Here is a 144,179-nt window from a genome sequence, read left to right on the forward strand (position 1 = left end):
CCATGAGCAGAAATGCCCATGCTTTCTCTTTCATTTTATGTTGTAACAAATAGTACAGATGTGTGTGTATACTACCTTCTTCCTCACATAATATATATAGTTGTGGTTGAAGAAGGAGAAACTTGAGAATAATTTAGAGAAAATATGTTAAAATGTAAAGAATATAAAAGAAGAAAAATGCCATTTTTTATAATTAGAGAAATCAAGGAAAATAAAAGCCAGTCAGTTCATATGGGGCTTCAGAGAAACAAGGTGAGACAGATAATGAGTAAGGTCATTTAAAGTAAATGAGGATCGTGAGTAAGAAGAGCTAGTGGTAACTTGGAGTTAGAGAGAGAAACAAACAGCAAATGGTATAGCACACTGTCTTTCTTTCTTTTTTTTGTAAAACTATTGGGAAAATGAAATATTCTAGGAATGTATTTTTCTTTTTTATTTGCAGAAAAATATAGGTTGAGACATGGGGCTAGAAAGACGAATGAGTGAGGGCCTACTATTTCAATAAATATTATCATTAAGTCATAATCAAATCCTTTATATAAATCCTGATTCTTGGTGATACTTTTGGGGACATATCCCCCTGGGTACATTAGGAATTACCCAGAATTAATCTTACCAAGGTCAAGAGTTAATACAGACAAGTGACAACATAAAATCTTATACAAATCATATTTTATTGTAGAAAAATTGAAAGGCTGCAGGGCTTAACAGAGAATGCACAAATATATTTGGGTAGGGTTGTTCAGTTAGCTGGCAAAATTTTCTTATGCAAAAGACACTCAGTGGTATCAACGGCTTCTGACCTCCAGGTGAAATTTACCAGGATAGAAAGTTCTGAGGAAGAGCTTTCTGAGCGTCTGATACCCACACAGACCTATCACCCAGAGCTCAAGAACTATGGGAGCATGATACCAGGACCTAGTAATCAGCTTCTGGGTTGAATATCCTACTTTGCCACTAGCACTAGTGTTTCCCGCCCCCCCCCCCCGTATTATGTAATGATGACCAGGTCCCATTCTAGAAACTACAGCAATGCAAAAATGGCAATTATTGGAAAATAATTTTTCCCTTTTCTAATGCAAAAATGCCAGTGAAGAAGGTTCCAGAGAGACCAAGCTCAGCGGATCTGTCACCCCATTAAATATAATATTATCATTTCCAATCTTCAAGAATTTGAATTTTTCACCATTTCCAGAGCCATAAAAAATCTGACATGGTAATCAATCAATACATAGGAAGTTAGAAAGAACTGGAAAACAATGCAAATGTGGTGAAAATGTTGTTTTAAACTTTATTAGTTTTCATCTTAAGGGAAGTCAGTATAAGGATACAGATTAAGAACCAGGCCCACTTGACCTTGTAGGTCCATTTTCTTCTGTCGGTTGCAGCACTTGTGTTGAAACTGTAAGCTTCCCTCTGGGTTGTTCTTTGTCGAATTTTGATTTAATGATCCAGGAACCTTTTCTATCTAAATATAAATAAAGCAAGACTGCAGTTTCTACTATTTTATGTTAAAAGGCTGGTTCTTCTACTAGCACAATACTTAGATATATAGGAGAATCTGAAGGAAAACAGGGCTATTTATTGATTCCTTCCAGCATATTTTATCTTGGGCAATCTTCCTTCCCAGTGTGGTTAGCTATAGTATGATTTTCAGTTTAAAGATAGTAGTATGGAGGCTGAGAGAAATCATGTGACTGCCTAAGGTCATAACTTTATAAGTAATGTAGATGTGACGAGAATCTGGCACTCTAACTTCAACATCTGTTTTCTTCCTACACTACAAGAAAACCATCTAATCCATGCAAGTAACTTGGATAACACCTTTTAATGAAGTGATTCATTCGCATAGAGATTCTTCTCAAGGAAGTTACAGAAATATCCAGGAAGGTTGATTTCAGCACATTTTTATCTACATATTGTTCCCAGGACATATGTATTCTCTTACTTTGATGCCACAGGGATGGAGCCAGCAGTAGTGTCTGTACCCAATGCCATGCTGTCACCAGTGAGGAGGCCTGTTGGTAACAGACCAACTATATGTCAGTGTAGTTCTACTTTCAAATCTGGGAAGTTATGTGTTCAACGCTGAGAACATGTGTATGTTCAATTTCAGAAAAATATAGAGACATCTTGCTCAGAAACATATCCTGGGTAAAACAAATAAACAAAAACCCACAAGCATTCCTTACAGAAGAGGAGGTTTATCAATTAGTTTTCCATGGAGAGAAATGTTTTAATTGTACACATGATTTTTTTTTTTGAAAAGAGAAAGAAGCAATATACACTTTACAAGGAGGGTGAGGAAACATGAGTCATAAAGCATCTGCTAGTCTACCAAATCAAATAAAGAGTGCAACATCTAAAAAAAAAATCTTTAGTGTGATGAACATGAAAACCTTAAAATAGAAATATCCTAGAAATTGAACCAAGGTCTGGGTCTTCAGGCAAAGCACACAGGGCTTCTGAGACTTCTACCCATTTCGTTGCAGATTTTTGCAATTATAACATTATTGAGCCTGAATTATCAGTTGTGTACAACGAGCTGATATTTCATGATACAACACTCTTCTTTTGTTTTTAGTTGTAGATGGACACAATATCTTTATTTTTATTTGTTTTTACTATTATGTGGTGCTGAGGATCAAACCCATGCATTCACGGCAAGCATTCTACCACTGAGCTACAACCCCAAACCTATACAACACTCTTTTTAAAACAAAATCATAAAACATTATCCAATTGTTATACTATTATTAATTTTCAGGATAAAGTTAATATTATACTTAAGTATAATATTAAGTAAAATATTATTGAATATATTCCATGGGCAATATCAACATGATTTCTTATGTAGTATTTGTTTATGTAGTACTTCTATTGGGATCTGTTTTTGGAATGGGTAAAGGAACAGTGTGGATAGAAAATGAGTCAGAATAAATTCAGCTGTTTGATTACCATAGTACTATTTGGAAGATTTAACAATATATTTAAATTATGAACATATAACATTATTGATGCGCATTTCTTCTCAGGCCAGGAAAAAGTAATATTTTCCAAACTGTGTTGTTTAAAAATAAACATAGTTGAGTCTCAATTTTTAGAAGTTTGTCTATCTAGAAATCTGGACCTTCATAAAGGAAAAACTAAGGAATGATTATTTACTTGGCCAAAAAGTCTTTGTGCCATTTCTGAAGTGACTACATTTGTCTTATGTACTTTCAATTCTTTAGATCAGGAAATTTTAAAAAATTCCCTTATGAAATGTAAATTAGTGCTCATATTTATTAACATTAAAAGTAATTTTTAAGATCTGTAAAGATAGATCTTTATTAGAGTCTCTGCTATAAAATCTTCAGATTGCTTTCGTTTTCAGGCCAGGCCAGCCTAGGTAGGAAATTACCTTTCCACTAACACAGTTACAATTTTTTTTTTTATGATTATGAAAGTGACTAATGCAAACCCTTTAAGCCTCCTTCATTGTTTTAGGTATCTACAGGAGATATGTGAGGAGTGTTTGTCCTCAGGCACCCACTGTCAGGAAGTTGCCTAAGAGTGACATCACAGCTGTCAACTTCTGTGACAGAGCTGTCCTTTGACTTGGCCATGTAAGAACATAAGTTATCCAGTGGAAAGGACAAGAAGCACACCATGTTCCAGACCATATAATGAAGGTAATATTCTATCCTCAGTGTCTTGAATCCTATGCTTTGTATTTTCAACATAAGCATTTCTCTTAAATCTTGAGAATTAATAAGCCATTTAGATATGACATAATTAGGGATGCTAATTATATTTGAAAACATGATGTACATTCTGCCATTGGGTCTCAGTGATTTCTGCAAACCTCTTATATCAGAGATGTGAGCGCTTGTTAAAGTACAGTTTCCATGGTGCCATTACAGAGTTACTATACAGCAAGTCTGGAATGCGGTTTGGAATGTGGGTTCTGATGAACCTTGCCAAGAGATTCTTTGAAGTGTACAAGTGTTGAGATTTCTGAAAAATGCAGGTCACTTTTGATGATAACTGACAGTGACAAAGATCATTCTAGTATTTTAAGAGCAGAGTGAGTTTATTTTAGTAACTTTGTGTTTGGTTGGGACTATGACTGAATGATAGGAATGTGGAAGAATCACTGTGGTCATGGGAAAGACTAGCCACTGATCTTGAGCAAACAAAAGAAACAAAGACTGATGTCCTATGGAGGTTCAGTTTCTAGATCTGATGTTTCATTTTTATGGCTATGCATTTACAGTTTTGAAAGCATATTATTGTTTAAATTTTTACAGGAAAAATAATTTTTTTCCATATCACAAGTTCCCTTGTCCTTAAATCTTTTTCTCCATTAATTTTATGATAAAACAAATATAAATAAAACTGTTATATTAATATTTTAATTGTGTGTTTTGAGTTCTCTTTTGGGACTCTTCTGTTATAGCAGTCTGTATGTTTCTTCATTTGATGCCCACATACCTAAGCAATATCCATTATTTTTCTAATTTCATAGATAAATGAACAGATCCTCAAAGAGGCTAATTAATTTGACCAAAATCACACAGCAAATAAGTGCTAAAGTCAACACTAATACCAGGCTTCTTGGCTTCACATTCAAGAAACATTCTATAATATGCTACTCATTTGAAAAATGTATTTTGTTTATTTTCTTAGGACATTCCTGTCTTCTGTTCCTTTTATACATCTAATCATCATGGTAATCCACACATCATATTCTTTAAAAACAGGTTGGTTGAGTGTTTTTCATGATAATCTTTTTTTTTTTTTTTGCTTTTAGTATAATAAATTTTATATATCACGTTATTTTCTTTTTAAAAATTAATTAATTTATTTTAATTAGGTATATATGACAGCAGAATGAATTTTGTTTCATTGGACACAATTGCAGCACAATTTTTCATTTCTCTGGTTGTATCTGATGTAGTGTCGCACCATGTGTGCAGTCTTACATGTACCTAGGGTAATGATGTCCATCTCATTTCACGATTTTTCCTGCCCCTGTTCCCTCACCCCCCCTTGTCCCATCAGTGCTCCTCCATTTTTCTCACATCCCCCCCCCCCATTATGAATCAGCATCCATTTATAAGTGAGAACATTCGGCATTTGGTTTTTTGGTATTGGCTTACTTTGCTTAGCATGATATTCTCCAGCTTCATTCATTTACGTGCAAATGCCATGATTTTATTCTCTTTTAATGCTGAGTAATATTCCATTGTGTCTATATAACACAGTTTCTTTATCCACTCATCTACTGAAGGGTATCTAGGTTGCTTCCATAGTTTAGCTATTGTGAATTGAGCTGTTATGAACATTGATGTGGCTGTGTCCCTTTAGTATGCTGATTTTAAGTCCTTTGGGTATAAAATGAGGAGTGGGATAGCTGGATCAAATGGGGGTTCCATTCCAAGTTTTCTAATGAATCACCATACTGCTTTCCAGATTGGTTGTACCAATTTGTAGTCCCACCAGCAATGTATGAGTGTGCCTTTCCCCCCACATCCTTGCCAACATTTATTATTGTCTGTATTCTTAATAATTGCCATTGTGCTTGGTGTGAGATGATTTGCATTTCTCTAATTACTAGAGATGTTGAACATTTTTTCATGTATTTGTTGAATGAATGTATATCTTCTTCTGAGAAGTGTCTGTTCAGCTCCTTAGCCCATTTATTGATTTGGTTGATTTTTTTTTTTTTTGGTGTTAAATTTTTGTGTTCTTTATATATCCTGGAGATTAGTGCTCTATCTGACATGTGTGTGGCAAAAATTTACTCCCCAAATGTAGCTCTCTCTTCACCTTATTGGTTGTTTCTTTTGCTGAGAAGAAGCTTTTTAGTTTGAGTCCATCCTGTTTATTAAATTTTTATTTTATTTCTTGCACTTTAGGAGTCTTGTTAAGTCAGGACCTAATCCAACATGATGGCGATTTGGGCCTACTTTTTCTTCCACTATGTGTAGGGTGTCTGGTCTAATTCCAAGGTCCTTGATCCACTTTGAGTTGAGTTTTGTGCATATTTTTTTTGTGTGTGCAAATGGTGAGATCATCTTTAATATAAATTCTATGAATGAACGCATGAAGACTCTTTGTAGAGGGTGTGTGTGTGTGTGTGTGTGTGTGTGTGTGTTCTTATAGTGGCACTCCCTTTCTCCACTGAAAAGTTTTAACTGGGCTTCTTCAGAAATCTTCACCATGGCTGATTTTGGAACTGTCACCAAAAGAGTCTCTGCAAAAGAGTTCAATGTAGATAAACTTCCTATTTTCTTGTTGCCCTGTTTACTTGTCCACTAGTCGGGAAGAAATCAGCACTCCAGGTGCTGGACACCCCTATTCTACATCCAGTAGAATAGTTTGTAGAAATATACAGATAAAGCCTCTAGTCTTGAGCTGGGCTTCACAGAGATGTCTGCATTTTTAAGATAAGAGAAGATACCAATTGGGCTCCATGGTACCAGCTGGCAGGGGGAAGGGAAAAAAGGGGAGAAGAAGCTCTCCCCTTCTCAAGTGTAGTAATGTTTTCCTTGAAAGGTTAACTTGCCCAAAACAGTGAGACAAAAAGTGCCTTTTATGTGAACTTCTGCAGACTGTGAACTTCTGAGCCCCTCCCCTTACTTGCTGGTTATAAAATTCTGAAAATACCTGAACTTGGGGTTCAGGGGGTTGATTGATTACAGCAAAAGCTGTGCCCTCTAAACCTGGCTGCAGCCAAATAAAACTATTTCCTGCTGTCTTCGGTGCCTTGCCTCGTCTGTCCCTACAACATTTATGGTGCTAGTGAGTGAGGAATGATAATGCTACATGTTATGGTTTGGATATGAAATGTCCCCCAGAAGCTCATACGTGGGAGAATGCAACAGAAGAAAGTTTAGAGGTGAAATTATTGTGTTATGAGATCCTTAACCTACTCGGTGCATTGATCCCCTGATAGGGATTACTGGGAGGTAACTGTAGGCAGGTAGGGTATGGCTGGAGAAGGTGGGACACTGGGGCCTGCCTTTGAAGCTAATATTTTGTCATCATGAGGACAGCTCTCTTCCCCCCCCCCCCACACACACACACACTTTCTCTCTCTTTTCTTCCTGGTGGCCATGTTCTGATCTACTTTCCTTCATCATACTCTTCTGCCATGATGTTCTGCCTCACCTTGGGACCAGAACAATGGGGCTGGCCATCTATGAATTGGAACCTCTGAAACTCTGAGCCTCAAAATAAACTCTTCCTCCTCTAAATTTGTTCTTGTCTGGTCTTTTGGTTATAGCTGCAAAAAAAGCTGACTAAAACACTATGAGCAATATTTGTCTAAATGGACAAATCATCTTTCCATTATGTCACTCATATACTCTTTCCCTTATGATGTTTATATCTTGTACTACAACATTCCAAATGAAGTGTGGGATGTCAGGCAAGTTGTGCAAACATGCCTTTTCCACTTTAAAAGCATATGTGGAACTTTGTAAATAATCAACAACAGACTTCTAAAATTTTCTCAGATTTGAGCCTTCTGCGCTATTCCAATTAAGGGGGATCTTTCTCTCCTCCATGGGAATTGCACTGTATAACTGATTACCAAGCACATCATGTAAACGGCTCTTAGAAACTGCAAACAACCCATTATGGAGAATGCACCTTATTAACAAAGGTCATATTAGAATCTTACCCTGGTAACTAATCGCGTCAAATGTACAGTACATCAATAGGCACATAGACTAGGAAACAGCGTTTTCCCATTAAGTGAATCAGTTTGACCTTCTGAACTATAAATAAACTGCAGCAACAGCTCCTGATTAGGCTTAAGGAGTCTGACTTCCATTGCAAACAAATGCCTCAGAATTTAAGCATACTTAGAAAGTTAATCCTGTAAAGAGTCAATGAACAGATTTAAAGTTTCAGCATTAATGCTTTGGACCTGAGTTTCTTCAAATTTCTGCAGTGGAGGCAGAATGGGAACGTGTCCCTCTGAATAGATAAACAAGCCCTGAATTCGTTTAGCCCTCCCTCAGGATATCTAATTTAACAGGAACAAACCTACTTTCAAAATAGAGTAAAATATTTGCCTCTCTAAGTAATCACTGGGCTTGGTTGGACTACTGGCCCTGCACGAATATATGTAATTAACTATACTTAGTGGAAACTTAAAGCCCTTGTTAGAAAATAGATTTTGACCCTTGTTTATTTTTATTTGATATCTAGTCCAGAAATCATTCAAAACCCATTTGCCCTATTCAGATCTGAAGTAAGAATCCGATCCAGTTCTTTAATCTTACATTATTCTTCCTTTTCAAGGCCTTCAAGGGATAGTATCCTTGTATAATTTCCTCGACTTGGTAATCTATTTCCATGACCCTTCTAGGTCTCAGTGTTCTCATCCACTATCTGAGAATGAGAACTAAATGAAGTTCAAACCTCTTGTAACTGTAAAATATCTATGTGTCTCTGCTTTACATAGCTAACAAAAGTTCAGAACTTGTTTAACTATCCAGAAAAAAAGGGTATAGTAATAATCAGGGATACAAACTCAATTTACATAAAGATCATTTTAGAATTTGGTATGAAATATTTGTATACTGAAAACACTTGCAAACCTATGTTGACTTTTTCAGTTTATACAGAATTTCTAGGCTAGGGCAGCAGTCCTTTGATAGGAATTGAGAGGGACTTGGTTTATTCAAACCATTTTCTCTTATATTTATACAGCAACAATATACTATACATAGAAATCTCTCATATCAAATATTATTATTTGAATTGTCATTTATTCACTTACTGAATTTAAGATTTCCAACTATTTCAAGGAAACAGAACAGGAGGAGAGAGAGTTTTCCTTGAATCATGATAATAGAAGATTACATAAAGTTTGGAGAAAAACATAATGTGAGTTTGAGAGACCATAGACTAATTGGGGTTGCAGAACATGCAAAATTGGTCCGTATTACAATAAGTTAGAGATTCAGTATTTTATTTGACTAGCTTAATGGTTGAAAGTAAATTCATTATCTAATACTGTGGGTGAGATCTTGGCTTTTGAAAATATACATCCTTCAAGTTTTATAGGTCTGAATGCAAAATGATATAAAATACAGAGATATTAGCAGTTAAATTATAAGGTAGGAATTATCTCTTTACTTTTTCTTCCATTTATGTATTTCTCTGTGTTCCTGGGGGCTCTTTCATCCTCCAGTTATCACTGAATTTTCATGTCTTAAAGAAAGGCATCTGACAGTTTCACATAAGCTCTTGTAAGTTAATGTATCATTCTTTCCAGAAGAATTAATATATTTAAAAGTGACATAGAGGATTAACTCAAGTGACTAAATCTCTCTTAGAGCTACCTGAATCAAGGAGCTTTTGTACTCAAAAAGATTTTCAGGATGCCCTCTTATTCTATAATATAGGTAGGTGGCTATTCTTTCTTCTCCCAGGCTGTGAGTAGGTGCTAAGGTAATGGAGGTGATTACAGTCTGGCAATTTTGGTCCCTGTATTTACCACTTTTACCCAACACTTAGAACAGTGTCCATCACAGAGAAAGCACTCAATAAGGATATACTCAATGTATAAATCCTCATTATCTCATACTGCCAAGATTCACATGTCAACCCAGGGGACCTGTGGGGACTGCAGAGATCTGGCTGTTACTGTTGTCTCCTGGTATCAGCAAGAGATTGGTTTGAGGACCCTCAACAATACTAATGTCCAAGGATGGCCAATTCCATCATATAAAGTGCAGTATTTGAATAAAACCTGTTTTAGTCAGCTTCTTTGCTGCTGTAACTAAATGACCCCACCAGCAAAACTGTAGAGAGGAGGAAAAGTTTATTTAAGACTTCATGGTTTCAGAGGTCTTAGTCCATAGAAGGCCAGCTCCATTCCTGGGGACTCAAGGTGAGGCAGAACGTCATCGCAGGAGAGTGTGGCAGAGAGAAGCAGCTCACATCTCGGGGATCAGGAAGCAGAGAGACTCCACTTGCTGGATACAAATATGTACACCAAAACCACGCCCCAATTCCCACCTCCTCCAGCCACACCCTCCTGATACCCATTGGGGATTAACTCACTGATTAGGCTAAGGCTGTGACCCAATCATTTCTTCTCCAAACCTCCTTGAGTTGTTTCACACGTGAGCTTTCAGGGGACACCTCATATCCAAACCATAACAAAACCTACACACATTGTTTCTTACAATTTAAATCATCTCTAGATTATTAATAATGCCTCCAACATAATATAAATACTACATAAATAGCTGTTATATTATATAGTTGAGGTAACAATGACAAGGATAAAATGACTATACATGTTCAGTGTAGATGCATTTTATTTCATAGATTTTCAATCCACACTTGATGGATTGAATCTGTAAATTGTGGAATCCATAGATGGTTAACTGCATACTAGGAAGCCCAGATATAAGTGGCAATTGGCTGCCCAAAAATAGTGAACAAATGTGGAGACTGCCATCCACTAACCAACATAATTTTCTTTTCTTCCTGAGAAGATCAGCTGGACTGCATTCTCTAGCCTGCCTTTAATTTAGATGTGGCCAGGTGACTGGATCTTAGATACTCCGTGTAGTCTCAAATGACTTGAACTACTGTCTGTCCTAGCTCATAAATGTGTGAGTTGTCTGATCCTTTGTACGGTCTCTTCCCCAACTTTCCAGCTGGTAGAAGATCCATCAGAACACTCCAGGCCCTAGGAGGGACAGAAGGAGGCTGACTGCTGACACAGACCCCTGCCACACAGGAGCATCTGTGTCTGTGAAAACGTCTGCTTTGTGTGAGCCAGGGACGAAATTTTATTTTATTTAGCCATTTCCACTTTTAATTTCAGGACAGAAAAGGGTGGCATATTTAGAGAAAGAATGTTGGATGACAAGATAGGGTAACTGGAACCAGGGAAGAAGAAATAGAAATGTGGTTGGAAACATGGGTAGACTGAAGCATTTTAGAAGTAGGCAAGTAGATTCTTTGGAATCTGAGTCTGATGCTAGGGGATGAGGACAGATGTGCTAGGTCAGCCAAATGAATGATAAAAAGAGAAGTTACTGGAGAAAAATTATACTGATACTGAAAATTTTCAATAACTTGGGACAGAGTGTTCTTTTGGAATTAATGCATATTTTAAAATTCTAGTCCTATGGGGTGGGGTTGTGGCTCAGCGGTAGAGCGCTCACCTAGCACATGCGAGGCCGTGGGTTCGATCCTCAGCACCACATGAAAATAAATAAATAAAACAAAGGTGTTGTGTCCAACTGCAACTAAAAAATAAATATTAAAAAAATTCTAGTCCTAACTGGACATGGGTGCTCCTCATCCTACCATGTTCAACTTAAGATCAAATGGTCTTATTGTCTAACATATCCTCTCCCACTAGAATAAGGCTTCTACCAAAACCCTATTTTCAGGTGATGTTCTCATCTTCCAGAAATGTAAGATTCAAACAGGGTTCAAAGGAAGCCACATCCAGATTGTGATAGAACTTCTAAAAAAATGAAGATGAAAAAAAAATCACAAAAATAAAGCTTCATTCTGTACACGCACATATACCAGTGGGCTTTTATTGCCACGGAAATGACCAAAGATTGTCAATGACCGAAGGTTAAAGAAACATAACAGCATGCTTGTAGGAAGAAAATTTAAAATATTAATAATATAGATGCTCAAAGACAATGGGACAGTAGTGACCTGATGTGGTTTCAAAACTGAAATTTGACCCATGTAATCTCCCTCAGTTCTCTGTTTCTCAACAAAACACGATGAAAGACAGAAAAATTGTGACAAAGTATTAAGTCTAGTTAAAGATGCACTGCTGCTGATGTCAAATGAATTCCAGATCCTCAGGGTATCGATGCTTTTAGGCATGATCAAGTCTAGAGACATTTGACCCCGTGTCTGTGTATTTGGGGATATGATCAGGAGGTGTCCGTCTGCCTGCACTTAAGATGCCAGAAGAACAGGCAAGTGAGAGGCTTCCCCTCAGGACCGAGGCAAACACATCACCCTGCTCCTTTGAGTTAAATGCTCACTTGTCTTACAGCTAGGCAGCTTCAGCTTTATCACAAGTATCTTTTTTTTTCTTTCAAGGTTCCAGGATGCTACAAATTTGAGTTTGGGGGTAGAGAGTAGCAAGTGCCCTAGAACAGAAAAGAAAATTGCTTTAGTTAACTCTGTCTGTGAGGCAAATGTATACTGAAGAATGGTCATTAACGAATCTGGTAACTGCTGGGAGCCATTAGCCAAGTAGGTATGATAATTTCCTTGCCAGCATACCCCATGTTGCTGACATTTTGCAGTGACATTGAATGTGGGTGACCTTGCTCAAGGACCAAGGTGGATTAGGGTGTTCCAGGTTTAAGATAATTGGGTTTAGGGCGTTCCAGGTTTAAGATTATTCCTCCTGGGAATAGGGCGTATCCTGCTGCCTGAGTTCCCCTTGAGTTCTCACAGGATTCAGACAGTATATTTTGGAGATAGAAGCCCAGTGGAGTGGATTTGGGCAGAGAACGTGGATTTCCCCAGAACGTGATTGTAGACGGCTGGTGTGAGTTTGGGAATAAAGAGTTGCTGTTTGAATCTACAAGCTGTATGGTGGCTCGTGATTGTGTGCCCAGCCAGACTGTGTCAGGTAACAATAAAACTCTTCTCTTGTCCTCTCTCCAGTTAATAATTCATGCCTAAAAGTTCTGTTTTAACTATAAAGCTGGGCAAACAAAACATACCACAGACTTCTTTTTCTCTCAAGTGCAGTAGTTTGATATGTGTGTTGTTTCCCACTGGGGGCTACACATCTTTTGTGATCTTTGAAAATGTGCTAACAAGTTTGAAAGTATTGGGGCTTTTAAATACATTTTTATTACAACTGAGGGTTTTGAAAAATGAAATCTGACACTTCTTACTCAGAACACAATGTGAAACAAAATAGGACTCTGGAATATGGCAATAGAATTTATGCCTCATTGTAGGATTGTCTTAATTTATTATTATGCAAGGAAAGCTTTTTTCTTTCACTGTGACATACCTATTTTTATGTTTCTGGCACAATTTTTATGTAAGAATTTTTATTTTTCTAGAAGATCTTTCATAGTCAAAATCTTCTCTGAAAATGACTCTTATTTCATAATGTGAAGAGTTCTCACATTGCTTCCCAAAACAGACAACTGGGGACAATACTGAAAAGAAGCTTCAAAATTCTAAAGTAAGTATCTTGGAATTCTGAGAAGAATAGCTGAGTTGGAAATTAATTCATCATTCAGATTTGTAATTATCTGGGTCAAATAAAATGAGCTCCTTTATAAATATCAGCAATGCTTGTTATTATGAGTTATAAATTTATGAATTTGTCATAACAAGAAACATGAAGCCACATTGGATACTGTACTTGAAGACCTTCAGCTGTGCAACTAAATACATTGTGTAAATTGGATAAGTTGCTGAATTCCATTTAATCTGTTTCTTCACCTTAAAATGAATTATTGGATCAGGTCCATGTTTTTGAAATTTTAACCCAAGGGCCCATTAGGGTTTCACAGAATAGGGATTTTTGTAGGGAGAAAATTAATGTGGTAATAGGATCTATATTAAATGGCCAAGTGCCATATTAAGAAGTTATATAACCTTTGTGGATCTCATGCCGCCAATGACTTTAACAATGAAAATTTAAAAAAAAAGATGGCAATAATTCTAATGGTTTTCTCATTTCTTTAGCAGACAGGCATTCATCATAGGGACAGGAAGTGACTATTAGTTGAAGTGAGGGTAAAGGGTGTATCAGATGGTTTCTCCTAAGTCCTGTTTGTAATCAGGGATGATGTAAGGAAGCAAAGCACAATGAGCCACATTTCACTGATAAGGGAGCATTCTGTGAATTCTTAACAAGGGGAACATTCAGAGGGAGAAGCCGCCCACAATGTAGCACCCATTCTGTACAGTGTTTTAGGAACATCTGGGCAGGACTGAGTGGAGGAAGGAGACTCAATAGTCAGATCTGAAGATATGCCAACTTCACTTGTGCTGCTTTAAACCAGTATTTCCAGTAACAATGGTGGTGGTAAAAACTATGGCAGTCCCTTAGGATTGAGTGAGGAATAGGAAGCAATCTTAGGGCCTGCAGTGGGATGGAGTGGTGCATTGAAGATAAGAGCAGAAAGAGTGGTGGATTCAGGGGTCCTCTGGAAAGTAGTATCAGTTTGGGTATCATGTCAGACTTGTCAAAGTTATGAAGAGCAGGGTTTATGGTCTGCTCCAATTCTAATTGGTGAAGGCCTTATTTAGAGACTTCAGGAATGGTGATAGTGAGTCTGTTAGAAAGTAGCATTCAGTATTACTGCAGGTGAGGATTGTTGGGAGCCCCCTGGCTCCAAAGACTAACTTCCCCATCCCAGAGAAGAGCCGTCCAATGGTGAGCCCTGCTGGCTCATATGATCCTGACCCACCAATCAGACTAGCCCTGCTGGCTCACATGATCCTTACCCACCAATCAGAAAGCATCCCATGCCAACTGTCAAACCGTTCAACCATTAAACTGTCATAACTGTCAAACCACCCCCAGCTCTAAAAATATGCAGAGCTGTTCCTCAATAAATGGGCATTTTCTCTGACGACGAGCCTTGTTCGTTCTTTCATTGGTGCCAAAACCCAGGATGGCTGTCATGTCCTTATGACATATTTCCTCTTGCAAAACTACCCCGATATCCGGGCCAAACTAAAAAAGCTCGAACAAAGCCCTGCCACTCCTCAGACTGACTGGGAAATTTCAGATGCTAGCCTAGGCCCTGCAGGGTGCTTCCTCAGGTCACCACCCATCACCAGAGGTCAAAATCCCCCCAGGCGCCTGCTTCAAGTGTGGCAAGGAGGGACATTGGTCCAGGGCATGCCCCGCACCACGCACTCTGTGTACCCCATGCCCTAAATGTCAACAAGGTCATTGGGGCTCTGACTGTCCTAGATCACATAGGAGGCCTATGGCCAGGGAACCCTCTGACTTCTGGGCATGGCAATCAATTGATGGAGCCTTGGGTCCTTGTCCCTGGCCGTAACGATCAATAGACAGGAACCCAGAGTGTGGATTCAGGTGGATTGGCACAAGGTTGACTTTCTCCTTGACACCGGGGCTACCTTCTCAATCCTGACAGAATTCTGGGGGCAAACAGTGCCGTCCACCTTTCCTATTGTCGGGGTAGGAGGAAAGACCATCTATCCCAAGAAAGACTCCCCTATTACTCTGGTCCATAGACAACTTCCCATTCTCTCAGACTTTCCTAGTTATGCCCCAATGTCCAGTTCCTTTGCTCGGCCGAGATATTCTCTCTAAAGTCAATACAACAATTAACATCTGGGCTCCTGGCATCAGGCCTCAGAATTGGCCTGTTCATCTTTTCTGGCCCTTTTGACAGAAGACTGGCCATTCTTCTCCACTTGTGAGGCTGACATGAAACACCATACTAAAAAGGACCCCTAACCCCCCTTACCTAGGAACCTGGTTGACCTGATTGTATGGGATATCCACACCTCCTCCACGGTTTCCTGCCCACCAGTTAACATTCATCTCAAAGATCCTAACACCTTCCCCAATCAGGCTCAATATCCCCTGTCCACAAAAGCTCTTCTGGGCCTACAACCTATTTTTCAGGACCTTCTTAGCAAGGGGTACCTCCGTCCTGCTCATTCCCCTTACAATACTCCCATACTAGTGGTAAAAATGCCCAACGGGTCCTATCGCTTAGTTCAGGACCTACGACTCATTAACACCTCCGTTAGGCCCATACATCCTTTGGTTCCCAACCCATACACCCTGCTGTCTCAGATCCCCCACACTGCCACCCACTTCTCAGTCATAGATTTAAAGGATATCTTTTTGCCTTTAACCTGGACTGTCCTTCCTCAGGGACCTCGAGATAGTTCACACCTCTTTGGACAAACCTTGGCCTCCGACCTCCAATCTTTTCACCCCCAATGCCCCGAATCCACCCTCTTGCAATATGTTGATTATCGTCCGCAAATCTCCTTGCCCACCTGCGGGGAGGAAAGCACCCCACCACAGCCTTTAAGGCTATGGGGGCCTTCAGGGACTCCTCCCTTGGGCAGATTCCTAAAGTCCTAGTCCTCTCACCTTTAAGACTGGGCCACTAGAGAGACGCTTACCCTCCCCTTCCTCTCTCATCCCCTGCCTCTCTCTCTCCCCTCTTTCTGGCCCTGGGAATAATCTAGACTCTCCAGTAGGGGTCCCGAAAAGCCTTGGCCAAGGTTTCCCACGGCTCCGGCTCCATCCAGGATGAGAACTTTGACTATGAGGATTCTGTGATGATCAATCTCTGCAGCTCAAACCTGCCACTTAGGCACTCCTGATTTTTGGCTCTAGCGGGGACGCTCCTTTTGCCAATAAATCAGTTTCCTCCTTCTCTGCGTCCTCTTTCCTCCTCCTTACATGGTTAATGTGTCCTCTCTGCCTGTAGACTCTCCCCTACAATGCCTCTTGGATCAAATATTGTACCCAGGCCTGGCCCACTTATCCCTTAGACAACCAAAGCATATGGCCCCTTTTGGGGTCCCTGGATCCCTTCATTCTAAGGGATCTCTACAATTACTGTAAGCGTTCAAAAAAATGGGTAGAGATTGCTTATATCCAGGCTTTCTTCTTGCTCCAGTCCAATCCTGCTCTCTGTCCCTCTTGCAAACCTCTACAAATTCTTCTAGCCCGTCCAAAGGGTGCTCAAAAGATAACACAGTTCTCCTACTTTCTTGGCCTTAAAGGGATATTGGGCCTCTCCAAAAAAGGCCCAAATAGCATCTAGGGTTCTCTATCTCTCAAGGGAAAAAGGCCATTACAGTAGACAGAAAACAGCTTATTGTGTCTATACCTACACCAAAGACCAAAGATGACATACTCTCCTTCTTGGGTTTGGTTGGGTACTTCAGGGCCTGGATTCCTAATTTCTCCCTCCTCACCAGGCCGCTATATAATCTGGCCAAGGGCCCCCAAGATGAACCCCTACTCTCAGCAGTAGAGAAGCCCTTTAAAAAGGCCCTCCTCTGGGCACCTGCCTTGCATCTCCCTGACCTCTCCCGACCCTTAACCCTCTATGTAAAAACAGGGACAAAGTCTGGGTGTACTGGGTCAGGAGGGCCCCACATTTGCACCAGTGGCCTACCTATTCAAACAGCTCGACCCCACCATTAGGGGCTGGCCCCCATGCCTCAGAGCCCTAGAAGTAGCCCATGACCTCCAGAAAGAAGCACACAAGCTTACCTTTGGCTTCCAGCTAACCATCTCATCTCTCAACTTTCAAAGTCATGTATGGTCGTCCCCTCATTCCTCCGGGATTGCCTACAGATGCCCTGCCCCTCCTCTTCCATCTACGCTCTGAACTCTGGTGCTATCAAGACTGGCTCCTTCCTGACCCCAGTCTCTTTCAAAACCCTACCTCCTTAACACCTGGTAGACTTGTTTACTATTGCCCACCAGGGAAAAAGCCCCCTCTAAACCAAAATGGGAGGGTCCTGCTCAGGTGATGTGCACTCCCTTGGCGGCCAAACTCAAGCTGTCTAATAACCAACTTACCACATGGATTCACATTTCCAGGCTTAAGCCCAGCACTCCTACACCTTCATCAGAAGAGCCAAGGATCCTCACCTGTCATTACTCTTGTCATCCCTCCCCACAAGATCCCCTCAAGCTCCGCCTCTCCTGTGTCTCCATTCTTAGCCCAATACCTAATGTTCCCCCTCATTTCTGGCCCCTTTTGGGTCCTCTCTTTGCCCTATATTCAAGGCAAGTGACCCTAAGGGCCCCCTCCAGCTAGACCCCCTTCTTCTCCTTACAGACCCCCTACTTGCTTGGATTTGGCCAGTAGTGAGACTGTTGTGTGTTGTCCTTCTGACAGACCACTTAGGTGTCCGGAGCATGGTGACCCCTGAGTAAGTGTGAACTACCTTTATCATAAGAGAGCACTTTATCAGTTGCCTTCTGGGCCTAAAGAGGAACATGTGTGTTTTGTTTACCCTCTCAGTTTCATAAGAATTTCAAGTATCAGAATCTGGTAACAATGGGCCACCATCCTCCCTTGGCCACCTTCTTTCAGAGCGTGGGAGAAGCTGCCTTCTAAAAGCCTGGCTTTCTTGGTGTGAAGAGAGACAAGACTAGGGAAATCTGGGAACAGATATTTTGGGATCCAAGGGCTAGAGAAAGGTAAAGAGAGAAGCAAGCTGGTTTGGAAATCTGGGATATTTCAAGAAAGGTAAAGAGAGAAGCAAGCTGGTTTCAGAGACACCCAGGTAGGACAGAGTTTGATTGGACTAGGAATGAAGAGTGGAATTGAGGGTGTTAGGTGCAGGAAAGGCTGGTCTGCAGGTCATGCCAAACAAAGTTAGCTACAGGATGACCTGGCTTCTCAAACCCTCTGTCTGGTTCTTTATCACCTGTTTGCTTCAAGCCCAAACGCCCAAGCCCCCGCTCAAGGCTGAACACTTAACCCCCCTTGTGCCAACAAGGCAGCTTGCAGACCCAGAGACCCCATTAGATTTGGGCTATAAAAACTCCCTGTGCCTGCTCCTTCCCTTTATCATAAAGTTCATTCAGACTCAGGTGGGTAAAAAATTTCTAATCAAGCTTTTAACCCCTCTTTGTTATTAAATGAGAGTGGGCATTGACTCATTCTGGCTGCTTCTTCTGAGATAGGGCTGCATGGGAGAATCAGAGAGGAGGGACATAAGGAGCCCCCACAGGAAGGCAGAGAGGACTGGTATAACTTCAGGAACCAGATCAACGAAGGTTCCTTTCCACCACAGATCCATGATGATGTCAGTCCATTTGGCATAGGTCTCGACTGGAGGTATCCTCAGTAGCCAGGAGTTGGTAATTCCTGAGGAGAAGCTGGTTAAAAGCTTGATTAGAAATTTTTTACCCACCTGAGGCTGAATGAACTGCACATGATTTCTTCAAGTGGCTGATGATATACCATGATGTATGGAGCACTGTCCCTTGGAATTAGTAAATATAATAGAACATAAAACAGTCTCACAAAACAATGTGACATTACTATATTCATAATTATGTTACATAATTTTTAATTTCACTTGTCTTACTGCTAAAATACATTTTATTAAGAAACAAACAAAAAAATGAGTATAGGTTTTTAGCCTTAATTTTCCTGTATAAATTATTAATCAAACCAGTGTGGCTTGTGAATCATAAGACTACGATTAAACAGGCTAGAATTCTGCTTTGCCTATGATGGAAAGATTAGCATTTATGCCATAAACAGCCAACCCTCTGTACATGTTGTTTGAAGCAATTGCCTCAGGCATTGTAGAGCATGCTGTACCATCTCTGAGAGAAGACAAGCTTCTAAGGTTGGTCCCAATTTACCTTGCTCTGCCTGGGGACAGTGTGTCCAATGTGGCTCAGTGAACATCACACAGCTAGGGTAATGAGGCAGAGATCAGAGTTTAAGGAGATTGAAATGATAAGAATTTCGAAGGAAAGAAATACACTTAGAAAGAGGGAACTAAACGGGGTGGAAGCAACATTTCTAGGAAGTTACTTGCAACTTAGCTATGAATACGAAGGGCAAGACCATGTGAAATGTAATAAAGAGTAGCTGTTACCAGTCTGAGAATGGAAAACTGACATTTGAAGTCAAACAGTACTAGGGGACTTTTGAGGACTGTCCCTGCTGGAGTAGTGAGGTCCTCCATATAGGCATCCATCTGAGACACCAGAGAGGATGCACATGAGGAGTATGCATTAACTTATTGTAGGCAAACTACATAACTTTTTAACTCTTTCTCTGGCAATTCATTTCTAAGTCATGAGAGCAATAATAACTATTAATGTGTTTATTATTACCAATACAGAGGTTTAGTAGTTAGAATAAGTTTAATAATTACCTTGGGGTAAAGTTATTATATCAAGGATTATAAAAGGAAAAAAATGAGAAATTCTATCTTAAATTTCAAGAATGCAGATTTCTGATCAAGTTTTGCAAAAATATGGAGTAAAAATGGAAATAATTGAATATAATACAAGGGGAACAAAACTGCAAGTATGAGGCCAGGGAAGAAAAATCCTTAATCAAAATCTAAATAAGAAGAACAAAAATAATATAATGAGAAATATTTTGAAATATATGGATTTATTTTGATGTTTTGTACTTGCTTGTTCATAGCCTTTCCTCTTTTTTTGTTTCAGATGGAGGCAATAATTGTTCCAGAAAACACAAGAGTTTCAGGGGAAAAAATTAAAAGAGAAGGGAAAAGAAAATCTTCTCATTTTGATTTTCAAATTAAGAATCTGAAGTTCATGATGTCATAGTGTTGAAACTCAGGGATTGTTGAGACTGATAAATGTTTTCTTGTCTCTAAACCATATCTGACCAATACATTCATTCAGGTTGGGGCTGGAACAGAGGTCAAGGGGTGCCACTTATAACACTGACAACTTTCTGTCTTTGAAAATACGTGAAATGAACTAAATTTCCAATATTTGATTGTTGTAAGGTACAAAATGTAAAATTCATAGCATTGAAACTAATATAATATTTTTACTTGTTTGAAACCATATTTAAGCAATTTATGTATTTATTAAGAAAAATTCCTGTACATAGCATACAAGAATTTCCCCAAATACGTAAATATATTATTCTTAGAACATTCATAAGCAGATATATCATTCCATTTTGACTTATGAAGGAGGAATGAGTAATATACCTAAACTTGTTGATCCAACTAAATTTAAAATAAGCTGTTTCTACACACATTCTTTATTTTTTGAAATTAAAAGGAATAAATTATTGTAAAAGAGCCAAATAAGTTGATATGTAATATTGTCCTTTACATCATTTGTCATTTATTTTTAGTGGTATTATAGCATTCAAAATATAAATGGACTTGTATCTTATTATTACACAAACCACTATGTAAATAATAATAATCTCTTATCATCAATAATCACAAGATAAACATTATACATTATCAGCTAATTGTTTCAGCCATTTATTATCCAGCAATTTTTCATTGTGGTTATGAAAATTTTATCAGTACAATTATTACCTATTATTAAAATTTGATGACTTTATAGTGCTCTAATTTTTAAAATTCTTGCACATTGTAAAATGTTTTCTTGGCCCTTGTGTATTATTTTCCCCATACATCAGGATATGAAGATAGATTTTTGAAAATAAAAGGGAGAAGCCATTGGAGAAATATATATATATATATATATATATATATATATATATATATATATATATATATATATATATAACCCTTTTTGCATAATCTAAAGATGTTTTTTGAGAAAATAGATGAAATGCCATAAAAAGGACAAGCTTTCAGAACTATTAATTATATGTAATTATATGTACCACTAACATGATGGATGTGGAGGTTAATTTAGATTCTACCTCCATGTTAACTATAATTAATAAAATTGATAAAATTCAGGAAAACTGAGAGAACATATGCATGAAGAATTCATTGCTCAAATATATTTTCCAAAGACCTGATGCCTGGTCATGTAATTTGAATGTTCCACAATGGAAAAACTTAGATGACCTAGTGGTAGAACAAACTTCAAGAGCATTAATAATTTCTTCCAAATTGTAAAACATATAATAGATTCTAATAACTTTATTAAAGACCAATGTGTTCTGTATTTTGACTCAATTATGAATTAGGTGAGAGTGGAAAAATATTTACCTGAAGAATGAGAAGGGACAAAACATAGGCAGCTTTTATCTAATAGTCTTGCAAATGTGAAAAGAGTGGGGAAAACAATGGTAAGTATTCAAAGTGAAATCCGATAGACTATTGAGGCTTTCTAAACAGAGCAAATGAGAATGAAAAGAATATTGGCAAGTCCTGAAAGAATTATACACAATGTTGTTTTTTCCAAGGCAATGACTCTAGTGTTTAAGGAATAATCACAAGAAGTTCTATGTTATGTTGTAAGATTAGTTCTATTAAAGAAAGTACATAAAATAAACACTTTGGGTTACATTATTCAATATTTTACTGGACCATGTGACATATCACACAAGGATCATCTAGCTTGTTAATGAAGTATTTAAAGAAAAATAAAACCAACTTAAATGTAAGCATAAAAATAACTTGTCAGAGATACAAAAATATTGCAAATGTGATTGAAAAAGAGAATAAAGAGAAGACCCTCAAAGTATTTTAATGTGTTTTTACATTTCTTTCACTGTGCATTCTCTAATTTTGATGATACATAATGAGGCAAAACATTTTGTAAATTCTAATACATTTTGAAAATTTAATTGTTAGCTGAAAGTATACCAAAAATACATTTACCTGCATAAATTTGAAACCATTGTCAAAGTGGCAATGGGAAAATCAAAGTGATGCCTTCCTGCCTTAGGACAGTCATTAAGAATATTATTCTAATGCTCTTTTAGAAACTGTTGATGTATTCATAAAGATATAGATTCTGTAGTGAAAACCAAAGAAATGTTTTTAAAAATTTATTCTTTTAACATTTACTTGATCTATGCTAATCATTTAAGCAAAATTAATTCTTGAACAAAAGTCAGTGTAAAGTCAATGGGCACAGAGGCACACCTATAATAATTTCTCTAAAACACATTAGAAAAAGAATAAAGAAAATTTTCTTTGTGACCCTCACACTTAGCACATCTGTTATTCAAATTTTATTTTTAAATAAAATTTTCCATGTCACATACAATTTCTTTCTAAGCAAAAAATACTATGTTAAAAGAATAAAATTTAGGTTATAAATGTTATATTTACTTACTGATGAAATTGACTGATGTACATTGTAAGAAATGCACTATTGATAAAACCTCTATTCTTGAAGTACTCTAATGGCTAAATAATATAAAATCTAGTACAGCTTCCATTATAGTTTTGCAATGTGTACAGACACATGATATTTTTCTGGCTATCTTTAAAAATAGCTTTATTGCTCTTCAATATTATTAAATTTGCTAAGGAAGAAAGTATTACAAATGATTGAGCCCCACCAACACTTGTAGAGCAGCCCCAGATCAGCCCCAATGACACCTATGGAGCCCACACTGGGTCCTGAGACAGCTGACAGCCACAACACTGCATGCCACAACAGAGCTGCATCTTTGAACACATTGTCCAATGCCACTGCTTGCCCCCCACCCATCTGACCTGACACTCTATCACTGAAAGGAGCCCCTGTCTATCTGGGGAAACCTTCCTCACCATCTTTGGTTGAGGCAACTCTCAGCTTGGAACACCAGCTGGGCAGGTACTAATAGTCCCTAGCCCTCTTCCTTGGCAGCTGCTACTACTGATCAGTGACTGCCCAAACAAAATAGTTCTCCAAGACAGGTATGGAGTCCCCAGAGTGCAACCTACAAGACTTCCAGTGAGAAAGGTCTTCAATTAGGAAGTAAAAAGGGAGAAGGTGAGTGAGATACAGTTTAGAGACTAGAGACCAGGAACTATGAGGTCTACAGTGGATATAAGGAGAAAAGACCAGGCGGCCACATCACACAGGAAGGCCCCAAAGGAGATCCTTGGGGTGCAACCTCTTATTGGGGACCGACTGGTGACACACCCCACTTCCAGGTGCCCTGTACCCAAGACCAACCCTCCCACCCTGGTAACATCTACCATCCTGAGGGTGGAGATACCAGCAAACAACAGACAACCCCACCTGTTGGATGAGAAGAGAAGGAAGAAAGATAATGATCTCCAACCAAAACAATCCTTGTTTCTTCCTTTTAGACTTTTTTTCCTATGTCTCTATTCTCCCTCCCTCACATTCCCAACATTTGTGAAACCAAACACTTTGCATAAATTTGAATACTGAGGACTGGGATGTCTGAATAGTGTATTACATTGTGTTATATATTCTTTTATCTCCTATTTTTATATTTTTTATTATTCTTAACATTTATGTGTGTTTGTTTTATATACTCTATTGTTTCCACACTTACATGTCTCCTCCAAATAACTTCCTCTTTTTTTCTCCTGTTACTAACCGTCTTCTTTAGATTCCTCTTTTATACTTCCTAAGATCTAATAACTCTATATCCCCACCTTCTACCCCCTCAACATCTCCTCGTATACCTCACCCCCAATTATTTGTCCACCATCAGAAACTGTAGACCCCTTTACAAACCTATTGTTTGTATTGTAGATAATAATTGAACTTACCATTTCTGTGTATTGTGACAAAACTCTAAGTGCAGTAATAACTATTTGATTTAAGTTTGTATATTGTTTGTATTAGGATCTGTTAACATTGTTCTTCCCCTCAAAGGACAGGTATTGGAACCCTGCAGGGACACTATAAGCCTACAGGGTAAAAACAATAATGCCCTGAATCCACAGTGCTAGAAGGAAGAAAAAGGAACAACATGAAAAAATAAGGGAAAAAAGTGGCCCTAACCAATCAAGATACTGCATTCTTAGAACCATTGGCTAGCACAACAGAAGAAATTACAGAGAAAGAGTTCAGGATGTACATAATTAAAATGTTCTATGAATTAAAGGATGATAGAAGAGAACAATTACAGGAAGCAAAACATTACTTCAATAAGGAGATGGATGTCCTGAAAAAAACAAACAGAAATTCTTGAAATGAAAGAAATGATAAACCAAATTAAAAGCTCAATAGAAAGAATCACTGACAGATTAGTCTACTTGGAAGACAGCACCTCATACAATGAAGACAAAATATATAATCTTGAAAAGAATGTAAATCACATAGTGAAGATGGTAAGAATCCATGAGCAGAACATTCAAGAAATACGGGATAACATAAAAAGACCAAATTTAAGAGTTATTGGGATAGAGGAAGGTATAGAGTTTCAAATCAAAGGAATGAACAATCTATTCAATGAAATAATATCATAAAAGATTTCAAACATGAAGAATGAATTGGAAAACCAAATACAAGAGGCTTACAGGATGCCAAATGTACAAAATCACAACAGATCCACACCAAGGCACATTATAACGAAAATGCCTAGAATACAAAAAAAGGAGAGAATTTTAAAACCCGTGAGAGAAAGGAATCAAATTACATATAGGGGGAAACCAATTAGGATATCTGCAGATTTTTCCATCCAGACCTTCAAAGCCAGAAGATCATGGAACAACATATACCAAACTCTGAAAGAAATTGAATGCCAACCAAGAATCTTATATCCAGAAAATTTAAGCTTTAGATTTATGATGAAATAAAAACCTTCCATGATAAACAAAACTTAAAAGGATTTACAGCTAGAAAGCCTCCACTACAGAACATCCTCAGCAAAATATTCCATGAGGAGGAAATGAAAAACAGCAATAAAAATCAGGAGAGGAATGTATTACACTACAGGAAAAACTAATTAAAGGAGAAACAAAGTCAGTAAAATACCAAAAATAAATAAGATGGCTGAGAATACAAACCATGTCTCAATAATAAATCTGAATGTTAATGGCCCAAACTCACCAATCAAAAGACATAGATTGGCAGATTGGATCAATCAATCAATCAATCAATAAGAAAAAGACTTGACAATATGCTGCCTCCAAGAGACTTATTGCATAGAAAAAGACATCCACAGACTGAAGGTGAAAGTTTGGAAAAAACATAGGACACACATAGACTGTGGAAACAAGAAGGGGTCTCCATCCTCATATCAAATAAAGTAGACTTCCAGCCAAAGTTAATCAGAAGGGATAAAAAAGGACATTTCACGCTGCTCAAGGGAACTGTACATCGACAATACATAACAATTATAAATATATATGCCCCAATCAATGGAGAATCTACATTAATCAAACTCTTCTCAAGTTCAAGAGTCAAATAGACCACAACACAGTAATTCTGGAAGACTTCAACACACCTATTTCACCACTGGATAGATCTCCCAAACAAAAGCTGAACAAAGAAACTATGCAACTCAATAAAACAATCAATAACTTAGACTTAACTGACATATATAGAGTATTTCATTCACCAATGAGTAAATACACTCTCTTAGCACCACATGAATCCTTTTCTAAAATAGACCAGATATTATGCCACAAAGCAACTGTTAGCAAATACAAAAAAGTAGAGATACTACCCTGCATTCTATCTGATCATAAATGGAATGGAATTAGAAATCAATGATAAAATACAAAATAAAAGCTACTCCAACACGTGGAGACTAAATAATATGCTATTAAGTGAACAATGGGTTGCAAAAGACATCAAAGAAGAGATTAAATATTCTTAGAGGTAAATGAGAACACTAATACAATATATCAAAATCTCTGGGACTCTATGAAGGTAGTACAAGAAAGTTCATTGCATGGAGTTCATTCCTTAAAAGAAGAAAAAGTCAACATATAAGTGACCTAAAATTACATCTCAAAGCCCTATAGAAAAAAAAGAACAAATCAACAACAAAAGCAGTAGAAGACAGAAAATAATGAAAATTAGAGTTGAAATCAACAAAATTGAAACAAAAGAAACAATTTAAAAAATTGAAACAAAAAGTTGGCTCTTTGAAAAAATAAATAAAAGTGATAAAACCCTTAGACATGCGAATGAAGAGAAGGAGAGAGAAAACTCAAATTACTAATATCTTAGTGATGAAAAAGGAAATGTCAGGACAGACACTACAGAAATACAGAAATTATTTTGAAATATAAAATAACTAGAATAACTAGAAATTATTTTGAAAATTTGTATTCCAATAAAATGGAAAATATACAAGGCATTGAAAATTTTCTAGAGCCACATGATTTGCCCAAATTGAACCAGGATGATATACACCATTTAAGCAGATCAATTTTAAGCAATGAAATAGAAGACACCATCAGAAGTCTACCAACAAGGAAAAGCCCAGGACCAGATGGATACACAGCTGAATTCTACAAAAACTTTAAAGAAGAGCTAATACCAATACTCCACAAATTATTTCACGAAATAGAAAAATACAGAACACTTCCAAACTATGAGGCCAATATCACCCTGATTCCAAAACCAGACAAAGATATATCAAAAATAGAAAACTTCAAAACAATATCTCTAATGAACATAGATTAAAAAATTCTCAATAAAATTCTGGCAAATTGAATACGAAAATATATCAAAAAGAGTGCACTATGATCAAGTGGAGTTCTTTCCAGGGATTCAAGGTTAGTTCAACATACAGAACTCAAAAATGTAACTTATCACATCAATAGACTTAAAGATAAGACTCATAGGATCATCTAAATAGATGAAGAAAAATCTTTTTGACAAAATACAGTATCCCTTTATGTTCAAAACACTGGAAAAACTAGGGATAACAGGAACTTACCTCAACATCATAAAAGCTATCTATGCTAAGCCCTAGGCCAACATCAGTCTAAATGGAGAAAAATTGAAAGTATTTCCTCTAAAAACTGGAACAAGACAGGGATGCTCTCTTTCACCACTTCTATTTAACATGGTTTTTGAAACACTAGCTAGAGCAATTAGACAAAGAAGATAAATTAAAGGAATACAGATGGAAAAGAAGATCTCAAATTAGCACAATTTGCTGACACTATGATTATATACCTACAAGACTAAAAATGTCCACCGGAAAACTTCTATAACTAATAAATGAATTCATCAAATTAGCAGGATATAAAATCAACACCCACAAATCAAAGGCATTTCTGTATATCAGTGACAAATTCTCTGAAAGAGAAATGAGGAAAACTACCCCATTTATAATAGCCTCAAAAAACCAAAATACTTGGGAGTCAACTTAATGAAAGAGGTGAAAGACCTCTGCAATGAAAACTACAGAATGATTAAGAAAGAAATTAAAGAAGACCTTAGAAGATTGAAAGATTTCCTTTGTTCTCAGATAGGCAGAATTAATACTGTCAAAATAACTACACTACCAAAAGCACTATACATATTTAATGCAATTCCAATAAAAATCCCAATGACATTCCTCATAGAAATAGAAAAAAAGCCATGAAATTCATCTGGAAAAATAAGAGACCCAGAATAGCTGAAGCAATCCTGAGCAAAAAGAGTGAAGCATGTTTTGTCAATATATCAGATCTTAAACTATACTACAGAGCAATATAACAAAAATGGCATGGTATTGGCACCAAAATAGAGTTGTAGACCAATGGTACAGAATAGACACAAACCCACATAAATATAGTATTTTAGATAAAGGTGCCAAAAACCTATATTGGAGAAAAGATAGCCTCTTCAACAAATGGTGCTTGGAAAACTGGAAATCCATAGGCAACAAAATGAAATTAAGCCCCTATCTCTCATTATACACAAAACTCAACTCAAAGTGGATCAAGGACCTAGGAATTAAACCAAAAATCCTGCACCTAGTAGAAGAAAGAGTAGACTCAAATCTCCATCATTTCAGATTAGGCCCCAACTTCCTTAATAAGACTTCTATAGTGCAAGAATTAAAATCAAAAATCAATAAATGTTATGAATTCAAACTCAAAAGCTCATTCTCAGCAAAAAAACCAATCAGTGAAGTGAGTAGAGATCCTATGGAATGGGAGGAAATTTTTACCAAACGCACATCAGATAGAGCACTAATCTTTAGGATATTTAAAGAACTCAAAAATTTTAACATCAACAAAACAACAACAACAACAACTAAATCAACAAATGGGTGAAGGAATTGTAGAGACACTTCTCAGAAGATTATATACAGTTGATCAACAAATATATTTAAAAGTGTTCAACATCCGTAGTAAATAAAGAAATGTGAATCAAAACTACTCTAGGATTTCATCTCACTCCAGTCAGAATGGCAGCTATTATGCATACAGACAAACAATAAGTGTTTGTGAGGATGTGGAGAAAAAGGCACATTCATACATTGCTGTTGGGACTGCAAATTGGTGCAGCCAATATGGAAAGCAGTAAGGAAATTTCTTGGAAAGCTAGGAATGGAAACACCATTTGACCCAGCTATCCCTCTCCTCATTTTATACCCAAATGACTTAAAATAAGCATACTACAGGGACACAACCACATCAATGTTTATAGCAGCACAATTCACAATAGCTAAACTGTGGAACCAACCTAGATACTCTTCAGTAGATGAATGGATAAAGAAAAAGTTTATTACAATGGAATATTACTTAGCATTAAAACAGAATAAAATCATGGCATTTGCAGGTAAATGGATAAAGTTGGGGAATATAATGCTAAGTGAAGCAAGCCAATCCCCAAAAAACATATGTTGAATGTTTTCTCTGATATAAGGATGCTGATTTATAATGGGTATGGGAGGAGCATTGGAAGAACAGATACACTTTAGATAAAGCAAATGGGAGGGAAAGAAAGGGAGAGGGCATGGGGCTAGGAAAGACAGTGGAATGAAATGGAAATCATTACCCTAAGTACATGTATGAAAACATGAATGGTATGACTATACTTTGTGTACAAGCAGAGATGTGAAAAAGTTGTGCTCTATTTGTGTAATATGAATTGAATTGCATTCTGCTGCCATATATAACAAAGTAGAATAAATGAAATAAAACAAAAAAAAATTATTTAGGTCTACAATGTCACAGAGTTTAAGTCCACCCATCTTTTTAAAAGTAGGAAGCAAATATTTAGCAAGTACACATGAAAATTTAAAAAGGACTTTTATCTCTATGAACACAAGTATTGAAACTTTTCTTATGAATTATTGTCTACTGAATTTAAATGTCAATAATTATAATTAGCATTTCAAATTGGTTCTTACATTTTTTCCAGTCTTCCTTTTGTTTGTTTTTATTTATTGGTTCTTTATGGATATACATGACAGTAGAGTGCATTTTGACATATTATACATGTATGGAGTATAATTGTTTCCAATTCATGTTATTTTATAGTTTTTGACTTGAATCATTTTTACAAAATGATTTTGTCTTTATTTTTACTAAGAAGTAATAAATATATTAACATTCCCTCCTTTTTTTCTGTAGAAAGATGTGATTAAAAAAATATTTCACTGAACATTTCAATTTCACATACTGCCTTTTCCACTTCAAGGCCCTTTTCAGGAGAACTCAGATTATAGAGTTTTGTTATAAGTCATAGTCAGGAGAGCTGTGACTAAGCTGTGACCAGACTTAGGTGAGGGAGAAAGCATTATGCTTGGTGAATGGACTGGGGCCAGTGACGACCATGAGCATGTGGCCTGAGGACTTCATGGAAAGGAGAGGAGTTTCCTTAGAAAAACAGGAAAAATAGTACAGATTGTATTCTGATGTTTATATTTTTGTGTACTTCCCAAATAACAAAAAACTCAAAACTGTGTTAGATCACAGTCTTGTTTTAAAACTGGGGTTGATCATTGCAGTGCCACCTTGAAGGTCTCACCACATTGCTCCTTTTCTTTCCACTACTGACTGGGAATGGAACTCAAAATTTCATACACTTCTAATAAAAACAAAAATGACACATTATACCCATCTGATCTGTAGAATATAAATTTAAACCCATGTTACATTAACAAGTTCCGTTCTTAAGATGTTCCAAGAACATTATATCTGTTTAATGTTTATACAAACATATAAATTAGATTTATTTTTTTTTTATTTTTAGGGTTTTATTTCAAAGAAGAATTAGCACCAATACTCTTCAAATTATTCCATGAAATATAAAAAGAGGGAACCATTCCAAATTTATTCTATGAAGCTAGTGTCACCTTGATACCAAAACCAGACAAAGACACATGAAGGACAAAACACTTCAGACTAATATCCCTGATGAAAATAGATGCAAAAATTCTCAATAAACTTCTAGCAAAGTACATACGAAAACATATTAAAAAGATGGTTTTCCATAACCAAGTAGGGTTCATCCCAGGGATGCAAGGCTGGTTCAACATATGGAAATCAATAAATATAATTCTTCATATTAATAGACTTAAAGACAAGAATCATATGATTATCTTATAGATGCACAAAAAGCATTTGACAAAATAAAGCATCCATTCATCTTCAAAACACTAGAAGAACTAAGGATAGTAGGGACCTACCTGAACATTGTGAAAGCTATATATGCTTAAACCCAAGGCCAACATCATTCTAAATGGAGAAAAATTGAAGACATTCCCCCTAAAAACTGAAACAAGACAAGGATGCCCTCTTTCACCACTTCTATTAAACATTGTCCTTGAAACTCTAGCCCGAGCAATCAGACAGAAGAAAAAATTACAGGGATCCAGATAGGAAAAGAAAAACTCAAACTATCTCTATTTGCCAGTGACACAATTCTGTATTTCAAAGACCCAAAAAACTCCACCACAAAATTTCTAGAGCTCATAAATGAAAGATATAAAATTAACATTCATAAATCAATTGCATTTCTATACATCAGTGATGAGCCAACTGAAAGAAATAAAATATTTGGAAATCAATCTAAGAAAAGAGGTGAAAGATCTCTACAATGAAAAAGACAGAACAGTAAAAAAAGAAATGGAAGAACTTAGTATTGTCAAAATGGCTATACTTCCCAAAGTGCTAAAGTGATTTAATGCAATTCCTATTAAAATCCCAAAGGCATTATTTATAGAAAAAGGAAAAGCAGTCATGAAATTCATTGGGAAAAAATAAGATACCTAGAATAGCCAAAGCAATACTTAGCAAGAAAGGTAAAGCAGGAGACATCATAATACCAGATGTTAAATTATAGTACAAAGCCATAGTAACAAAAAGGTATGGCAATGGCACCAAAACAGATGAAGATCACTGGTACAGAATAGAAGACACAGAGACAAACCAACATAAATACAGTTACCTCATACTAGACAAAAGTCCCCAAAACATACATTCAGAAAAAATAGCCTCTTTAAGAAATGGGGCTGTGAAAATAAGAAATCCATATGTAGCAATATAAAATTAAACCCCTACCTCTCACCCTGCACAAAACTGAACTCAAAGCAGATCATTGACTTAGGCACTAGAACAGAGACCCTACACCTAATAGACAAAAAAGTAGGCCCAAATCTACATCATGTCTTAGGAACCAACTTCCTAAAGTGCAACAAATAAAATCAAGAATAAAGAAATGGGATGGCATTAAACTAAAAAGCTTCTTCACAGCAAAAGAAAAAGTCAAGAAGGTGAAAAGATAGCCTATAGAATGGGAGAACATCTTTGCCCCCTGCACCCCAGGTAGAGCATTAATCTCCAGGATATATAAAGAACCCAAAAGCTTTACCACCAAAAACCCAAATAAAATAAACAATAAATGAGCAAAGGAACTGAACAGACACTTCACAGAAGAAGACATACAATTTGTCAACAAATATAAGAAAAAATGTTCAATAACTCTAGTAATTAGAGAATTGCAAATTAAAACTACATTGGGATTCCATCTCACTCCAGTCAAAATGGCAATTGTCAAGAATACAAGTGACAATAAATGCTGGTGAGGAAGTGGGGTAAAAGTATACTCATACATTGCTGGTGGGACTACAAATCGGTGCAACCACTCTGGAAAGCAGTATGGAGATTCCTCAGAAAATGTGGAATGGAACCACCATTCGACCCAGTTATCCCACTCCTTGATTTATACCCAAGGGACTTAAAATCAGCATACTACAGTGACACAGCCACATCAATATTTATAGCAGCTCAATTCTCAAGAGTTAAGCTATGGAATCAACCTAGATGCCCTTCAACAGATGAAATGATTAAGAAAATGTGGTACATTTATACAATAGAATACCACTCACTCATAAAGAGAAGTGAAATTATGGCATTTGTTGATAAATGGTTGGAACTGGAGATTATCATGCTAATTAAAAAAAGCCAATCCCAAAGAATCAAAGGTCAAATATTTTCTCTGACATTAGGATGTTGAGTCGCAATAAAGAGAGGGGAAAGTAGGGAATATTAGAAGTACTTTGGATTTGACAAAGAGGAATGAAGGGAAGGGGGGAGGGAATGAGAATAGGAAAGATAGCAGAATGAATTGGACATTACTTTCCTATGTGCATTTATGAATATATGACCAATGTAATTCCACACCATGTACAACCAGAAGAATGGGAAATTATACTCCTTATATGTATAATATATCAAAATATACTCTATCATCATGCTTCATGTATGACTAATTAGAACAAATTAAAAAATATAGTAGCTTTAGAATTTTTTTAATTTTAATTTTAATTTATTTATTTTAGTACTGGGGACTTAACCCAGAAGTGCTTTACCATTGAGCCACATCTCCATCCTTTTTTATTTTTTATATTGAGACAGGGTCTCACTAACTTCCTAAGGGACTTGCTAAGTTGATGAGGCTGGCCTTGAATTTGTGATTCTCTTGCCTCAACCTCCAGAGTTGCTGGGATTACTAGCATTACCACTATGCTCAGCTAGATTTAGAAAAATTAAGCAAATATCCAAATTATAGAGAATTATATAATTTGTCCTTAATACTAGCTATTGAGAACAAAAATTTCTATTACATTTATTTTACCTCAAATGGAGGTGAAGGGGGGAGAAGAGACATGCCCTTGCAGAGAGAGGGAGGGAAAGAGGGAGGAAAGAGAGGAAGGAGAAAAGGGGAGAGGGAAGAAAGGAAATAAAGGGAACAAGGAAGAAAGGAAAGAAATAAGAAAACAAAGAAGGAAGGAAGGAAAGAAAGAAAGGAGGAAGGAAGGAAGGAAAGGTTTGAAACCTATAGTTAAAGGTAGGAGCATTGAGCACAGAGATCCCTCCTTCCTCCCTCTCCCTCCATTCCTTCCTTCTTTCCTTTTCCCCCTCCTCCCTACCCTCCTCCTTTGACTTGCTCTAAGTTGCCCAAGTTAGGCTTGAACTCTCTACCCTCCTGCCTCAGCTTCCTGAGTAGTTAAAATTACAGGCTCAAACTCAGCTAAAGTCTATACGTTTTAAGTTCTCTTTGTGACAGTCTACTTAGTCAAAGAAAAGGATGTCTGAGAGAGAAGGAAAAACATCCCCAAAGTTGAAGAGATTGTAAGGGAATATTTGAATTCTGAAAGTACCATTTTATGTTTCTGATTCATGGTTAAATTCTATTCTATGGGACAACCTGTAGTGAGAATTCTAGGTGAGGTTTTAGAAACCATAAAGACTAAGATGAATGCCAGAAAAGGGGATATCTTGTTTTCAGCATAGTAATATGGTTCTTGAGAAAATGGAATTATTAGATTGATTTATAACTAATTGATGATGTCCAAATGGTGATGATGTATAGCTTAATTTCCCACTAGAGGAAGACTCTCAGCACAGGAACAATGAATTTGCCTCTCACCATTTAATAGAAAATGGTCTGTATTTTAGAGCAATGACTGATGTGTCAAGAGAGCAGAACATGTTTGAATTTGCAAGTTATCCGAAACCAAAAGAGAACACGAATGCTGCACGGTAAAAACTATGTACAAAGTGATGTCAAACATTGCTATGGTAAATTAAATATAAGCAGACAAAATATAAGTCTTCCTGCATGTCAATTAAAAAAGAAAAAAATTCACCAGTTTAAGATGTGGAATGCTGTCTCTACTGGTAGGTTTTCAGCTGACCTGAAGCTCAGTATGAACTATTATTGTCATGTGGCTGTTGGTATATCTACTTTGAGCTTAAACTTTACTAAAGCCTTGCACATTATCTCAAAAGAGAAAGTATCATAACTAGCTTTACATACGATTCTTTCAAGGAGACTGATGAAAACAAATGACCAGGTAGATATGGATAAAGTGACCCATTCAAGGTCAGAAAACTTACAGAACTTTGGTAACTCAAGGCACATTCATACTGCCTTTTTATGTTTAAAAACATGAGGCATGAATAGATGCCACACTTACACAGAAAGAGCAATAGTTTTGCAGAAATAGTGACAATGGATAGAAATCACAGAGATACTGGTTTTTGATAGAATTTATGGCAATTTTTTCTCACAATCAAAACTGGCTGCATAGTGGGTTTCTTTCTTATCAAGAAAGGTCTTCAAATAAAAGTCTGATGAGCATCTGGGGAATGTATTTAGGATGGTTTGTTGCTTTGTTGCCAGTTACTAGATCAGTGATTGGCAGAAAGGAATTAGTTATTAATATCTAGGGGCCAATCATTATTGGGCAGACATTGCTAGTCTTCCAAAATCCTATAGAATAAAGAAAGTTATCACTTTCATTTTTCAGCCCTAGAAATGAAGCATGCATAGGGAAAGGCACCTAACTGGCATCCAGGAAGTGAGTGAAGGCAAGGTTTAGTTTCTGTATATGTGTCTCCTGAGCCAGTTTCAAACATTAGAAGGTCATTGACCCAGACAAACTGTGAAGTTCCCTCACCAAGCACTGGGATCCCCATTCAAAGGGCTTGAATTTACTAACTTTTACTACATTAGAACCAATTGGTTTACTTTATTTTTTAACATTGAAATAGAAGGACAAGAATTTGTTTGGTGAGGAAATCACATATACATTGGGGAAATTTTAATTAATGAGTAGGAAAAACAAACATAGGAACACAGCCAGGCACACTAGCACAGTATTGTTTGGGTACCTAGGGGCCAATGTGGGATTGGGAGTTTATTGTGCTTTGGGCTCTTAGATAAATTGCATAGTTATAACAAAAACAAAGGCTTAGAAAGTTTTTAAGGGCTGCGGTGGGCTGTTTAGATAGGAGTAAGAAATCTGGTGTGCTATTGCACAATAGTATGAACACGGATAACAAAATGTGATGTACTTTTTTTAAAAAAAAAGAAAAACAAGAAGAAAGGATTTTGAAAGAATTTATAATGACACATTTTTTTTTAAAGTAAATTTGCTAAAGAAGAGGGAGTTATGGACTAGAGTCAGGAAAGAGCCCCATATGAAGCTAAGACAGGCTGAGGCAAATGCAAAACAGTCTTGGTCAGGTGAATGAAAACCATCTTGGTTAGCACTCAGTAAATGTTGAATGAGTGAACTGAATAAAGCTTAAATGAGTGAATTGAATAAAGCTTATTCTTTAATGTCATAAGTTTAAAGTGTTAATTCAAAAGAGTCTAAATATGCCAGTGAACTACGAAAGTAATTAAAGCAAATTTAAAATAATATTTCAAAGTCTTTTTTTTTTTTGTACCAGGGATTGAACCTAGGGGCACTTCACCACTGAGTCACATCTCCATCCCTTTTTATTTTTTATTCTGACACAGGGTCTCATTAAATTGCTGAGGCTGGCTTTGAATTTGTGATCCTCCTACGTACATGCTGGGATCACTGGCGTGTACCACCAAAAAAAAAAAAAAAATCTTTTTAAGTCTCTGTTATTCATCTGATATTTCATTGTGCAGAAAATGCCACATACCCCAAATATATTACATGCATAACATGAACAAACTTTTCAAAAAATTAAAAAAGATTCCTCACAACTTTAAAATTGGAAGTATAATTTATAAACTATTTACTGAAGAAGAGAACACCATGATATGTTAAAATATCTTTAAAAATAAAATTCTTTCTTTCAAAAGAGATTGTGTTTTCAACATTTTGTTTATTCTAGGTTGAAAACATTATACCAGATCCTGAAACATTACGCATAAACTTTCTCTGGCAGCTGTGGCTATAAAATAAGAATAATAATGCTTTCTTCTCCTACCTTGATGGGTTGTTTATGAAGAACAAATGAGAATGTGAAAGCATTTTAGAACTGTAAAAATAACTAGAAATGCAGGGAACTTTTAAAATGAATAACCAGCATATAAATTTGATTTTGAAGGTGTTTTCATTTTTAAAAATAATAATATCTAAAATGTCACAAGATATCAGGCTATCTCCTAGGACATGGAAAATAATATTTTCTGAGCATGATATTAAAATAATTGGTGAGTCTGAATTAGTGATATGTTTAAATATTGGAATTGTAACAATAAGTACAGCTAAAAACTTATAAAATATATTGATTATTTTTCTCTCAAAGCATGATAATATCTTGAAGGAATCATCATCAGCAATACAGCATCAAATGCTTCTTGAGAGTACTGACTTTATGTGCACCCACATAGTCCATGTTCAAATCCCAGTTCTACAATATACCAAGTCTCTAAACTTGAACAAGTTACCTGAAATCTCTAACCTCTGCTTTCTTACCTGTGAAACTGGGAAAATATCTACCTCTGAGGCTGTTACGAAGATCAAATGACTTCATGGACGTTAAAGCAGTGCAGTGACTGACCCTTAGGAAATTCTCAAAAATGGCAGAAAACACACAAGCAACACATGCAATTAGACATACATTCATATACATAATACTAGCTTATGAAAACAGCTTTTTGGTTCTCTATCACTGGAACTTCCTGTGCTGACAAAACAGTTCATTTTTAAAATTATTATTCAAGGAGCAATATTTTTATTGTCTTTATTACATAAATGTTTGACACATAAATCTTTTCTGTTTTACCATTGGTGTAGAAATTTTAGCAAGTGTCATACATCATTAATTTTAAATCACTTGGAATAAAGACATTTTACCAAGCCATATTTGGAGTATGCATCAGAGGTATTGTATTCCAGTGGCAATCAAACTGAAATGGAGTTTTTAAGCCCTAGGTTTGTCATTCATCATCTCTCTTTGGGAAAGTCACTCATCTTTTGGAATCCCTGTTGACTGATTTGTAACTGCTATGACAATTGAAGCCACTTAAATACATTATTGTAAAGATGAAAGAAGATAATAAAGGATGGACATCCTCCCCTAATTTGGGTGTCAACACTGATGATCATTCGTGTACACACACACAAACACACACACACACACGCACGCACGCACCCCAAAAGGATATACCAAGAGTTATGAAATACATAATGAGGCTTTCTGGGGAAGAAAAAGGCAGACTTTCCCCAGTCTGGTTAAAAGTTCCTTGAGAGAGCAACAAGGTAAGGAGACTGACTTGGGGTCCTAAATGATGTTTGTGTGATGGGACGAGGGAGATGGTCCCATGCAGGCATAGACTTGGATGGTTTGAACTTCCCACAAGTACCCAAAATAGTGCCTGAGATTTCCTAGGAGCTTGTCCAAATGCAGGGAAGAAAGGGAAAAGGGGAAGGAAGGGTTTAAAAGCTTTAATAACCAAACATCAAAAATAGATTCAAAACTCATTGCAGTGTGAATAAAGAGTTTTCTTATTATTAAACTCTTTTTGCAAGCATAGTGGTATTGGTTGCTACAGAACAGCCACTTCCTTCCTTCCCTCTTCCTTGTTGATAGAACTGACTCACCACAACAGAGGCTGAGGATATGTCTCATATCAATCAGACAGGAAGTCTGCTGGAGGGCTGAGAGGAGTGATTTTATTCTTCTAATAAAAATATTCCATTCCTTTATCATCAGGAAATGTGTGATTCAAATTTGTAAAGGAAAAATTTTTAAAAAATGTAGAGTTGCTCAGGAACATTTCAGCATGAAACAAAAATATCTATGTGTTCCATAGAGTTATTGGATATCTTAAGATACAGAAACAAAAATGAAAGCAAATATTATGCACTTCCATGACAACTAATTTTAATAAAATAACATTGGCTACCTCCTGGTAATCAAAAGTTCTAATTGTTGGTAATAAAGTACCCTGGAGAATAAAATGAAATGAATTCCTTGCCATTTAATAAATGTAATTTGTGAAATAGACACACAATTTCAAATTATGCAGTCTATGTGTGATTAATTCTTAGTTGTAATCAGTTTGGTCATGCTGAGGTTAAGTGTGCTTCCTTTGTTTTAGAGTTAAAATTTAAAAAAGGACTTGCAGAAGGCAGAATGAAATAGATCCCCAAAGATGTCAAAAAATAGATCTCCAAAGATGCTAATGATGTTGAACACTTTTTCATATATTTGTCAGCCGTTTGTATTTCTTCTTTTGAGAAGTTTCTGTATAGTTCATTTTCCATTTATTATTTGAGTCTTCTTTTGGATGTTCAGTGTTTCAAGTTCTTTATGCATTCTGAATATTAAGCCTGTGTCAGAACAATAGCTAGCAAAGACTCTCTCCCATTCTGTAGGTTCTATCTTTATATTAATTGTTTCCTTTGCTGTGTGGAATCATTTTATTCAGTGCCTTCCAATCATTGGTATTATTCCTAAGCTGTAGTGGTCCTTTTGAGAAAATCATTGCCTGTGCATATATGTTGAAATTTTGGACCTACATTTTCTCCTAGGAGTTGCATCAATTCTGGCTTAATTCCAAGGTCTTTGATCAATTTTGTGTTGATTTTTGTGCAGGGTGAGAGATAAGGGTCTAGTTTCATTCTTCTACATATGGATAACCAGTTTTCTCAGCATCATTTGTTTAAAAGACTGTATTTTCTCCAAAGTTTTTAGAACTTTTGTCAAGGATCAGGTGACTGGATCTGTGTAGGTTTGTCTTTGTATCTTCTAGTCCATACCATTTTGTCTGTTTATATGCCACTGCCATGCAGGTTATTTTTCTTTAGTATAGCTCAGTAGTATAATTTGAAGTCAGAAATTGTGATGCCTCTAGTATTGTTTTTTGTCTTAGAATTGCTTTGATTCCTATTGCTATTAATTGCCATGTCTCCTGAGTATGAACCAAAGTATCAGCATAGTACTGGTGCTTTTAAAATCAAAGAATTCACATACTCTTAGAAGTTGTTTTCCTAGTTAGTACTTTCTATTAAGTTTTTAACATTTTGGTTCCATTTCATACTATAAAAAAATCGTATTTGGTATATTTTTACAATATGCACCAATGGGCTTCATGCAAAATGTCTTCAGGTATTTATTTTCAGTTTAGTAATGATAGTAATAATATTACTAAGTTGCATAAGTATTATATAGTAATACTTGTGCTGTGGATGTGAGATTAGTATGTTGGTGCACAACATTAATTTAAGGGAACAGAAAAATCTGGACAAAAAGAGATTTTCTGTAACATTTATCTCAGGAATAGAAATTGACTCACAGAGAACAGCATATGTAATTTGGGCAAGAACAGTCTTAGGAATCTAATCCAATGAATCAATAGAGTTCAGTTCCACTGCAGTGCTTCTTAACTCTCTCTTAAAGCAGAATTAGGCACTTTTATGTCTGAAAATACTGAAATATAAGTTAATGAAGATTATATCATAAATATTTACCTATTTTAATTATTCAGCTATAGATTTTATATTGTCTTGAATGGCATGATGGACTCTGATCCGGGGGTCTGGGGCTGCTGTGATGGTGGTGAGCCAGTAATTTCAGATGGGAAAAACAAAAGACAGTTGTGGTAGAGAACCAGGTGTCTTAGGGATGGGTTTTATCTCAGGAAACTACATAAACATCATGTCAGAGTTCTTTACATTTCTGTGGTCACCCAGATTTTTTGTTGTTTTTGCATTCACTAGTTAAATGGCTTCTAAATTTGTCTTCCTTCCTTGAAAACAATCTCATGTAGAGTTTGTAGGAATATTTCTGTATTTATATGCCCAACAGGATTTCAGCCAGAGTAAAGAATGGGAGAAAAAATGCAAAATAAAACCATCACCATTCTCCTCCTGACTAACAATAAAAATACACGATGCAACTCTGTTTTTATTAAAGATTTCATTTGCTTTTTGCAATTCCTTTTGGTCACATTGGCTTTGGTATATGTCCTAGTAAATTGTAAAAAAATGAAGCCAAATGCTTTGAGACATAAATATTTACAGGTACTTTATCTCTAACATAAACCATAGTATCTAACATCAAGCAGATATTGAATGGATGGACGGATATGTACTCCATATTTAGGACATCTCAGGTCATTTGAGACTAGAAGATGCAAATACAAGTTAATTGATAGTTAAAGGGAAAAAAAAAGCTGTTATTCCATTTTCACCCTGTTGTTTCAGCCACATTCAAGTCTCTTGACTGTGAAGTTCTCCCTCTTACTTCTGGGTTGGTTGCTTTCATTCATGCACTAATTATAGAACATTTTTTTTTCTTCACCATTTTTTCTTCAACAAGTCTAATGTAGCTCTCTGGTCTCATATTTTAAGTTTTTCCTTCTGGGATAGGCCGGATCCCAAATTCAGGACAGACAATTCTCCTTTTTGATCTGATAGAACTGGGTAGTCCCTTTATGAAACATTGAGCTAACCACACTGTATTTGCCTATTTGTCATTTCTCACAAATTCAGTAAAGAAATCAATAATCAAAAATGATGAATGGAGATGTATTCCATATTTAGTATTGCTTAGAGAATATCAATGCTATCTTTTAACCTAAGACACAGAATTGTTTTCCATAGAAGATGCCCCCAAAACTTTTCTTCAAACCTCATTTTTCCTTCCTTACCCCAAATACTTGTTCATTTCCATATTGAAGTGTTCTCAGCCCTCGACGTTTCTGTCACTCTCCTCTGTGTGTGATTTCCTTTTCTGTCTTTTTAGATATAATATCTCCCAGTGCAGGGCTCCCAAGCAGTGGTGTGCTGGCTCATGTGGATTCCAGAAACTTGTGTTGCCAACAGCAATGAGAAAAGTACAGAAACTGACAGCAAACATTTTTAAAAATTCATAGAAAATGAATTGAATCCTTCTAAACAAATCTAGTAATAAAATGGGCTTATTTGTCATTGTTTTTTTTCTGTTATTTTTATCATGTTAAAAATATTGATCTGTGATGGAATGAAAATAAAAGCTAATTCTTCACCACAGATTGTTGGAGAAGCATTGTTCTTTATTCTTGGATATTGAAAACATCTAACTTCTTTTACAAGGCGCACACCATCCAGTCAAAATGGAGGTTGATCACACAGTGTTTTCTCGCCTTCTGAGTATGTAGTCATCTGCATATCAGCTCTATGTTCTAAAGCTCTCCCTTTCCTGATTTATCCAATCTTATAGAGCAACTCAGGAACCAAGCATACAAAGCTCTGCATAGTGGGGATAGCTGGAAAGACCCAGAAGTCCTTTTCTGCTGCCTACAGTATGGGAGGACGGCAGGTGACAGGACAGGAATACAGGTGGCCAGTACTTGCCATTGAATTTTTTTCTTCCATGACCATTACAAAAAAATATTTTGAAGGAAAAGGCCTGAAGACATGGAATACATTTATATATGAAATCTCATTTTTTAAAGATATGAATTTTGAGGAGGGGTATAGGGAAGTGAACCCAGGGGTACTTGACCATTGAGCTACATCCCAGCTTTTTTTTTTTTAATTTTTGAGACAGGGTCTCATGCTAGATTGTTTAGTAAACTGACCTTGAACTTCGGATCCTCCTTCCTCAGCCTCCTGAGCCACTGGGGTAATAGGCATGCATCACCATGCCCAAGTTAAAGATACAAAATTTTATTTTTTAGGAGCTAAAATCAGCTATCCACCAAAAGAAAAAGATATTAAGACAAAATATACTTAAAGGTAAAAGGAAAACTTGCATTAAGTAGTGACTTCATTAGATTCTTTCTATTTTGTGCTTCTTTATTTTTAAAGATTGTGAATAAGATCACACCAATAAAGGCTTTAACTAGATCAAAATTTCTATTTAAATTCATTTACTTTTCATGTATCTATTATTATCTAGGGTCATTTATTTGTATCTAATTTTAAAACAACAAATCCATGAATACTACAGCTATTGCTATACTTTTAATTCAAACATTTCCTACATTGTTTTAAAATAATTCCTTTAATGCTTTATTGAACTATTAAATTCTGAAGTGGCAATGTTGCTTATAATGTAAACTTTCTTGGGCTATATATATTGCGAGGGACACTGCATCTTATTTTAAAAATAATTTCCAGTTGGCTTTTTACCCTTTTTTCTGGGTGTCCAAAAATATTTCCTTGGGTCCTACATGCTTCACTTCTCTAAAGGTACTTATTAGACAGGAAGTACTTTGCATTATTTAAGAAGGCATCAAAAATAACTGTAGCCATCCATCTAGTATCAGAAAATTCTCTCTTCTTTTTATTCACATTATTCTTAGATTTCAAATGTTGTATCATACTAATGGGTTTGTGAAAAATTGACTGTGATAAATTGACTATTTTTTGAGGTAAGTGGCTTGTGTCAATCATTCTCCACTCCCATCTGCTGCCTTCAAACCCATTCAGATCTACACTGCAATTGCCAATACTATTCAGGTAGCTCCTCAGTTACCTTCCTTTGTCTCAAGCATTCTCTTGCTTGACAATATGAATTTTCATTCACCTAATAAATATCTTCATTTTTCTTTTTGTGTTACTGGGGATTAAACCCAAGGGTGGTCTACTTCTAAGCAACATACCCAGTCTTTTTATTGTTTATTTTTTAAATTTTGGGATGCACTCTCATTACATTGCGCAGGCTGGCCTTGAATTTGCAATTCTTCTGCCTCAGCCTCTTGAGTAGCTGTGATTATGGGATTGTAGTACCATGCTCAGCTTAATAAATATATTTACTTGCTTCCACCTAGGTTTCTGTATTAGTCTATTTCTGGTTACTATTAAAAAAAATACCCAAGGCTGGGTAGTATCTAAACAATAGAGGTTTATTTGCCTCATGGTTTTGGAGGTTGAAAGTCAGAAATGAAGTAAGCCTTTTGGAATCTGGTATGGGACTTGCAGTGGTTGGTATCATAACAGGAGTACTTGGAAGAGGAATCAGACTGTGAGACAGGAAGCCTGAATTCAGGGAGGGACCAGTCTTGCTCTTTTATAATGACTCACGCCCCTGGGCACTAATTTCGGGTCTCACAAGAACTGCACTAATTCCTTTCAAAAGCAGCAACCCCAGGTACTCTAATCACATTGCACAAAGCTCCACCTCTTAAAAGTTCTGACACCTTCCAGCATTGCTATACTCTGCACCACACTTCTTTTTTTAATATTTATTTTTTAGTTATAGATTTTCATAATACTTTTATTCTTATGTGGTGCTGAGGATCAAACCCAGTGCCCCAAGCATGCTAGGCAAGGGCTCCACCTCTAAGCCACAATCCCAGCCCCTGAACCACACTTCTGACACTTGCACCTCTGAGGATCACACTCAAACCTAACCACAGCAGCCCCTTACACAATGCCTCTGAAATGAAACAAATTATCTCTACCACCTTCATTCTCATCCCTGAAGAAATAATCTCCTCTTTATTAATGGTCAATATTTCTATTAATGGTGGCACAAATATTCTAGCTGCCTAAAATAGAAAATATTTTCCCTCTTCCTTTCTTGATAAACCTGATTAGTCAGAGCAAGTCTTCTTGAGTCTACCTTAAAAATAAAAATTTAAAAAAATCTTTTCCCAGCTTTTCTCTTCACACTTACATTTCTTCTGGCCTGCACTTTAACACCTACTTTTAATTGGTTGCTATTTCATTTCACTCTCCAATGTTCTGTGAAGATTTTCTTCCTAAGTTACATGTTAGTTCATCCTGATCTTTCTTCTCAAAAATCTAGTATTATGCTACTTATATAGAATGGATTCAAATTCTTTACCAAGGGATTCAAGGCCTTTAAAGACATATGGTTTATATAAGCCCAAACCCAAAGAATCTAATATATTCTTCATTTCTATGCTTTGCCATTTCTCATGTTTCTATCTTTTGGAATATTTTTATTTCCAATCATTTTCTTCACATGTCATTATTCTCTTAAAGTTTCAAGGATTACCTGAAATGACTTCTTCTTTCCTGTGTTCATTAGGCTTATTCCCGAGAAATACAGAGAAATTAGTTTTGATATCTACTTGTTTGACTTTTTTACAACTATAGTATAGTTTTATCACAGGTACATTTAACTTACTCAAACTATCCCTATGTGTACTCACAAGTTCAGTAGCACAGTTGAGTGTACATCTACCTGCCATCCTTTTAAAATTCTTTTTCTATATCTCAGTTCTCACAGGCTTTTTATATGATCATCTAGCCTAATGTGGTTCTAGTTTGGGGAGATGTAGCATTTTTTTTGGATATGCTAGCAATGTCGTGAAATGATAGGTCACTAATAAATAAGTACATGTTTATGGGTCATTCCTTCTGTGACTTGGTAGACCAATTGAGAGGTGCCTGTTTAATTCTTCTTTTCTTTTTTTTTTCTTTGTTCTGGGACTGAACCTAGGACCTTGCACATGCTAGGTAAGAGCTCTACCACTCAGCTACATCTACAACCCTGCATGTTTATTTCTAATGCAGTGTTTTCCTAAGGAGATTTTTTTCACTTTTTAGTAAGAAGTAAATCTGTAAACTTCTGAGTTTTAAGCTTTTAATTGGTTGCTATTTTCATTTCACTCTCCAATGTTCTGTGAGGATTTTCTTCCTAAGATGTTAGTTCATCCTGGCCTTTCTAAATTCCTAAGGGGACATATATGTCATTTATTTTATATAGCATATATTATAATGCTGAAGTCAGTGTTTGATGCATGATCATTTACCTGAATTTATTTTGAGTATTTCAAATCAGGATATGTCTCTTAGAGACACCAAATAGTTTCAAGAAGTGTTCTACTTCTTTGCCGCATAGTGACTATCTTTGTGATATAGCAGGTAATCCATATATATGCTACATAAACACTTCATAACCAGGTCAAACATTCTACAGGAAACTCTTACTAGGGTTTTTATAAAATATCAGGATAAATAAGTATCTTACCTACTTGTAAAAAAAAGTGAAGCTGACATTATTGAACTTGCATAAAATTTAGGGAGGAAGGTCATCTCAGTATTTGAGAGAATCAGAAAACAGAGTGAGGGATTCTTATCTGTGGTAAATTGGTCTCACGTGGATTCAAAATCACAAATTACAACTAAATGTGCTCAGGAATATTCAGTCTTCTTAGACTGGTAGGAAAAGAAAAGAGTAGTTTAATATACTTCCATAAATACATACACATTATCATATATCAGTAATAATAAAAAGGTTCCTTCTTGATGATATTGTGATATTTTAATTCCTTTGCAGGTAAAGTAAACAGAAACATCTGCAAGTTCCAGCATTTCAATTTTCTACTTTGGCGATTTCTTATTTTGATAGAATCCCTTTTATACCTCGACTAATGTAAGGTTGTGTTGTCTCTCATTACCACCTTTGATCATCCTTTCAGCAGAGCAGGGCTAATGTCATCATCATCGTTAAGCTCTAGAAGATTTCCTGCTGTTCTTTTTTATTTTTTAAAGTTAAACACAATGTTTTTCATTTTTTGAGAAACATGAAGGAAATACAAACTTCTCTTGTCTTATTTTTTATATTGAGTATTTGGGGCAGAGGCAAAGAATATTAATAAAATAAGTATCCTGGAAAAAAAAATCTTTGCCATACTTCAAAATTAAATTTCCTCTCAGTAGTTCTATTCCCTGTGTTTTCTGCATGTGCCTCTGTCCATAAATGAGGTTCTGAATTTAGGAACCAGGTTAAATGTTTTATCTAAATGGACATATTTCAACCAGATTTGTAAACCTCATTACAAGTAGCCAGATGCAGTAACTTAGAAACCTAGCCTGAAACTGAAAGCTTATGGTTTTTAGCAGTCAGACTGCTTCCAATTATTTTCTGCCATAATTCCCGTTCTAATTAAGCTACTGAAGATATATTGCAGTTTTATCATTACTAATGCTTTTTGTTTGTTTCATGGTAGAGCTTTTTTATAATTGAAATATGATAAATATTATCTGAAATTATTTTATGAATGGAATGCAAATCATATCTGTTGTACTTTTATCAATGTCAAAGTAATCTTACTGGTATCTAGAGTGTTCTAGAATGACAGTGAACCTGAATAATTCATTGGCTTTTGACAGGTCAGCCTGACTACTTCCACAAACATTCAAGAAGGCACATAATGTTTCAGTCATAAAGAACTTAACCTTAGCTTTGTTTATTTATTTTTCACCATTATCATATGAGGTCAGTACAAATTACCTCTGTGACTATGATTGGATGATTCAGGGAATTGAAGGACACAGAAATAGATTGAAACTATGGTTGAGCCAGTTACTCAAAATTATAACCAAGGTCACAAATAGAGTAGAAGTCTGAAATTACACGCCTAACCCCCTATGTGTTCTTTCAGTGTTCAATCAAAGGAGGCATATTATTTCTTAGTTGTGGTATGTTTGCAATTTTGCAGCTTGGAACAAAACAGCACTTTATATTATATGGCACCTTCAAATTTCATCTCATCCAATCATCCAGCAAATATTTCTTTAGTATATACTATGTGAACTGCACCGTGTGTGTGCCAATGTCAAATTTTCTATTCTCAAAGAGCTTCCTGGACACAATTCATTTTAACATAAGACCAAGAGGAAAAGGAAAAAATTAACTGTTGAAAGGAAACAGTAGGCCAAAGATCAAACAAAGAGTGGAAACTGATTACTCTGCCAAGTATCCCATATCAGATCTAAGCGTATATCTGGGATATACAGCCATCAGACATTCAAATGACTTGGTATATTTTAAAATCAATAATATTTAAATATTTATTGAGCACTTATTTGAGTACATAAGAAAGACAAAATCTTTTTTTCCTTCCAAAGAAATGGCTTAAACAAACCAAAGTGAGTGAACATGGCTTCACAGTCTCAAATTTGAGATTTTTAAGTAAGTTTAATTTTTGTATTCCAGCACTTATGTATTTTTCCAGACTGATGAAAACCTTTGGACCTTGCAGGAGTTTCTGCACGTACCAGGTTTGTGCCCTGTTGAGGACATAAGGATGGAGTATACTGAGTTCTCAGTTGTTATCAGCTAAGTATTAATAAGTCAAATGGAAAAAAGTAAAAGTATCCACATATTAATATCTCAGAATATTGTCCCAGCTACATTATCTTTTAGTAGATCATTGTGCAGTCAAAAAATTTTCTCATTTAGTTTTTTTTTCCCCTCAGTGTTCTCAAAGAAGATAGGACATGGGTATTTTGTTCAAGAAGTAACTGGCAAGCTTTGAAAGTTAGAAAGGGTTGAGTAGATTCCTCACTGGGAGATGCAGCAAATATTTCCCTTGAACTCTATCCTTCAAGCATGGAGGCTCTCTAACACTTCTCTTACTGGAGCTCAGTCACAAACAAGCAGAATTAACCAGAATTGTGATTCACTAAAATGAGGAGAAGAGGTAGAATGGAATCAGACCAGACCCTCTCAATTCCTGAGACAACTCCTCCTGGTTTAGCTTTCTTGTTATTAGTGATTCCTTGTACCCTTATGCTGGTTTTCATCTACTATCCAATGTTTATACTCTAAAGACCCTTACAGTTTCCTGATTGTTGGTTGCTGTCCTTGAATGCTCACCCCCAGGCCAAGGAGCTTCCTTGAAAACCTTTCCATGGTTTGATATTCGACCCAGTTATCTCACTCCTTGGTTTATACCTAAAGAACTTAAAATCAGCATGGTATAATGATGCAGCCACATCAATGTTTATAGCAGCTCAATTCACAATAGTTAAACTATGGGACCAACTTACATGCCCTTCAAAAGATGAATGGATAAAATATGGTATTTATACATGATGGAATATTACTTAGCTGTAAAGAAGAATGGAATTATGGCATTTGCCAGTAAGTGGATGGAACTAAAGAATATCATGCTAAGTGAAATAAGCAATCCCAGAAAACCAAAGGCCAAATGTTCTTTCTTATATGTGGATGCTAACCCATAACAAGGGAGGATACGCAGGTGAAGTATAGAAGTTCATGAGATTAGACAAAGGGGAATGAAGGGAAGAGAGGGGGATAGGAAAGATAATAAAATGAACCAGACCTAACTTTCCTATGTTCACATATGAATACATGACCAGTGTAACTCCACATCATGTATGACCACAAGAATGGGATCATAATTGGAATGGGTTGCACTCCTTTGATGTATAATATGTCAAAATACAACCTACTGTCATGTATATATAAAAACAACAAACAAAACAAAACACAAAACAAAACTTTGCTGTGCAGGCCGTTCTTGTTCAACAGTCTGCTTGCTGGTGCTGTGGGAACATCTCTGTTATATTGAAAGACTGATCAACTGAGCTACTTTCATGTGCTGTGTGCACATCTCATTCTACAAACTCAAGCTTTCAACAAATATAATTCTTTCATTTTCTATAACTCAAACTACATTTCCAACTTTAGCCTCACAGAAAACTTAATGTTGGTCCTTCCTGAAGACTGAACCACACACATAGTCAGGAAATTTCAGGACCTACAAGGAATTAAGAAGGAAACATACAGGTAACAGAAAAGGACCAATGACTCTATGGTAATTGCCCCGTTAGGTGTTTCCAAGTCACTCTAGAGCAGCAAAAATCTTGTGCAAACTGCCTGTAAGTGTAGTAGAACTGGAGACACTGCTCAATCATTTCTCAGTGTATCTTACCAACTCCCTGAGGAAACAGCCCTTAAATTCAGACTCTACAAATGCCTCATATTCTCTCCTTCTCTTTCTGTGTTTGAGTGTGTGTCTCTCATCTTCCTTTGCCTTCCAGTTTCTTATATTAACACTTTCCATGCCAAAGAAATGTTAGTCCCTTGCAGAACAATAAAATAAATAAATAGATAGATAGAGAAAACAAATCCAAGCCAATAAGAAAACAACATAGGACCTAAAATCCACCATGAATAAGACCTCAAAATATTCTTCCTGATATATATATATATATATATCTCAACTAAATATAATTTTATCTTTTATTTTATTTTTTGTCACCTTCACTTATCAAATAAATAGGTAACTGAAATGGAATGACTGTAAACTTTCTTTTTTTTCCATTCATTTTGTTTCCCTTGTTAGTAAGTTTCCCCCCATTTGTTTATAAATGGGTTTCAATAGCTCTTTTATATTCTTTAGAAATTTTCTTAAATCTCAAAATCTCTCTGTGATAGGTAGCAGAGGGATTAATTTAGATAACAAAATAAATCTCTGAGTCAGTGCCTTCTACTCTGGTTTTGTCATTTAAGTTGACTGCAATTTTTAGCTTGAGTTATATAGTTTTGGTGTAGAGTTGCATCCCAAACAAACAAACAGAAACAAACTGCTTCATTCCCAATTCTGTTGGGAGAAAATCTTTGCCAGCTACTCTTCTGACAGAGATTTAATATCTAGAATATATAAAGAACTAAAAAAAACTCAACACACACACACAGACACACACACTCACACACACACACACACACACACACCCAAAAAACCCACCAAGAATCAAAAAAAAAAAAAAAAACAAATAATCAACTAAATAAATGGGTCAAAGTACTAAACAGACATTCCCACAAGAAGCAAAAATGTCCAACAATTATATGAAAAACATTGTACATGTTTAGCCATCAGGGAAATGCAAATCAAAACTTACCAGAGGTTCCATCTTATTCTACTTAGAATGCCAATCATCAGGAATACAATTAACAATGATTCTGGTGAGGTGCTGAAAAAGGAAAACTTATAGACTGTTGCTGGGAATATAAATTGGTATAGCCATATGTAAATCAGTATGGCAATTCCTCAACAAACATAAATGGAGCTACCATATGACCCAGTTGTACCACTTCTGCATATTAATCTAAAATAATCAAAGACAATGTACTTTAGATATATATGCATTGCCATGTTTACAGTATCACAATTAACAAAGGTCAAGTTATAGAATCAGCTCAGGTGTCTGTCAACAGATGAAAGGATTAAAATATGTATACACACACACACACACACACACACAATGGAGTTTCATCCAGCCATAAAGAAGAAGGATATAATGTCATTTGCAGAAAAGTGGATGGAACTGGAGAACAATGTGTTAAGCGAAATAAGCCAGGCTCAGAAATACAAATGCATGTTTCCTCTCATTTGTTGAAGCCAGAGGGTGGAAAAAGGGGGATCCTAGGAAAGTAGAAGCGTAATTGTTAGGGTAGAGGAAGAGAGTCAGGGGCAGTGAGAAGAGGAATGCAAGGGCAGATACTACGGAGTGTAATTGATCAAATAATGTTCTATGCATATATGAGTATGTCACAATAGGCCCATTGATTAAGTATAATTAATATGCACCCACTGGAAAAAGAAAAAAAATTCTGCTCTGTAATTCAGCTGCATTCAATGTACATTTTGCTATTTAGTTGATTGTGTTAGAAATTTTGTAAGAAACTCAGTAGAGCTGGCATCATATTTCCAGTTCTCTCTTAGTGATTATTTTAGCATCCTTTTAATTTTATATTTCAGTCATTGCCTGACTGGTCTTGCTTGTTACTGGACCTGGGACACTCAGATCATGCTTGCACCACTGTAATAACCATCTAAATTAGTCTTCTATCTCTGGTCTTACCTTACTCCAGTCATTCATCTATAGGGAAACCAGAGGTTTGTGTCTAAAATGCAAATCTGAGCATGTTACCCACTTGCTTAAATGTCTTAATGCCTTACTAGAATCTATTTCAGTGAACTACCATATGATACCTACTTCAATGATTCTGGAATACTTTCAAAAGTTCAGAATACTGTCCCTTACTTCACAAATACTGGTTGAGAATTTATAGTAGGACTGGACATTTTCCAGTGGGGTTTGAAAATTTGCATTTGCATTTGAGCAAGAACACTGGGAAATTCTTATGCCTGACAAAAATCAGAATTACTAAGGACAGTAAAAATATAAAAGCCATTAAATATGATTGCCTTGCTTATCCTTCTACTATTATTATGGATTCTCTGCTCAAGCCATGCTTGATTACATGTATTTTCCTTTTTCTTTTAAACCTTCTTGCTTTTTCACATGCTATTTCTTCAATTTTGAATGCCCATTCTTATCTTTTTAACTGGCTAATTCCTACCTATTCCATAAGAGGTAGGAGGAACAATTCTTCATCTGTGAAGTCTTCCCTGAGCCTCCTGCCTCCTATGGAGAGCCATTTTCACTCCTCCAGCTGCTCCCATCACACTTAGTAAATACATCATCACAGCCCAAAAGGGTTCAAGTTAAAACTAGTGGGCAGCTATGAGTATGGTGGCCAAAGACAGGGCATGAACTAGCATGCTTGACTCTGACTGTGAGGGTGGTAATAGTATTTTCTCAGTTTTCTATATTATTGCTCACTATAATGGCCTAAGTATAGAAGGTATTTGGTAATTTTTTTTTGAAATGATACATTTAAAAATGCATAGGTAGGGCTGGGATTGTGGCTCAGTGGTAGAACTCTTGCCCAGCACATGTGGGGCACTGGGTTTGATCCTCAGCACCACATGAAAAGTAAATAAATAAATTAAAGGTATAAAAATGCATATATAATGGGAAATACGATAGACTTTTTGTGTTGCATAGGGTTTTACAACTGAAAAGCTGTAAGAATTGTCGCTAAATGCATTCCATTCCAAAGATAACCTCCAACAATTGGTGCTTTATTTCTCCTCCCAGAACTTACTAAGTGCCATGGAAATCAGCTTTCCTTTCACCACTTATCCTCCAACTTCACTTTCTGCCAAAAATATCAAAAGAATGTAGAGAGGCAAGAGATAAAGTGTGTCATCAGTCACTGGCCTCATGGGAAGTGACCTGTGAGTGATGGAGACCATCCCACCATGAGGGTGAAAGGTTTGGGCACTCTTCTGCCAAATCAGGTGATGAGGATGCATTAGGGAAATTACTCACATACCTGCACTGCAATAAGAGAGACTGGTTCACATTCCCTCAGTTTTGAAAAGCACTCATACAATGGATATTTGCCTCTCTTTTTATCTTTCTGAGCAGAGAGAAAGAGAATTGGAGACAGGGACAGGGCAGAATAGGGTGGGGTGTGAAGCACTTTGGCATCTCACTGGCATGGTGAGGATATGTGAATATCCTCAGTGTCTAGTGCATACTCTGGAAGGAAACTGTTTTTCAACCATCCTTATAGGAACCAGCGCAGGAGGGGAGATGATCAAGGGAGAGGATTTTACATAAGATACTGGGTGGAACATGAGATCATCATAGTGGAAGAGACTGAGCTTGAACTCCCATATCCAGGGACTCTGTAGTGCAAAGTCCCTGCAGTGAGGATGCTCTGAGACTTCCATGCCTCATTACTAGAGCCACACCTTGTAAGCTGAAGCCATTCATCAATGTTGGTCAGAAAAGCAGCAACAGCCACTATAGAAAAAATGGCGGCCAGACCCAGTTAATATACTGATGTTTATCACTTTTGCTCCCTTGCTATTTATTCTCATTATCAGTGTAGCTACATCCTAAAAGGAGAAAAGAAAGGACAGAGTAAAACATGTTCAAGTTCAACAAATGTTGCTACTTCCACAGTGATTACCAATAACAGGAAAAAGAAAAACTTTGCATAGATTAATATGTGGAATTTTATGCTGGGTTAGACTAATGCAGTGTAAAGCTAATAGTAAATGTGCAGAAAGCTACAGAAACTTCCTAAAGTTGGCATTAAAGGATCTGCCTCCCAGTGGGGACTGTAAATTCAACAGAATATGTTAAAATGCTATGACTAAAGAAAAATAAGTCATTGTTTTTGTTTGTTTATTTGTTTTCATGCCATCAAGCTGGGCTTCCTTTAAAAAAAATCAGTTTACTTGAATGAAAATAATGAATGCTAGAAGGCAGCAGGAGTTCACCAAGGGCTAGTTATATAACAATAATATCATTTCACTTTCTGAAAGTGTTTCTAGAGGATTGGAAATACCCAAGTCTAATCAAGATGAACAAGAAGCCTCAGGATAAGAATGGAGATAAAGAAACTTGTAGTTTGTACAAGTGTCTGAGGGAATAAAAGTGTCAACCAGAGTGGAGTGAGGTTTATATTGAACTCAGAAAAGGGAGAATAAAAACAATTTTTTTTTTGTCAGTTTTTACTTGGTCTTCCACATTTAGGAAAGGAAATGCAATGAAGTGAAGGATAAGAGCATCACATTACAGGAAGTCTCTAACTTGGCCTCCACTCCTCCAAGCAGTCAGTCCTTCCTTCCTCTGACCCAAATTTATCCCTATAAGTAAGAATAACTGCAGCTCCCATTTTGGATTATGGTGCAGATTAAGTGAAACAAACATACATGGTATGCTAACTGACATGAGGAAACCCTAATAAACAGGGATTTCTTTCATCCCTACTGAAGAACATATTAACTTCCTCACATTTTTGTTATAATTCAGACCTCCTTCTAAAATTTCCTCTAACACCAGTTCAACCTCCATCTTCCTATGTCTGAATTATAAACTCCATTTCCCAGATGTTCTATCCTGGCAGTGTGCTGTTTGGGTGAAACACCAGTGTTTTCCCTTTATTAAATCCACAGCAATCCAAGTCAAGGACTCCTCACCCTCTGGTGTTTGGTTACTCACATCCTGACTTGGTTAGCAAAGCTCATCAGAATTAGCCAAAGTTGAGGACCTGTCCTTAGAAAGCGATGACCCTTCCAAGGGGTGAGAGCCCACTGAGGATCAGCTAGACTTCCTGTTTCACATCCCTTCTACCTCTCCTTTGAATGTTTTGTGGAACCACATTATGGCTTTAGCAGCAGACAGTTTAGGAAATAAGGCAACTCTGGAGGCATCATGAAACTACAGCTCTAACACAGGCATGCACAAAATGGCAAGCTCATCACGCATCATAGTTAGGCAGATTAAACAGCAGGTGTGCTCGTCTCCTTGGGGCTGAAAATGACACAAAAGCACATGCAGGCATTAAGGGAAAAGGTTTTCAGTGTAAAAAATTGTTAGCCACCTGCCAGTTGAGCACAATAGCAGGCGCATATGTTAAATATCCACAAAGTTAAAATGACTTTTTTTTGTGTGTGTGGTTATAATGTTTCTTTTCACACTTTAAAAACACCAGGGTGAATGAGACAATGTAGGGGTACATTATATGTTTTAAGATTTTGTTTTGAGAAGAAATGGTAATTTTATTTCTTAAATTTAATATATAATGTAAAAAATAAGAATACATGCACATGTATAATTTACAATAAAATTTCCAAATTTAGCTCTTTTCCTTAGTATAAATTTCTAAGAATACTGAAAATTATTTGGTTAAATTTGTAATTAATTCTTTTTTTAAAATGTGAAACCAATCACTTACCCAGGTTACTACTGGATAATATTCTAAAGTTTTTAAGTTTTCATACCATGGCATGAAATACTTCCTGTGATTGTGATTTCTGATTTGATTTTGCATCCATGTCAGAAATTATTTTAATTTGGGGAAATAAATAATAAATATTTCTCAATTAATGTATGACTTAATTTTATGGCATGTCAATTGGAGAATAAAACACTTAGGTTGAAAAAACATGTGATGGGCTGGGGATGTGGCTCAAGCAGTAACGTGCTTGCCTGGCATGCGCGGGCCGCTGGGTTCGATCCTCAGCACCACATAAAAATATAAAGATGTTGTGTCCACCGAAAACTGAAAAATAAATATTAAAAAATTCTGTCTCTCTCTCCTCTCTCTCTCTCTCTCTCTCTTAAAAAAAAGAAAAAAGAAAAACATGTAATAGAATCATAGATGTTTGGTACTGAAAAGTTAAAAACATCTATTTCATATGCTTCATTAAAACAAAGGAACAAATAAAAAAAGGACCAAAATGGTGAAATGGCTTGCATAACATTTTGGCTAAGATAATTCAAATTCAAAATAGTTTTCCATTTAATATGTAGTTTTTGTTAAACATATTCATCATCATAGTAATTCAATTTCCAAAGAAACTAAAAATTGATTGTTCTTTTCTTCATTCAGTATCCAATGTATCTGTGGATGATGCACCTTTCCTCTGATTTCCATGGGTGATTTATATTATTTTCAGAGAATAGCAGTTGAGGTGACACAATCTAAAATTGCCTTCAATATGCACACTAACTTCATGCTTTATAATAAACACACATCTCTACATTCAAGCTAATGTGATTTATATGATTTATATAGCAATATAAAATAGATCCTCTTCTATGTATAATATTGAGGTAGGAAATTTACCTTGTGTCCCATGCATTCCCTTGTATTTCCTATTCCCCCTTGTAGTTCAGTAGAACTATATGGCCAACATGGGACCAAAGACTGGGATGAGAAGTAATACGTTTCACTTCCAAGCTGAAGCAGTTAAGAGCTAGTGTACTTTCTTCATATGTTTTTATTGCAGGCTAAATTTGGAGTCCACGTGTTGAGAATATATTGCTGCAGGATGGATAGCTGCCTGGCTATCCATCCTGCAGTTATCATCACCAAGAGGACAAATGCTTCCTCAATCTTCAATCACACTTTAAAAAAATAAATTAATAAACAAACAAATAAATAAAATCTGTGTTATTTGAAGCCTTGAGATTTTTGTGTATAGTGGGTACTGACATTGCTTTACCTCAGCAATAAAAATAGTATACATATGTGAATCTATGGTAATTTGTTTAGTTCATTTTTTTAACTTACATGTAATCTTCCAATTTCCAAATATTTATGATAAGTAGAGTGTATTACTTCTGGGATTAGGGTGGATCTGGGGAAATATTGCGTTTTGTGGTTGGTACTTGATTTTTATTCAGGCAGCTTCCAATTAAAGTTGATTTAATTTTCTTTTTCAAACTTCTGGCATGTTCTTAAACTCTGAATCCAGGTCAAAATTAAAAAGAGAATGTTAACAAGCAAGCAGCAAATATTTTAATAATGTGTTAACAATCTATCAGAGGTGACCTAATTTTGTAATGTGAGGAAAATAAATAAAAATATTGTTTTAGAATCCATTAGTAAATTTTTGAGCACTTAATCTATGCTAGGAACTAGTCTAGACTCTGAAAATAAATTGAAACCTTTATTCGGTCTACTTTTTCCTTGAGAAGTTAGTTAATAAGTAATCACATAAATAAATCAGGTAATTTTACAAACAGCAACAACAATAAAAAAAAAAAAAAACAACTATAAGCTTAGATAGTGGCTTATAAGAGAGGGGTAGAGTCCCATTTAATTTTTTTTTTTTTTTTGCCAAGACTTTTTTCAAATAACCACACTTACTCAATAATGTTTAACGCTGTTTACACTTTCATATAAAATGGATGGATGCTATCAACAACCCTGGGGAATTAAATACATTAAACACAATTAAACACATTTTACAGATGAGAAAATGGAAACGAGGAGGAGGTAAGCACAGCCTAAAATCACCCACCTGACCCCTAGTAGAAGCCAGGATTTGAATCTAGGAAGTTCATATTCAGAGTTCAAGCTATTCAATACTCTGCTGTGTGATTTAAAGACTTCTCTGAGACTTATTGAATGACATATTTTATTAGGACACACACACACACACACACAAATGTCCTTCTAAAAGAGAGAACTAGACAGTGGGAGTAGTGAGTATATAGATTCAGGGGAAGAAATGTACTTGGGATGTTTGATACTAAAAATAATGTGGCTATAGATATAAAGAAGGAGGAAATACTAGGTATTTTTGCCAGACTACATATTGGCATATAGTATATGAAAAAATCATTGATTTTATTCTAAGTGCATTGGTTTTATATTAAGGAATCACTAGATACAATTTTATGTTATAAAAGAGCTCTCTGCTTATGGGATACAGACTAAATAAGGACAAGAGTAAAAGCAAAATATAAAATTGCTTACAAATGGCAATTGATCACCCAATCTCCATTCTCAATCTCCTTTTTTATCTCTTTCTTATATTACTAATATAATCCTGTTTGCTTTTTTTTTTTTTAAGGTTGCATTGCACATGGTGGAAATATTTCTCGGCTATGTCAATACAAGATAAGCTGAAATCTCTGGATGGGACCTTGGGGGAAAACTCTATAGATGGAGTTCCGGGAACACACGTGGCTCCCCAGACATGAGGATAAAGGATGGATATACCAGGACTAAATTACAACTGCAAGGCATCTTGAAGGGCAGAAGGCCTGATCTAAGGATGCCTGAGGAATAGAATGAGCCAGGAACTATAGGCCATAGTACACTGCATTCCAGTTTCCAGCTTTATGAGGAAAAATCACCTCCAATTTTATTTAAGCCATTTTTATTTGAATTATTTTCCAATATGCAGCCAAATTCATTTCTTAAACTAAAAATAGAGATGAGTTAGAAGGTTATAGAAACAGTGCGAATAAATGAAGTTAGTGGTTTGGACATAGTGGTATCTATGAAGGTAATCTATCAATATATACATGGAAAATGCAGTCCATAAACAATGAATTAAAATATACAAATATTTTAATTGAATAAAATAATAAGTTAGTAGAAAAGGCTATGAAACTAAATTTCACCATAATTGCATTTGTGTTAAAATATATCCGTGTTTGTGTGTGTGTGTGTGTGTGTGCATATATATTTTTTTGAGGAGGTCAGTAATGTATGAAAGGGAGAATAGTTATGTCAATATCTTGTATTAATGTTTTTTTAGTTGAGGTTTTTTAAATAGCTAAAACCTGAAATTTAACTTTTTACAGTGTCATTAAGCCAAAGGTACATTTGGAGGGAAAACGAAATAATTCATCCAAGCTTCCATGTACAGACAGCTTCCCAGAGACAGATCAACATTTAATATATTTAATTCCTATCAGATGGGTAAAATTCTCTTTCTGCTTCTGTTTTCTTTTTTCAAACTTTAAGACAAAGCCCTCAATCTTTGCCTTCTCAATCCTTACTACTATACATAGGCCACATTTGCTACATTGAAACTTTTGGTGGGTCATTAGAGACTTTTTATTCTCCCTTTTTGTGTAATCAATGCAATCTACCTCCACTGCCTGCCCTGTACATGGGGGATGCTATGAATGGAGTGAAATTCAATAACAACGGTGGCTGACATACTGGATAATTTAAAGATGCAGCCATCTGACAGCTGATTCTTCAGTGACTCCACTTCTACTGACAGAAGTAAAAGAAAATGCTGAAGTTGTCAGTCTGCTTCTATTTTTTATGAGCAAATTTTGTACTTTTTGGAGCTGTGGGATGGAGGTGTGTTGCAGGAATGAAATCCATGTGCCAATCTGCAAAGCAATCCTTGCCCTCCCTTGTGATGGGAATAACACTTGTGGAGCATTTTTCACCTGAGGATGGCAGAGTGCCTCATTAAAATGGATTTATAAAACCTCCAGAGTCCTCTGCAGAAGAGGGATGGTCAGCTGCTATTTCATCAAGATGGGAAAACTGGGCAAAAAAGAATCCAAATGACTAAATTATAGTGCCCCAAATTGGCAAACTTTATGTGCTTTCTGCCTTGATTTTATAGCTGGGGTCAGCTCAGTCATGAAGCATCCCGGTACTCTAAGCACCAATGGTGTGCAAGAAGTATAAAATGTTACGTGCAGGGTATTTCAACATCAGCACTATTGACATTTTGAGCCAGATGAGTCTTTATTGTGGAGTGGTGGTGGGAGTTGACCTGTGCATTACAGAGTATTTAACAGCATGATATTCTTGGCCTCTATCCACAGATGCCAATGGGATTCTCCCATTTTGACCACACACACACACACACACACACACACACACAAATGTCTCCAGATGTTGCCAAATGCCCTGTGGGGAACAACAGACCCACCGTCACTCCACTGAGAACTACCATGTTTTATGTAAGTGAAAGTGAGTCCTAGAACACATCTAGGTTCTATCCTTGGCACTTCATAGGAGCATTCAACATCAACATAGAGTGTCCAATTGCAAGATGCAAACACTAGCTTGATTTCAGCAACCGTTTTAATAAAACAAACAAACAAAAAACAAAACAAAACAGAAAAAAACCCTCAGTACTCAAAAGGATTGTGAGTGGCAAGTAATACTAAGGCAATCGGGACAGGTAAAATCATTGAATTTGAGAGATCCCTCCATTCAGCCAATGTAAAAAGGAGTTGGCCAAAGCTAGGTAGGGTCCCAAGGCTTCACTGAGGTACTGGGATACAGGACAGGATGAGTATCAGACAAGAAGCTGTGATCTAACTTGTGGCACAGAAAGAATCAAAATAGTAGGATAAGAGCTTTCCTGTCACTTCCAGACTGTGCCAGGTGATAATTTCTGAGGCTGAATACACTTAATGCAAACTGCTTTGGGAAGTGGGTGGTGCTGAGATCGCTAGGGAAAGGCATCAATAATTACTCAGAAGAACAGTCAGAGCAGGAGGGACCATCAATGAGAGGTTCATTTCCTTTCTATATCACAATCTGTTGTGAGATACTAATTTATCCCCTGAGCCTACATTAAATCAATTTCTAAGATATAATTACAGGGAGAAGTAATAATTTTATATATTTAAATATCATTTAACAATTTTTAAATAGCAACAGTAAGAGCATTGCGATCATTGATCTTGTAACCAATCTAGTATCTGAAAGAAAGGAGTCCTCTTTGGAACTGGCAATCCTTTTCAGTCTCGGGTGGTAAAGTGTAATTTCTCTTTGAAAAGTACTATTATTTTTCCCTTAGTAAAATGTGACATGGTAATTCTTATAGTGGCCTCTCATTAATTCGTCCATCCCACCATTCAGTCAGTTAAATGACAAACACCTTTCAAGCATCTATTGACACTAGGCACACAGGTCAATATGGGACATTTAAATGTGAATAAAATAGCCCATCTTCTCAAGAAGATCATAGAATCTTAACAATGCGGTACTTATTTAATTGCTACAATATAAATTCATGCCACTTGCAAGGCTATAGAACATATAGCCTCAACAAGGACATGATATTTCACTTAACACTTGAAGAGTTATTGTTGTTTCACCATAGATACATAGATTTTCCAACACAACAGTCGGAGCCAGTAGGGAATACAGATGTGTGAAAGAATGTCATAATCATAGAACAGGAACACAATTGTCTGGAGCTATGGGAGCTAGGTTTACCCAGTGGGCAGGTGAGATTGTTAGTAGCCTCCTTTGGCAGGTTAAGGAAAGTAAGTTTTTCAGCAGAGGTCTTTTAAAGGGTTAAAAAGATAACAGTGACTAGTCAACTATCATAATGAAATAATTTTATTAAGTAATAAAGGCAAGAGTCATAGCTACGGGCTGGGGATGTGGCTCACCTGGCATGCGTGCGGCCTGGGTTCGATCCTCAGCACCACATACAAACAAAGATGTGTCTGCCGAAAACTGAGAAAATAAATATTTTTCTCTCTCACTCTCTCTCTCTCTCTCTCTCTGTTTCTCTCTCTCTCTCTCTCAAAAAAGTCATAGCTAGAAAGATAAATGGCAAGTGAGAAAGTGAAGAAAAGAAATAAGAACTGTTCTTTTAAGAACTTGGAAAGTACAGGGTATTGCAGAGCAATCAGGAAGTAAAATGAATGCATGAGCAAAAATAATCTTAAATATAGAAAAGAATAAGTATGGGAAAGAATAAATATGTTAATATGCTGAGAAGAAAGGTGCAAAGTACAAGAGAAAGTCCCGTCATCACTGAAGCAGGGTCCCAGGAGGAGCAGGAGGAGAAGGAGATCCTCATTACAGAGGGAGCTGTCATTCTTGGAGGTGAAGTAGGGTGTTTTCTTTCCTGAGATGTAAAAGAAAGAAGAAAGAATAGGTGTGGAGGGAAATAGCAGTTGTTAGGCCGATGGTAGATAGATGAGCTTGGAGGTGGCAGGCAGGAAATGGATGGACTTCACATTTCACAGCTTTTAGATTCTCAGAAGAGCAGGAAGCAAGACCATTTACGAGAATTGAGAGAGGATGACTGACTGACCTGAGCTTGGAAAGATGTAATATGAGCTTAGAATAACTGAAGAAGTAATGTCATCTCATTTAATCATCACAAAATCTTGAAACAGAGAGGGAACTGTGACCACGCACAGAGCAGGCCCAGCGGCCTGCTGAGGGGCAGAGCCGCCCCCCACCCCCCGCGCCTGCCAGGTAGGGGAACTGTGACCACGGACAGAAAAGGCCCAGTGGCCCGCGGCGGGACAGAGCTTCCAATCACTCCTGCAAGGTAGGCGGGCCTGCGACCCACCGGCAGAAGAGGAGCAGTGACCTGCTGAGAGGCAGAGCGGCCCCCTCCCCCTGCACCGGCAAGGTAGAGGGAACTGTGACCACGCACAGAGCAGGCCCAGCGGCCTGCTGAGGGGCAGAGCCACCCCCCACCCCCCGCCCCTGCCAGGTGACCACCGACAGAAAAGGCCGAGTGGTCCGCGGTGGGACAGAGCTTCCAATCACTCCTGCAAGGTAGGCGGGCCTGCGACTCTCCAACAGAAGAGGAGCAGCGGCCTGCTGAGAGGCAGAGCCTCCCCCTTCCCCTGCACCGGCAAGGTAGAGGGAACTGTGACCACGCACAGAGCAGGCCCAGCGGCCTGCTGAGGGGCAGAGCCGCCCCCCAACCCCGCGCCTGCCAGGTAGTGGAACTGTGAACACGGACAGAAAAGGCCCAGTGGCCCGCGGCGGGACAGAGCTTCCAATCACTCCTGCAAGGTAGGCAGGCCTGCGACCCACCTGCAGAAGAGGAGCAGCGGCCTGCTGAGAGGCAGAGCCGCCCCCTCCCCCTGCACCGGCAAGGTAGAGGGAACTGTGACCACGCACAGAGCAGGCCCAGCGGCCTGCTGAGGGGCAGAGCCGCCCCCCACCCCTGGCGCCTGCCAGGTAGGGGAACTGTGACCACGGACAGAAAAGGCCCAGTGGCCCGCGGCGGGACAGAGCTTCCAATCACTCCTGCAAGGTAGGCGGGCCTGCGACCCACCGGCAGAAGAGGAGCAGCGACCTGATGAGAGGCAGAGCTGCCCCCTCCCCCTGCACCGGCAAGGTAGAGGGAACTGTGACCACGCACAGAGCAGGCACAGCGGCCTGCTGAGGGGCAGAGCCACCCCCCACCCCCCGCCCCTACCAGGTGACCACCGACAGAAAAGGCCCAGTGGCCCGCGGTGGGACAGAGCTTCCAATCACTCCTGCAAGGTAGGCGGGCCTGCGACCCACCTGCAGAAGAGGAGCAGCGGCCTGCTGAGAGGCAGAGCCGCCCCCTCCCCCTGCACCGGCAAGGTAGAGGGAACTGTGACCACGCAGAGAGCCGGCCCAGCGGCCTGCTGAGGGGCAGAGCCGCCCCCCACCCCCCGCGCCTGCCAGTTAGGTGGAACTGTGACCACGGACAGAAAAGGCCGAGTGGCCCGCGGCGGGACAGAGCTTCCAATCACTCCTGCAAGGTAGGCGGGCCTTCGACCCACCGGCAGAAGAGGAGCAGCGGCCAGCTGAGAGGCAGAGCCGCCCCCTCCCCCTGCACCGGCAAGGTAGAGGGAACTGTGATCACCCACAGAACAGGCCCAGCGGCCTGCTGAGGGGCAGAGCCGCCCCCCACCCCCCGCGCCTGTCAGGTAGGCGGAACTGTGACCACTGACAGAAAAGGCCCAGTGGCCCGCGGAGTGGCAGAGCTTCCAATCACTCCTGCAAGGTAAGCAGGCCTGCGACCCACCGGCAGAAGAGGAGCAGCGGCCTGCTGAGAGGCAGAGCCGCCCCCTCCCCCCCGCGCCTGCAAGGTAGACGGAACTGTGACCACCATCAGAACAGGCCAGACCTGCAACCGAGAGACAGAACAGGCCCAGTGGCCTGAGGAAGGGTAGAGCCGCCCCCCCACCATGCCTGCAAGGTAGGCGGACCTGCGACCCACTGGCAGTACAGCCCCAGAGACCTGCAGAGGGGCCGTGCCGCTGCCTGCGCCTGCAAAGTAGACAGAACTGTGACCACCGACAGAACAAGCCTAGCGGCCCGCAGAGGGACAGAGCCGCCGCCCGCGCCTGCGAGGGAGACTTTGCAACTATACAAGACCAATATAAATATATAGGGGGAAAATTCAATAGCACAACAGTTTCACCAAGTAGAAAGGAACGCGAACAGTATGAAGAGACAAGGAAAGAAAGGACCACAAGCATTGCAGGTCAACTCAACGTTAGAAGAGGTAATAGCTGCAGCAGATGGAATGTCAGATAAAGAATTCAGGATATACATGCTTTAGATGATCTGGAGTCTCAAGGAAGACATCAGACAGCAAAATCAGACAATGAAAGATCACTTCAACAATGAATTACATAAACAAATCCAAGAAGCAAAAGATCAACTATACAGGGAAATAGAGGTTATAAAAAACAAACAAACAGAAATCCTAGAAATGCAGGAAGCAATAAGCCAACTTAAAAACTCAATTGAGAATACTACCAGCAGAGTAGAACACTTAGAAGACAGAACATCAGACAATGAAGATAAAGTATTTCAACTTGAAAAGAACATAGACAGCTCAGCAAGACTGTTAAGAAACCATGAGCAGAACATCCAAGAAATATGGGATAACATCAAGAGACCAAATTTAAGAGTCATTGGGATACAGGAAGGGACAGAGTTTCAAACCAAAGGAATGAGCAATCTATTCAATGAAATAATACGAGAAAACTTCCCAGACTTGAAGAATGAGACAGAACCCCAAATCCTAGAAGCCTACAGGACGCCGAATGTGCAAAATCATAAGAGACCCACACCTAGACACATTATAATGAAGATGCCCAACATACAGAATAAGGAGAGAATTTTAAAAGCTACAAGAGAAAGGAAGCAGATCACATTTAGGGGTAAGCCAATCAGGATAACAGCTGATCTTTCAACACAGACTCTGAAAGCTAGAAGATCCTGGAATAACATATTTCAAACACTGAAAGAAAATGGGTTCCAACCAAGAATTGTGTTTCCAGCGAAATTAAGCTTCAGGATGGAAGATGAAATTAAAACCTTCCACGATAAACAAAAGTTTAAAGAATTCGCAGCTAGAAAACCATCTCTTCAAAACATCCTTGGCAAAACATTACAGGAAGAGGAAATGGAAAATAACAATGAAAACCAACAGTGGGAGGTAGGACACTAAAGGGGGGAAAATAATCAAAGAGGAAAACAAACCATGTTTAGTAACATAAATAAACAAATATGGCTGGAAGAACAACCCATATCTCAATAATAACCCTAAATGTTAATGGCTTAAACTCACCAATCAAGAGACACAGGCTAGTAGAATGGATCACAAAACAAGACCCAACGATATGCTGCCTACAGGAGACGCATTTGAAAGGAAAAGACATACATAGGCTGAAGGTGAAAGGTTGGGAAAAATCATATCACTCATATGGACTTCGGAAACAAGCAGGAGTATCCATACTCATATCAAATAAAATAGATTTCAAGCCAAAGTTAATCAAAAGGGATAAAGAGGGACACTACATACTGCTCAAGGGAACCATACACCAACAAGACATAACAATCATAAATATATATGCCCCAAACAATGGTGCAGCTATGTTCATCAAACAAACTCTTCTCAAGTTCAAGAGTCTAATAGACCACCATACAATAATCATGGGAGACTTCAACACACCTCTATCACCACTGGACAGATCTTCCAAACAAAAGTTGAATAAGGAAACTATAGAACTCAATAACACAATTAATAACCTAGACTTAATTGACATATATAGAATATACCACCCAACATCAAGCAGTTACACTTTTTTCTCAGCAGCACATGGATCCTTCTCAAAAATAGATCATATATTATGTCACAGGGAAACTCTTAGACAATATAAAGGAGTAGAGATAATACCATGCATCCTATCTGATCATAATGGAATGGAACTGAAAATCAATGATAAAAGAAGGAAGGGAAAAGAATACATCACTTGGAGAATGAACAATAGGTTACTGAATGATCAATGGGTTATAGAAGACATCAAGGAGGAAATTAAAAAATTCTTAGAGATTAATGAAAACACAGACACAACATATCGGAATCTATGGGACACATTGAAAGCAGTTCTAAGAGGAAAATTCATTGCTTGGAGTTCATTCCTTAAAAAAAGAAAAAACCAACAAATAAATGATCTCATACTTCATCTCAAAATCCTAGAAAAAGAAGAGCAGAACAACAGCAAAAGAAGTAGAAGGCAAGAAATAATTAAAATCAGAGCTGAAATTAATGAAATCGAAACAAAAGAAACAATTGAAAAAATTGACAAAACTAAAAGTTGGTTCTTTGAAAAAATAAACAAAATCGACAGACCCTTAGCCATGCTAGCGAAGAGAAGAAGAGAGAGAACTCAAATTACTAACATACGGGATGAAAGAGGCAATATCACAACAGACACTTCAGAAATACAGAAGATAATCAAAAATTATTTTGAATCCTTATACTCCAATAAATTAGAAGATAGTGAAGGCATAGATAAATTTCTTAAGTCATATGATCTGCCCAGATTGAGTCAGGAGGATATAGACAACCTAAACAGAGCAATATCAATTGAGGAAATAGAAGAAACCATCAAAAGACTACCAACTAAGAAAAGCCCAGGACCGGATGGGTATACAGCAGAGTTTTACAAAACCTTTAAAGAGGAACTAATACCAATACTTTTCAAGCTACTTCAGGAAATAGAAAAAGAGGGAGAACTTCCAAATTCATTCTACGAGGCCAACATCACCCTGATACCTAAACCAGACAAAGACACTTCAAAGAAAGAAAACTACAGACCAATATCTCTAATGAACCTAGATGCAAAAATCCTCAATAAAATTCTGGCCACTCGGATACAAAAACTTATCAAAAAAATTGTGCACCATGATCAAGTACGATTCATCCCTGGGATGCAAGGCTGGTTCAATATACGGAAATCAATAAATGTTATTCACCACATCAATAGACTTAAAAATAAGAATCATATGATCATCTCGATAGATGCGGAAAAAGCATTTGACAAAGTACAGCATCCCTTCATGTTCAAAACTCTAGAAAAACTAGGGATAACAGGAACATACCTCAATATTGTAAAAGCAATCTATGCTAAGCCTCAGGCTAGCATCATTCTGAATGGAGAAAAATTGAAGGCATTCCCTCTAAAATCTGGAACAAGACAGGGATGCCCTCTCTCACCACTTCTGTTCAACATAGTTCTCGAAACACTGGCCAGAGCAATTAGACAGACGAAAGAAATTAAAGGCATCAAAATAGGAAAAGAAGAACTTAAATTATCACTATTTGCAGATGACATGATTCTATACCTAGCAGACCCAAAAGGGTCTACAAAGAAACTATTAGAGCTAATAAATGAATTCAGCAAAGTGGCAGGATATAAAATCAACACGCATAAATCAAAGGCATTCCTGTATATCAGCGACAAATCCTCTGAAATGGAAATGAGGACAACCACTCCATTCACAATATCTTCAAAAAAAATAAAATACTTGGGAATCAACCTAACAAAAGAGGTGAAAGACTTATACAATGAAAACTACAGAACCCTAAAGAGAGAAATAGAAGAAGATCTTAGAAGATGGAAAAATATACCCTGTTCATGGATAGGCAGAACTAACATCATCAAAATGGCGATATTACCAAAAGTTCTCTATAGGTTTAATGCAATGCCAATCAAAATCCCAATGGTATTTCTTGTAGAAATAGAGAAAGCAATCATGAAATTCATATGGAAAAATAAAAGACCCAGAATAGCAAAAACAATGCTAAGCAGGAAGTGTGAATCAGGCGGTATAGCGATACCAGACTTCAAACTATACTACAGAGCAATAGTAACAAAAACAGCATGGTACTGGTACCAAAACAGGCGGGTGGACCAATGGTACAGAATAGAGGACACAGAAACCAATCCACAAAACTACAACTATCTTATATTTGATAAAGGGGCTAAAAGCATGCAATGGAGGAAGGATAGCATCTTCAACAAATGGTGCTGGGAAAACTGGAAATCCATATGCAACAAAATGAAACTGAATCCCTTTCTCTCACCATGCACAAAAGTTAATTCAAAATGGATCAAGGAGCTTGATATCAAATCAGAGAAACGCCGTCTGATAGAAGAAAAAGTTGGCTACGATCTACATACTGTGGGGTCGGGCTCCAAATTCCTCAATAGGACACCCATAGCACAAAAGTTAATAACTGGAATCAACAAATGGGACTTACTCAAACTAAAAAGTTTTTTCTCAGCAAAAGATACAATGAGAGAGGTAAATATAGAGCCTACATCCTGGGAACAAATCTTTACTCCTCACACTTCAGATAGAGCCCTAATATCCAGAGTATACAAAGAACTCAGAAAATTAGACAATAAGAGAACAAACAACCCAATCAACAAATGGGCCAAGGACCTGAACAGACACTTCTCAGAGGAGGACATACAATCAATCAACAAGTACATGAAAAAATGCTCACCATCTCTAGCAGTCAGAGAAATGCAAATCAAAACCACCCTAAGATACCATCTCACTCCAGTTAGCTTGGCAGCCATTATTAAGTCAAACAACAACAAGTGCTGGTGAGGATGCGGGGAAAAGGGTACACTTGTACATTGCTGGTGGGACTGCAAATTGGTGCAGCCAATTTGGAAAGCAGTATGGAGATTTCTTGGAAAGCTGGGAATGGAGCCACCATTTGACCCAGCTATTCCCCTTCTCGGTCTATTCCCTAAAGACCTAAAAAGAGCATGCTACAGGGACACTGCTACATCGATGTTCATAGCAGCACAATTCACAATAGCTAGACTGTGGAACCAACCTAGATGCCCTTCAATGGATGAATGGATAAAAAAAATGTGGCATTTATACACAATGGAGTATTATTCTACATTTAAAAATGACAAAATCATAGAATTTACAGGGAAATGGATGGCATTAGAGCAGATTATGCTAAGTGAAGCTAGCCAATCCCTAAAAAACAAATGCCAAATGTCTTCTTTGATATAAGGAGAGTAACTAAGAACAGAGTAGGGTCGAAGAGCATGAGAAGAAGATTAACATTAAACAGGGATGAGAGGTGGGAGGGAAAGGGAGAGAGAAGGGAAAATGCATGGAAATGGAAGGAGACCCTCAGAGTTATACAAAAGTACATACAAGAGGAAGTGAGGGGAAGGGGAAAATAATATAAGGGGGACAAACGAATGTCAGTAGAGGGAGCAGAGAGAGAAGAGGGGAGGGGAGGGGAGGGGAGGGGAGGGGAGGGGAGGGGGGATAGTAGAGTATAGGAAAGGCAGCAGAATACAACAGACACTAGTATGGCAATATGTAAATCAATGGATGTGTAACTGATGTGATTCTGCAATCTGTATATGGGGTAAAAATGGGAGCTCATAACCCACTTGAATCAAATTGTGAAATATGATATATCAAGAACTATGTAATGTTTTGAACAGCCAACAATAAAAAAATTAAAAAAAAAAATCTTGAAACATAGACATTATCTCCATTCTACCAGAGAAGAGACTACAATTAAATCATAGGATGTAAGAGAAGTTCATGAATTCTAGATGGCAGAAACAAGATTTCAACCTAGGTATGTCTTATATTTAGTGCTCTTTCAATCAAATCATGCTAAGTAAGAATCAGTAATTATTTGAAATCATTATCAGTGGATATAGAGTACGTAAAGAAAGAAGTTCAAACATAGATAGGACTTTTAAAGAAATAGATTATGTAAAAGTCAAAGAAAAGGGTAATCAGACTCATTAAATAATATAATTGGTGAATTTAGAGCCAAGTCAGAGGAGATGTAAAAGCATAGAAGTCTAAAGCCAGAATGTAGGGTAAGGAGGTTAAGATTTCAAAGATGAAAAACTTCCAAGTAATAGAGCACCCTGGATATGAGGTTCTGAGAGCGCTTCCTTAAAGTAAGAGTGAATTCTGCTGGACTCCAGAGGTCAAGGAATTGTGATATTGGGGCATTGATTGAGTGAACCAGTTAACCATGGGAAAACCAGAATGGACCTAATGATGGAAAGATTTTGGTTGAGGTAGTGGATGACCCCCATAAATGAGGTATCAGAAGAACAAAGATACAAATTCAAACTTTGCTACTTTAAGACTTTTGGAAAATTAATCTTTTTTTTCTCTAAGTACTGAGAGATGAGAAAGTCAAGAAGAGTACAGAAGGGATTTATCTACGGTTCCTTCTATTTCTTTAACCAGCCTTTATTTTTAATGAAAATTCTACTCCCAGTTAATCTTTCATTAAACTGTTATAAACATTTAACATTTTTTTTGTTATCCTTTAATAAGTTTTGTCTAAACTGGAACCACATTTCATCATTAATAAGTGATTTATAAATCTATTTTGCTTTGGGTAACAGTGATTAAAGCAGGATGGCATACTTCAGTGGAAAATTGGAAAAATCTTCTCACTCTGTTGTCTTGTCCCTCACCGCCCATTTATTATAAAGCACAGAATAACAGAAAAGATTAACCTTACTCAATTTATACTGAAGCATTATTAACCAAAGCTGCTTTTTAAGTCAGTTATAATCATGTCTCAACATACCATAGATGTTTATTAGAGGGAATTTATGCTAATTCAAATTATGGGGAAATATAAAATCTCTGTAGCTATGATTACAGCACTTCCTATTATTATTAGAGAAAAGATAATTTCTCCAGTGGGTGTCAAGGATCAAAAACATTTTTTTTTTAGATTTCAAAAACCAGTTTCGACTTTTTAGCCATCTTTCTTTGACAAAATCAGAGAAGGAAAATGTTAAAATCATACAAAACTTTTCATGAGTGGCCATGACAGTGCTTCATGCCCAATAAGTAAATGAACCCTAAGAGCATGTGTGAGGCAGCTGACAGCCACAGATCAGATAGTCACCTCCCACTGTGTGCTACTATTTCAGGGCTGGCATGCAAACTTTAACATAGTTATTTTTTTCATTATCCTCATCTGTTAGTTCCTTCTGGAAGTCAGCTCCTGCCAGAAATACTAGTATTAACACTAATAATGTAAAATAGGATATTACAAATTCATTTGGCAAATGACACTTATAATAGAGGCAAAGTTTTATCTTTTACAATCAGAGAACACATTAATAGCATCATTCCTTAGGCAAAGAGGATGCTCTTATTCCTCAGTCTATTAATAATTCTGGTGTATGTGCTTCAGGTCCCATTTTTCTTTTTGATTTGCTTTGTGCTTATCTCTCAATCAATCTGCCTATTTAATATGTGATCCATGTATACCATAGTGGGTCATTTATGTCACCTTTCTTGGAATTTCTGACCATTCAGATTTTGTTTTATTCCTTTTCTGTTGTTAATAACTGAGTTGGATGCAAACAAAGCAAGCCTGCAAATTCATGAACATAAAGATAAATCTAGAGACTTACAATTTTCTTTTTTATATTATTACAAAAGGAAGCAGAGATGAAAATCAACACTCTGGGCATCTTTCTCTTGGTCTTTCTCCTTTGTTTCCTAAATCATGATCTAAGTGGCTTTGCCCCACCAGGAGGCCCTTGACGTTGTCATTCAACACCCCTTCTGGAAGCCCGAAGCCTTGGGCCACTCTTTCAAGGCCTGGAATCTTAGAAACCATAGGCTGAATAAATGTGTTCTTTTGTAAGTTAATTATCTCTCTCGGGAATTTTGTTATAGTAACAGAGAAGTGCCTAATAAAAATTCATATAACCATTGTAGACACTGAGCATGGATGGTAAATGGTGTCAGTAATTAAGCCAGGACAATAGGATCAATCCAAAAATTGTTTAAACAGAATACACAGTCAGCCTACTTTTATGCTTCTTACCCCATTTCATGTTATTTTGTGGTTTTATGTGAAGCCTCCTCATCTGTTTTTGGAAGATGGTGGATTAAAACCTACTTGAAAGTGGTGCTATTTTTCTCTATGCTCCTTTGAATTTCCCACAGTGATTTTCATAGAGTACATGTTCAAAAATTGTCCCTTGATAAATGATGAATATTTGAAATAGTTATAATCATCCTTTACCACAATGTGAACAATAGCCAACTTCAGTTTCACATGGGTGGGAGAGAATCTGCTGACATCCTGCCCATTTCTGTGGCTTATATACCCCTTCCAGAACCCTGATTACTTTCTAGAAATCTTTTATAATGTTCTGTCTCAAGCCGACTTAAAAATAACATTTTTGTATTTTTTCTTCTGTAATTAGATATATGATCTACTTGGCGTCATCCTTTAGGGTATGTGAAGTCATGTCTCAATACACTAGTTTACACAAAATAAAATCCTTTTGAATTTCTGAAACACTTTTGGTCCGTTTTCTGTTACAACTGATTCAATTTACAGAACATTTACAAGTGAAGGAATTCTTATTTTATCAAATACTTAAGAATACTTCATGAAATTTTAAAACTTTAGAAGAGCAAAATTATCTTTAACATTACTTAGTTTGACTAGCTCACTTTGGATAAGTAATCTTAGATTCTAAAAAGCAAAATTACTTGTCTTAGTTCAAATAATTGTAGAATACAGACTTCATCAATATATTATATGTATAATTTATTGATGTTATAATTCATTTATATTATGTATTTTCAATCTGTCTGTATGCATTATGCTTTGGATATGTGATATTTCCCAAAAGCTCATGAGTTAAGACAATATAGGAATGCTCAGAGGTGAAAAATTTGGATTGTGAGAGTTGTAACCTAATCAATGTATTAATGGGTTAGTTGGGAAGTAGTTGTAACCTTATCATTGTATTAAGTCACTGAATGAGTTAGTTGGGTAGTAGTTCGGCAGGTGGGATATGGTTGGAGGATGGGGGGCTACTGAGGGTGTGATTTAGGGGTTTATATTTTGTTCCTGGTGAGCAGAGCTCTCTTTCTGCTTCTTGATCGCCATGTCCTGAGCTGTTTTTTCCAACACACCCTCTACCATGATGTTCTGCCTTACCTCAGGCCCAGAGCTAGAGATGTGTTTGAGTATGAACTAAACCTCTGAAACTTTCCCTTCTCTATATTGTTCTTGTTGGATCTTTTGATCACAGAGACATAAATATGATTGAAACAATGGCTTAACTGAAAAAAAATATTTTTAGAGAGTATATCACCTGCAAACATCAAAAGTTTTATTATAGTAGGTTAGGAAAATGCAAGCTTACATTTCTTACATAAATAAAACTATGAGTGATAGAGTGATGGTGCAGAGGATTTAAAATGTTAATGTTCTAAGATCCTACTATCTTTTTGTTATCCCTGGCTTGCACTTTTTAGTCTCATGATTTCTTCACAGTCTCAAGAAAGCACCCAATTTCCAGATTAACATCTGAATTTCAGACTGGTAGAAGGCATAAGAAAGAAGGATAGCACCCATATTTGGAAGGCAAAGCATTCTCAAAAGTCTCTAGGAAGTTTCTACCTGAATTTTGTTCATTACATGATGAAAGCATGTAACATGCAGACTTCTAAATAAATCTGTCACAATACCACTCAAGGAAAAAACAAGCAATCCAAACAACAACAATGAGAGAGAGAGAGAGAGAGAGAGAGAGAGAGAGAGAGAGAGAGAGAGAGAGAGAGAGAGATCCAGCATTTCTTGCTAAGGAAAAAGTGAAATGGATATTTAATAGGCATCTAGTAGTATCTGATGCAATTGGCTTTCATAAAAGGGAAATCATGGATATATCATTATCTCTGGGAAGATCAAAAGAGTTAGACTCAAACTATGGGGATAGGAGTGACACCCAAGCAAACTTCGAGGTCATTCTTCCTTCTTCCCATTTGAAATTTAGATTTTAATCTAGAAATTGTGTGTTTTTCTAAGACTATGAATAAATCTGAGAGTGAAAGTAAGGCTACTGACAGAAGAACAAAAGACCATTCCTGCTACTTGACACCAATATTTTACCAGCTAGCAACTTCATACTATCCATGCTATATCTGCTTCCTTCAAGGAGCTAGACCCAGCATCCTCGACTGGCCACTTATTTTCCTTAAGATTTTTTTTTTCATATCGATTACAAAACTTATCTCCTTACTGGTTTAAAGAATTCAGTCTAATTCGGTTGATATTGACTGAAAATGATCTAAAGTGACCTTAGTATGTTGTCACTTTTGTTGATATTTCTGTTTCATAGGTTCCTTTGGTGTTTTATGCAATAAAGCTGGTGATGTGAAAAGTTTAGTTTCCATTGAAATACATTAATTGGAGATATTTTAAGAAACAGAGCATTTTCTGAAATGCCTGAAAACACATTACACAGAAAGTTGACCTTAGTCATGAGAAATTATCTGGAGAAAACACATGGTTTAGGTTTTTAAAGTCAGAAAGTTCAAATTAACATCCAGGAACTACAACTGTTGCAACATGACTTAGGCCAAATGTCTTCAACCAGTTTCTCAGAGGTAAAGTAGTGGAAAGTAAGTTATTCCTTAAAAAATTATGTTGAATTTTAGTCACAACTATATATGTGATACTACTGGACACTCTCAAGGGACACCTGCCTTTTGCCTATTAGATTTTCTTAGTAAAAGATACAAAGAAGCAAATTGCAAAATAAGTGCCCATCTCTCTTTAAAAGCCAGATCTGTAAGAGTCCGGAGCTTTATTCTACTACACACTTGAATGTTTTTCCCAATCATCCCTGCTTAAGGCATTTAACATTTGAGAATTACTTGCTTCTTGTTATCACAAGGAAGATATGATAAAACAATGACTAAAAATAATAGAAAAGAAAAATCTACTGCCATCTTAGGAGCTGAACAGAAAAGGATGTTAACAGGAATGACATCAGTAAGATGATGGGGCAGAAAATACCATTCTTTGTTCTGTCCTTGAAAAGTAATACTATAATTAAATAGTGTTACACATATAAAAATAGCTATGGTTCAGCTCAAATAATAATCATAGTGGAGCAAAAAAGAGTAGAATAACCAAACAGAAAAGATTGTTGAGATCAGCATACCTGAAAAGTGTGGAGGAGAAAAAAATTAAATAAATAAATTCAGAGGCTGTTGATATCAGTCATACAGAATGGCACTGAAGTTCCAGGGAGTGACTCATCAGATAACCTCAGCAACTCTTACCCTGGAGTATCTTATCAGAGCCTCTAGCAGCCACAGACTCCCTGGAGCTTTTGCAGTGGAGGTCCCCTTAGTGTTTTTTGGCAAGGACACCAATGGATTGCTTCACAGGTGACAGTGGCAGCATTTGTCATGTAGGGAAGAAATAACCATTGCTACTCAGAGTCCTGCAGAGGGAAAAGCTGCTGAACCACATCTCCATCCCCTGTAAAAAGGAGCTGCTCTTGTGCTACACTGGGATAAGCCCCCTCCACTCTGCTACCACCAATCCCATTTGCTAGACTATCTCTGGGACCACTCCATGAGTATTTAAATGCCATAGGAACTGCAGCAGGAATGTTCATGCCCTGTAACCTAGAGCAGAGGTTGCTATGCATGCACCTGTGGTAAAACCAAGATTACATGGCCTTCTGTAAGGACCAATATCTTGGACTCTCTAGTCATTGCTATATTAGAAATGTCTGTACTCCAGATCTTAGAGCCATTACAGTTCTTCATGTACCCATGATCTGAACCTTCACTCCACAGTTGCTCCACAAGTGCCCACACTTTGAATGTCATTATCAATGCCACAGTAGAGATATTTGTGCATTATCCACATGTGATACTGTTAGCCAGGACCCCAAATTATGATTCCTTCCACATGTACCCATTCTTCAGGTCCCCAGCTCTGTGGTTTCTCCATTTGGTTCCTTATATCAAATGTCATTACCATATCTACTGAAAGTATACCTGTGAGCCAGTCTTGGCACCAAAAGGGATTCCTTCAATCATGACTTCCTCCACGGTAGAAAAAAGATATCAGATGGACTCCAGCAGTCTTTGCTGTAAAGAAACAAATCATCCTTGTTGTCATTGTGGCCACCCACAGGCTGAACCACTGAAGACCACTTAATCTTTGCCAATGCTGACCTAAGCTACTGGAGCTGCATAGGGACTACACCACTTTGACCTCAACAAACTCTAAACTGCTGCATTCCACTGAGAGGGAATCCTTGAAACCTTGCTGAGGTGAAGGACTTTTCTCACTGAAATAAGTGTTTGAAGTATGAAAGAAAGTATGAATGAAGTGACTGGTCCATCTAATATGTACTTATCAAAATATATGTATTTATAATATGTATTTATCAAAATAATATGTATTTATTAAAAACAAACCAAAAAATTATTATGTTCAAGATATACAATGAGATGTTTTAATCAACTGTTTCATCACTGTGATTAAAAGACCTGACAAGAACAATTTTAGAGGATGAAAAGAAAAAGAAAAGAAAACTAAACATAAACAAAGAAAAAATAAACATAAAAGTTTTCCAGTAACTGACTTCAAAAAAAAATTGAAGAGCTACATGTTGTTGGACCAAAAAAAAAAGTTGTCTTAAGAAAGACTGGAGAACTAGACATGGTAACATATGCCTATAATCCTAGTAATTCAAGAGGCTAAGGTAAGAAGATTGCAAGTTCAAGGACAGCCTCAGTAACTTAGTGAGTCCCTGTCAAAACAAAAAAATAAAAGGGACTGGAGCTATAGCTCCATGTTAAAGTATCCCTGGGTTCAATCCTCAGTATAAACCGAAAGCAAAAGAAAACAAAACAACAAAAACCAACCAACCAAACAAACAAACAAACAAACAAAAAATGACAGAGAGTTACAAGAGAATACAAAGAAACTCAAAGAAGTGTAAAAAATAGATATAAAATGAGTACAGTAAAAAAATCATAAAAAAAGATGTATCCAAAATTCTGGGCCTGAAAAATGCAAAGAAATAAAAATGTAATTGTTTGTTAGCAACAGATGTAATCAGGCAGAAGAAATAATTTGTGAACTCAAAGAAAACTCACTTGAATATATCCAATCAGAGAGAAAATAAAAATAAATGAAAACAGAGTATGTTTAAGATGTACCTCTGAAACCATGAGTGATAAATAAACTTTTCATCCTCTAAAATTGTTCTTGTCAGGTCTTTTAGTCACAGTGATGAAAGAGCTGATTAAAACATATCTCATTGTACATCTTGAAATACTATTTGTTTTGTTTTGTTTTGTTTTTAAATATCTTGACAAAGTTGGGGGAGAATAAACAGAAAAAATAAAAGAGGAAGAGCATGAATCCTAGATAACAGAGCAAAGCATACATGGTCAAGTTGGAAACATCAAAAATAAACAGTGGGAAAAATACACAGAAGTAGAAGATTAAAAAAGGAAAAATTATAGGACCCCAAAAGGCAGAATCAATGATTTTAATATCCGGGCCAATGATACATGCAGAATAAATAGACCCTCTCAGTCCTGTACATTGTATTCCCTGATTCAAAAAACCTGTATATCACTTTTATTTGGCTGCATTCAAGGTAACAGGGACAATAGGTTACATTTGCCATCTCATACAATGCTCTTTTGATAGCTTTTTACATTTCCTTCTGCAAGGTCATCATACCTAATTCATAAAATAGAGGTCATTGTAAAAAAGAATGTGGTCACTGGAGAAAGTGGCAGGGTCATGTCATGCCATCACAACATCAAATATTTAAGATTAAATTTAGTCCTCTTCTTTATCCACTACAATCTTAGGAGCTCAATAGCTTTGGATTCTCTTTATTCTGTCTCGTATTTATCAGATCAAATTTTGAGTTTTTTAAAGCACTACTATGTCTAGGGGCCTCCTTACGCAATACAGCAGATACTTTGTCATATGTTATGACAAACAATAGATTGGACTGTGATGGTTTCTATTGATTTGAAATGATTTCAGTGTTAGAATTTGAATGTCAAGTTTCTCATATTACAATCTTTGTTTTTTCATTGTCTGCTATGTGGCACTTCAGGAAAACCATTAGGTATACTATGTTTTGAATTTTTTACTTGTAGTTGTGGGTGCTAAGACTCAGAGGATTTGGTAGCTTTCAAGTTACACAAATAGTACATATTGGAACCAAAGTTTAAACCATGTTTGTATGACTCCAAAGATTTTGTTACTAATAGTTACCTTTTTCTGCCTATTCTGCCACTTAGGATTTTTTTCATGAACCCTCAAAATTTCTAGAAATCCAATACTTCTAAGAAGATGTTACCAGATTCCTTAGAGATAAACATCTCTTCTCTACATTTCTCGTTGAAGTATGTATGCCACAAAACAAGCAAAACCACTGGGTTAAGAGCAATTTCTCTTATTGATTGAGATTAGAAAATAGAAGACTGGGCTAGAGATTCCAATTGACAGCATTTGAGATGCAAACTATGAAAAACTGAAAAATCCACCTCAGTCAGTAGAAAACAGTCTTTTTTTTCACAGAAAGAATCCTTCCAGAAAGGGATTAATTTGGAACGAGAGAGAAGAGAGATTTGGCATTTGTAGCACACAAAAGAGAGGAGTAGGGGGGAAAAAAGCCAAGGGCCTAGAAAATATTTTAAAGGATACTTGTGTCTTTGTTTCATGAAAGATAGCATGGCTCATCATACCAGCAAAGCACTTTTAATTAGGATCCTGTAAAACTTTAATATTTAGCAATCTACGAAGCATTCCAGCTTGCCTTTAATTATAAATAAACTGAATCTTGTCAGGCTGTGAATCCTTTCAGCTGGCTCAAGCTGATGAAGATTACCCTTTAGATAATGCGGTTGTATTTAAGGCAGGGGAGAAAGAGCTCACTGCATTTTCAATCTGTAATTATCTCTAATTTTGACCTTTCAGATATCCCCCTGAAAACCTACGACCGTGTTCTGATGTAGAGAGTCCGATGGTTTAACTAGTTCTCCAAAGTGCATGAAAAGTGGGAGGTAAATTGCTCCATGCCACATTCCAGAAGCAATCTGCATCATATTTGAGACTGCCTGACTTTACTGGTAAAAGAGATGCTCAGAAAGGTTTCCTCGCACTTTGACATTTCAGAAGCTATAGAAACTCTGAGGGCTGGTGTGTCATTAACAGGTGAGATTTGTTTAAGTTGCCTCATCTCCTACTGTACCCCGATTAATTGGCAGGCCAGACTGTGGATCCTTCCTGTGATTAAAGGCAGAATGTCCACTGATTGTCCCAGCCTAACTGGTGAGTTTTAATGGGCACTGGATTTGCTTATAGACAATGAGACCATTTAGTGAACCTTGATATTGAAGCTCACAAAGAGGCCAACTGAGTGTAGAGGAGATAGTTCCAGCTGTCAGAGGAACTATCCAAAGAGGATTGGAGGTCATGTGGGGTCACTGTGTTATATAATCTCATCTCTCCTCTCCTCTCCTTCTCCTTCTCCTTCTCTTTCTCCTCCCCTCCCCTCCCCTCCCCTCCTCTCCTCTCCTCCCTTCCCCTCCCCACTTCTCTTCTCCACTCCTCTCCTCTTTTCTTCTCACTTCCTTGGACAGAACAATGAAATATTACAATACAATTTAAACTTTCTTATATCAGGAGTTATATCTCATTTTATGAAACAAGGAAAAAAGTTTGAAAAGAAGAAAACTATAATTCTAAAGAAAAAATATAAAATTAGCACAAATCAGATTTTTTTTTTCCTGCTTCTGTTTGTTTGGCCATGTTAAGGCCCTCTCAGTGGGTGTTCCCTTACAGTTGTGTGTGTTCTGAAATAGCTGTGTTGAATCTGATGTGGCCTGGTAAGCTATCCTGACCCATGATATCTGACACAGGATGCTAGAAAAGGACACCGTTCAAAGAAAATGTGAAGCCAACCTTTCATCATGGTTGGAGGTGCACTTCAGGAAATGGCCAAGAAGATAAAGACAGCAGGGATTGCTGGAAACCCTATAAAAGGCATCAGAGGTCTCTCTGCATCCTGGGCTGTTTGAGCAGCCATAGAAAAGGTAGCTGGAGCCTGTTGTGAGTGGGGGTGATTGAAGGATAGGATGAACAGCTGCCACTGAAAGATGTGAGGAGCACATCACAATAGACACTACTGTAGTGCCTCTATGTAGTCTGCATTTAGCCATCCCTCCCACTTCCAGAATCGTATCTTTCTCCTAAGAGAACTGTGCGAGTGTAGTTGTACTTACATGTTTCTTTTGAAACTAATTATTGTTTATCCAATTAAGCTCATGTCTGGTGTCTTTCAAGCTTTGTCTCTTTATCTTTCTTAATTTCCAGTCACACCAAGTTCTTGATCGCTTTCTGAGCGTGTTTTCTGCCTCTGTCTTCTCTCATGCGGTTCTGACAGCAAGCATGCCCTTTCTCACATCTTTCACCACCTGTAAGACCCTGGCTCCCAGGTCTTCTCTTTTCTGAAGACTCTTCTGGTGTTCTCAGCCAAAGAAATACCTCCTTCCTTAGAATTCCTCCTTTTCCTTTCTAATCTCTCTGATGAAAATCACATTTTACCTTGCATTATGGTTGCCTGTATGTATCATATCTCCTCCATTCTAGAAAACCTCCATCAGACTTTTCTAATATGAAACTGTATTTTATTAATAGAGGTTTAGTTTCTATCTTGTCATTAGAAAATGCACTATAACAGAAGAATAAAGAATGGAGACTTTCTCAATTTTATTAGTTTTGTTTAATCTTTTGAATTCTAAATTTTTAAAATTATGTAATGATAATTTGATATAAGCATGTATATAAAGGATGAAATAAGGAATTTAAATTGAGGGAGTGTATAGTTAGTCACATTTTATTATATTCACTAGTAAATTAATAAGAGAAATAGAAATTCTAACATTTGTGGGCAAGTTACTCAGAAATTTCAATATTCAGGTCAATAAGTTAGAGTTGTAGTAAGTTAACTCAGGGCCTTTTAGCAACCATGTAAGATAGATTTTATTATTTCAGTTTGTATATGATAAAATCAAATTTTATGAATAGTAAGTCACTGGCTCAATAGTGTAGCTAACAAATGTAGCCTGCCCCAAAGTTTCCCAATTGCCAAAAATAACCAGTGAAATCTCAGGAGAAAATAAGGCCAAGGAAGCTACTTAGGAAGAGGCTTCAATTATCAGTTGGTTGATTCATTCATTGATAAATGATTTTGAATCCTTGGTCAGGCATTAATGTAAAGGTTGATATGCAGCAATAAGCAGATATATTTGGGCACAGAATAGTTGCTGAATCTCTAGACAACACACCGGAATTATAGGCAAATGTAAATGAAAAGGCAATAGACATAATATCCTAGTATCTTCCTTTTAGTGGGATTTTGTTGGAAGCTGAACCTTTTTTATAGCTCACTGATGACATGAGCCACCTCTGTCTATGAGAGTGGCTGGAATAGGTAGCTTTCATTACCCATGTTAATACCTCAACAAATTATATATAGAGAGGGAGTTATATTTATTAGTATTAAGATAAAATGGCTTTCCTTTTTTTTAGAGAGAGAGAGAGAATTTTTAATATTTATTTTTTAGTTTTTGGCAGTCACAACATCTTTGTTTATATGTGGTGTTGAGGATCGAACCCGAGCCGCACGCATGCCAGGCGAGCGCACTACCGCTTGAAAATGCAAATCAAAACCACCCTAAGATACCATCTCACTCCAGTAAGATTGGCAGCCATTATGAAGTCAAACAACAACAAGTGCTGGCGAGGATGTGGGGAAAAGGGTACACTTGTACATTGCTGGTGGGACTGCAAATTGGTGCAGCCAATTTGGAAAGCAGTATGGAGATTTCTTGGAAAGCTTGGAATGGAACCACCATTTGACCCAGCTATTCCCCTTCTAGGTCTATTCCCTTAAGACCTAAAAAGAGCATGCTACAGGGACACTGCTACATCGATGTTCATAGCAGCACAATTCACAGTAGCAAGACTGTGGAACCAACCTAGATGCCCTTCAATAGACGAATGGATAAAAAAAAATGTGGCATTTATACACAATGGAGTATTACTCTGCATTAAAAAATGACAAAATCATAGAATTTGCAGGGAAATGGATGGCATTAGAGCAGATTATGCTAAGTGAAGCTAGCCAATCCCTAAAAAACAAATGCCAAATGTCTTCTTTGATATAAGGAGAGTAACTAAGAACAGAGTAGGGACGAAGAGCATGAGAAGAAGATTAACATTAAACTGGGATGAGAGGTGGGAGGGAAAGGGAGAGAGAAGGGAAATTGCATGGAAATGGAAGGAGACCCTCAGAGTTATACAAAATTTCATACAAGAGGAAGTGAGGGGAAAGGGGAAAATAATACAAGGGGGAGAAATGAATGACAGTAGAGGGGGTAGAGAGAGAAGAGGGGAGGCGAGGGGAGGGGGGATAGTAGAGGATAGGAAAGGCAGCAGAACACAACAGACACTAGTATGGCAATATGTAAATCAATGGATGTGTAACTGATGTGATTCTGCAATCTGTATATGGGGTAAAAATGGGAGTTCATAACCCACTTGAATCAAAGTGTGAAATATGATATATCAAGAACTATGTAATGTTTTGAACAACCAACAATAAAAAAATAAAAAACCAAAACAAAACAAACAAACAAACAAATAAAAGATAAAATGGCTATTTTGTGGGCAGCTACTTGACACTAACAACTTCCAAATGGTTATATGCATAGAAACCTACGTGATCTGTTACTACTCTCTGGGTGTAAACTGATTTAGCTCAGTACCTAAAAAGAAATTCCAGCCCAGAGATAAGATGCTGATTCTTTTCCACTCTCCTCTCGCTCTTCTTTCAATATTCTTCAAATGTACCATAACTGTCCACAGAAGAGCCGGCCATTCTACTTGGCTCAAAACTCCTTTTTGGCACAAATAAGTTGTGCATTTTAGCACAATCATGGGAAAACAAAGATGTTAGGGTAGGAACAAAAAGAGTAATTATAGGAAAAAGGAACTAAAAGATAAAGAAAGCAATGAAAAAAACAATACACAAATGAAATAAGCTCTTTGTGTTAAACATTAACCAAAGAATAAGAAATGTTTATATTTAGTTGTTCAGGTCACTAAGAAATTTGAAAGTACTTTGTAATCAATTAAGTAATTTACCTGTTCTTTAAAAGACACAGATTAAATAAAGGGTTGTCTAATTTCCTGTATCACTCATCACTTCGGAAAAACTTCTGTCTTAGAAAATGCCAAGAGTAAAAAGTAAGTTACCTTCCATGGTGAATGTCAAAATAGCAGTTTAGAGAACAGGAAATTTGAAGGTATTTAATGTCTTTTGGAGGTTTCAGTTAATATCTTTCAGCAGCCATTACACTTTGTTTTGAGGAAACCTGGAAGCTCTAAGGTTTAAAAGAAAAACTTGAGGAGAAAAAATGGAACCAAATAGACAAGATGTGCTGGTCCTCAACAACCAGCTGTAGTTTGTATTGTGTGTTTCAAAATGGATTTAATTAAGCTGGTGGAGCAGTGTTCCTTAGGCCTTGGTAATTAGCTAATAAGGCCTCCATCACTTCTAATTGTCTTGAACAGAGACAATTATTACAGAAATGAAACAGTAGCTGCTAAAGGGAAATTGGTATTCTTTAAAAATAGGAACAATTGGACAATGTAAGCAAATTTATTAAATGACTCACATGGAATAACTAGCTAATCTGAGGTAAATTTGGTCAAAGAACAAATATAATAGAAAGCAGCAGTTATGAAGAATGAGAGGAATCATGTATGAACACATACATATTAATGAAAGGAACAATGAAAGAGTGAGAGGACCTGTGTGTGTACATATCTACAAAGTATACTCATGAGCATACTCATTACCAATACTTCATATGTGATTGCTTAATTGTTTAATTAAATATTTCCTTTCCAATAACAAAAAAGACATCAAGTGTTGTCTGAAAAGATATAAAAAGCAAATTAATGTAAATTAGAAGTCATTGTAAAAATAAAAAGTTAGAAGCAAATAAACTAAACCAAGTGTTATTAAAAATATTTCCTAAATATCTATACCCTTGATAACTATCGCTGTCAATTACGATTCTTCTAGCCAATATAAAGTGGGAAATCTGGCAAAATGCATAATTTACTCTGCCTGTAAATCTAACAGCAATTAAGTATTAGGAAAGGAACAACTATAATTAATTAAACACTCAGAAATGAATTTCTTTTGAGGATTCTCATAAAGATCACTATACGTAACAAACAAGCAACATTCATACTGGCATATTTTTAGAATATTTTGGAGTGGAATATCAGTAAATTCTTATGGGATCTCATTAAATCACGATGCAATGATCTGTAGCTGTATCAGCTCTCCACATGTTTATCATAACCCAGGGGTGTATTTTAGATGATTTGGTAAATGCATGAACTATTCCAACTGAAGACAATCCACCCACAGATACTGGTCCTCTTGGTCTATTTATGTTTTCAGACATCATTGAAGATAAAGGGTACTAATTATTTACATATTGATTCTACTATTCATTGGTAATATATAAATTACCAGATTCTTATTTGACTTAGTAAATTTATTCACAGCCTAATTTATTTTTATGACTCTTTAAGTATTCTTATTGAATAGAGAAACAAATGACCAGAATATTAGCCTTTGGGGAGAAAATGGTGAGAAAATTAAAACCTTTATTATTAGCTACCAAGGACAAGAGGAATCAGCTATGTTCTGCATCTCCAGGTATAACATATGAATTTTCTGATTACAAATAGATACTGGTAGTTTTAAAATTAGGCCACAATGGAGTTTGAGTAATGCTTTGGATCCAAGGCACTTTTCCTATTTATACATACAACTATGATGAAAAACAGATTACTAGGAAGAGAGATTCAATATTCCCTGGGTAGTTTTAGAGATAATTGGTCACTCAAAGGTTAACATATTTTTAATATAATTTATAACTTCCTTTGTGGTTGTATATTCTTGCAGCTTCATTTTCTTCTTTTCCACAGTATATAAAAATCATCAAAGGGAGTAAAGTATGTTTGAATTATCACCAGATTAACCGCAATTTATATTGATCAAAATGTTATCGGTTTGCATATTAGGGTTATAACAGAGAATCATACACAGGTTATTAGAAATCTAGAAAATCCAAATGAGTGATATTTTATTGCAGTGGTATAAAAGCAAGGTCATATGTGTCATGAATAGATGTGGTAGTCAGTCAGGCTTTAGAGCAACACTACATTAAAGGACACATTGAAGTTGTCTTGCCCTCACCCTATTACTATTATGCTCCTGTCCCTCCTACCCTTTTATTCAGCAAACCTTAAGACAATAGTTCTTTGACTTTACAAGGCCACTCTGTGGGCTCCTATTCCTGATTTCTTACTACTGGTAACCTCTGTATTATTCTTTCTCCACATCACAGTCTAGATTAACTTTCTAACAGGGCTAACATTCTTCTGCCAACAATCTTGCTTCATTGTTTCAGTAGTGAATGTACAATTGGGTTTGAAAAGAATTGTTGACTGAAGAAAGCTTAACATTTTTAGCCAGTGGAGAAATGCAAATCAAACCTTCAAGGAGATATCATTTCACACCAGCTAGAATGACTATTACAAAAATAAATAACAATGCTGCCAAAGACATGGAGAAAAAGCAATTCATATACACTGTTGGTGTGGATTTAAATTAGTACAGTCATTTTGGAGAACAGTATGGAGTTTCCTCAAAAAAAGTAAAAAGAAATCCTTTTAATCATACCAGTCTTGGGTTATATACCCAAAGGAAATGAGGTTATATGCCAAAAAGATACACACATATCCATGTGTGTTCATAACAGCTAAAACATTGAATCGACACAGGTAAACACCAATGAATGAACAGATAAAGAAAATGCAGTATATGTATACAACAGAATATTATTAAACAATAAAAAGAAATAAAATCTTTTTTTTGTAGCAAGATAATTAAAACTAGAGGATATGTTGTTCAGACAAATAAGCCAATATTGTGTTCCCTCTCAGAAATGGAAGTTTAAAAAATTTAATGTGGAATAGTGATTACTAGAGATTGGGACGGGGCAGGGAGAGCGTAATAAAGGACGTCTGAATTTAATCCTGACATAAACAATATGGCCTTAATAAAGCCCAGCTTTATTTGTTGTGCTTCAAATATGACATTAATCTGGTGGCAAGATTCAGCTCACCATCCCCAAGGAGTCAGACAAGCAACAATCCTCTGGAGCAGGTAGAGGACATAGGAAGTATTTAGAAATCAAGCTGAGGATAGCATTTTGAAAGGGCACAGATCTCTGTGCTTGTTCAATTTTTATACCTTCTTTATTTCAAGGCAAAAATGTAATTAAAACACTTCTATGCAAACACAGACATCTTGAAAATTACTAACTTACCAATAACCATCTCTAATACCCCTTATGTCCACTATTAAGCTAATAATTTTAACTGTAAAAGTTCAATCCTACTGTGTAATTTTTCTAGTTTAATTTGTAATGTTGATGGAAGGTGAAGATAACTGAAATGCTATCATCAGCTGCCTTGAGTTTGTGGTGCTATAAATTTTCATTTTTGCATTCTGTTGTAATTGCCTGTACATACATAAACAAGCACACCAAATTTAACTGCAAATACATTCTAAATTTTGTGGTTCCATATTCAATATGTTTAAATCAATTTTTGTACTTTATACGTCATCTACTATGTCATAGAATTTTATATTAGAAAACTTGGAAATTAATTTAGTCTGTGTTTGCATGTGGAAGGAAGGTTAATTTGACTGTTTTGTGGTTGCTTAGACTAATACCATGTTTTTGTTATTATGAATTTAAAGTCAATACCCTTCTTCTTTTTATCATTTTCTTTTTATTTTGATGCCTTATCTTATTTTTTGTTGGCCAATTATCTCTTTTCATTAGGCAAATTTGTATTTGTTTCACGAGCTTAAGACCATGTTTAAAACAGTCTTTCGTTACAAAATAGTTGTTTCACATGCTTTTTAGCTTCTTACGAGTATGTTCAATTTCCTTATATGAAATATTTAAAAGTACATTTTTAAGATTTTCATATTTTATAGTAACTTACTTACAATTTTTAAATTAAAAATATTTTGAGCTTATTTTTTCAAATAACTAAGAGGTCTCAGTACATAGATGACTGGCCCCATTGCTCTGGTCCTAAGATGAGGCAGAACATTATGTTGGAAGAGGAAAGCGGGAGAGATCTCACTCACCAGGGACAAAATATATACCTCAAAGGTGCATCTCCAAAAATCCACCTCCTCCAGCCACACTCTACCTACCTAAAGTTATCACCCAGTTAACTTCTATCAGTGGATTAAGGCACAGTTTAGATAAGGATCTTACAACCCAATCATTTCACCTCTAAATTTTCTTGTTTTATACATGAGCTTTTGGAGGACACCTAATATCTAAACCATATTATTCTGCCCCGGCCTCCCCAAAAGCTTATGCCCATCTCACAATGCAAAACATGTTAAGTCCATTTCCCAGAGTCCCTATAGTCTTAAAAGTTTTACATTGTCCAAAAATCCAAGTCTAAAGTCTCTGGGAAATTGTCAGCATGAACCCCTATAAAAATAAAAAGAAACTTACATATAGTCATATATAAGGGCACAGAGTAAACATTTTAATTCCAAAAGGGAGAAAGAGAGGGACAGAAAGCAGGAATGGGACTAAAGTAAGACAGAAATCCAGCATGGAAAAGAAGTCCTATAGCTCCTGGCATCACAATGCTCTCTCCAAAGGGCTTGTGTAGATCTGCCCATGTGGCTTTGCTGGATGCAGTCCATATGGCCTCTCGCTTGAGTCATCTTTGCTCGATTCCTGTACCTTTCCTTAGTGGACATCCATGTCTTGGGAATCTCCACTACAGCTTCAGCTTCCTTCTCACATCTCCATGCATCACTTCTCAGGGGCTGCCTACAGGGTCTCTTATCCTGCTATATTTTGCCTGACCTCCCAGGCAGACCTTTGAAATCTCTGTAGAAGCCCCCAACTCTAGCATTCTACAATCCTGAAGAACAAGCATCACATGGTTGATGCCAAGGTCTGCCACCATCTAGAACAGTAGCCCAGTCTCCAGGGACACTGGTTTTAGCAATCTCTGAGTGCCTGGGCAGCTGAGCATGGTGAAAAAACTTCCTAGGCCCCTCTCGAGAAGTAGGGTGCCCAACTGGCCTCTTCTCCGGGGAAGTCTTATTTTTACACCTTTGAGCCTGACATGGATATGGTCTTGCCAATTTCTGAGATGCCCTCAAGCCATTTTTCTTATTGTCTCTGAGTAAATTATTTAGTATCTTTTAAGTGACTATAAGGTCTTTAACAACCACTACTTCCTTGGACCATTTTACTCTCACTTTCTGGCTGAACTCTGAGTCTTTCCAATCTTTCTGCTCAGGTTTTCTGCACCTGATTCTTACAGTAAACTTGTAACCAGCAATATCATGCCAGTGCCAGAATATTCTGCTGCTTAGAAAGTTCTTCCAGCCAGATTGAGAAGTCTATCACCTTTAAATTCAGTCTCCCAGAAAGTCTGAGAACATGGACAATTTCTTAGCTAGAACATAGCATGAATGACCTCTAGTCCAATTTCCAAATGAATCCTCCTTTTCCTCTGAAACCTCTTGAGCCCAGTCTTTACTGTCCACTGCCAGCATCCTGATCTTCTGAGTTCCCACCAGAGTTACCCACTAAGCTCTGCCAACAACAATCTAAAGATTTTCCAGTTTGAAGCTCTAAACTTTAAAAATTTCCTCATGATTCTCCACAAATCACAAAAAACTCAAACATTTCTAAATCACTTGGTTAGGTTAGTGATAGAAACAAACCCACTTCTGAGTACCAACTTCTATTTGATCGGCTTTTGCACTGCTGTGACCAAAAGACCTGATGAGAACAGTTTTAGAGGAGGAAACATTTATTTGGTGCTCATAGTTTCAGAGGTCTCAGGTCATAGACAGGTGGCTCCATTTCTCTGGGACTAAGGTGAAGTAGATCATCATGGTGGAAGAGAAAAGCAGCTCAGGACATGGCTACCAGGAAGCACAGAGAAATCTTGCTCACCAGGGAAAAATATACACCCCAAAGCCATATCCTCAGAGACCCATTTCCTCTAACAACACCCTATCTACCTACCACCCAGTTAATCCTTATCAGTGAATTAAGGCACTGATTAGGTAAGGATTTCATAATACAATCATTTCACCTCTGAACTTTCTTGTATTGTTTCATACATGAGCTTTTGGGGAACACCTAATATATAAATCTTTATGTCTATGAATACCACGGTTTTTTCTTCACAAATGTGTAATATATTCATGAGTTAAGCACTCAAAACTTTTTGGAGGGAAGAAATTCTCTTTTGCTAAATAAGATTGCAATAGGTATCAAAACAGAATTGTCAACTGCTACATATATTTGACTTCTAACATATATCAAAAATTATTTTCAGGTTAATATACTTTAAATAAGTTAGTCATTCTACTTGTTAGTCTTTTGAAATTTTGCTTTAAATTGATAAGAGAATGACTAGTTTTTTAAAATTCCACTAACTCAATGACCTTCCTTTAATAAAAAAAATGCTTCTGTATTCAAAAGTGAGAGAATCTTTCCCACATGTTAAAGTTTTCTTGTTGAAATATGATTTTTCAACTTATTAAAGGAAAAATTATAAACTAGAATTGATTCTCAAACTATTTAAGTTGCATTTATTTTAAAAAAATCATTTTATTTATTGGCCTAAAATCTAATAGTCTCCTCTAAAGGATTCAAAATCAATGATCAGAAACATGTACAAGTTCAGCCAATTACACATTTTCAATGATTTAAAAATGTCTCAAAATACAATATATTTGATTTCCTGCCTAAGTTTTTCAGTTGCTTGATATAACAAATGATGGTGACTACTCAGAATGATTTTGAAATCACAGTCAATCTTCTTCCTCAAGAACTTGAATCGTCCACAAAGCCAGTATAGACAACTCCTTCTTTGGCCTGACCTAGGTGTCAATGTAACTGCAGAGGTATGATAAAGCTGTTAGGGTCTGTAAACAAGTCAAGATGGCGCCTGGCATTTTGCCAGGGGGAGTGGTTTGTGAAGTAACGCCAGCGAGCCATTAAGTGTGGAGATTCCTTATTGGTTGACTGCTGTATCTAGTTTATGTTAATTAAGATAAGCTGTGTGGAATGTATATATACCACTCCTGTCCTACAATAAAGGGCTCCCACTCCAGCTGTATCAATCTACACAAGTTGCTCATCACCCCCCCCCCCCGGTTATTTTGCTGCAGCCGGACTGTGGCATAAAGCTAGTTAAAATAAAAATTCTCCAAAACATATTTTTAATTGAGCATCTATGCCTATAATTAATAAATATCAGGATGCATTTGAAATCATTTTCCGACAGTAGAGAAATTAATACCAAACAAATGTAATGAGATATGTAATGACATATGTACATATTCTCAAAGAAACCCCAAGAACAGTAATTCTGGTTCTGAAACTTCTCTCTTTAAGAAACAATTTTGTAGTGTTTGAAAGTATAAATTTGAATTGCTTGACAAACCAACTTTAATCTTGTTTCATAAATATCTAAAAAAAAATTGTGGACATGTTATGGTTCAGATCTGGTATTACCCTGAAAGGTTCATACAGCAATGTTCAGAGGTGGCACTTTTGAGAAGTGATTGGATCATAAGGCTCTGATATCATTAATAGATTAATTCCTTAATGGATTTGTAGTTGATGGCATTACTGGGAGGAGTTGGAAACCTTAGGAGTCAGGATCTACTTAGAGAAAATAGGTCACTGCTGGAATTCACTGAAAGAATATGTCTTGTTCAGAGTCTCATTCCTTTCCTCTCTTTTGTTTCTCAGTTTCTCTAAGCAGAGCAGCTTTGCTTCTCTACAATTTTCTACCATGATTTTCTGTCTTATCACAAACCCAGAAGCAACTGAGTCAGCTGGCCATGGACACAAACTTCTGAAATTGGGACACAAAATAAATCTTTCCTCCTCTAAGTTGTTTTCCTCTGGTACTTTGTTACAGTGCTGGGAAGTTAACAAAGTGTATTATTTCACAGTCTCTCCATTTTTTAATGCAACATTTGAGATTAGTGTAAATATACCTTTTAACTTATTTCCAAAATTTTTTTGTATGTGAAAAATACCTAAACACACGCATATGTTCTATTTATTGCAAAAAGATAGTGTTCGATTTGATTCTTACAATACAACTCTAATTGCTACATGTGGTCAAGAGCATTGTTATTCTGCACCTTAAAGGATGAGGTCCACACTCTCAGTTTAGCTCACATAGTTTACTCTATCAGTCTCATTTTCTGCTTTCTTCTCTTTGTTCCCTTTGCTATAGTCACAGTACACTTCTCAAAATCTATGTATATAACACTGTCATTCATAAATGTATGTTTATTCATATTATCCCTAGTTCTTAGAAGCTGTTTCACTCATCAATCTCATAAATTCTTCCTCTAAGGCATTTTTTCTCAGAGTATAGTCTGAAGGTCGACAGGACTAGCATCACTTGGGAGTTGAGAAATGTAAGTTTTTAGATCTCACCCCCTTTTACAAAATTAAATAAAAACAAAACAAAACAAAACAAAAACCTCTGGAGAAGACACCAACATATCTATTTTTATAAGTCCTCTAGATGATTCTGATCACAGGGAAAGCTTAAAAAGCTGTAATGTAAGGTAGCTCAGAAAACCCAGTATCAAATCCTTAGGTAAGACTCTAGGAGGAGGCCAGCAATGTCTCCTTGTCCAGTGATTGACAGTACCTCCAGGGTAAGTGACTCTCAGCATTGGATGAATATTGGAGTCACTTGAGGACCAAGCCCTACAACCTGGGTCTCTGGTCAGAGATTCTGATCTGGGGCACAGATTGAGGATTGGGATTTAAAAATATAACTTCCCAAGTAATCTAATGCACAGACAATTGTGTAAGTCACTGCTTTTCTGATCCCACCATGTCCTAATCACCTCAGAAGCAAGTGCCTATTTCCACTTGCATGAGAGTCCATTTTGGCTACAACTCAGCTATTCTCTGCTTCAAGGTTTTTCTCTCATCTGCTTAACATTCTACTGTGACTTCTGCTTCTGTCCCCCTCTCTCAAGGCTTTGTATTCAAAACTTTTATCACAATTCAATACAGAGTGCTCCTTTTTGGACAAATGTATTACGTTGAGCCTCCTCAAAGCTTGATGTTTCCCCTCAGATCCGTCCTATTGATGACTCCCTATCACTTTGCACTGATTTCTGGTGTAACCAGATATCCAGAAGGAAACCGTGCTGTCACATGACACAAACAAGGATTATGTATAAAGAACTGTCTGTGGATTTTCCCTCAGAAGGGCTTTAGACATGCCAGATAATTCAATTAGTCTTATGATTTCTTCTCTAATGCAAATACCCATCTTAAATGCTAACTCGTATCAGAAAACTTCCCCCTTGGGTCAATATAGTTTTAACTTTCTTCTGATGTTCTCAATTAAGTACATTATTTTATAATTGCATGTATCTTTTCCATCCAAGAATATTATAATATTATACTCTTCTTAATACCAAGGATGTGCTTTCTTATTGTGCCTCCCCCATATTACATACCCATTGCACTCACACCCAGCCATTAGTGCTCATTAAAAAGTGTCCTTATCAATAGATGTCAACTTGATGCAGCAATAAATTGTATTCAGTGTGGTTTTAGGTCACTGATAACCTCCAAAATTTTGCTACAAAAATTATAACTATTACTAAAACTTGAATAAATATTTTCAAACCTGTTGGACATAAACAAAGGAAATAGTCACATAGTCATCATTACTCCTTTCAATTTAATAGTTACTTCACCTGAGAGTATATTAAAATGTGAAGCCACATTCCACACCAACCTACATATGACATACATATAATCTACATACAACAAGAATCTCCATATAATGAGATTGCAGGTCTTTCACATGCACCTTAAAGTTAAATAAACACTTATTTAAAACTTAAATCTCAAAAATTTCATTTGGATTAGATCTACACATAGGTTTCCAAATATATGTATATGCATATGACTTCCATATATATTTTAGCAACTTATTCAAATAAATTGCATTATATTAGAGTTGGAATATTTTTCAGTTTTTCCTTAACTATGGTCAAATCAATAAAAAGAAAATACTGAGTTTTAACAAATACAGTAAATTTGATGTGTATCCAAGCATCTCCAATTAATACAATTTCTCCTTGGATTTCTCTCCCTTATTTCACGCCTGCCACTACCACACAGCTGAAACAGATCAGAGAACATAGCTATGAGCCCTCACCTCCATGTAAAAGCCATCATACTATGCCTGCAGAGGAGCAGCTCCACCCTGCTGTACTGTCCACTTGGGGACTTTGCAAGCAGCCACAATGTGAAGTTCAACAGAAGTCTTAGTTAAAGGCTCTTCATTCCCAGAAGATGGCCACCTAGATATCTTTGAACAGCTTTTTCAGGGACTTTCTCATTTGCCTCTCTATTTGGGGGAAATTTTCTCTTGCAAGAGATTGGCATGCATCACTATGGAATTGACTCCCTTAAAATAGGGATCATCTACTCTTGTGGTTTGTTGTGGAATTTGGAGAACTGACACCATGTTGATATTGCCTACAGTAGCTGAGTAAGTAATAAGCTGTCACCATCAGTTGGGGCTCATTGAATTCTTATCTACCTAATCTATCACAGAGTGGCAAGAGTAGTTGGGCACCTGCTGCTTCTTATAGACTGCTTTGCACTGTCACCATATGAGAACTTTAAATATTTTACAGACCAGTTAAAATGATTCTAGATATTTTTTTTGCTGCCTCTATTATGCCTTTAGAATAAGAAAGAAGGCAGCATTGTCAGGGATTATTTTTTTATATAAAATCACAAAAAAATCTAGATGCTTCTATTATTAAACAAGATTCATTTCAACTTTAGACCAAACCAAATTTTCAGTTAAAATAATCAAAAAATGCCACACAATAATTCAATGTGGATCATTACTGGAAATTATTCCTAATAAATCCAGAAAATGACGTTTCTTTCCTCCTCATTTCCTCTTTTCCTGTAACTATCCTCCTGAATGTGTCTCCTCTCCTTTTCCTCAAAATCACTCATACAATATTAAAATAACTCATACAAGATTAACATGGTTTAGGTCCTTGTCTAACCCAATGATATGTGTAATTTAATAAGTGATAAATATCTAAAATAAGAAAATGTAGCTACTTTGGAAAAATGTATTAAAAGTATAATGTATTTAAAAATATAATCTGAAAGAAATCATCTATATCATAGCTATTTTCATTTTGCATATTGATTTACTTTCTTTTTCCACCAGCCAACAAACATTTGTATGTTTGCAATCTATGTATAACCAATTGCATTTTGCTATTAACTCTTGTCACCTCAGGTTTCTACCTCAACCCCTAAATAATGAGTAAAAATAAACACACTCTTTTGTGTGTACATACTCTCCAACTTAAACATACTTAGTTACATGTTTTTTGTTATGTAAAACACTATGGTTGATTTTTATTTTTTTAATCACATTTTTTTCCTGTGAAATTATTTCCTATCACTAACATGCATGACATTAAGAAGCCTTATTTCATTGAAAGAATGGGAGTAATATGAAAGAACCAATTTCATTGGGCTAGTTTGGAATTTATAAATGATATCATATAAAAATTTCACATGGTATTCTGTAATTTAAAATGCCAAATAACTATTAGAGCTAATATTATTTTTATTCCAATGTACAAATATTTTATATTACTGAATTATTTTGAAAATTCTTTCTAGTTCTTTCTATTTTACTTTAACTATAGCAGCAATGGGAAATATCATTTTAAAACAAATCCATATACACAAATTTGTTATTTTAACATTTATAAAATGATGTCCTTGTCCTATAATATATTATGCCATTTACCTTAGACAGTGAGAACTAATTTTTATGTATGAATAAATGCCATTGTATTTCTTCTTCTATGAATTATCACTTCATATTCTGTCTTTACATTTAATGAGGTCTTTATATTTTCTTGCATGTTTAAATATTCTTTATCTACCATACACAATGATCTTATTAGAATTTAGATTCAACAGACATATATAGATTTCATCCATCAACGAGAAAATACACTTTCTTCTCAGAAGCACATAGATCCTTCTATAAAATAGAGCAATGTTATGCCACAAAGCAACTCTTAGCAAATACAAAAAAAAAAAAATAGAGATACTAATGCTATTATTTTGTTGTTGCACATTTATTCTTTATGTGCTTGAATTAGACAAGGGTTCTCTCTAATATTTTCTTTCCCTTTAACTTTCTCCAAATTTCTAATGAATATAAAAATCAAGTCTTAATTCCTATTCTGTGATGCTTTTCATTTTTTAAGACAATAAATCAATCTAATGATCTTTCTTATTTTTATGTACCTGAAAAACTGGTATGTGAAGGGACCAAAATCATTCTCCAAAGGATAAAAAAGGATTGATGGACAACAACTTGGAAGTACCAGAGTTTACCTTAATGTTTGAATTTTTGTTTTAGAGAATTCCAATTCTTAACATTCATTCCTTCTTGTCAATGGCAGTGACTAATAATCAAAAATTTAGAGGGGACTCAAAGTATCAGATGGTGGTTGTTTGAATGCCCTCTAGAATTCATTCCAACACAAAATTCCTGTGGTTTGTGTCCATCACTAACTGTATCATCTGGTTTTATTGGTTAATCTTTGTATATATACATATATATATATATATATATATATATATATATACACACATATATATCACCACTTCTTTTTCAGTACCTAGTATTCTATAGTCCTTCATTTAAAAAATTTTATGTGTATTTTCTCAATGTGATTGTGAGCTCCTAAAGGACTATATGATACGGTCCTTTGTGTCTTTAGTATATAGCATAACACTTAATATTCAGTAGATAATAAATAAAAATTTGTTGAAAGAACGGAGGAAGGGAAAAGTAAAGATGTGTGGATACTTTGTTGGGATGAGACCGTCTTTGTCACTTCTCAGAAATCTTACTTCAGATGCCACTGTAAAAAATATTCAGTTTGTGACTGCATTTGCCATTTTAGGGTGTAAAACAGTCAGTATCCAGGATGTTTTTGATTACCTCAAAATTTTCTATATATACTGCAAAAATTCTTTCCATATCTTTACTCTAATTTATTCATTTTTTATAAAACAATGTCATTTAATAAATAAAATCGTAATTCAGACCTAGATTCTTCTCTCAACTCTCACTTGTTTACAATATTTAAATCTTTTTTTCAATGTTTTCTTATCTGCAAAATTAGAGTCTAACGTCTTTCCTTCATGTAACTTCTGGAAAATCAAAATTCTGTAGATTTTATTCATAAATTTTAAGACCTACACATGTATAAGGAGGTTTTCTTACAGTGTATAAAATATCTACTGTTAAAGCTTATATGGGAGGAAGTCTAAATACCAATAAAACATCATAACAATGTTTTTCCACAGAAACTGGGCATCAGAATAAGCAGATGATTTTTAATCAAAATTCAATTTTACTCCTAATTCATTTCACAAGCCCAGCATGACTATAATATGAAAGCCTGGGAAAGACAACAACAAACAATATTCTTTATGAGAATGATGCAGAACTCATCAACAAAAAGCTGACAAACTCAATCCAACAGTACATAAACAGATTTGTTATGATGACCAAATTGAATCTATATCTGGAATACAAGCTACATGAACATATAAAAATTAATCACTGTAATATGCCATATTTACAGAATCAAAGTGAAAAAGAAATTATCTCATTTCATCCAGAAAAAAATTATTTGACAAAATTCAATATTGTTTCATGATAAAACATACACGGCAAATTAGAAATAGAAGAAAGCCATTTCAGCATAATAAAGGCCATGTAGAACTATGTTTCTATCATACTCAATGGTATCAAATTGAAAGTACTTGCTCTAAGATCAGGAAGAAGGTAAGGATGTCTACTTTCACCACTTTTATTCAACAGGATACTGGAAATTCTAGCCAGAGCAATTGAGCAACAAAAAGAAAATAAAATCTCTTCAAATTGTAAAGAAGAAAATAAAATCATCTTTTTGTGCACATGACACAATATAATATGTTAAAAAACTTATTTTTTTCACAAGAGAACTATTTAAAAAAGAATTGAATTTTATAGTTGAAGATAAAAAAACACAAAATTAATTTTACTTCCACACGTTAATGATCATTTCAAAAATGAAGTTAAAAAATCAATTTAAAATAACATGGAAAAGAGTGAAATAAGAATAAATGTAACAAAGAAAGTGAAAGTCTTGTACACTGAAAAATACAAAACTGATGAAAGAAATTAAATAAAACATAATAAAGAAAAAAATCTTGAATTCATACACTGGATAATTTATTATTGTTAAGATGTTAATATTTCCCAATGTAATCTACAGACTAAATAAAATATATGTCAAAATTCCAATTATGTTTTTTAGAACAGAAAAATCTATCCTTAAATTAGTGTAGAATCTCAAGGTAATAGAGATTTCTAAAAACATATTAAAAAAAAGAAAGAAGTTGAAGATTTCAAACTTCCTGATTTAAAATTAACTTCACTCATAATAAAAATAGTGTAGTTCTGGCATAAAGACAAACATAGGCCAATGGAATCAAATAGAAAGCCTCAAAATAAACCCTCACAAATTCAATAAGATGACTTTTTACATGTACACAGAGAATTTAATGGGGAAAGGACAGTGTTTTCAAAAAACAGTAATGGGAGGATTAACTATTCATATGCAAAGAGAGAAACAAACAAAGAAAAAGAAGGAAAGTCAGTCAAGTTGGATCTTTATCTTAGGGCACAGGCAAATATTAAATCCAGATAGACAAAAGACCTAAATGTAAGACTCAAACATGTGTGTACATGTTTGTGTGAGAGACAACAGAAACATAATAAAGAAAAAAAAAACTAGAGAGCATCGATTTTATTAAAATTAAAAACTCTTATTGAAACAGAAAACACCAAAAGTAAAGACAATGTATGGGAGAAAACATTTGCAAAACATCTAGGTAGGAAATTAATACCCAGAATGTAGAACAGATTCCTAAAACTCAGCCACAAGGAAACAACTTGTTTTAAAATGGGTAAAGGATTTGTATAGATGTTTCTTCAAAAAGGTATGTAAATGGTCAATAATCACTTGTGTTGCTGGAAATCACTAGTCATTAGGGAAAATCAAATCAAAACCAAAATGAAGTACCACTTCCTGCCCATTATTAGGATGGATAATATGAAAAACAAACAAACAGAAATTAACAAGTAATGACAAGAATGTGAAGAGACTAAAAACCTGTGCTTTGTTGGTAAGAATATATAGCTGTTCCTCAAAGTTTTAAACATAGAATCATCATATTATCATATACTCCAGCAATTTCACTCTGAGTATATACAGAAAATAACTAAAAGCAAGAACTTGAATAGTACCAATGTTCATAGCAGCAACATTTACAACAGCTAGAAGTTGGAAGCAACTCGAATGTTCATCAGCAAAGATATGGACAAACAAAATATGGTTTATACACACAATAGAATATCACTCAGCCTTAAAGGGAAGGGAATTCTGACACATGCTACAACATGGAGGAGTCTAGATCATATCATGCTACATGAAACAAATCAGTCTCAAAATACAATTTTGTATGATATCATTAATATGAGATATCCAAAGGAGTTAAGTCCATAGAGACAGAAATAGAATACTGATTATCCATGGGGAGCAGAGGGGAATAAGGAGTTATTTAAGTTTGGAGTTACCATTTAGGAAGATGAAGTGTTTTGGAGATGCACAGTGGTGATGGTTGTACAACAATAAGAATTGCTTAATGTAATTGAATTGTACATTCAAACATTGTTAAAATGGTAAGGAGGGCCTTATGTTATTTTTATAAATACACTTCAAAATTTAGTTTATAAATATATACATTTCTAGAACTCATAAAATCCCTACTGAATTAGAAAAATTTGGACTAATTCCCTAGTCAGTTTTAAATGAAAGATCCTCAGGGGATTCTTGACACATTTGAAAATGTTCGCTGTTTTAGCAAACATTGCATTTAGCTTCGCATTTCTGGGACCAAAAGATGAAACAAGAATAATAGAAAGGGGAACATTTTATTTTGGTTAGTGGTTTCCTAAGTGCAGTTCATGGTTGGCCAACTCCATAGCTTTGGGCCTGGGGTGGGGCAGAATATCATGGAGGAAGCATGGGTGGAGAAAAGCAGCTCAGGAAAGGACATCAAGGAAGCAGAGAAAGAGAGAGAGAAAGAGAAAGAGCACACATGTAGGAGAGAGCGAGCGAGCACTCTACTCACCAGGGACCAAAAAAAAAAAAATTCAAAGGCACACCAACAATGACCTACTTCCTCCAGTGACAGCCTATCTGCCTATGGTTATTTATCTACGAATTAGGTTACAGCTTTCAAAATCTAATCATTTCATCAATAAACATTCTTGTATTATCTCATGCATGAGGTTTTAGGGGATACCTCACATCTAGACTGTAACACTTGCTGTAAAATGTTATTTATGAGAATTCATCAACTTCTGTTCTACTGTGCATTCTTTCTTCCACATAGCAACATGTCTGAAAGAAGTAAAAAAAAAAAACAAAAATCCTGAATAGAATTAACTGGACTTTTCCAGCCATGCTTTATTCTATTCTTTATTGTATCTTGCTGTGGAACATAGAATTATACCTGAACTTCATTGAGAGAAAAAATTAATTACCTAATGGAGCTCATTTTAATATCATTTCATGTAGAAGTATTGTGTGCCTGAGGTTAGCTTCAAAGGACACTCTATTATATCATTTTTATGATCTCGGGAAAAGGTGACAAAAGTATTGTCAAAAAGTACAGTTATTCCAATATATTTATCAGTTTATGGTAAAAATGGAGTTTTAGGATGATCAATATGTGAATTGGCACAAAAGGACTAGCCTGAGGATTGAAGGTGCCAAGTGCCTCTCTATTCTACATCAGAAGGTTTGCAGGCTTTGGTAAACCACTCTTCTGTAGGGAACTCCCTGTGCTCATTCATAAAGGATGGTTTGAAGCAGATCTATGATGTATCCTCTTTTGTGGCTTCCTTGCATCTCTACACTTAATAGCACTGCAACTGTTCCTAACTCTCCTCCTCACTGCAAATTTCTCCTGCTGTGCTTTATACAACCCCTGTGAGCAAACTTTGCCTCATCAGCCTTTCCCACAGTACTTCCACTAACCTTAGTTGAAATTTCTCTCTCTCTCATGCCAAGTGACATTGTCCCATCGAACTCTGCATTAACAATTGCTCCTTCTCCCCCTCGTGCTGGCTTTCTCCAACTCACATGGTCAATGCTCAATGTATGCCCATTTGATTGCTCAGGCAGTAGCCCAGCATGTGGTTTATTGGTTGAAGATGACAAGAAGATGGGTTTTCTGGTTTGTGTAATATCAGCAACCATAGTAAGGGAAAGTGCAGAGTTCTAATTTGATTTGCATACTAGCATTAAGAAGTTTGGGAGCTTTCATTTGAAACTAACGGTTCCCTGCTTCTCTTCGAAATTGAAAGACTGATTGATGAAAGCATCCACATTCTTAGGTAGCAATAGCTGCTTGAGACCAGTAGTAACTGCCCCTTAAACTGCACATTATCCACTTCTCCACAATATGTACTAGTCTCTCTTTTCATTCTGTATCTCAGTTGCACAGTTTCTCTTTATCATCTTATATTTTGATCTTTTCCATTTACTTACATTTACCTCCAGACCCTGTAGACATTTGAGTTTCAAACTTTTACCCAGTACTATCACCACTCCATGAAATTGCCAAGTTACAATCTCATCACTCTTATCTACTAATATCAAAATATTATCTACTAATATCAAAATATATTTACACATTTCTTGGTATTTTCTACATTTATTACCTGTTATTGTTATTATATAATCAAGCTAGCTCTTCCTAAACTGTGTTGTGCAAATAATTTTTTCAATTAGTTAATAATAGTTGCTTGTCTAGAGCAGAGAAACATAAATATTCATTGAAAAAAAATGATGATAAGCAAAATAGAATGGATTTTTAAATGGACTTTAGGTTGTTACTTTGCACTGTGGATGTCCTAGAAAGAGAAGTGGTGGGTAGAATTTCCTAAATTGTTGAACTATGAAGAATTTTGGCATCATTTATCATGGATTCTTATCAAAAAGAAAGACCTTAAATTCATTAATCCAACTCTTTATTTTACATACAAGGAAGCCGAGGTCTGAGGTGAATAGGGATGTGTTGGCATGCTTATCCATGTAGTGATACTGACTTCACTTCTTATGCCTTCCATACCTATGTTCTTCAGTGCAATCTCACTGTTCTTCAGCCTCATTATGGAGCAAAGACTTGCTTTACTTTTTGCTACCCTATCTGCACAGAAGACAACCATCTTAACATACTCCACCTAATGCTGAAGAATGATTCCCAGTTGGTATGATCTGGAGAGAAGAGGGTAATCTTACACAATTGAAAACTACCTCTGGAATATTGGTCGAAGATGACAAGAAGATGGGTTTTCTGGTTTGTATAATATCAGCATCCATAGTAATGGAAAGTGCAGGATTTTAATTTGATTTGCATACTAGCATTAAGAAGTTTGAGAGCTTTCATTTGAAAATAACAGTTCCCTGTTTCTCTTTGAAGTTGGAAGACTGATGAAAGCAGTCTGGAATATGGGTCTTTTAGAAAGTACAGAAGAAGCCTGCTCCTGAATCTTCCAATTGGTGTACTCAGTGCTAAAGTTTCTGATATTCTCTTAAGCATTTTTAATCTATTGCTTATTATTACTATACAGAGTATCTTTGTTTAAAGAACCATTTACTAGGGAAGTTTGATTCCATCAGTCTTTGGAATAAGGGGCTTTGAACCAACTATTTCCTCTGAATAATACACACAGTGTAGCAGATAGCAGGTCAACAGGCTTTGGGACTAGACATGGAAGAATCATATTCAAACTGAATTTAATTTATATGTGACATCAGAGTTCATACTAAGCTGCTAAGCCAAAGTATTCCTCTTTGGAAACAGGTTTTAGAGTTTCACAAGTGTGTTTTAAGGATGACATCAGGAAACATGTACAATGCTCAATATGAAGTAGTGTCTCTCTAAATGCTATTCCTTTTCTTCTGCCAGTTAGAATGATTCATGAAATGAACCAGTGTTAATTTCCCTGTGGGAGAAGAGGTGGAGGATCAGGGCAGTTCTTTCCCGAGAAAGCACTGCATTGCTCCTGGACGAGGTGGTGTTTGCCCTGTAAATGAAGACTTGTTGCTTTAGCAGCTCTGTAGGGAGAGGAGGTCTTGCTTCTCCTCAGCAGTCTGCATCAATCCCCATGCCGGGTGACAGAATGCTGTGGTACATGAATATTGCCAGGGCAGGGAGGTTGCTCTATTATTTACTCCTTCCCAAGAGAAACATTGATCAAATTCAGCATATCTGCACTGGTGATTTATTATTCCATTTTATTTTCTTACAAGAGGATTAATGATTGACCCAAAGTCTATTCAACTGTTGGAGAAATAAATATATACACTACTTGGTTATGTTAAGTCTCAAATGTTACATTGAATTTAAAATAGCTTTGAAAAGGAAGTTTTAAATTTTTCCCATGTATATTGACTGAGGGGGTCTTTTGCTGTTTTTTTTTCCTTCTCTCTCTCTCTCTCTTTTTTTTTAAATTTGTAATTAAAATATAATGTTCTGAACTCTAAAATTCATTGTTGATGTCTAAAGCTTATAAAAATAGTCATGTAAGTAGAAGTAGTTTAAGCATAAACATTGGAGCTCTCATGTTCTGGGAAAGAAACGTGGGTTCCCACCTGAGGAAATAAAAGGGGGTTAGACATATCTCAGTGCACGCTGTAACTTGAGCTGTCCCTGGGAGACCGGAAACTTATGATTAAAGAGTGCATAGACATCTCCTGTGCTTGGGGACTTACCTTTATCTCGGTAGTCAGTGGATCTTCAATTCCTCTTTTTATTTTAGATATGCTCCATAATGCATCTGGGTGGGACTCTAAATAGCCACCATGGCTGCCTTACTTATTGTCACCCCTGCACCCTCTCCTTTGTCTCAGAGTTGTTTGCTCTCTTTTCCACCAAATCTATCCAATCTCTTTTTTCCTTGTCTATTGTAATCTTAATGGTTCATCTTTCAACTATGCTTTTGCCAATGTCTTTAATTCCTTGTTCACCCCTCTTACCTTATGATATAGATAGAAAAAACACATTCTTATGTCAGTGCTATAATTCTTATTTTCTGTTTTTATGTTTCAATTTGGGTTTATTCTTACCAAACACCCAAACCAACAAAGACCACAATTTCATGCTGTATTGCCATTAAATAGTCATGTCTGTTTTAGTCAGCTATTTCACTGCTATGACTTAAACCCTCTGACCAGAACAATTTTAGAGAAGAAAATTTATTTCTCTCCTGGTTTCAGAGGTCTCAGTCCATAGAGAGCCAGCTCCATTCCTTGGGGCTGGAGGTGAGGCAGATCATCATGGCAGAAGAGTGTAGTGGAGGGAAACAGCTCACATGGTGATCAGACAGCTAAAAGAGACTCCATTTGTCAGACACAAAATATATATACCAAAGGCAAACCCCCAGTGACCCACCTTCTCCAGTTACATCCTACTGCCTTCAGTTAATCCCATCAGGGAATAATTCACTGCTTGGGTCATAGTCCAATCATCTTTCTTCTAAATCTTCTCAAACATGAGCTTCTGAGGGACACCTCACATCCAAGACATAATAATGTCCTTCAAGTAGACTAAGCAGACTCTCTGTCACTTTACATGGAGTACTCAGGCTTTTTACCGATTTTCATAACCTCAATCCTAATCTTTATCACATTCTTTAATCGGGTGCCATGAGACACTCTGGCACTCAAGGCAGCTCTCATGCTTTTGAAGTCCATTTGGGCCTAACACACATGGTGAAGAGGGTTTAGCTTACTGCTGAGGGGCAAAGACACATTCAGGCTCTATGCACATTTTTATAATGTTTGCCAAAGCAAGAGAGCAATAAAAAAGTATGAATATTAGTAATATAGAAGGTTTTTGAAGAATATATTCAGATGTTATCTTTATCTACTTTTCTATATTCTCTACCACATCTGTCCTTCCTTCCTTCCATAGTTTCAGATATTAGAATCTTGCAAATGTTGTCTTTTTAAATCCAGCATCCCATGGGATTATAAACAAAATACTTTCAGCTCATGTATCTTTCATGTCTAAACACTCTTGGTTCCATTTTGTCTAAAAACGTATTCAAGTTTTTGCCATCTCTCAAAAGAATCCTGCTTCAATCATCTATCACTTTTTCAATTCATCTAATTTTTCCTTTTCTGCATCATTCAAACTTTTTGGCAAAGTTGTTAGCACTCATTACTGTCTTTCCCTTCACTCTGCAATCCACCATGGTTTAGTTCTTTTTCTGAGCACAGGGACTCAAGTTGTTCTTACCCAAATCACCACTTGCTAACTGCCAAATCCAAAGGATGGCTGTCATACTTGGGACTCTTCATCACACTGTCCATGATCACACTCAGTTAAAAAGAACCTTTGCCAGCATTTTCTGATATGCCTTGATTATGCTATACATTTTATATTCAATATTTTATTTAATCTCCACAGTGACTATGATGGAGAAACTATTATTAGCCACAACTTACTGACAAGGAAGTTGTGAGTCAGAGTACTTATGCAAATTGCTCAGTTAGTTACACTGTTCTGAGGTGGCCAAGGCAGATCTAAACCCAGATTTCCTTAAATCTTTCTACACCTTTGTTTTGGAATATCACACTATAGTTTTCCCACTGATTGCTTTAATTCTAATTTGTGTCTTCTTGGAAGATTCTTCTCTTGCTTTCACACCTCAAAAACATTAATTCTAATTCTTTAAGGCACAACAGAATTAATTGAACACATTTTTTTAAGACTGGAGATGCTATTGACACACTACAAACACTAACTCTTAAGTATATCAAGGCGTAATTGTGCCAATAAGATATAGCCCAAATATACGTTCCTAGGCATCATGTGTCTCCTCCTTTCCCTTTCCTCTGGTATTCAATATTGTTCTATCTGCTGGACAACTGAACCCATGTGTCCTGCAAGAAGCACATCACCTTCTGATGCCCTTAAATAACCAAAAACTCCCATGGTCATTTTTCTGTAATTGTTTAGATGCCTTCATTTGCCCGGGAGCTGTCTCAGGCTTTTGACATGGCATGCATAGTCCATTATAATCTACCATTTACTTTCTTCCTTTCTTTTTTTTCTCAGTAGTCCATAACCCAAAATTTATTATTCATCTTTCTAAGTAAATGTAGTTCCTTCTATATACCATACCCCTTTCTGCCTCTTTTGTCTTTGTGTACTACCTGTGGAGGATGATTATTCTCTCAACTTGAGCTTTTCTTATTCCTTTCAGAATTTTGGAGTGACTGCCTGATTTGAATGTTATTACTCCCCAATGGTTCATGTGTTGCAGGTTTGGTCTTCAATGTCATGGTGGTATAAAGCGGTAAGACTTGAAGAGGTGAAGTGTAGTAGGAGATTATTGCAGGTGATACTTGAAAGAGATTCTCTAGAGGAACAAAATCAACAGGAAGTATGATTATAGGGACTTTATTAAATTGGCTTACAAGACCAGAAGCTGTCTGCATGCTGGAGAGCTGGAGGAACCAGTAGTTGCACAGTCCAAGTTGCTGAAGGCTCAGAACAAAAGAGATCAATAATCCTACCTACCCCAGTCCAAGACCAAAGGTTACTGAAAACTCCCTGGAGAATCACTGGCAGAGTCCACTTTGGAAAGAGTGAAGGAGCAAGGGTTTGATATCCTCAGGAAATCTCAGCAGCAATCAAGAATTCATTCAGGAAGATCTGATGCTGTTTACTTGTTGTTTCAATTTTTATTCCATCCAAGCCACCATTCTATTGGACGGTGCTGCCCAAGCTTTGGGAGGTCTCTGCTTCAGCTTGCTATCCCACATGCCAATCATTCTTAGTTCCACCTTCACTGACATACCCAGAAGCTTCTTAATCTTCCCCATCTCATAATCTACAAATTGACAAGTGAAATTAACCATTGCAGTGATTGAGGTAGTTCTCTTGAGTGGGTTTATATAAAAAGAGAAAGACTGACCCCTCCTAGCACTCAGCCCATCTGTCTTGCCATGTGATCTTTTGTTCTTTCATGTGCTCCTGCCTTTATAATGTCATTCATCATGAGAGATTCACCATGAACCAAGCAGAAGCCAGCACGATATCCTTGAATCTCCAGAGTTGTAAGCTAAATAAATATCTTTTTATAAAGTTATCCAGCCTCAGGCATTTTAATATAGTAACAAAACCTGATTAATATATCACCTATTCCTGGAAAGCTCTATTAACCGATTTGTTTTCCCCATCAGCTACACATTTTTGTTATGTGTCCCCTTCACATTCCCATAGTCCCCTGTGTATATATTTACATAATATTTGCAACATTGTTTTACAGTCTTTTGTGTATCAGACATAAACTGAGAGTTTCAGTACTAAATTGTACCTTATCCAGCACCCTCTCCCTAGGAACAAACTGTGTCTAGCAAATAGAGGACATAAGGAAATATTTTGAATTTAAGCTTAATATAAAAATTCTGCTATCGGAATAGAGTCATAGTGAAGGTGACAACATGCAGAATGTGAGAAAATATTTACAAACTATACAATTATACATCTGAAAATGGATTAGTATTCAGTATATATGGAACTCCAAAAGCTTGATAGCAAAACAAACATATAACCCAATTAAAAATAGGCAATAGATCTTAATAGGTACTTCTCTAAGGAAGACATAGAAATAGCCATAAATATATGAAAAAATGGTAAACATCACTGAGTATCAGGAAAATGCAAATTAAAATCACAATGAGACATTATTTTTACCTCAGTAATAATGGCTATGATCCAAAACAGTATGGATAACAAGTGGTAATATATAGCAGAGTTTTACAAAACCTTTAAAGAGGAACTAATACCAATACTTTTCAAGCTACTTCGGGAAATAGAAAAAGAGGGAGAACTTCCAAATTCATTCTACGAGGCCAACATCACCCTGATACCTAAACCAGACAAAGACACTTCAAAGAAAGAAAACTACAGACCAATATCTCTAATGAACCTAGATGCAAAAATCCTCAATAAAATTCTGGCCACTCGGATACAAAAACTTATCAAAAAAATTGTGCACCATGATCAAGTAGGATTCATCCCTGGGATGCAAGGCTGGTTCAATATACGGAAATCAATAAATGTTATTCACCACATCAATAGACTTAAAAATAAGAATCATATGATCATCTCGATAGATGCGGAAAAAGCATTCGACAAAGTACAGCATCCCTTCATGTTCAAAACTCTAGAAAAACTAGGGATAACAGGAACATACCTCAATATTGTAAAAGCAATCTATGCTAAGCCTCAGGCTAGCATCATTCTGAATGGAGAAAAATTGAAGGCATTCCCTCTAAAATCTGGAACAAGACAGGGATGCCCTCTCTCACCACTTCTGTTCAACATAGTTCTCGAAACACTGGCCAGAGCAATTAGACAGACGAAAGAAATTAAAGGCATCAAAATAGGAAAAGAAGAACTTAAATTATCACTATTTGCAGATGACATGATTCTATACCTAGCAGACCCAAAAGGGTCTACAAAGAAACTATTAGAGCTAATAAATGAATTCAGCAAAGTGGCAGGATATAAAATCAACACGCATAAATCAAAGGCATTCCTGTATATCAGCGACAAATCCTCTGAAATGGAAATGAGGACAACCACTCCATTCACAATATCTTCAAAAAAAATAAAATACTTGGGAATCAACCTAACAAAAGAGGTGAAAGACTTATACAATGAAAACTACAGAACCCTAAAGAGAGAAATAGAAGAAGATCTTAGAAGATGGAAAAATATACCCTGTTCATGGATAGGCAGAACTAACATCATCAAAATGGCGATATTACCAAAAGTTCTCTATAGGTTTAATGTAATGCCAATCAAAATCCCAACGGCATTTCTTGTAGAAATAGAGAAAGCAATCATGAAATTCATATGGAAAAACAAAAGACCCAGAAGAGCAAAAACAATGCTAAGCAGGAAGTGTGAATCAGGCGGTATAGCGATACCAGACTTCAAACTATACTACAGAGCAATAGTAACAAAAACAGCATGGTACTGGTACCAAAACAGGCGGGTGGACCAATGGTACAGAATAGAGGACACAGAAACCAATCCACAAAACTACAACTACCTTATATTTGATAAAGGGGCTAAAAGCATGCAATGGAGGAAGGATAGCATCTTCAACAAATGGTGCTGGGAAAACTGGAAATCCATATGCAACAAAGTGAAACTGAATCCCTTTCTCTCGCCATGCACAAAAGTGAATTCAAAATGGATCAAGGAGCTTGATATCAAATCAGAGACACGCCATCTGTTAGAAGAAAAAGTTGGCTACGATCTACATACTGTGGGGTCGGGCTCCAAATTCCTCAATAGGACACCCATAGCACAAAAGTTAATAACTAGAATCAACAAATGGGACTTACTCAAACTAAAAAGTTTTTTCTCAGCAAAAGATACAATAAGAGAGGTAAATAGAGAACCTACATCCTGGGAACAAATCTTTACTCCTCACACTTCAGATAGAGCCCTAATATCCAGAGTATACAAAGAACTCAAAAAATTAGACAATAAGAGAACAAACAACCCAATCAACAAATGGGCCAAGGACCTGAACAGACACTTCTCAGAGGAGGACATACAATCAATCAACAAGTACATGAAAAAATGCTCACCATCTCTAGCAGTCAGAGAAATGCAAATCAAAACCACCCTAAGATACCATCTCACTCCAGTTAGATTGGCAGCCATTATGAAGTCAAACAACAACAAGTGCTGGCGAGGATGTGGGGAAAAGGGTACACTTGTACATTGCTGGTGGGACTGCAAATTGGTGCAGCCAATTTGGAAAGCAGTATGGAGATTTCTTGGAAAGCTGGGAATGGAGCCACCATTTGACCCAGCTATTCCCCTTCTTGGTCTATTCCCTAAAGACCTAAAAAGAGCATGCTACAGGGACACTGCTACATCCATGTTCATAGCAGCACAATTCACAATAGCAAGACTGTGGAACCAACCTAGATGCCCTTCAATGGATGAATGGATAAAAAAAATGTGGCATTTATACACAATGGAGTATTACTCTGCATTAAAAAATGACAAAATCATAGAATTTACAGGGAAATGGATGGCATTAGAGCAGATTATGCTAAGTGAAGCTAGCCAATCCCTAAAAAACAAATGCCAAATGTCTTCTTTGATATAAGGAGAGTAACTAAGAACAGAGTAGGGTCGAAGAGCATGAGAAGAAGATTAACTTTAAATAGGGATGAGAGGTGGGAGGGAAAGGGAGAGAGAAGGGAAAATGCATGGAAATGGAAGGAGACCCTCAGAGTTATACAAAAGTACATACAAGAGGAAGTGAGGGGAAGGGGAAAAATAATATAAGGGGGACAAACGAATGTCAGTAGAGGGAGCAGAGAGAGAAGAGGGGAGGGGAGGGGAGGGGAGGGGAGGGGGGATAGTAGAGGATAGGAAAGGCAGCAGAATACAACAGACACTAGTATGGCAATATGTAAATCAATGGATGTGTAACTGATGTGATTCTGCAATCTGTATATGGGGTAAAAATGGGAGCTCATAACCCACTTGAATCAAATTGTGAAATATGATATATCAAGAACTATGTAATGTTTTGAACAGCCAACAATAAAAAATTAAAAAAAAAACAAGTGGTAATGAGAATATAGATAAGGGAAACCCTTAGATACTAATTGTTATCAATTAATGCAAACATTATGAAAAGAAAGGATATTCCTCAAAACATTAAAAATTGAACTACTGTATGATCCAGTAATCCCACTACTGGGTATGTATCCAAAGGAAATGAAATCAATATACTGAAGAGATATCTGCACTCCCACACTATACTATTCAAAATAGGTAAAAAATGGGAAAAAACCCCAAATGTCTGTTAACTGATCAATGGATAAAGAAAATGTGGTATAATACACTATGGAATACTAAAAAAAAAATCATTACAAAGAATACAATTTTGTTATTCTTGCTAACGTAATTGGATTTGGAGACTTTTTGTTTGCTAATTGAAATAAGCCAGGGCCAGAAAGATAAGGACTGAATAGTCTCATATGTGGTATTATGGTGTGGATCAGGACTGTCCCTTAAAGGTGCATGTATGTGAAGTCTTGGTTCCTCTGCAGTAATGTTCAGAGGTGAGGTTCTTGGAAAGTGATTGGATCGTGAACATTCTGAAATTAATGAATTTTATGAATCAATTAATGAATCAATCCCTTGGTGGGCTTATAGGAGGTGGTGGGAACTGTAGGAGTTTGAACCAAGCTGAAGAGAGTACATTATTGGGGTTGTATCCAGGAAGGGTGTATTTTGTTCCTGGTCTTCTGAGGAATTTAAATTCTTTCCCAGTGGCTGCAAAGAAGCATATCCACTCTATTCCCACTAGCCATAGTAAATAGTTCACTGTTTATCCAAGGATAACTTACTCCCTGAGAAATGAGAAGAATATATAATATCTGGAATTCTGCTATCATAGTTTATGAGAGAGAGAGAGAGAGAGAGAGAGAGAGAGAGAGAGAGAGAGAGAGATCCAAATATGTTGCCAACATGTTGAGAAAGGCAGACACAAGAGACTTCAAACAAATAGAATCAGAATCCTGGTGGCATTATGTACCTTGGGATCAATGCTTTTCCAATGCTGGTTCTACCCTGAATATTTCTGTGGCAGGAGTCAATAAATCACTTTTCATTTTTAATGCAAGTTGGACTTTCTGTTAACTTATAATGGTAAGTATGTTATTTACTATGAGTGATGTAAATCTCAGAGTCTTCAGGAAGCCTTTCAATCTTGAGCCCATCTGACTGTTTCCCAGCTAGTTAACTTTTATTTGGCTATTAGGCACAGTCTACTAGGGTAATCCGAACTAATCCTCACTGACAATAGATTAAAATACAGAAGATTGATTTCGGTCTTTAATAGATTCCTAATTAGATTACAAGCTTCTAAAGGCATAAAAAATTTTGTTGCATTTTTTTTTCTTTCAATCACTACATACCAATTTCTCTCTCAAATGTGAATTTCGCAAATATTGACAAATGTGAACAAATGAGGTAAACAGGGAAAATGGTAACTTTAGTTTTATAGGTAATAATCCAGCTTTATACAGCACATAGTTAATAAATTATCTAATGCACTTGAAATTGCACTTACATGATATTGAATTTTCCTGGTTCCTTTCTCATTTTCTTCTTTAATTGATGTCAAAATCATAAAGTGACAACTTGTATATATCTATATATTCATTATATATGTACTATATATATGAATAATATGTATATATTATTTATATATGTATATATGTATGTGTATATATGTATATGTATATACGTATATTATATACACACATACCTATATATATATATATATATATATATATATATATATATATATATATATATATATGTCAAACTGGTACTAGCTAAGTGCAGAAAGGTCAACTTACAGTTTTACCAACTATTTTCACAAATTGCAGTCACACAGAAGGGTATCTTCAGTGAGATAAATGTAGAGTTCATAGAAAATTTTATAGTTAATTATCTAAAATTTGTATGTCAATTATAGTTGCAAAAATTACCTATTAAATTAGCTTGAGAATTTAACAATTTTGTGGTCTATATGAGCAAAACACAAGGTGACTGATCCATGAAAATGCTGGTCCATGGGCTTAAAGTCCAGTGGTAACTCAGGGTGCTCTTCTAATTCTCTCAATAGTCCTTCTAAAATTACTGCACTCATTGAAGTTAAAAAGAAATGAATTGATTGCAATGTTGTCATTTCCTTAAAATATTGATTATATTTTAAATAACTCATGCAAAGTTTCAAAAGGTGATTATGTGGTCAAAACATTGAACACAATGAAAAACTCCTGGTATACCATCCTCACTGTATTCTATGATGTTTAATCTTGTGGACCCCTACCATCTTTACAGTGCTAAGATTCATTCTGATTGCTCCACAAACAGCACCTTGGAATTGGGCAATGTGGAGCCTGGTTCAAAGTGAACAATATATGCTTTTCAAGAATCATGAACATAGCCAATCCTGGGAGGGGTTCCCTGTGCCTTTGGAGATATAAAGACAAGTATTAAACCTGCTTTCCTGAATAAAGTATTTTTCTTTTTGGTCAAGGTTTTTAAAAACAAAACTAACTCATATGTCTGATGAAGAGTAACATACCATGTTATAACAACTGAGCAATAAATTGTTAGTTATAATGGATATTGCTGGAAGGTAGAAATCAATATAGACCAGAATATTCTGTTAACTCTTTTGAAAACAGTAGAATGTGAATAATCAGGGTAGAGATTTGAGGAATGCAGCACAAGTAAAGACCTGACAGATGAAAGCACACGAATACCACACCCTGGAGAAGAGTTCAGAAAAACCTCTCAAATCATGGTTGTTTGTGGTCAGCAGAGGATGCTGAAAAATGTCTTCCCACCAACCAAGGCAAGTGAGATTAGTGTTTGGTTTGCTTGTTTGCTTTTCTTTTCCTGATTAATATCTTACTGTCTTGTAAATAGCATCCAGAATTTTACCAAGAACCATCACCCACAGGCATCAAGGCAAACAAAGTAAACATTTATAAGAAGCAGTCAGTTCCTTTCTTCCTGGCCTTCATTTTATTTACTCAATTAATTATTTAATCTTAACAAGGAACAGAGCCTCCCTGAGCTGTCTCCATCCCTTTGAAGTTAATCAGCAGTGAAGGGAGGCAAGGCAGGAAATGGACTCTGTACAGAGGGAAAAAAGAATAATGGGTAACTGTTGGTTTAAGTACTATGAATATAACAGCAGCAGCTCAGTGATAATAATAAAAAATAATTTATATTAAGCACCTCTGATGAAAGGTTATTACATAGAGAATGATGACCGGTTGTTCTCCATCATAAGCAGACACAGAAAAAGATGATCTGATTTAAATATTATCTGTCTACATTGTCTAAAAAGAGAGTCATATTTTCCCAGACTTTACTATAAGTGTGAATGGTTATTCATCCCTCAGGAGCACTTAAGTTGAAGTCTGTGTGTCATTAGGGGAGATAGAGTCAAAGATTATCTTGTAAAAAGATTATCTTTAGTATTTCTTCCTTCCTTCTTTTCCTTTCTCTCTTCCTCTCTACCTCTCTCCTTCCCTCCTTTCCCCTCCCTTCTCCTCCTCTTCTCCTTACTTCTCTTCTCTTCTTTCTATCAGAAATCCTAAAGAATGAATACCTAGAATAATATCTCATGTTTCTTAGATAATCTGTCTTTTATGTTCCTATGTTTTCTTGTTGAGATCAGTGCTTGCCTCCCAGTTTTCCAGTGCACTAAATATATTCCGAAGGATTAAGAAACCAGGTTATTATCACAAAGCTAATTAATAATGGTGAAATGGCAGCTCAATGTTTGTTCTTCTGACACCAATGTCAATAAGTAATTGCAATCTTGTCAGGAAGAGCACTTGAATAATATTCTGCAGTGACTTTCAGGTTATAGAGGTAGAAATCCAGGACAGGATAGTTGAAACTACGAAACAAGAGAAACAGAAGAACAAGATTTGGATCTCCTGTCTTCCACACCAGTGTGTTTTCTGCCGCAGTCTGGCTGCAGCAAACTAACTGGGGGGTGACGAACAACTTGTGTAGATTGATACAGCAGGAGTGGGAGCCATTTATTGTAGGACAACAGAGGTATTTATACATTCCACACAGCTTATCTAATTAACATAAACTCGATACAGCAGTCAACCAATAAGGAATCTCTACACTTAATGGTTCGCTGGCGTTACTTCACAAACCACTCCCTCTGGCAAAATGCCAGGTGCCATCCAGACTTGTTTACAGACTCTAACATTTGCCAGGCGCCATCCTGACTTGTTTACAGACTCTAACAGTTTTCCACTAACTGTGTTTTCCTCTGCTGACTTCTCCTATCTACACAACAGGCATTATGGATTACAGAGTATGCATCCACATTCCCTCACACACCTAATTACCACCATGAACGCACTTTCTGCTGCTTTTGCAAAGGCATTAGGTCTAATCCTTTATTACCCTTCAATATTTTTGAAGTTAGAATTACATTTTAGCATTTTCTCAGTCAGAATTGCATGTTGTAATGAGGGCAATGCTTCCATGATCACTTTGGTGAACAGGAAGGCTCATTTCTTTGGCTTACTCTTCTATATTTATACCTTTTATCAATGATCTCATGCCTAATTTAAAAATTTTAGTACCATGAAATAACAGTTAATTTTACAATCATTTATTCATTTAGAATTTTACTTTGGAAATAGAAAAGCCTTGTGTTCCCCCTTTTCTTTATCTAGAAAGGGGTATTATGGTTTCTTTTTATCTAATAGCATTTCTATTCTAGTTGGTTTTCCTGTACCTAAGCTTAAGTTTCTGCCTTTTCCATTTCATGTGTAAAAGATGCTTCCACAATAAATCTATTTGTAAGACCCTTCATCATCTCCACGAAATTTAATCAGTCACATCTCCTGATTGGCATGTGCCAGATGTGCTGGATATGTTATATCATATTAAGTTTCCCAAACATTCTGCCATTCTTTCTTGAAATATTAAGAGACAGTCTTTCACATATTATCTCTCCCGTCTTTACATTTTTTGTCTGATGAATGTAATTTTCAAAATGCATCGTATATATAATTTTTGTTATCTTCTTTGTATTTCCAAGGCATACAATACCCCATATTTACAAAAATCCAAAGCTTCTGACTGTTTATGTTCTAACATATTTTGAAGGCCAACAAGTAGGGGAAGGGGAAAGAAAAGGAAATAAGAAGGTCCTGGGTGATGAGAAACTGGGTGGTACAAGGGTAAAGAGGAGAATGAGTGGAAAGCCACCATCAACATTTTCTAAGTCCACTCTTGAACCTAAATTAAAACTCATGCAGATTCTTAAATTCTTCTTGATTGTCACTTATTGGTAAGATGGCCCTCAGCAAATCATACCATTCATCTTAACTGCCACCATTCAAGAACGGAAGGCATGTTCCTATGGAGTGCCTGAAGGGCCTGCATCGTGGCTGGTTTCTCTAGATTTTAGGTGTTCCAGCATTTGTTCTATTCATCATCCCCTTCCTTACTTAATCTTGCATTTCCTCTCTACCACTGGGTCACCATGGTCTTCTTGAAATAAATTCTAACCATCAACTTTTTATGGCATTTTAAGGAGAATTTACTTTCATGTACCAAAAAAGGTCCTAGCTTCATTGCTGAGTTCCCAATTTTGCAAGTCTAAAGTAAGAAAGCAGCAAAAAGTAGCAAAACACGTCAGTACACTCTTCGTATCACCTCTACCAGAACAGTAAACATAGATAACCAAATATCTATTTATAATATAAAGGACACTGATGCATGAACCTAACAACTGTCAGGAAAGAGCAACCAACCACCAAAGAGTCATTGGCTCAGGAAAATTTTACCCCTCTGCTGTTAGTGCCTCAGCCAAAATCTTATGCATCCAAAGTTAACCTTGTTGCTTAGAGGAATCCTTTGTTTTAAATGTGCTTCAAGTTTATAAACTGAATCCTAGCGGTTTTATTTTTTATGTGTGATATTTCATTAATACAGGAACATTTTTATTTTATTTTTTATCTCATTTTTACTTTGGACTCTGATAGCAGATCTCTCTCTTTCAATTTAAGTCTAATTGAACTTGCGATTAACTGTTCACAGATGCTGTTAAACCTTGCCATGTGTTACCTAAAAGCAAATCCCAATTTCAATTTGAATAGCACCTCTCACACCAGTGTCCCAAATTGCTTCACAGTAATACATCATCAATATTTCACAACATGGTATCACTGAGCAGCACATTCAACGATTCAGCCATCACTTCATATAATCCAGAGAAGCAACTGCCAGAGGAAAGCACTCTTCTTTTTACTGTATGTGAAATAGATTTAATATTCTCCAAGTGTTTTATCCTTAAACCATTTTTAGGACAGCCTCGGAGAATGTATTAAACTCTTCTAAGGGCACTATTTTTATTTACATCAGTAAATCCAAATCAAATAAACCCATAAACAAACCCCTGCTTTATATGTAAGTCTATGCCTGATATCTGATATAGTATATGAAGCATTTTTTATTAAAATAAAATTATGTCATTTTATATAATTCACAAAATAAACGCATATGGAAAGGCATTTGTCCAAGCTAGAAATAAGAAGTCATCTTAGACTCCCCACTATATCTAGTACACACTTTATACCTCTGAAATCCATTCTTTCTTTCCATCTTATTGTCATATACATAGTTTTCATTTTTCACTTGGGCTATTTTAGCACTCATCTGGGTATTTTGAATCTAGTTCTGCTGTGTATACCTTATCACACTAGACATTAATTTTAGCACCTGTCCGAGTCGATCTTCCATAGTGGAAATTCATAATGCTTCTACTCAGCTAAAAATGCCTTCCAGTGACTTCAATAGATTAAATAGATTTCATCAACTGACCTTCCTAAATTTCCTTTTCTTTACAAAATGAGCTCATTTTCTTCCATGTCAAATTCTTTGTAGTTAATGGATATAATGGTTAATTTCAGGTGTCCACTTGACTGGACTAGGGAATGCCTTCAGAACTGCTTAAGCATAACTTCTAAGTATGTTTCTGTGGGTGTTTCAAGAAGAGATGGGTGTGTGAGTCTGTGGACCCTGTGGACCTCAATGCAGGTAGGCACCATCCCATTGGCTGAGGCCCCTGACCCAACAAAAAAAGATAGAGAAAGACAGACTCACTCTCATGTTTGGGGCTAGGACACCAAAATTCTTTTGTTCCCAGGACTTTAAAATCCAGAACTTTCACTGTAGCCCTCTAAGTTCTCAGGCCTTTGGTCTTAGACTCTGCATTATATCAACCTACTGAATCTCTTTTAAAAAATGAATAGTTATTGTTTACTGAATAGTTATTGTTTACTCAGCTTTCTCAAATATGTTGCATTCAATCTCCATTGCTTGGTACCTGGTACTTCATAACTGATGTCTGAGGTGAATATAATTTAGTTAAGGAAATAAAACATTCATACCACTCCAATCTTATTTACTAAACTAAGCTAGATATGGGCTAATATATTAAAAGAATACCTAGTATTTTGCAAAAGTTATGAGCCTCTCTTTGGATCTGTTTCAGCAGCAAGCCTGGAGTTTTGAAACCTGAATATCCACTTGTGCTGGCAAGTGATACTGGAGTTTCTCTGCTTCTGTGGGCAGGTGGGGCCTGTGAAAGGAGTCAGGCCTTGGGGAGTGAGAAGTGCTTAATGGCAGGCCACACCCTCCAATGCTGCAGCAGACTCCAGCAGCTCACCTTTAATTTCTTCTTCTTTCAGTGTTTTTATCTTGTGACTTTGTTGACTGAAACCCACAGACCGGGTTGAGTGAGTATAAGAGTAGGATTTATTGAAGAATTGAAACAGGAACAGACTCTTGAACTACAAAAGGAGAACCCCGATAATGTGTTTTTCCCTCAGATTGTGCTAGTCTAAGGCTTTATATAGCACTTGGATCACTGCTATTGTTTCAAACTTATGAAATTAGGGTTTGAAAGGAGTACCAGTGCTATTGGTCTAAACTTATGCTAATTAGGGTTTGGGAAAATATGAACACTTTTGGTCAACTGTTGAATCCTGACTTCCACCCAGGTGTGCCCCACTTTCATTTCTTCACCACATGTCCGGGAGTGGGAGGTTGAGGTCCTGGGATGCTCTATGCTCACAGGTTCTGGACTGCAGCCCTGTGTGGAGTGGGCTTCTGCAGCAGGTGTGGCTATCTTGCCCAGGCCTGGCCACCTGGGGTGACAGGTGAGTGCACCTTGGCTCACAGCACCTCAGGACCACTATTATGCATGGTGGCCTCCACCAGCCTGTGCTCTGACCCGCCAGGGCTGCTACCTAAGGGAAGGGCAGGGAGAAGGAACACTTCTAGGAAACCAATTGTGAAGTTCATAGTGCAGACATAGGTGACTAAAGACTAAAAAGTTAATTAGAAAATTATAGAATATTTCCCCTTTTCAAATTTATTACACACTAACATGGCTTCAATATAGTACAAAGGGATTAAGGTGAACCAGCTGCAGGACACAGGCTCTCTTTCTAACATGAATACTTGCCTAGTACCAAAGTCAAGAAGGAGAGGAAAACCTAAGGACACTACAGCAAACTGCAGCCTTGGGCAGCTATAATACTAACAAACATTAAATATAGCCCAACTCTCAACCAAATTAAAACAAATAATTAAAACAAAGACCAATTTATCTCAATTCCTATTACCCAGTGCAGCATGTCTGACCTTCCACACATTATTATGAGCCATATCAAAAGGAAAGAGAAAATATTACCTAAAGAGAGAAAACAAGTATCAGAACAAAACTCAGACAAGATGCAGATATTGGAATTAACAGAAAAAATTAAAATTAACAAAGATTAATACATTAAGTGACCTAACTTAAAAATGTATATAAGAACAAATAGATAATGTAAGCAGAGACAGAAAAACTCAAAGAAAGACTTAAAAGAAATGACTAGAAATCAGATAGTCTAAAAAAATGAAGAGTACCTTCAGATTATTTGACCAGCAACAAAGAAAATCAGCGAGTTTTAAAACAGGTCAGTTTTGAAACTGGTATGCAAAGGAACAGCAGCACAGAGCATCTGTGAATTTAAGGACCATTTCAAAGCTGTTGCCTTTGCAGGATTAGAATGGCAACATTGCAAGAAAGAGTCTGGAGCAGAAGAAATATTTGCAGTAACAATGGAGAATTTTCCAAATTAATGACAAACATCAAAACTTTAGGAAACTCGGAAGTATCAAGAAACAAGCAAATAAGAACTTGGCCTATCATAGTCAACACATTTTGTCAGAAACCAGTTGAGCAAGTAAAGAGTGAAGTGACATATTAAAAACATTGAAAGAATAAAGATACCAGTCTAGAATTTTATGTTCAACAGAATTTTTCTTCAACATTAAAGAGGAAAAAATAAAGGACTCAATGTGAAATAAAGAAAAACTGAAGGAAATCATTGCCAGTAGAACCACCCTAAAAGAAACAATAAAAAAAGTTCTTCAGGCAGAAGGAAAAACACACAGGTAATAAATTTGTGTCTGTATACAGAAAGAAAAAACATAGAAGAAGGAATTTAAAAAGCTAATACAAATTCTATTTTTTGAATTCTCAGTTGTTTTAAGACATAAATATTTGTTTAAAACATTAATAGTAACAATGTGTGCCATGGTTAAAGCATATAAATAAAGAAAGAACAGAAATTCCACAGAGAATAAAAGAAAGCAATTGGAAATACAATGTTTTAAATTCCTGTACTATATGTGAAGAAATGTAATGCTATCACTACAGCATCAAATAATTCTTTCTCCACCATTACATTTTTTAAGGAATATGGTTTATACATTAAGAAAAAAGATAAAATAGAATCATTTAAATGCTCAATTAAAACTACAGAAGGCAGGAAGATGGGGAAGAAATGAAGTAATAAGATTTTCAAACATGGTAGCTATCAATCCAACTATATTAATACTCACTTTGTAAATGACCTGAATACACCATTTAAGAAGTACAGATTTTCAGATGTATAAAAAAACAATACACAGCTGGGCACGGTGGCACATGCCTGTAATCCTGACAGCTCTGAAGCTTGAGGCAGGATGATCATGAGTTCAAAGTTAGCCTCAGAAATTAAATGAGACCCTAGGCAACTCAGCTAGACCTTGTCTCTAAATAAAATATAAAATTGGCTGAGGATGTGGATCAGTGGTTAAGCACCCCTGGGTTCAGTAATCAGTACCAAAAGGAAAAAAAAAAGATGAAACTGTGTATACTGTCTTCAAAAGATCCATTTTTAAATATAAAGACTCAGATTAAAAGTAAGGAGATAGAGAAAGATGTACCATTGTAACACTAATCAAAAGAACATTGACATAGCTATATTAATTTCAAAACAGACTATGCAACAAAGAAAATGTATGATAAAGGTGTCAGTTCTCCAAGAAGTTATTAGAATCCTCCTAAAAAAGAATTCAAATATGAAGGAAAAACTGATAAAACTAAAAGGATTCATAGACAAGTCAATTACTTAAAGTGGAAGGTATCACCTCCCTGTCAGTGATTAATATATCAAAAGCAATTAAAAGATAGCAAAGAAAATGATAGACCAATATTGCTGATAAACAGTAATTCAAAGAGATGCACAAAATGTTGACAAATCAAATTTAATAATGAATAAACATATACTATAAAAAGTGAAATTTATTCCAAGTGTAAAGGCTGGTTTACCATCCAAAAAGTGATCAGTATAATCCACTTTATCAATAGGCTAAGAAGGTATAACTGTTTAGGATTGTGTCAATTAACAGTGAAAAAGCATTTGACAAAATTGAACATTTATTCAGAATAAAAATTCTCAGTATACTAGGGATGGGGGATACTTTTAAATTGCTAAAGCATATCTATAAAAATCCCATCATTAATATACTTGATAGTGAGAAACTGAAGGGTTTTCTCCAAATATTGAGAACAAGCCAAGGATTTCCTTTGAACCACTCCTATAAAGCATGTACTATAGTTCCTAGCTATTCAACAAGACAGGAAATGGAAATAAAATGTTCCCCAAAGTAAGAAATAAAACTCTATTTTCTGATGACATGATTGTGTATGAGGAAAACCTTAAATAATCTGCACACACATATACATACATACATACAGAAATGTTAAGAATTGTCACATGATGAAAGCTTGATATACAAAATTTATTATTTTTGAATATACTAGCAATGATTGATCATGATTGGAAATTTAACAATAACCCATTTACCTCAAGAACCATTTATGCCAAAGTAGACAAAGTTGAGAAAAGAGTAAAACTTATTATGTTGTCAGATAATCATGGTCCATATTCTCTAAAATTATCAATATTTTTACTTTATTTGTCATTAACTGTTTCAATGTACAATTTCCATTATCATTTTCTTATAAATTTTGATAAACACACAGAAAAAAGTGAATCAAAAATAAAACATAAAATCATCTAGAATAGTATTAATCTCCCAGCACATTTATAATGTAAAAATATGCAGTTCTATTTTTCTGAAAAAAAATTTTTGGAAATGGGCTTATTGAATTTAAAAATCACTACCTATAAAGAAATATTCAGGAGCAGGCCAAGCGGCCTGCCGGGGTGGTAGACACATCGCCCCAATTGGAGAAGGTGTGGAGCAGAGGTGCGGAGCAGAGCCGCCTCCCACGCCTGCAAGGTGGGACCTGCGACCGACCAGCGGAGCAGGCCCAGTGGCCTGCCGGCATGGTAGACACATCTCCCCAATTGGAGGAAGGTCCCAGCTGCCGCCCACAAGGTAGGCAGATCGCGCATCCCAGAGAAGGGGCCCGGCGGCACGCCGGCTAGTTGAAAGATCACCCCAATTGGAGGAGGGGCACAGCCGCCGCCTGTGCCTGCAAGGTAGGCAGACCTGTAACCTGGAGAACAGACCCAGGGGCCTGCCAGCATCGTAGACAGATCATCCCTATTGGAGGAGGGGCCCAGCCGTTGCCTGCAAGGTAGGCAGACCACGCGACCTGGAGAAGGGGCCCAGCGGCCAACCGGCGAGATAGACAGATTACCCCAATTGGAGGAGGAGCACAGCTGCCGCCCGCCCCTGCAAGGGAGATTTTGCAACTATACAAGAGCAATATAAATATATAGGGGGGAAATTCAATAACACAACAGTTTCACCAAGCAGAAAGAAACGTGAGCAGTATGAAGGAGACAAGGAAAGAAAGGACCACAAGCAATGCAGGTCAACTCAACTTTAGAAGAGGTAATAGCTGCAGCAGATGGAATGTCAGATAAAGAATTCAGGATTTAAATGCTTCAGATGATCCGGAGTCTCAAGGAAGACATTAGACAGCAAAATCAGACAATGAAAGATCACTTCGACAATGAGTTACATAAACAAATCCAAGAAGCAAAAGATAAACTATATAGGGAGATAGACGTTATAAAAAACAAACACACAGAAATCCTAGAAATGCAGGAAGCAATAAACCAACTCAAAAACTCAAATGAGAATACTACCAGCAGAGTAGAACACTTAGAAGATAGAACATCAGACAATGAAGACAAAGTATATCAATTTGAAAAGAACATAGACAGCTCAGCGAGACTGTTAAGAAACCATGAGCATCCAAGAAATTTGGGATACATAAAGAGACCAAACTTAAGAGTCATTGGGATACAGGAAGGTATAGAGGTCCAAACCAAAGGAATGAGCAATCTGTTCAATGAAATAATACGAGAAAACTTCGCAGACTTCAAGAATGAGACAGAATCCCAAATCCTAGAAGCCTACAGGACGCCGAATGTGCAAAATCATAAGAGATCCACACCTAGACACATTATAATGAAGATGCCCAACATACAGAATAAGGAGAGAATTCTAAAAGCTTCAAGAGAAAGGAAGCAGATTACATTTAGGGGTCAACAAATCAGGATAACAGCTGATCTTTCAACACAGACTCTGAAAGCTAGAAGATCCTGGAACAACATATTTCAAACGCTGAAAGAAAATGGGTTCCAAACAAGAATTGTGTATCCAGCGAAATTAAGCTTCAGGATGGAAGATGAAATTAAAATCTTTCACGATAAACAAAAGTTAAAAGAATTTGCAGCTAGAAAACCATCTTTTCAAAACATCCTTGGCAAAACATTACAGGAAGAGGAAATGGAAAATAACAATGAAAACCAACAGTGGAAGGTAGTACAGTAAAGGGAAAAATAATCAAAGAGGAAAAACAAACCATGTTAAGTAACATAAATAAACAAATATGGCTGGAAGAACAATCCATATCTCAATAATAACCCTAAATGTTAATGGCTTAAACTCACCAATTAAGAGACACAGGCTGGTAGAATGGATCAAGAAAAAAAGATCCAACAATATGCTGCCTATAGGAGACGCATTTGAAAGGAAAAGACATACATAGACTGAAGGTAAAAGGTTGGGAAAAATCATATCACTCATATGGACTTCGGAAACAAGCAGGAGTGTCCATACTCATATCAAATAAAATAGATTTCAAGCCAAAGTTAATCAAAAGGGATAAAGAGGGACACTACATACTGCTCAAGGGAACCATACACCAACAAGACATAACAATCATAAATATATATGCCCCAAACAATGGTGCAGCTATGTTCATCAAACAAACTCTTCTCAAGTTCAAGAGTCTAATAGACCACCATACAATAATCATGGGAGACTTCAACACACCTCTATCACCACTGGACAGATCTTCCAAACAAAAGTTGAATAAAGAAACTATAGAACTCAATAATACAATTAATAACCTAGACTTAATTGACATATATAGAATATACCACCCAACATCAAGCAGTTACACTTTTTTCTCAGCAGCACATGGATCCTTCTCAAAAATAGATCATATATTATGTCACAGGGCAACTCTTAGACATTATAAAGGAGTAGAGATAATACCATGCATCTTATCTGATCATAATGGAATGAAACTGGAAATCAACGATAAACGAAGGAAGGAAAAATCATGCATCACTTGGAGAATGAACAATAGGTTACTGAATGATCAATGGGTTATAGAAGACATCAAGGAGGAAATTAAAAAATTCTTAGAGATAAATGAGAACACAGACACAACATATTGGAATCTATGGGACACAATGAAAGCAGTTCTAAGAGGAAAATTCATTGCCTGGAGTTCATTCCTTAAAAAAAGAAAAAAACAAAAAATAAATGATCTCACACTTCATCTCAAAATCCTAGAAAAAGAAGAGCAAATCAACAGCAAAAGAAGTAGAAGGCAAGAAATAATTAAAATCAGAGCTGAAATTAATGAAATTGAAACAAAAGAAACAATTGAAAAAATTGACAAAACTAAAAGTTGGTTCTTTGAAAAAATAAATAAAATCGACAGACCCTTAACCATGCTACCAAATAGAAGAAGAGAGAGAACTCAAATTACTAGCATACGGGATGAAAGAGGCAATATCACAACAGACACTTCAGAAATACAGAAAATAATTAGAAATTATTTTGAATCCTTATACTCCAATAAAATAGAAGATAGTGAAGGCATTGATAAATTTCTTAAGTCATATGATCTACCCAGATTGAGTCAGGAGGATATAGACAACCTTTTGTGTCCCATAGATTCCAATATGTTATGTCTGTGTTTTCACTTGAGGAAATAGAAGAAGCCATCAAAAGACTACCAACTAAGAAAAGCCCAGGACCGGATGGGTATACAGCAGAATTTTACAAAACCTTTAAAGAAGAACTAATACCAATACTTTTCAAGCTATTCCAGGAAATATAGAAAGAGGGAGAACTTCCAAATTCATTCTAAGAGGCCACATCACCCTGATTCCTAAACCAGACAAAGACACTTCAAGGAAAGAAAACTACAGACCAATATCTCTAATGAATCTAGATGCAAAAATCCTCAATAAAATTCTGGCGAATCGGATACAAAAACGTATCAAAAAAAATTGTGCACCATGATCAAGTAGGTTTCATCCCAGGGATGCAAGGCTGGTTCAATATACGGAAATCAATAAATGTTATTCACCACATCAATAGACTTAAAGATAAGACCCATATGATCATCTTGATAGATGCAGAAAAAGCATTCGACAAAGTACAGCATCCCTTCATGTTCAAAACTCTAGAAAAACTAGGGATAACAGGAACATACCTCAATATTGTAAAAGCTATCTATGCTAAGCCTCAGGCTAGCATCATTCTGAATGGAGAAAAACTGAAGGCATTCCCTCTAAAATCTGGAACAAGACAGGGATGCCCTCTCTCACCACTTCTGTTCAACATAGTTCTCGAAACACTGGCCAGAGCAATTAGACAGACGAAAGAAATTCAAGGCATAAAAATAGGAAAAGAAGAACTTAAATTATCACTATTTGCAGGTGACATGATTCTATACCTAACAGACCCAAAAGAGTCTACAAAGAAACTATTAGAGCTAATACATGAATTCAGGAAAGTGGCAGGATATAAAATCAACACGCATAAATCAAAGGCATTCCTGTATATCAGCAACAAATCCTCTGAAATGGAAATGAGGACAACAACTCCATTCACAATATCCTCAAAAAAAAATAAAATACTTGGGAATCAACCTAAAAAAAGAGGTGAAAGACTTATACAATGAAAACTATAGAACCCTAAAGAGAGAAATAGAAGAAGACCTTAGAAGATGGAAAATTATACCCTGTTCATGGATAGGCAGAACCAACATCATCAATGGCGATATTACCAAAAGTTCTCTATAGGTTTAATGCAATGCCAATCAAAATCCCAACGACATTTCTTGTAGAAATAGAGAAAGCAATCATGAAATTCATATGGAAAAATAAAAGACCCAGAATAGCAAAAACAACTCTAAGCAGGAAGTGTGAATCAGGCGGTATAGCGATACCAGACTTCAAACTATACTACAGAGCAATAGTAACAAAAACAGCATGGTACTGGTACCAAAACAGGTGGGTGGACCAATGGTATAGAATAGAGGACACAGAGACTAATCCACAAAATTACAACTTTCTTATATTTGATAAAGGGGCTAAAAGCATGCAATGGAGGAAGGATAGCATCTTCAACAAGTGGTTCTGGGAAAACTGGAAATCCATATGCAACAAAATGAAACTGAATCCCTTTCTCTCGCCATGCACCAAAGTTAACTCAAAATGGATCAAGGAGCTTGATATCAAATCAGAGACATGGCGTCTGATAGAAGAAAAAGTTGGCTACGATCTATATATTGTGGGGTTGGGCTCCAAATTCCTCAATAGGACACCCATAGCACAAGAGTTAATAACTAGAATAAACAAATGGGACTTACTCAAACTAAAAAGTTTTTTCTCAGCAAAAGAAACAATAATAGAGGTAAATAGGGAGCCTACATCCTGGGAACAAATCTTTACTCTTCACACTTCAGATATCCAGAGTATACAAAGAACTCAAAAAATTAAACAATAAGATAACAAATAACCCAATCAACAAATGGGCCAAGGACCTGAACAGACACTTCTCAGAGGAGGACATAAAATCAATCAATAAGTACATGAAAAAATGCTCAACATCTCTAGCTGTCAGAGAAATGCAAATCAAAACCACCCTAAGATACCATCTCACTCCAGTAAGATTGGCAGCCATTATGAAGTCAAACAACAACAAGTGCTGGCGAGGATGTGGGGAAAAGGGTACACTTGTACATTGCTGGTGGGACTACAAATTGGTGCGGCCAATTTGGAAAGCAGTATGGAGATTTCTTGGAAAGCTGGGAATGGAACCACCATTTGACCCAGCTACTCTCCTTCTCGGTCTATTCCCTAAAGACCTAAAAAGAGCATACTACAGGGACACTGCTACATCGATGCTCATAGCAGCACAATTCAAAATAGCAAGACTGTGGAACCAACCTAGATGTCCTTCAATAGACGAATGGATAAAAAAAAAATGTGGCATTTATACACAATGGAGTATTACTCTGCATTAAAAAATGACAAAATCATAGAATTTGCAGGGAAATGGATGGCATTAGAGCAGATTATGCTAAGTGAAGCTAGCCAATCCCTAAAAAACAAATGCCAAATTTCTTCTTTGATATAAGGAGAGTAACTAAGAACAGAGTAGGGACGAAGAGCATGAGAAGAAGGTTAACATTAAACAGGGATGAGAGGTGGGAGGGAAAGGGAGAGAGAAGGGAAATTGCATGGAAATGGAAGGAGACCCTCAGGGTTATACAAAATTACATACAAGAGGAAGTGAGGGGAAAGGGAAAAAAAACAAGGGGGAGAAATGAAATACAGTAGATGGGGTAGAGAGAGAAGAGGGGAGGGGAGGCGAGGGAAGGGGGGATAGTAGAGGATAGGAAAGGCAGCAGAATACAACATACACTAGTATGGCAATATGTAAATCAGTGGATGTGTAACCGATGTGATTCTGCAATCTGTATACGGGGTAAAAATGGGAGTTCATAACCCACTTGAATCAAAGTGTGAAATATTATATGTCAAGAACTATGTAATGTTTTGACAACCAACAATAAAAATTTTTTAAAAAAGAAATATTCAGTGTTTGAAATTATGGTTAAGCTATTTACCTTGATTTGGTCATTACAAATTGTATACATGCATCAAAATATCACATTGAACCACATAAGCATATACAATTATTATGTATTAATTAAAATTTTTAAAGAAAAAAAAACTAGAATAATATACCAAAGAGAATGTGAGAAAATCTTTACCACATGTACCTCAGATGGAGCACTAATCTCCAGGATATATAAAGAACGCAAAAAACTTAACATCAAAAAACATATAACCCAAACAATAAGTGGACCAAGGATCTGAAGAGATACTTCACAGAAGAAGAAATATAATAGATCAATAAACATATGAAAAATGTTCATCATCTTTAGCAATTAGAGAAATGAAAATTAAAACTACTCTAAGATTTCACCTCACCCCAGTCAGAATGGCAATTATAAACAATACAAGTAACAATAAGTGGTGGTGAGAATGTGGGAGAAAAGGCACATCCAAAGGATTTGAAATTGGCATACTACAGTGACACAGCCACATCAACGTTTATAGCAGCTCAATTCACAATAGTTAAACTATGGGACAAACCTACGTACCCTTCAACAGATGAATGCATAAAGATAATGTGGTACATATACACAATGGAATATTACTAAGCCTTAAAGAAGAATGAAATTATGGCATTTTTCAGGTAAATGGATAGAGTTGGAGAATATCATGCTAAGTGAAATAAGCTACCCCCCCCCAACCAAAGGCTGAATGTTTTCTCTGATAAGTGAATTCTGATCCATATGGTAGGGGTGGAGAATGAAGGGACTTTGGATTGTGTGGAGGGGAGTGAGGGGAGAGGTAGGGAGCGGGTGTGGGAATGGAAAGGACAGTGTAATGAGATGTACATTATTACTCTATATACAAGTATGATTATGCTACTAGTGTGACTGGGCACCATGTTCATCCAGAGGAAGAAGTGTTGTTCCATTTTTGTACAATGTATCAAAATGCATTCTACTATCATATACAACTAATTAGAACAAATTTCGAAATAAAAATTTAAAAACAAAGAATAAAGTATTCAGTATTTCAGGTCACCTGAAGATATGGTGTGGACACTGACACACAATTTGGCTTAGATGTCAAGACTGATATCATAAATGGCATGGTATGCGAAAGTTTTCTCCTTTGATAATAAGGCTGTCTGCAGAGAACAGGGCAAGAGTTATGGTTTGAATCTGAGGTGTTCCCAAAAAGCTCCTGTATTAATGTAGGAATGTTTAGAGGTAGAGTGAGTGAATTCTGAGAGCTGTAATTAGTCCATCCTAGTTTGAATGGATTGACTAGGTGGTAACAGTAGGCAGTTGGAGCTTGGCTAAAGGAGATGGGTCTCTGGGTCTATGCCCTGGAAGGGTTCACCTTTCCTGAGGGCCCTTCCCTTTCCTCTTCTCTTTCTTGGCTTCCAAGCCACCATGAGGTAAGCAGCAATCCTCCGACTGCCCTTTGGCTATAACGTTCCTCCCTATCTTAGGCTCAGAGCCACAAAGTCAGCTGTCTATGCACTGAGACCTCTGAAACCATGAGCACCAAATAAACTTTTCCTGCTCTAAGTTGTTATTATGGGGACTTTGGTTACAGAGATGTAAAAGCCAACTAATACAGAAATTGGTACCAAGAAGAGGGGTCTTTGCTGTGAATAACCTGGCTATGTGTTTCAGAGTGCTGGAGCTTGTTTGTGGGGGAATTTGGAAAAGTTAAGACATACAGGCTGTAAAATCTTTAGAATGTTGGCAGCAAAGCTTAATGGGAAATTCTTGCCATAACTCATAAAACCACAATGCAAAAATTGAAGATTGTACTTTTGAGGTTTTAGAAGAGGCTGAAGATTCTATTCGGAATTGAACTAGAGGCCACTAGTGTTTTCTGGCAAAGAACTTGACTACATTTTGGCTATGTCCTGAAATTCTGTATAAGGCTGAATTTAAAAGTGATGGACTAATTAATCTAGCAGAGGAATTTTCAAGGCAGCTCAGAATTCAATCAATTGCATGGATACTGCTGGCAACTTCTAGCCAGGTTAACTGTGAGAATCAGGAGCAAAAAGCAGAACTGAAGAATTAAAAAAAAAATCTTGCAGTTTGGCTAAAAAAGTGCTTGTAAAACTGGGATCAAGGATGATATGGTTGTTAAAGAGATTATATCCCCTAAACAGATGCTAAATACTTTTCACAGGGATAATAAGAAACATGATTTCAGGTATCTCAGGAATTTCAAGACCATACCCACTCCAGTCTTAAAAGCCTAGAAAGAAAAACTCCTGTGAGAAGAGATCATGTGGGTGCCATGCTTGCAGTGTGCCAGGCTCAGGTGCCCAGGCACTCAGAGACCACTGCAGCAATGATCCCAGGCAGCTCAACCACTGCGCTAGCTGGCAGCATCATCCACATGGTGGATGGTTCTGCAAGAATGCAGGATGCTTAAGTTAAAAGGAGAGGAAGGCTTTAAATGAGATTTCAAAAGAAATGGGAGGAAGTCAGGCAAAGTATAATAGAGCAGGAATCTCCTTAGGCTGCTCATGAAAGGGTGATGTATGAGTCTGTGATAGTGAAACTGAAACTGGAATGAGGACCCAAGGAATTAAGAGATGCCAGTAATTCACACCATGTGAGGAGAAAGGCTGCTGACTGCAGACAGAACTAGACTAAAAGACATCCCGTATATGATGCAAGGCCAAAGTGTTAGTGCTGGCCAAGTCCTTTAGGGAGAAAATATTGCTACCATGTGTCCTAGATGCTGTATGCTGAGTTATGGGACCTATTTTCCCCACTGGATTTTGCTATTGCTTGACACTATACCTTCCTTCTATACCCTTTTGTCCCTTTTGGAGTAGAAATGTTTATTTTATGTTACTGCATACTGGATATATGTAACTTGTTTTTGATTTATAGAGGGGTTCATAGTCAGGAGTTTGCCTTGAGTCTCAAAGGAGACTTTGGACTTGGACTTTTGAATAATGCTGAAATCATTAAAAAATATTGGACTATTGGAAACAAGCTAATTGCATTTTGCACTGTGAGATATACATGAATTTTGGGGTGCCAGGATCAGAATATAAGTTTTGATATGAGGTGTCCCTCAAAAGCTCCTGTGTTGCAAAAAAACAATCAAGAATGTGACGAAAAACCCTACAGAGTAGAAGAAAACTTTTGCTAACTGCACCTCAGATAAAGTATTAACCTCCAGGATATATGAAGAACTGAAATTTCTTAACACCAAGAAAACTAAACAGCCCAACCAATAAATGGTCAAAGGAACTGAATAGACAGTTAACAGAAGAAGAGATATGATCGGTCAACAAATATATGAAAAAAATGTTCAACATCTCTTGCAACTAAAGAAATATAAATTAAAACTACACTGAGATTTCACCTCACTCCATAAGGAAAAATAAAATTGTGACTTTTTTTTTAGTAAATGGATGGAACTAGTGACTATTATGCTAAGTGAGATAAGCCAATTCCAAAAAAACCAAAACCTGAATTTTCTCTCTGATATGCAGATGCTAACTCACAATAAGGAGCGGGGAAGGAAGAGTAGAAGTACTTTGGATTAGATAAAGGGGAATGAGGAAGGGAGCGGATAGGAATAGAAAAGACAGTAGAAGGAATCAGACAGAACTTTCCTGTGTTCACATATGAATACATGACCAGTGGAACTCTATACCATGCACAACCACAAGAACGGGAAGTTATACTCCATGTGCGTATAATATGTCAAAATGTATTCTACTGTCATGTGTAACTAAAAGCAACAAATAAAAAATTAAAGGAAAAAGCTCTTGTGTTAATGCAGAAATATTGAGAGGTGAAATGCTTAGAAAAATCAGAGCTCTAATCTAATCAGTCCATCCTAGTATGGATGAGGTGACTACTGGTGTTTAACTGTAGGCAGGTGGACATGGCTAGGAGCAGTGAATCTTTGTGCCTTACCCTGGAAAGGTAGCCTCTTCCTTGTCACCTCTCCCCTAGACCCTGCTTTTTCTCTGCCATGAGTTGAGAGCTCTTTGGCTGCTGTGCTCTTTGGTTATGATGTTCTGTCTTACCTCAGGCTCAGAGCAGTGGCATTGGTCATCTGTGGACTGAAACCTCTGAAGTCATGAGCCCCCCAAAACTTTTTCTCCCATAACTTGTTCTTGTCATGTACTTTGGTCACAACAACACAAAAGCTGACTAAAACAAAAAGAGTCCCAAGGAAATCCAAAAAATTTGGGGAAGAAGATTGACTTGCCAGGAGTGATGGTTCTTGTTTGCTGGCTTTGCTTACATGGGATAAACCTCTAACCATAGGGCAAAGGCAGTCTGCTGACAGAATTCCTTCTTCAAGAGAGATCAGTCTTTTTCTGATATGGTCTTCAACTGATTAGAATGTGCCCACAGATGTTATAGAGGGTATTCTGCATCACTCAGTCTACAGGTTTCACGTTAACATCACCTAAAAAATTGTTTTCCATAAATAATCTAACCAATGTTTGGCCAAATAGCTGGGTATGGTGGCTGAGCCAATTTGGCACATAAAATTAGTCTACACAAAGACTTACAGTGAGGTTAAAATAACAAATATTATGATATTTGTTTTGAAATAGATCAATGGAATGGGATAGAGAGCACAAAAATGGACCCACACGCATAGAGTGAACTGTTTTTTGACAAAGGTGCAATGGTAACAAGGGAGAGTTGATTATCTTATCAACAAATTGTGCAGGACCATCTGGATGTTCATATGAAAAAAAGAAGGAACCCAGATGTAGACCTTACATATTTTATAATCTTCAAATTAAAACTGATCAGACCTAAATTTAAAATGTAAAACTTTCTTTTCTTATATAGAAGTACACAGGAGAAAATTGACAAGGCCAAGATTGTTTAGAAACAACTCAAAATAATGATACATGAAAGGAAAAATTGATAAATTGAACTTTGCTAAAATTAAAAACTTCTGCTTTGCAAAATACAATGTTGACAGAATGAAAAAGCAAAACTATAATAGGGAGAAAATATTTGCAAAGCACATATTTGATGAAGGGCTAGGATGCATGTGGAATGCATAATGGAACAAAGAAATCTATCCATTGTACAAAGATATGAAAAACTTACTGAAGGCATGGGGAAAGGTGCTGATATACATTGGAAATGGGTAGTTTGCAAAACTAAAGGCATTGTACTATAGTTTTCGAAATTATTTCCCATGAGTCTGTAGGTTAACAATTTAAAAATCTCTTTAATGGATATAGGTGTCAGGTTTCCACTGTTAGAATGAGAGGTTATAAATAAGCAAATAGTGGGAGCTGGAATGATCCATGTGGGAATAGTTTAGAGTTGAAAAACATCATCAGTATGAACTGAAGTCTTGGCTTAGCACAGATACAGATGATTTTATCAAGAAATATTCACATATATGCATAATTACAGTTTGATATGCCCAAGGATATATTCTTGCTCTTTCAGCTGAGAAGCCCTGGAATGATATTCCAGTAACAGTGAGGCAACATGGCATCTGAAACTTGAATCTAATATTGTTTTTCAATGGAGTGCCAGAAAATAAGGGAACAAGTGCACACACACACACACACACACATTCACCAATGGAGTCCGTTAAAGGGAGCCAAAGGAGTACAAGTGTAGGAGCTAACTGAATGAGTGCCCAGTTGCCACAGCTGAAACAATATGAACATCAAAAGAAAATTTGAAGCCGTGTGTGTTTGGAGGTGTGTTTATAGTCCTAGGTATTTTGGAGGCCGAAACAGGAAGATTCCTTGAGTCTGGGGTCTGGAAACCAGCCTGGGCATAAACCAAAGACTAAAATAAATAATATTTCATTATAACTTAAAGTATGAATTAATATCCATGTGTCTATTTCTTCCAAGGGTACAGTATGAGAAGGGGAGAATAAGTAACTCTGCTGTGGAGAAACCTGAGGAACACTATCTCAGCCAGAGCCAGGTGATAGAAGCTCACATTAACAGTGCTAAGTCCTACTCACAGGGCACACTTTTTATACAATGTTATGGTAATGGCATGTTAGATTTTTATCACTGTGTCCAAAATATCTGAGAACAACAATTTAGAGAAGAAAAAGTTTGTTTGGGGGTATGGTTCCAGAGGTTCAGTCCATGGTTGACCTACTCCATTGTTCTGGACCCAAGGTGAGATGAAGCATCATGACAGCAGGATGTGGCAGAGGAGCACTGTTCAGCTCATGGTATCCAGGAAGTAGAGAGAGAAGGAGGAGAGTGGGGACAAGGTAAAATGCCAGAGGACATAGACCCAGTGACCCATCTCCTCCAGCCATGCCCCACCTGCCTACAGTTATCACCCAGTCAGTCCATTCAAATTAGGATGGTGTGATTAAGTTACTGCTCTCATAATCTGATCATGTCACTTTTGAGGGTATTTTTTTTTTGTATTAACACAAGAACTTTTGGGGGACACCTCACTTCCAAACCATAAGCAATGGCTCATTTCTTCTGTTGTATCCCCAAACTCTGTACTCCACATCTAACCATGGGATTTACATTCAGACAAATTCAATACAGGTACATTCTACCAAATACCATTACACACCTCAAAAAGTTAATCTCGAAAACAAGGAATATCTGAAAATATATCGCCATAGATAAGAGGAACCTAAATTTATTTGAATAATAAATGTAATGTGACTTACTGGACAAAAATTTGGAAGGGAAAAAGGAAATTATATAAAATCTAAGAAAACTGAAATAAAACGTGGACTTTATTAAACAGTAATATATTATTATTTATTAATTGTGACAAACATATTAATATAATATTTTAAATATGGAATAAATGATGAGTATTTGTGAGATTTCCATAGATATTTAGACCTTTTCCATTAATTAAAAAGTACTCTAAAAAATACCTAAAACTTCTCTAATATGATATTTTCCAAGATACGAATACCGCTTTGTATGGTTGAGTTCACTAACATGTTTTTCTTTGCTAGTTAAAAATTAAATCAAGAGTAAGCAATTTTCCTCACTGCACTGCCCTGCACAATCTGTTGAGAGATGAACTTGGCTGAAAGATGAACACTGTTTTTTTCTTTTGTTCATTGGATGAGCTGCTTTTAGCAGAATTAGAATTAGATATGAGTAGTTGCCTATCCCTTTTTATATCCTGTGTTAATGCCAGCTTTGTGATTTTTATATTAAAAACAATCTGTGGATCTACATTATCTGGTACATCAGGTAATTTATTATTCGTCCTCACAATATCACAATTTTAAACTCATATACTTTATCATTCCAGGCAGTACTCTTCCCTCGCATTTATTCCAGGATTCAGTTGCTATCTCTATTATGTTATTTACCAAATGCATTGTATATGTTATAGCCATATGTTTTCCTATGGTATTTGATTTTGAAATCTCTGAAGACTGATTTTTTTTTTTCAGCTAGGTACTATTACAAAATTTCACATAACAAACTCTGATATTCAGTGGAATGAATAAGTAGGTATTATTCCTAAAACTGAGTTTCCTAGAAATTAGCAGAACTAATGAGCTCTCAGTTGGGGATTTCTCATGGATACATGTCTCTCTGCTGGGATTAGAAAACTATTGCAGGTAAGTGTGTTGATCAGAGATGAAAGAGAGCAAGAAAAAAGAGGAAAGGCATCTTAAGTTCTGGGTTTGCAACTAACAAACATCAGCCCTACTTACTTCATCCCATTGGACAAATCAAAGTACAAAAACATTTCCAAAACTGAGATCCAAGGAAATATTCTTCACCTATAGTGTAGGAGCACTCTGAAAAAATGCCGGACACATGGTAGGTATTCAACAAATTTCTATTGAGGAAATGGAGGAGTGAATGCTTGCCTAAGCACTTCACTTTCTGAGGTTTATTGGCTAAGAGAAATGCAATTAAAAAATGTTTGCATTTAATGTGACTTACTGGACAAAAATTTGGAAGGGAAAAGGAAATTATATAAAATCTAAGAAAACTTATATTTTATATTTTGTACATAATGTATTTCCACACCATTTGTGTCTTATACATGTATTTAGGGTAATGATGCCCAACTCATTCAACCATTATTCCTACCCCCAATGCCCCCTCCTTTCCCCTCCCTCCCCTTTGCCTTATTTAAAGTTCCTCCATCCCTCCCATGTTCCCCTGCCAATCACCATTATGCATCTTCATCCTCATATCAAAGAAAATATTTGGCCTTTGGTTTTTTGGGGATTGGTTTGCCTCATTTAGCTTTATATTCTCCAACTTCATCCATTTATCTGCAAATGCCATGATTTTATCCTCTTTAAATGCTGAGTAACGTTCCATTGTGTATATATACCAAAGTTCTGCTATCCATTCATCTACTGAAGGGCAAAATCATCTCACCATTAATCAGATGTCAAATAGTATAATTCTAGCACTTATTTTTGTCTAAGATGTTTCATTATGTTGTTCTTGTTGTATTTTCTTTTTCTTCCAAGTGCAAGAAATAACAGCAGTTTTTGAGTTGCTATGTCTTAAATTTTCTCTGGATTGCATTTGGAGATTTTGATAGAAAACATGTCACAAAATCCAATCAATACATGGAAATGTGCTGATGCCTCTCAGAGCTGACAAAGATAAAAATGATTCCAGGGACCATCAGGTGATTTCTGAGGAAGCATCATTGTTAAGGTTTTAAAATGAGAGACGACCTAGGAGAAAAACAATTACTTCCTTTGCTACCTGTAGTAGATACTGCGGTACATTATCTAGATCCTTTAGGTGAGGCCATTTTTCTCTACTTATTGAAAGATGTCCTACACATGTAACCCTTTCCAGCTGTGCCTTCCTGGATGTAAGAAGCTCCCTCAGGTGATCTCCTTTCTGTCTTGGGGAAATCCTGTATCCTGTGACCAATTTATACCGAAGTGCAAGTGTATGTCTTGGTATCAATTTGCAATGTCCCTGAGGTGTCATCCCAACTTCAGTGTTGCCCGTGAGATTGGCTGAGACCTCTTTTGCAGAGATCACAGTTCAGCCTCCACCAGGCTCAATCCTGCTTCCTTCTCCTCTGTTCAGGTGTTGTTTTCTAGACTGTTTCTCAATAAACTGCAGCACTCAGTTATCTTTATCATGAAGTTATCTTTATCATGAAGTTGGCTTCCAGAGAACCTCAATAGACTGTTATCTGTAACAACAAATCTCACTTGTAGAGACTTTCACAACTTTGTCCCCTCTGTATTTTCTTGTCATGACATATTCATTACACATATGTTTTGTGTCCTCTGGAGAGTCCCTTAACTGGAGAATTTCAAGTCAGATGCAAATATGCTATAAATATTCACTAAGTGGTGGAGACAATAAAAAAGGATAAAACTTTGAAAACTTCTACACTAAGTAAGTACATTTTTGCAAGAGTGGATGATTATACACAAATGTATAGAATGTCAGAGAAATGAAGTACTGATATATTAAAAACACAATACATAAATCTCTGTCTTGATCAACAGGGCTTCTGTATGTCTTGAAATCGGCACTGACATAAAAATAAGTGATGCAAATTTGAATTATTGACTAGGATAGCCAGAAAGATATTATCAATTATGAATTGTGATAATAATATTTCTAGCTATTTTTTACAGCAGATTTGTCACAAGTGTGAAAAGAGAAATCATCAGCTTTTCAGAAAAGAAAAGGAAAAGTCTGTCTTAGATACAAGTAATAGCATTTATATAAAAGTGCTTCAGTTTGAAACAAACAATACTTAGCATTTTCTTAAGATAGTAACGTACCTTCCAAAGTATCAAAATTATTAAGTAAAATGAATCTTTAATGTTGTAGAATCTAGTTCAATCACATATTTTTTATTCTGTGTTAAAATATACATAACTATTTTATGTAGCTTGTAAACACATAAACACAAGGGAGGAAACTCTATATCACCAATGCTAATTACCTTAAAAAGAAGTTGGGAGCCTTATTTGGCATTAAAAACAGTTCTTAAACAGAAATCAGTGTTTAATACAGTGGCATAAGATTTCACTGAGTGTAAAGCAAAAGAGGAAGAGATACATGAAAATTCCTAGTTTAATTGCAGAAACATGACTTATATGTCTAAACACATTTACATACACAGTTACTAGGGATAGTTATGTGAGCGTGGTTGCAAGAGCATGCATGTATTTGTGTATGTGTTTGTGTAGCTCTATGAGATGCATGTATGTGTATGTGCTGTTGAGCAATGAATCACTTTATACTAGGGCAAGAGAAGAAGAGTCCACATATTGCAGACTAGGATTACATATAATTTCCCTAGAAGACTGAATTAGAGAATGAAATGATTTCTGATTGCATTGGTATTGAAGTGTAAATTTTATTATCAAGCTCTCAAATACTCATAGCAGGAGCATCCTAATTATTTTTTTGTATGTGTGATACTGAGGCTTGAACCCAGAGGCACTCTGTCACTGAGCTATATCCTTAGCCCTTTTTATTTTGAGCTAGGGCCTCACTAAATTGCCCAAGGTAGCCTTAAACTTGTGATCCTTCTGCCTTTCAAGTTGCTGGGATATGCCTTGGGACCTGGTATTAGCATCCTATTTTATATCACATTGATTGATTTAATGTTAGCAAAATAAATTATTGGGAACTTATCAGTGTAAGCTTCTGTCCCACAGCCACAGGACAAATATTTGAAGAGAATGCCTGCATTCTTAGCTGTTATTTTCAGATGGTGTCAACATTCATGGGAAAACAATGAAGAATCCCTTCTGCTAGTTGGTTGATCCTTTGGCTGGCTCTGGTCCCCTTATGAATCATGCAATTGCTCACAGAATGGTTTGATTTTCTCTGTTTTCCTTCTCCTTGTCTATCACAGGTCCTGTCCCTTTCTCTCTCTTTCCCGTATCACCTTTCTTTCCTTTATCATCTCTCTTCCTGAAATTATTTCATTAGGATTTTCCCCTATAACTGCAACCAGAGAGAAATTTTATGATCATCCATTTTGTGACTGTTACCTAGAGTACTGAAGACATTAATTCTTACAAATATGGACCAGGAACACTCCATTTCATATCTCCTGGCCCTACCACTAGGAATATGACAATGTTGAGACTCTCTGAGGTAATTGTCCACCCCTACTGCACTTCCCTTGCTGTGGTCCCAAAGTTAGCTCTAGATGACTTTTGCTAACTAAACCCTCCTGGCTGGGTATTCTTTCCCTTCTGCATCCACCTGAAATAGCAGCCTTCAATAATATTTCATCACTTTTATGCATGTTTCCACACTGTTCTGCCCTTTAAGTTCTAAAGCTAACATTTATCATCCAAGCACCTAATACCAGGATAAACAACCCTTGTAATCCTTCAGCCCCTTTGGGAAGCATCCACCTATTTTCTGCCTTTGTGAAGCCTACTTGATTCACTAAGGATATTATTTTTCTAGTTGTTGATTTGTTTTTACACAGAAGTGTGCATTCTGCCACATATAACAACAGTGCAGGCTGGAAGTGAGGTTAGCATTCCTCTACCTCCTTACTGCCTCTCCTAAGCATTAATCTTCAAACTCTATGGGGAAAAGTTCCCTCCTCTGTGATTAATATCCCATGTCTATGCCATCCTCATGCTTTTGCCCTGCAAGCTCTCACCAGCATCTTAGTTCTTTCTGCACAATGAAGCGTTTGATGTTTTCTCTCTACCATCAGATTCCAAGCATCAACTGTGTTCCGGTGACAAGAAATCCAGTACCCTTTTCTTTCTGTTTCTTGATATCCCAGATTCAAATGACACTTCCTTTATATACTATCTCAAGTTACTAGAATACCGTCATTCAGTGACTGTTACTGTTATAATTGTACACCCTAAGCTACAATATTTTACTCTCTGTTAACGGCCTTGATGCTTTCAATTCTTTTTTACTCTCAAGTCCAATTACTTTTTTTTTAAACCACATAGCAGCTCCTATTTCCTTGATGCCACAATCTTCTCAGTAGTTCATCTTTCCTCTGGTCTCACTTTTATTGGTCTCAGGGCATGTTTATGGTCTCTGATCAATACTATCAACTAGGTTGCATTCCTGCCTGTCTCATCCTCCCAACAAAAGCACGACCCTGGATCCCTTCTACCAACTTCCTGGGGCTGGGACATGTTGAAGAAAACAAGGCAGTATACAAGGTTGGTACAGCATTCCACCTTGGGGATTTTAGAGATATGGGGACTGCTAGGAAATTTCTTCTGCTACACAAGCTCTGAGGGGATGGGTGCTTGAGTGTCATGGCATTTTACTCTTCTTATTACATGTCCCTCAAGAGATCATATGTGAGACAATGCAAGAAAGTGTAGAGATAAAGTGATTGGGTTATGAAAGTCATAACATAATCAGTGCATTAATTCCCTGGTAGAGATGAACTTGGTGGTAACTGTAGGCAGATAGGATGTGCCTAAGGGAGGTGGGTCCCTGGAGGGTACCTCTGGAGTTTATATGTTGTCCTTGTTGAGCAGAGCTCGCTCTCTCTGTTTCCTGGTGCTATATTTCCAGCTGCTTGTCTCCACCATACTCTTCTGTGGTGATGTTGTGCCACACTTTGGGGCCAGAACAATGGGGTTGACCATCTATGGACTGAGACTTCTGAAACTGTGACCCCCCCAAATAAACTTTTCCTCCTCTAATTGTTTTGGTCAGATCTTTTGGTCACAGTAGCAAAAAAGCTGACTAAAATTTGAGGCTACATAGATCTTATTAAATAAATGTGATTTTGAATTATTGTAACCCCTTTAATCGGTCTGAAGGATTAGCTTTGTTAATTATGACCAGTTATCTTTATAGGGGAGAGATTCTCTGAACTCATTATATTTTATCCAAAATCTATTTCGCTATTATTAATATTATTAAATGTGTGCTTCCAAAATCTATTTCACTATTATTAATATTATTAAAGGCCTGCTGTACATATAAGTAACAATCAATATACTATGTAAGTATTCCTAGATTTCCAGGTTTTCTACACCTCCATCTCATAAATAACTAATTCCTGCCAACTTTGCCTTTGAAGTTAGAAATGTCTAACTTCTCTCTTTTTTTTCCCTCCTTAGCTAAATTACCATTATTTTACTTAAGACTATTATAAATTGTCTTATGCAGCCATTCTTGCACACCTTAAAAAAATCTATTATCTCACCCCACTCAGGATAACCTATGTAAAATGGGAATCATTACAATCACCCGCTGTGCACACTTTAATGACTTTACCTTGCCTACAGAATGGCTTTGTATGTCAAGGTATGCTGTCATCTCATTTCTTCCCACTGCCTTTTTTGGACCTTTATTCTCTGATAATGAAAAGAATATCTGTGCCCTCTACTTATGCCATTTATTTCAGTTTCTCTTTTAGTATACAGATTGTTCCTTTGCCTGGAATGCCTACTGAGCTTCCTTTCTCTTGATAATTTTTACTCATTCTATAAGGCTCAATACTGGCATTATATCCACCTGAGAGCCTTTCTTTGCAGGATCCCCAGGTTGAGCTAAGTGCCCCCTTTTGTACTCTCTGAATCCCCGGTGTAAACCTCTTCTGTATCACCTATTGCATTTTATTACCTGTGAAAATTCCTCCTCTGAGTTCTGTGAGTCTGGGTGATGTTCTCTGCTTTCAACCCCTGGATGGATTCTCAGAGCCCTGAGGATAGGTACAGAAGTCCTTAAAATGGCTCAGAAGGTTCTTTTCCCAGCCTCTGCAAATGCTGCTCCTTGGTTTGGAACAGGTGTCCATGTTCTGTGCTCCTACCCTCACACACATTCCTTCTCTTTGTTAACTTCACACACATTCCTTCTCTTTGTTAACTTTCTGTTTTGACTTCAAATGCCACTTTATCAGGTAAAGGTTCCTTGAAACTAAAATTAGATTAACTCCCTCATTTATATTTCCTTAGACACTCCTTTCATTGTTTCTTTGTACTAGTTTGTAATTATACATTTCTTATCATTTGGTTAATACCTTTCCCCTCCATGGAAGATGTTAAATCTCTACTAGCAAGGATTGTCTTGACTTTGTTTTTTCTTTTGTCCCTAACTCTTTGCACAAAGCTTGACACTTTGAATACATTTAATAAGTAAACAGGTCCAATAAGCTTATGAATGATCGATGGCTTTCAGTATAACACTAACACTTGACTCAAACACCCTCATGTTTAACAGGCTTTCAATGATGCTTTCTGAACTGAAATTAATGTTTCGAAAGATGCATATTCATAAAGTTTTTAACAGTGAAAAATGAAACTATTAGAAAAATACAAAATGAGTCATACTGATATTTCAGTTTTCTGTTGAATTATTTTTATTCACAGCAAGGCAAAATCCATTCAGTACTTTTGACCTGTCAATTATGTGGAAGTATCTCATTCATACAAGTTAATGAAAATATCAGTGCTCCTTTTTCTTATAAGAAACTCCACTGTGAAATCTTGGTTGGAACCATCCTGTGACCTGTCACATTCTGAGTAAATCAACCCTGCCTAGATGGGTTTTATTGATGTGTGGAAACGGTCTCTATCAACTATCTTACTTGAGTGCATTGGATTATTTGCTTACATATCTGTCTCCTGGACTGAAATGTAGACTCAGGGGAAGCACTTTTTTTTCACTTTTATCTTTATACCCTCAGAAACCACTATCAAGTCAGGCAAATCAGTTTTTAGGTAATATTTGTTGAATAAATGATTCAATGGGTGTCTTAGAATGACTAAATGCTTTTTGTAATGGCAATTACAATAAATGGTCTAAACTCGAATGACTGCATCTGAAAAGCCTTTTTCCTCATAAAAGTTAAACCAAACAATTAATATATTAGCTAAATTTTCTTTCTGTTTGATATGTTTTATAATTCAACTTTTAATCTATTCATCATTTATTCATATATTAGTTAGCTATCTTCTCTTGTGAGAAACTTTTTACTGATTTTTTAAATGAAATGGTAAGTCTAAAATTAACCATTAAGACTATCCAGCTAAATTAGTAATTTGATTCTAATCACACAATCAGTATAAGAGTAGCTGTCTTAAATTTCCATATGGCCACTTATTTTGGAACTTCCAAAAGACTTCATATAGGAAAACAAGAAATGTGCAGCTTTCTGATCTAATTCTTGACAGTTTTTGTAGTTGAAAGTTTTAAAAGTGAAACGTTACAGTAATGAATAGAAAAAAAAAACAACAACAAATAATTGTATAATATTTTTAAATAAATGTCTTGGTAGAATTTGTTATGGTTTGGCTGTGGTCTAAGTGTGTCTCCTCAGAGGCTTGTTGTGGAAGGTTTGTTTCCCAGAGTAGCATTAGTGGAACATGGTAGAACTTTTAAGAGGTGTGTTCTAGTGGGGGTGCTTAGGTCATTGGGTGTGCTGCCCTTGAGTGAGAATACTGGTCTCCTGAAGTGAGTTCTTATGAGAACAAGCTATTATAAAGGCTTGAACTTTGTAAACTCAAGGTGTGACCTGAATCTTTCTCTGGTTTTCTGTTTGTAAATGTGATCCATTCCTCTTGCATATACCCTCACTTTGTACCTCAGGGCCCTTGCCAAATACAGCATAATGGTTTTGGGATTTTTAGTCTCCAAACTCATGAAATTAAAAAAAAAAAATTCTTTTATTTATAAAGTAAGCCTACTTCAGGTATTTTGTTATGGAAATGAAAAACTGACTAGTATAGTTTCCCTAACAACATTTCACTTATTTTATTGTGTAATCAAGCACATGCATTTTTAGGTTTAAATGGGTTTTATAGATTGATAGCTGTACTTCCTTCCCAGATTGGACTGATTAGTACCTCCCAATGGGTTTGTACTTGTCTTCAATTTATTACCAAAGCAGACTTTGTTTAATGTACTAATATGCTAATGCATTATTTACTTACTAATTGTGTGATGATGATAGGACACATGATACAGGAAGCATTCTTAACCTCCAGTTAGATTTTAGAACATCTTTAAAGACCCTGAAATTGGTCACATAATAATTTTTGATGTTGACATCCTACAGAGAGGGTGGACTTGGGGTTGGAAATCAGCAGTTCTAAGTCCCAAATCTCAAATTCTATTTTTCAAAGACTTCCACTGGAAAAGTTGTGATAAAGACCTCAATTCTGAGATCTCTTTGATTTAGTCAGCTGTATAAAACATTCCTTTAAAATAATAATTTGCTTTTACTGAAATAAATTCTTTATTTGTTGTGGAATTTGAAAATTCTTCCCATTACAGGAGACATATTCAAAATACATTGATTATTACTGTTTTTACTGACTACATCTTTATTTTTTATTTATTTATTTGTAAATATCAGCTAGTCAACTTCAATACAGTGTGAGTGGGTTTCTAACAAATTAGAAAGTACTATCAGTTGATAGAGATGATGGCACACAAACTAGAAGACACCGAAAGGGTGCTAATTGCATAATATGTGACACTTATAAAATCACTAGAGTGAAAAGCTTTTCCAGGCTGTTAACTCTTATTTCCTCTGGTGTACGCTTGTAAAGAGCACTGTTAAGAGGTACTAACAATGTTGTGACTCTGAAATGTAATAATAATAATAATAATAGGTCACCAAATTTAAAAAGGAAAAAAAAATAATGTCAGTAGTTATTTACTTCTGTGCAACCAATTGCAAAGGCTGTATCATAACTGTAGAAGAAAATGTTAGCAAAACAAAAACGTGGCAGTTAAATCATTTCCCCAGGATTAAATTTAATTCAAACAAACCAAAGATTTGAAGAGAGAGAAATATAAAAACGGTACCTATGGCACTCTTTCCCATGTTCTGTTGGTTCACATTTTCACCTATGTGGGTCCATCACGTTATATTCTGATGGAACAACATCTTTGATAACAAAGCCAGGCACAAGCAAAAGTACAGAGTGCCACAAAACTGTTAAATTTACACTTTAAATTAAATTTACACTGCCCTTTTGGGTGTTGAAATTAACTTTGCATGTGGATTTTTGCTCCACCTAGGCCAGAGGCAATTTTAAAAAGTAGCCTCATTTGACCCTCTGTGCTACGGGAGGGTGTACTCAATGTGCTGTGGATTTCCGTGCCCATGGCAGAAGAGAGGGAAAACACTGCCCAGTGTCAGAACGTGTTTTCTAGCCGATGTCAGAGTCCTTTAGCACAGTAACATTTGTAATTTCTGAACAATTCCCATAAAGCTTGGGGGTTGTTGACCTGAACTAAACTCCCCATGGCTAGCAATGTCATTCTTCCTCTCATTTCACTTTTCAGGTTGATAAAAATCAATACTT

The sequence above is a fragment of the Marmota monax genome, unplaced genomic scaffold, assembly GCF_021218885.2.
Source record: "Marmota monax isolate L192 unplaced genomic scaffold, Marmota_monax_Labrador192_F-V1.1 WCK01_AAM20220418_F8-fsc00025, whole genome shotgun sequence".
Taxonomy (NCBI): Eukaryota; Metazoa; Chordata; class Mammalia; order Rodentia; family Sciuridae; genus Marmota; species Marmota monax.